The sequence below is a fragment of the Dipodomys ordii genome, unplaced genomic scaffold (genome assembly GCF_000151885.1).
Source record: "Dipodomys ordii isolate 6190 unplaced genomic scaffold, Dord_2.0 Scaffold7, whole genome shotgun sequence".
Lineage (NCBI taxonomy): Eukaryota > Metazoa > Chordata > Mammalia > Rodentia > Heteromyidae > Dipodomys > Dipodomys ordii.
Window position 1 is genome coordinate 17,033,249 of NW_012267223.1, and position 108,919 is coordinate 17,142,167.

Here is a 108,919-nt window from a genome sequence, read left to right on the forward strand (position 1 = left end):
TGTGTATCAGTACTGGGATTTCAACTGCGTGTGTGTGTATGTGTGTGTGTGTATCAGTACTGGGATTTCAACTGTGTGTGTGTGTGTGTGTGTGTATCAGTACTGGGATTTCAACTTAGAGCCTGGTGCTAACATTAGCTTTTTCACTCAAGGTGTTGATATTCTACCACTTGAGCCATAGCTCCATTTCTAGATTCTCTATTCTCAAAAATATCTAATGTTCCCTAAAGGAGGGTATTCTTTTTTTTTTTTTTTTCAGTTGCTTGTTGTTAGTACTGAACTCTGGGCCTGGGCGCTGTCCCTCAGCTCTTCAGCTCAAGGCAAGCGCTCTACCACTTGAGCCACTGCGCCACCTCCGGATTTTTTTGTTTTTGCTTATGTGGTGCTGAGGAATCGAACCCAGGGCCTCAGGCATGCAAGGCAAGCACTCTACCACTGAGCCACCTTCCCAGCCCCCAAGGAGGGTATTCTTAGGGGAGGGATCCAAAGGTGGAACTTCTCTGAATAACTGATGTACTGTTTATCAAAATGAATACCAGGAAGTGGAAACACGTTTTGGGGGTGGGCAAAGAAGAGACACATGAATGGAGACATAAATGCAGTCATTATATTCAATAAACATTATGTAAAAAAAAACAAACTATGTAACTTGAGGGTAGGGACAGGAGAGGCAATATGGGAAGAATAAAGCATTGTATTTATAACCTGACTTAAGGAACTGTAACCCCTTTGTACAACTACTTAATAATGAATAAATAAACAAATAACAAAACTAAAAAAATAGCATTCCTTATTTGATCTCTATAAAAGTCTTTCAGAGTGAATAGAAGGTAGTTAATTATCCAGTTCACAGGTAAAGAAAGCAAAATTATCACAGGGGAAGAAAGCAAAACTATGAGAAGTCTAGAGAAAGACTCTACTGAGTTCAAGGTGGGTCTTGAACTCTAGGCCTGGACTCTGTCTCAGAGCTCTTCACCTCAAGGCTAGCACTCTACCAATTGAGCCAGAGTGCCACTTCCAGTTTTCTGAGTGGCTTATTGGTGATAAGAGTTTCACTGACATTCCTGCCTGGGCTGGCTTTGAACCATGATCCTCAGACCTCAGCTTCCTGAGTAGCTAGGATTATGGGCGTGAGCCACCAGTGCCCAGCTACCTTTCTCTCTTGGATCAAGTAGTTCCTGGCTGCCCAGCCACTTCCCGCAAGATGGATCACTAAATCCCCTTTGGCTCAAGAGTAGGTTACCTGCATGATATGCAATGCAGACGAAATATAACATAGCATGTCATAGGGCAGGTGTGGTCATGCCTATAATCTCAGCTATTTGGGAGGCAGAGATTGGAAGGATTGAGGTTCAAGGCCAGCCCCAGCAAAAAGTTAGTGGGATTTTCTTCTCAATCAGTAAAGATGGAAGTGGTGGTCCTTGGAAGGCCATAGGTAGAAAGATCTTGGTCTGAGGACAGGTTTAAACAAAAATGTGAGATCCTTTCTGAAAAACTAAAACAAAAAGGATTGTGACTCAAATGGTAGAATGCCTGACAGGCAATCTTGAGGACCTGAATTCAAATTCCAATTTTGCTAAAAAACAAAAAATATTAAAAGCATGCCAGAAATGAATGGCCCTGAACTCCCCTTTTGGAAATTGAATTATAGATTAGGTGAGACTGAGCCAGGAGAACCTTCCCCAGAAGCCTTTCCCAGAAACCCCCAGTCCTGCCAGAGCAGCCATCAGGACCCAAGGAGATCACATGGAAGTTGGAGGATGTCTTAAAATTGGGATGATCAGGAGAACAGTCAGTTCCCTGTCCTTGAAGATATCTTAGCAGAGAAATTCTCCCTCCCCCCCCCTCCCCCGGCAATGGGAGTCATAATCTAGCTGAGTTCATTCTCACTGGGCCTGAGGTCCTCAAACAATCCACCTATAGCTCATGCACAGCAAAGAGAAGTTCTGGGGCCAAGGGGCCCGAGACTCAAAGGAACAGCCAGGCAATGGCAAGGTCAGCACCATGTCCCAGAGCTCCCCTTCCCCAGTCCCGTACTCTGTAACATGTGACCATGAGCATGCCACCTCCACATCAGCCAGGTGATCTTTTCTCCTTGGGATTGTAAACTAGGAGATTGGGCTAGCTGTTCTAAGCCTCCAGACTCTGGCACTCTTGGATCCCACAATCACATGGAAGGATAGAGCTAATGGGTCCCTGACTTTGGGATAGTAGTCCTGAGTTCCTAAGCTTTAGGTTCCATGAAGACCATTTATGTACAGTTCTAAGAACCCAGTTTCCCTGTAATTCTAGACGTAGAGCTAAAGAGCTCATTTGGCACTAAGAGCTAGTGGCTCATGCCTGTAATCCTAGCTACTCAGGAAGCTAAGATCTGAGGATAGCAGTTCAAAGCCAGCCAAAGCAAGCATACCTTTGAGACTCTTATCTTCAATTAATCACACACACAAACACACAAAAGCTGGAAGTGGAGGTGTGGCTCAAGTAGTAGAGGAAAAAGCTAAGGGACAGTGCCTAGGTCTAAGTTCAAGCCCCAGTAACAGTATCAAAACAAAATTACTTAGTACATGATAAGGCAAGCTTCTTGTATGCTCCCATTGTGTGCTTCGGCTGGTACTGATAATTTTGTATGGCCTCGAGTGATGTTGTAAATATCTAAATAGCTCTTGGCAGAAATAAAATTCCTTACACTAGCAAGTGAAAGGGCCCTGCATCTGAAACTTGAGTATAATCAGCTCTTGATTTTCCAGTCTGGTTACCTCTGTCACCATAACTGCACCACACCCAGAACAGCCAGGCCCAAGTTACAATGAAGGGACATACACTTATAGTCAAAGGTACAACTCCTAGACCCTGGTCATCAGTCCAGACTGGAAGACAGATTTGATTCTTGACTCTTGTGGGGGGTGGGGGGAGGAAGAGGAGCAAGAGGAAGAAGGCAACTGTTGAGAAATAGCATCCTCCTAGTGACCCAAAGAAAAGAAAAGATCCCAAACACTATTTTAGAGGTACTCTATTGCCTCAGGACTTAAAAAAAAATCTATATAGCACTTTTAGCCCAGCCCAAACCTTAAATGCCAGACCAGTATAACTTAAATCAAGAGCAGCCACACAGGCATATATGCCCACACAGGTCGGTGGCTAGCATCGATTCTCCCCACTTGCGGGTGCATATAACATACAAATATTCAAAATGCAAAGGAAGAATTTAGACTGGGATTCTGAGTCTGGATTTGAGACCAGCCTATGCTGGGCAGCCCCAGCCTGACTACAGATGGGTCCTTTTAATTTCAGCTCTATCTGTGAAATGGAGACCACATCTCATTTAGGCTAGGTACACTTAGTGTACCCAATCCGATGAGCATTTCAAGAGGCCTATTCTGTATGTATGTAGTAAAATGTGTGTGTGTGTGTGTGTGTGTGTGTGTGGCATCTGTGTGTGCTGCTGGAGAACGAAACCCAGGGCCTCTCACTGCTAGGCATGCATCTACCACTCTAGCACAAAAGGCCCACTTTTGTATTTTCATTAAAAAAAACGGGGGGGGGGAGCTGGGAAGTTGGCTCAGTGGTAGAGCGCTTGCCTTGCATGCCTGAGGCCCTGGGTTCAATTCCTCAGCACCACATAAGCAAAAAGAAAAAAGCCGGAAGTGGTGCTGTGGCTCAAGTGGTGGAGCGCTAGCCTTGAGCTGAAGAGCTGAGGGACAGCGCCAGGCCCAGAGTTCAGGCCCCACGACTGGACCCCCCCCCAAAAAAAAAATCGCAGCTCTAACTTCTTGGAGCTGGATACTTTTAGGCAAGTCTCTTCCTCTCTGGCTCCTTGTTTTCTATCTGTGTGTTATGGGAATCCTGACAGGCTGTATCTGTATGGGCCTGTTTCCAGGCCGGGTCTGCCTCTCTCTCCTAAGTCCAAGGTGTCTTGGAGACTGGTATCCAGCTGTCTCTTGCCCAAAGAAAAGGTGCCAGAAATGTCCTGAGGCCCGATGGGGGCAGCCTCCAAAGTCTCTGGGCTCTGGATACTCTGTAGGAGTGTCTAAGGACAAGGGTGCAAGGCATTTAGATAACCAAGCCACAGTCAGTGGACCTAGATGAATGCTTCTTTTACCCCTGGGGAGCCAACCCCACAGGGAAGGGGATGAGAGAGTAGGCAAAGTGGGGACCCTTCCTGATTCCCCAAGTACCACACTGGGTGCCCTCCTGGAGCCTCATGCCTGCTAGCCAGAGCCCCTCCGTGGGCAGAGAGGGGCTCAACGGGGCAGGTCTCCAGCGTGGGATGCTTCAGGAAGCTCTGCTGGAAGCCACAGTGTCCCCCTCGCCTCCACCTTGGCTCCCAGGCCGAGTCCAGGCGGGTCCTGGCACACCCTTCCTCCAGGAACACTTGTGGTCCAGGCCGGCGAAGGGGACCGCTGCAGCGGTCCCGGAGCCCCAGTGCCTTACCCAGAATTTGGAGCCGATCTCGCCGGAGCTGCACAGGGCGTCCATGCGGGAGGCGCAGCGGGCAGGAAAACTAACGCCCGGCCAAGCCAAGCACGCTACTGAGCTGGAGCTGGGAGCCGCCTCCGCCTCCGCCCAGGCCCGCCTCTGAGCTCCGCCCAGGCCCTCCCCGGCTTAGCCCTACCCCCAGGCGCTCGGATCTGGCTGTCCTGTCCCCAACGGGTTGCCACAACCCCTCGGTGAAACCGCAGCACTAGGAGGGACTTTGGGGTGCAGGGTCCTCGACACACTGTCAGTCCCCTCTAGTGTCCTCTTGGACTGCACCGGAGAGATGTTCTGTTAGATCCGGGGCTGATAGGCTTGGAGTCTGACCCAGAGGAGGAACCAGAACGCTCCCATGGGGACCCATGAGTCTGGGAGAGGAGGAGAGGATTGAGCAATTCTACATTGGTTTAGAAAAATAGTTCCTCATAGGGTCACAGGTATCTCTGAACTTCGGTGTTCTCATCAGTAAAATGAGAAGCGCTTGTGGGCTGGACCACGATCTAGGTCTCCCCCACATTGTCACAGACAACCGATTGTGCGTGCACGTGTGTGTATGTGTGTGTGCATGAAAGAAAGATGGGAAGAAAGAGAGAGAAACAGAGAGACACAGAGAGAGAACTAGAGAGAGAGGAGAAAACAGAATATGGAGCCTGGCACTGCTGGCTCATGCCTGTAATCCTAGCCACTCTGGAGGCTGAGATCTGAGGATTGCAGTGCAAATCCAGCCTCCCCCCACCCACCCAAAGTCTGTGAGACTCTTATCTCCAATTAACTACAGAAAATGAGAAGTGGTGCTGTGGCTTAAAGTGGTAGAGTGCTAGCAAAAGAGCTCAGGGACAGCAACCAGGCCCCAAATTCAAACCCCCATGACCAGCCAACGCCCCCCACCCCCAAACAACAACAGAACATGGGGGAAGTCCAGCATCAGCAGATGGTAGCCTTCTGTAGTCTTAATTACTATCTCCTTAGGCTCAGCGGCTCCTGGTCTTTTCCAAGTCTCACTAGTACCTCTCGGATTCCTGAGGATTTGGTGAGAAAAGTAGATAAGGCATATAGCCTGGCACACTCAGTAGACATCCACCGTGTCTTCATTTCTTCCTTTTCAGCTTGGCTATGGTGGCAGATAGACAGGAGGAAACTGCAGGAAGAGCCGTACATTAGCACTCTCTTCCTAAGGGTGAGATTCACATTCTCCATCTGTAAAATGGGCTGGGTCGTCAGTGGTCTGAATTGGCTTTGCTGGGATCTCCCCATCTCTCACTCCTCCATCCCTCACATGCTTTTTTTCTAATAGGGTTCCAGAACACAATTCAACATCCCTTTTTATAGTTGAGAAGGAATTCTCCATAGCAGCTCTTCATCTGGCCCCTCTCTCTGACCTCACTTGCAAGCTCTGCCCAGGTTCAGCTGGTACTCCTTCTCCTGACATTGTTCTAAGGCTAAGGAGTTTCCTTGTCCTGAGACAGGGGACAAGGAAAGGACAATGGAAAGGAGCCAGTAAGATAATACACAAGTGATCAGCCAACTTCCTCTGAGCAGGCAGGAAGTTACCAGAAGGATTCTGCTGCCTACGGTCTACAGAACAGAGCATGTGTGGAGTGAGTGGGAGCAGGTGAACAAGACTTCCCCTCACCTTCCAAGCAGGTGAACTGACGACCTCTACTCCACACGGGGCTCTCTGCCCATCTCTCCTCTTCCCCTCCATTCACCCACACCGTGTGTGTCCTCACCTGCATTTCTGGGCAAAAGACTTCAGAGTTTTCACATCTCATCCCAGTGTGCCTTGGGTTATATTGAACTGTGAAAAGTCTGCCTTCTTTTCCAGTCAGAAAGGTCCCCAGAGGCAGAGACCAGTTGAATTACCTCCAGTCCCACTCTGAGCCTTAATGCAGGCAGTCAGTACCTCTGTATACTAGGTGATTTCAAGACACTCTTTGATGTCTCTGGGACTCGGTTTCTTTTTTCTTTTTTTTAAATAACTTACATTCTTTTTATTTATTTATTTATTTTTGGGTCCAGTTGTGGGGCCTGAACTCTGGGCCTGGGCACTGTCCCTCAGCTCTTCAGCTCAAGGCTAGCGCTCTACCACTTGAGCCACAGCGCCACTTCTGGGCTTTTTTCTTTTTGCTTATGTGGTGCTGAGGAATCGAACCCAGGGCCTCAGGCATGCAAGGCAAGTGCTCTACCACTGAGCCACCTTCCCAGCCCCAGGGACTCAGTTTCTTGAGCAGCATGAACAAGATGTCATCTAAGCTTCTTTCAGTTCAGTTGGAGTTGCTGCAATTCCGCTCTCATAGCGTTGTGCTGGCCCTGGTCAGGATTTCTCAGCCCTTCTTGCTCTATGTCTTTACTTTGGTCTACCCATCAACACCATTCAGTCCACCATCCTTTCCCATTCCTTCTCTTTGGCTTGGAGGCCAAAGGCACCAAATAAAACTGAATCTGGGGCCTTTCTCTTGGGAGCCCTTCCAGTGCTAGGCTCCTCTAGAAAACCCCTTTTCTGAGATAGGGAGCCCAGATGCCAGAACCTTCTAGTTCCAGGATCAGCCAAGCAATCCACTAATTAGAACTCTGATTTGGAGACAAGTTTTAGTTTGGCTTCTGCATTGAGACGTGAGCCTTTACCTCTTGCCATTGGGCTATAATACAGGATAGCAGACTCAAAAGTTGGAAATGGGAACTCTTGGCCCTCTTCAGTTCCCTTTGTCTCTCCCCCCTTTTTCTCTTTCTCATTTTTGATTCCCAAGTATAATTTCCATTTTATTTTATTTTCCCAGAGGACAATTTTTCTTCAGTCGTTGAAGACTCAGCTCCTTCCATGGGCTTTGATGGAGGTCAGAGGGCACCAGCAGGGCTGAATCAGGATTTGGGGTGCCCAGTCCTTCTGGCTCTGTGAGATTCATTTCTGACCTCCTTGCTGTATATGGCATAGCTCGCGCAGTAATGCAGCTTCTCAAAGCTTGAGAAGCAGGCAAGCATCAAAGACACTTGCTCTGAAAATGACCCTGACAGCTGCAGCCTCCACTATGTTTTTATTTTGTGCTAGATAGAACTCAGGGAACCTCATACTCTCACTTGGCTGTTTTGTTTTTTTTTTTGTTTTTTGGGTTTTATTAAATTGATTATGAGGTTTGAACTGGGGGCCTGAGCACTCTCAACTATGTTTTGAATGACAAGTTTCTTTTCTTTTTCTTTTTGTTGGTCATGGGGCTTAAACTCTGGGCTTTGGCTTTGAACTGCGATCCTCAGATCTCAGACTCCCGAGTAGGTAGGATTATAGGCGTGAGCCACCGGCGCCCAGCTGAATGATGAATTTCTTAATGGCCTAGCCCTTGGGCACACACTGCACACAGTTTGTACAGCGAAAAGACTGTAGGTGGTCAGCGCCATTTTGGGGACAATTATTATTTTTTCTCTTTCTTTGTCATCTTGGAAGCAAGAACCAGAGAAAAGCCTTCATCTTTCCTGAGGCCTTGAAGGCTCATCTCTCCTGGTCACTCCTAGACCACGGCTCCTTTTATATAGACCTTGAAGAATAAAGACTATATCTCCTGGATATGATTGTCTCTGTTGTTCTCTTCATCAGAGCAAAAATTCCAGTACTTGAGGTATCTTTTATAGCTTGCCCAGATCACAGAACTTCTTCTGGAAAGGGTAGAGCAAGCCTCTATCTTTGGATATTGGCTGCTCCAGGCAGCTACTTGGATAGGATGCATTACCTGGAACCTTGGCCTTGACCCACTGTCCCCAGCCCACCGCCAGATTAGCAGACTCTTCTGTATCCTATTTCCCCTGGCAACTACCCTTCAGGATCTCTCTCAATCACAGAAATGGAGGGACAAAGGATGAACAAATGCAGCAGTGGTACTCATTAGACACTATGTGGAAAATGGACTGTACAACTTGTGGGTGGGATGGGAGAGAAAAACTGGGAGAGAGTGAGGGAAAGGGTGGCAGTGTCCAAAAAGAAATGTGCTCTTTACCTGACTTAGTAACTGTAATCCCTCTGTGGCCCCTTATAACAACAACAACAAGAATTTCGCTCAAGACCTGTCTCCTTGGAAGTCTTCATTGGACTTCCCTCACCCCAACCCTGGATTACCTATCTTTCCTCACACATTCATTCCCCTGTCTGTATTATCATGGCTGGTTATCTTTTTCTTTCTTTCTTTTTTTTGTTGGTCGTGGGGCTTGAACTCTGGGCCTGGGCGTTGTCCCTGAGCTCTTTAGCTCTTTAGCTCAAGGCCAGGGCTCTACCGCATGAGTCACAGGGCCACTTCCGGTTTCCTGGTGGTTACTTGGAGATGAATCTTATGGACTTTCTTGTCCCTGTTCAGGCCTCCTGAGTAGCTAGGATTACAGGTGTGAGCCATCGGTGCCTGGCTCTGGTTGTCTTTCCTAGAAGCACTGTTGGCACCTTTAGAATAGGGACAGAGCTTTGTTTTTCATGGTACCCTCAGCACCAAGGTCAGTGTCCAGCCAAATTAGTCCTCAAGATGTGTTTGTTGACTGATTAATTCAGCACCCTACTTCCTAAGAAGAGATCACAGGTAATGAGGTCACTGTGATATTAATGCAGTCTCAGCAGCAGAATCTGCCTGCTTTGCTTTTGAGTTTTAAAACCGAGGTGTTTCTGCTGAGCTTGTGGCATGCTGAGATCTGGCTCCGGCCTCCCTTTCTGCCTGATTGTGTGGCTCCAGACTGGATATCCACAATGTGTGTTGTATCTTGCCAGAGAACCAGCACCAGGGAGTCCCTGCTAAGGAAATGGCAGGGATGACAGGCATGACAGCAAGAGAGAACAGCAGAGCAAGGGGCCAAGAACACCAAAGCCCAGGGAATGCTGCCCGGGTGTGGGTCAGGCTGGGGCTGACAGGAGGGATGGCGTGGGAAAAACAAAGCCCCCTCCATCTCACTGCCTCCCTCATTTTGACCATCTTGGGCTCTCCTCCCAAGCAGAGGGATCTGTTTCCTCTAGATACAACCTGGAAGATTTTCCTGGTCTCCTCATGGTCTCAGCAAGGCTGCCCCCATCTGATTGGTGTGCATGCAAGAGTTTGAATACTACACACAGTTCTAGAGTCCTTCTTCTTCTTTCTCTTTTCTTCCTTTTTTTCCTTCTCTATTTCTTTTTTCCTTCTTTCCTTCTCTTTCTCTTCCTTCATTCTTCCCTTTCTTCCTTCTTTCTTTCTTAAAGGCAGGGTCTCATTGTCCCACAGGTCGGTCTTGAACTTGAGGTCCTCCTGTTTCAGCCTCCAGGCTTCAGGGTGCTAGGATTATAGGTATGTCCAGCTTGGTTCTGGCATGTTCAAAGAAAGAATTAATAATCTTTGTGGGCCACAGCCAGTAGCTTCCACATCTAAACTAGGGCTAAGTCCCACAGTTTCAGAGTTCTAAGCAGAATTTCCTCCTCGAATTTGACTGGAACACTTGCCTCCTTTGCCTAACTTGCCCTGTCCTGGAGGAGGATGCTAGCTCACAAGTAAAGTTGTGATGACAGTGAAGTCCCCTCTGAGTCCCACCACTATCTGGGATTAGTCCTAAGCTCACTGGGTTTAGGCAGGGATCACTGGCTCTAAGGGTACCTGCAAGCAGGTAGTGGGATTCCTGTCTGAACTTCCCCATGTGCAAGCCCCTTATTGGGTCTTCATTGAGCCCATTTCCTCCATGGGGTAGGGGTGGGGTTTGCACAGTGCGCCTGTCTGCAGGTGTTTATGAATGTGGGTGTCCCTTCCTGGCTTGGTCCTTCTGTGGGGGGGCACCAGGTGACACTAGGTGAGAGAGTGCTTAGTGCTACCACCTTGTGTCTGATGCCCTCACTTCACAACTGTCATTCCCTGGGCAAGCTGGGCCACACATCTGGCCTGGGGAAGAGGATAAAAGAGGCCAAAGGGCACCAGTCTTTAATGGGTGGGAACTAGGGATGAAGGTGGAGATGAAGCCTATTTGGAAAGTGGGCAGGGTATGGGTGAGGTAGGGTTAGAGGACAGGAAGTAGGGGGAGGAGAACAGATGTCATGGGCTCCAAGGGTCAGGGCTGTGTCAGGAAGGGGTGGTGCCTGGGAACCTGGAGTGACTGCAGAGCCGGCCTTGGCCAGCCCGTGACTGAGGGAAGCCTTCTCCTGTGAGTAAAGCGCCCCCCTCCCACTGGCCCTATGGTAGAAGACTGGTGACCCACCAAGTTTGCCCCTCTGGGGACACGTGTGTACAGTTCTGTAAATACGAGTGTGACTGCTCTGAGAAAGGCTCCCTACTGTCTTTTCATTTTGTAAGCCTGCGTTTCCCCAAGTTGCCCTAATCCCTGCACGGGGAGAAGAGACTAGGGGTGCAGGAGTTGCTCAGGCTGAGCCACCCCTAGGATTCAGACTCTGCTATGTTGTGGCTATGTGACCTTGGGCAAGTCCCTTAACCTGAATCCATTACTGCGTGGAAAAGCTAGCGATGGTATTTCCCTTGCTTGGGCGGGCATCTTGCGGAGTGAGTGAGAGACTGCATATGAGCTTCAGGTTTGTTTTTAGCACCAGCTCAGATCACTCCTCTTCCCAGTCCCTCCTCCAGACAGACCTTTTCCTGGAGCTTTGGGGGTGGAGGAAGCAGAAGCAGCCAAGCCTGAGGTGAGGGAGGGGGCGGGGCTGAAGCTGTTGACACAATTTCCTCAGAACCCCCAAGGAGAAGACCAAGGGCAGAACAGAAGTGTACTTACTCCAAAGCCTAGCCTATCCTGGAAATCCCTAGGTAGTTCCCAACTGGCCCTGGAGGCTCTACAAGACAGACTTGATGCCTCTATCAGCCCTTTCCCAAGTTGGATTCCTTCAGACCGTCCACCCTACTCCTGGGGACCCTGGAGCAGGCTCCAATAACCACCAAAATAGGCTCATGCGGTCAGCATGACCACCTTGCAAAGACTCACTTCCCAACTCTTCCAATGAGACTCAACACTTCCCATCCTTGACAAAGATTTTCCAGAGTTGGAGAAGAAGCCATAATTCCCCTCCCCACCTCTATTGCTACTCCCAAAGAAATGCCCAGATGCCTCTACTCCACGCACTGCCTCCTTCCAGAGAAATGCTCTGGTCCACTGATGGGCGTCTAAGAGGGAGCAAGCAGGAAAGGGTTTCCCTTCTCACCGGCAGATCTCTAGAAAAGAACCCCAACACATAGCCACTGTACCACACACCAGCTCTCTTAGTCCCTACTAGAAAGAGAAAGACCTGAAAAAGAGAATCCCTGAAAGAACTGGGCATTGCTAAGCATAGCCCTACATACCGCAGTATTGCAGGGCTGTTCAGCTGTTCACAGAGAAAAGGATGGACCAAAGGGGAGGGAAGGGGTAGAGGGCTAGCTCTCTGCTTTGCTTTGACCCAGAATCTTCCAGTCCCCTAAAGAGGAAAAAAAGAAGATCCCAGAACCCCCTCCTCAAATCTCCCACCTGCAGGGAATAGACAGGTACAGATTCTACAAAAAATATACAAGCTTAATCTGCAGATTCAAGTGGCAAAACTCTAGGAATTTTGTACAGCTCTGCTAAAAAAAAAAAAAAAAAAAGCAGCAGCTTGTACCATCACCCCCTCTCCCACTGGAGGAGGACAGAGGAAAGAGAGCTTGGCTTTATTGTACACTCTAGGAAGATCAAACCGGGTGTTTGCTTCCAGAAGTGGTATCATTCCTGTCCAAAAGAGCAATTAGAAAAGCTCTCCCCAGCTTCAGAAACACAAGCTGGACGATGGACGCCTGCGGGTCCAGCCGCCTAGCAGCCTGGCAACCTTGGCTCCCAGCTGCCCAAGCAGATGGGGTTGGGGGAGAGCCTGAGTGTGGGCTGTCACTAGGACTTCAAAGATCTAATCCCGGGCTGGTTGGGGGGGGGTCTCAGTGGTATTGCATCGCAAGAAAACCCCACCCAAACCAATCCAGTCCTGGGGCTTAAAGGGGCCATAATGCTCAAAGGAGTGGGAATGAGGCAGATGTTTGGGGGTGGCTGGCAGGTGACAGGCTAGCTGAGCCCCTTGTCACCACCTCTTGGTACCACAGTTTCAGATAAGAGACTGTTGCCAGTGGTTGCACCAGAAAGATGGCTCTGTGCCAGGTGACTCGCCCCTTCTCCTCCCCCTCCTGCCCAGTGGTGGCTGCCATCGCCCCTCCCTCCTCCTCTGTCTCCCACAGGGCAGGCAGCAGCAGACCATGTAAGCACCTTGCTGGTGTTGTTCATCACCCCTCAGGGGGCCAGCTTCCCCCACAGCTGCCTGGTAAACCACCCGCCCAGACCCTACTCCTGTGGAGCTGGACACCCTGGTCATTATATCCTCTAGAGGGAGCAGCTTTATTTACACAGCTTCAACTCATTGCCAGCAGGATGGTGGGAGAAGCCCAAGGCACCAGGCAGAAGTCAGATACCCGGCCCCCTCCCCCAGCCCTGCCTGCCCAGGTCTCCACCCAGCCAGAATTGGGGCAAATCCCTGCAGAGGCCAGGGGAAGGAAAACCCAGAAGCGCTTGCCCCTCCCCCATCAAGTCCCAGATCCAGATCAGCCACAGCTGAGGCCACCTCCCAGCCGCAGTCAGCCCCATTAACCAAAACAGCTTCATTATGCCAATTTCCAGCTTTCAATGCATGGCTGATAGCTGTCAGCAGAAATAAGAGCTAATCTGGAATTACATTCACTGAGCTGCATGGCTTAGAGGGCGCCATAAAGCTTTGATAGAAACAGGAGCCCTTCTTTCTCCCCAGTCTTGTTAGGCAGAGGGCTTCCTCCTCTCCCTTCCTCAAGAGGCCAGGGGAGAACTTCTCCAAGGCTGAGTGTTTGGGTTTTCTTTCAAACACACACACACACACACACACACACACACACACACATGCATATGCCTGAATGTACTCATATACCACACAACTCACACCCAAATACACATGCCTGCATGACCTTTATGCACACACACATACACACAAATGCATATGCCCACACACATTCACACACACACCAAACCTCCCCTCTCCACCACCCACTTCCATCTCCAGAACTCTGCTGGGCCATCTGCATAGGGCTATTTCTCCATCCCCTTTGTTTTTACTCTCCACCGTGATTATTTTGGAAAATTACTTTATTTTATATAGATATATAGATATATAGATATGTATGTATGTATATATAAAAAGGTTCCATTTCATTTGTAAAATCTCATTTTTTTCCTTTTTCTCTTTTTTTTTGTTTTTTTTTCCCCCTACAGAAAATGATGAGGAGATTAAAGGAGAAAATAAGTTACATTACAGTTTCCAAAATGATTCTCACTCTCCGCAGAAGATAGGCCCCTGTCGGGGCTGGAAATGCACGCAAGGTCCCAGCTTGTGCTTTACAAGAAGAGGGAATAACTAGACTGGTTGTTTTAGGTTAAAATAGCCAAGAGACAGACGCCTTCGCCTCAAAAATATTCTGAGACACATAAAAGTAGAAGGAAACAAGTCTCTTCAGTCACAAAATGTCGTACATCCGGCATATACTAGATTCAATTAATTTAATAAAATAGAATATACATAGAGATTCTGCACAAACGTATTGCTTTCTCCCAATAGCTCCTGGTGTGGGAACCTCGGCCATGCTGGGCCTCTCCCTTGCTTTCTGCCTGGAGCCGGAATTGCCAGGGCTGCGCTTCGGACTCTCTGGAAGTCCTGCTTGCAGGTGTCCAGAACCATGGAGGCGGGGAGGACAGCCTCGTAGGTGTCTCTATGGAACTTCTCAGGCATATGGCCCAGGAGGAGTTAAGATGTGCACCCAGTGGAGAAAGGTGAGTGAGAGAGTGGGTGGGACTCAAGGGTCCAGGTCTGCTGGGTCAGAGGACAAACCAGAGAGACTCAGTACATCTTTCTTTGGGGAGGGCGAGGCAGCCATGCTGTCAGGGAGGCCAGAGGCCAAGGGATCCTTGGAGTCGCTGGATGGAGCTCTCCTCCGGAGGCAGATGCCAGGGCTGGATGGGGTTCGAGGGCCCTGGTTCTCCGGAGGGTCTATAGAGATACTGGGTGGGCTGAGTTTTTTCTTGGGCCGGCTCCCAGGGCCTCCAAGAGACTGACCCCCAAGGCTTGAGGGGTCTGGACCCAGGCGGGACTGAGAGCCACTGTCCAGACAGCTGACCGCGATGGAGTGCCTCCTCTGATCATCCAGCCAGGATGCAGGCCGGCGCCGGCCACTCTGAGCCTCCACACTGTAGCACTTCTTCAGGTCCCGTGGGGATGGGGGCTCATCCTGGCTGCTGGTAGGCAGGAGGTCTCCTGAAATCCAGCTCAGCTCTGTGTCCAGCTCTAAGCTGCTTCTGGTCTCTGGAGGGTCTTTGCCCCAATTAGGATCCAGGCCTGGGCAGGGGGCTGGTGGGGGCATGTGCTTCAACTGGAGCTTGCTGTGGGAATGTGGCTGTACCTGGATGCTGGACCGGCCCCAGAAGGAGGAGGAACGAACCAGAGGTGGGGAGGGCCTGCCCACCTCCAACAACAGGTCTTCCCGGCTGCCCAGGCCCTGCACGTCCAAGGAATCGGTCCTTATTGCTGCCTGTGTGGAGTGGGCAAAGAACTCACCACGGATTGTCCCTTGTCCCTTCTTCTGACCATATAGGATCTCCCACCTCCTTGCAGCTACAGCAGGACCACCTTTAACAGGTGTACTGGTAACTGCACCCCCCCTGCCCCCGCCCCAGGACTTGAACTGAGTCTCTGACATTTTCACTCACGGCTGGTGCTCTACCACCCGAGCCATGCCTCCAGCCCTGAAGATAACTGTTTTTAATTAGGAGATGGTCATGTGCAGCTTGACTTCAATGGCCCACCATACCTTTTATTCACTCCCCCACAAACCTCTTTTCCTTCCTCCATACCCTGTCTCCCCCAAGGCTGCAGGGTTAGTGCTGTGCAGTCCCTGACCTCTGGGAAGAAATAAAATACCCAGGCCAGCTCTTGTCCCCAGTTGGTCCCTTTATGCCACTCAGCCTTTGCCCAGTCTGTCCCTTTGGCCTTGAACACACTTCCCAACTAGCAGGCACTCCTTTGGAGACTCAAGTTCTCTGTGATGGAGGGCCTGACAATCTCCACCCCAAGGAGAGCTGACTCCCTTCCTTTTCTTCGCTTCCTGCTTTACCCCTATACATAAGCATCCCACAGCTGTGACTTGTGGCTGCAGGAATCTGATGGCATGGCTGTCTCCGCTATTAGACTATGAGCTCAGAGGGCAGGGACTGGGCCCAGGCACCTGGTAGGCAGAGGCTGCTCAGTGAGTATGTATAGAATTGAAGGGACTATGCCTGCTCCCCAAGAATGCAGGCCCGAGCAGATTCTCAGGTATCACAGCCATGGCCAGTGTGAATCTGACAAGCCTCACTAGTTGTATTTGTGTCTCCCTGTGGGCCTAGAATAGGGGGTTCTGCAAAGTGGGTCCTGTGCTTGGCCAAAAGTAAAGACCCTTAAAGCCTGCCTGTGCCCCTCAGCTAAATCCAAAGTGTGAAGAACAGGGAGGTAGCTCTGGGCTAAGAAAAGGGAGCCTTGAGACTTGGGTTCCATTTCCACTGGACATCTATGGCCCTGGTGACCCTGATTCCCTCTGCTTCTTCCAGTACTATGTCCCTGGGACTAAAACCCAAGTCTGACCTGCCACTGGCATACAATATATGTTCTCTGGAAGAACGGAAATGGCCACCCTGGTCATCAGCAAGAGTCTAGGAGTCCTAACAGAGTTCAGTCCTAGGCCCAGTCCTCCACACCTGCTCACCTGGCGCCTGAGTGGCCTCTGAGCCAGAGGGGAGCGGCCGGGTGGGGGAATTTTAGGGATGGTGCCCCAGGTAGGGACACTGTGAGGCTGGAGCAAATGTGGTGCATCTTTGGGAAGCTGCAGGACATAGCTGGTATCTGCTGGCTGGGAGTGGACCGACAAGATGGAGCCTGTTGAGGGAGGGAAGGGACAGGAGTGAGGCAGAGAGAGGAGGCCTGAGCTCCTTGCTTCCGCCCTTCTTCTGCTTTCAGGGCCTCTACCCTCACCACCTTTAGGTAAAGTTATTCCCCTTCAGGCTAAAGCTCTCCCAGAAAAAAGAGAGTCCTGTTTTGTTGCCCCTAGTCAGGACTGATCTGAGGCAAGACTGGGTCCTCCCTGTGGGAGCCAAGCTGGCCTGGTCCAGTCCTGGTACCTGACGGGGCTTTGGGAAGCCCCCAGCCTCCGTGTCCCAGGGGCCCCTCCGCAGTGCTCTCATTCCGGCACATGTAGCTGTCATTGGGCAGAGAGTGCGTCCGGCTGACCCCAGACTTGCGCACAGTCAGCAAATCGGGTCCCAGTGTGAGGGGTACCTCCTTGACGTGGGGCTCCATCTGCAAAAGGTACAGGGAAAGAGGTGGAGTGGGAGCTGCTGGGTCTGGTTACTGAGGCCGAGCTGGACAAGAAATGATTCCCACCACCCTGCCAGGCCGTGCCCCTCCCCATTCTTTTCCAGGACAAGGTATGAGCATGGCACGGGGTGGGTACATGATGAGTCCCCCACACAGGGAGGAAGGAGCGGAGCAGCTTTACCTCCCCCAGAATGTGCCCAGGGTATTGCCTGCAAGCTTCTTGGAAGTGATGGTGGAGGGTGAGGAGGGAGCTGAGGAGGGAGAGCAGCCCCCGCCTTGCCAGTGGTCCCCAAGTACCTTCTTATTATGATTTCTTTTTCTTTTTTGCTTCAGTGCCAGTGCTAGGGCTTGAACTCAGGGCCTTGTACCCTCACTTAGCTTTTTGGCTCACGGTGGGTGTTCTATTGCTCAAGTAACAGCTCCAGTCCCCCAACTGTTTTCTAAAGGCCCCCACCTATTGGATCAAAGGGAGCCCTAGGATCCAGACTTGAGCTAAGTCCATGCTGGTTGAATGCAGATGAACACTAGGGGCAGGTCAGTCTTCTCCCCTCCTCCCCATTTTAACCACCTAGAGACTCAGCTCTTCTCTTAGACTGGGGGGAGGGGGGGGAGGAGGGTGTGGAATTGGGGACATCTGTTCCAAAGGAAGATAGTCATCAGCCTTGGATGCCAGTGGAGAGAGTCAAGGTTCCCTCTCAAGGGTTTCTCCATCCCTAAGACCCTGTGGACCCAGCCAGTCGTACCCTGATCCTAGCAGGTAGCTATGTGGAGGATGGTCCCTCTCAGCCTCAGGACCCAGCCTGTGGTCAAGGCTGGCCACTCTGACAACAGAAATAAAAGGCCAGGAGGGGGCTGCTCACAGTCAGAAGGGGATGGGAACTGGGGAAGGGTGGAAAAAAATCAAAGAAGCCCCTCCCCAAAAGTCTGGCAAGGACACAGGGACCACAGGGACAGTGACAGAGGAGACAGGAACAGCCTTCGGGTGGAGAAGGGCATGGTGGTGGCAGCAGAGATGTGGCTCTCACCCACTATGGATGGTGATCACCTCATGAGCAGGGAGGGGAAGGAGGGGCAGGGAGGGAGGGCTGGCGGGCACAGGGCTCCACATGTGGAGACTGGCTCTGTTGCCACGTGCTGCGGGCCATGTCACTCCTGAGTAACCCTTTCACAACCACTGCCCTCATGTCCCTCTGGGCAAAGCCTTCTAATTCCTTTGTCCCCCATGAGGGACTTGAAAGACTTCATGCCAGCCAAGGCTGGAGCACCATATGCTCTTTTTTGTTTTTTTGGTTGGTTGTGGGGCCTGAACTCTGGGCCTGGGCGCTGTCCCCCAGCTCTTCAGCTGTAGACCAGTGCTCTACCACCTGAGCCTCAGCCCCACTTCCGTCTTTTTCTGCTTATGTGGTGCTGAGGAATTGAACAGAGGGCCTCATGCATGCAAGGCAAGCGCTCTACCACTGAGCCACCTTCCCAGCCCCCACCATATGCTCTTGCATGGACACCTCAGGGCAGGGCCTAGTGGCAGAGCGGGAGGAGGACCTGGAGCCCTGCAGCCGGTCCAGCCCGGGCTGGGGGAGCAGCAAAGGGGTGTGTGCATGTACATTGCTCTCCAGGGCACTAAGTAAGAGTGTGTGAGTGTCATCAGGCAAAGAGTCATCCGTCAGAGCTAGAGAGCAGGACGGTTCAGACACAATCTCTGACGTCAGAGACAGAGCCTCCATCTCAGCTAGAGGGATCTAGACAGGAGAGAGATGAGCAGCCATGAGAAACCAGGACGGTGTACATCGGGCACGCACATGCGTGCATGCACGCGCGCACACATACACACACACACACACACACACACACAGCCCCCACTTCCCCTTTCCACAAAGCAGGGAGAAGGGAGGCACCCCTTCTCACTTGCTCCCTTGCTCCCCACCTCTTTCCCAAATAAACCAGCCACCCCCTCCCTCTCTCCGGCTTCAACCCCCTGCTCTGATCAGAGAGGCTGTGGCAGGCACCAAAGAGCTGGAGCAAACACAGACAAAGGGAAGAGACACAGAAACACGTTCTAAAGATACCCCAGGTACCTCGGCCACCCCCTCCCACGCTACCACCACCCAGGGAGAGAGCTGGAGTAGCCAGGGCTTCTACTCTCATAAAGATGACACTAAACAACAACAACAGAACAACATCAACAACAACAAAGAAAGGTCAACAAAGCCAGTCTCTTCTCTCTGCAGACAGAGCAGCGTGGGGGTGGGGATGGGGGACACTGGGGACAATGCCACAATCTGACGGCTGTTTTCTGCCTATTCTCTTTGCTTCCAAAAGCCTGGCAGGACTTGGCGGGCCTCCATTTTCTGGCTTCTCCCCTTGAGGGCCCTCCTCCTCTGTCTGCCTGCAGCCTGCCCGCCCTCTCCAACTTGGGCCCTGCGAGGTGCTCTCCCAGCCAGGCTGAAGTGGGTAACTCAGGCTGCCAGACCATCTGGGTATACCTCAGATCTGCAGGGGGAGGGGGGTGGGGGGCTTCAGTGTCTGGGATACCCTGGTCACCTTCCCTTTGCAACCTGTTCTATCCCACCATCTAGGGGACGTGCGCTTCCTTGAATGAGGGTGGGCAGCTTGAGGAAGAGACTCACCCTCCCACTGCTCGCTCTAGCTTCCTACCAGGTTGGAGTCACCCCAAGAAGAGGCACAGCCCCCCTACCATGCAAAATTCACTGTCCATTTCCTTGGCTATAAAGGCTTGCTAGGACCCTGCCTGCCCACCCCTCTATCCAACAGGGCCTGTGGGTGACGCCTGACTTCTTGCCTTGCTGCAGATCTGCAGCCTCTGACATGGGGAGGGAGATGGCAGGATCCCTGCCCAAGGGGAGGAGAGCAAGGCAAGAAATCAAGATGTAAAGGGCCATGGGAAGGGGCTGGCCCAGGGGAGGGGCTTGTAGAGAGCCATGTCTTATTTCAAGGGTCCAGATGTGCGTCTCACATCTAATGGGCACCATGGCTTACAAAGCCACCAAGGGACGGAGGGTGTGAGGTGGGATGCTGGGGGTGGGGAATCATGGCTTAAGATATGTCCCTCTGAGGGTCCCCTGGCCACCTGTACTATCCCAGAGGCTGATTTTGCCTGGACCTGGTACTTTGGTCCCACTGCCCCATCCCTCTATGCCCCTCTTCTCTCCCTCCGTTCTTCCCTCTTGGAAGGGGAATCTCAGCCTCTCTATCATCTAGGTCTGTGTAGGGGCTAGAGTACCCCCTGGCTGTTTTCTGCCAAGTCTGATGTTCAACTGGGGCCCTGTGACTCCTCTTCCTCCAGATACTAAGTGGGCAGGCAACACCCCCCGCCCCAGCCTCCCCAGAAGCACAGCACAGCATGGCACAGCTTGAAGGGCACAGCACAGAGCACAGTAACCTGCGGGTCGGAGCCGCCCAGACTGGGGGCGGAAGGGAAGGCAGAGGGCTGGCCCCCTGGGGATGCCAGCTCTTCCATCAACTTCAGCTCCCCCTCCAGGGAGCCCTGGATCAGCAGGGAGATGGTGTCAAACAGCTGTCTGTCCTGGGAGGACCAGCCCAAAAAGGGAGCCGGAGAGCCAGGGGGTGGGAGATGGGGGGCAGGGGTCACAGGGATAGTGATGAGAAGAGTTGTGGTAGGGGATTGATGTGGGGTACAGAGGGAGAAAAGTGGAGAGTGAGACCCAGAGGACATGCGCACACACATACACGCACACACACGGCAACAAAGAAGAGCAAAAGAGAGTTGGGGAAGAAGGGAGGCGAGATGGGAAGATGAGCAGAGCCCATGGGAGGAAGAGGGAGAGAGGAAGAGAAAAGGATGGCAAAAAGATGGCAGGGAATCCGGCAGGTGAAAGGGTGGGTAGGAAAGGATTAGCAACCAGGCAAGGGTAAGAAAGAAACAGGAAGGAAACAGAAAACTTAGCCATGAACCTAAAAGCCAGAAAAGGGCGGCCACACCAGGTCGGATGAGGACGGGGTAGACAAGCTGGCTATCTGCCAGCCTCTTTGCTGATGGTGACCCTGGGCAGTGAGTGAGTGTGTGGACAGCCATCTTTAGGGGAGGGGCCTCTCAGAATACAAGTGGGAGGGGCTTGAGGATGGAGGAGGAGCCAGGGCCTGCTCCACTCCTGGTCGACCACCCACTGAGCTGCTGGTCAGGCCCACCCTGCTCCTGCCCCAGACCCCTCTCTCCCCTTTGGCAGGGCTGCTGCTGCTCACCGTGGGGTGCTCCAGAGAGAAGTGTGAGGCTGCTCCGGCATGGGCCACTGCATGGGGGGCCCTGGATTTAGGGCTGTCGGGGCTGTCAGGGCCCTCAACCCCAGGCCAAAGGAAAGGGCTGCCCAGTGGTGAGTGGGGTTGTGGACTGAGTGTCTTCATCTCCAGCTCCAGCTCGGCCTCCAGCTCAGCTTCCTCCTTGGCCTCTTTGTTGCTTTCCTCCAGGTGTTTCATCAGTACGGCAATCACCACATTCACCAACACGAACTGGGCCGTGAGCACGAAGGACACGAAGTAGATGGGTGAGATGACCGTGTTGTAGCAGGTAGATTCTTGGTCACAGTCCCGCAGGGTGTCCTGAGGGGGAGGGGTTGGGGGAGGGGAGAGGCAGAACAGAGTCATGAAGCTGGACAGAGTGAGAGGACAGCGGATGGAGCTGTCGTGGAAAATCAGGCCATGGGTGTCACCGAGCGTGGGGGGAGGAGAATGGGACAGGAGGAGGAGGAAGGAGAGGAGGGAGATCTCAGTGTCTTGGGGGGCAGAAAAGAAGGAAAGGCTGCCTGGGGGAAGTGTGAGTCAGATGATGCCCTGCGGAGAGGGAGTTCCAGCGTGTTCTGGCTTGGGGGGCAGAAGGAGATAGGCTTTTATTTGTGGTGGATTCATTTTCCCGAGGCATCTTGGCTCTTTGCGGGGGCTGCCTCCCTGGCACCCAAGCCCTCTCACCTTCATAATGCCGTTCCAGTTGTCACCTGTGGAGACTCGGAAGAGGGTCAGGAAGGCCATGCCAAAGTTCCGGAAGGTGGCATGCCGGCCCAGGCCCTCACAAGGGTGTGTCTCGTCACACTCTAGGGGAGGAGGAAAAGGGAGAGAGGCTCAGGTTTGTCCCAGAGGCCCTTAGTCTCCCAGCCCTGGGTCTTTCCAACCTCCCTAACCCCAACTCACCCAGGTCTCCAAAGAGCTCCACACCCAGAGCTGCAAAGATGAAAAATAACAACATGAAGAGAAGTCCCAGGTTCCCCACCTGGAAAAGAGAAAAAGAAATGGAAAAGGTGCCACTGAGGCTCCCACACTGCTTCCCTGAGCTCCCTCCCCCCCCCTTTGGAGGACATCTCTTCTTTCCCAAGAGGACCCTTCCCATCCCCCACTTTCCAGCTACCTGGGGCAGAGCCTGCATCACTGTATCCAGCAGCGCCCGCATGCCCACAGCCATCTTCAACAGCTTCAGCACTGAGGAACAGGACAACGTCATGAGCTGGTCCCTCTGGGTCCCTGGCCTGAAGCCAGGCTGTGAAGGGGTTGGGGCTGGTGGGCTGGCTAGCCTGGCCAGCCAATCTATAACTTCCCTTGAACTTCCCCTTTGGCAGAAGTTGGGAGCCCACAGCAGACAGACCCTTGCTATATTCCTGTGAGCTGGTCACCGGGAGATGGCAGGTATACGGACAGACAACAGGACCAACCTCGGGCAATGCGAAGCACCCGCATGATACGGATGATGGTGGGGTTGATAGGCAGCGAGGCATTGACCTCGATCTCCTCCAACGTGATGCCCATGATGGACAGCAGCACAATGGCCAGGTCCAGCTGGTTCCACCTGGAAAGCCCAGGACACAGCTCCCTGAGTGGGGGAAGGGGACTGTGGGGGAAGGATGCCTTTGTGGCACAGAAAGATGGAGCCAGGAAAGAGGGAGGTCAGCCTGGTCCAGGCCCCCATCCTGCATAGAAGAGGCTTGGCTTATCTAAGTTCCACACAGCTGGGGACACAGACTTTCTGCTTGCTTGCTTGCTTGCTTCCTTCCTTCCTTGCTTGCTTGCTTGCTTTCTCTTTCTCTCTTTTCTTCCTTCCTTCCTTCCTTCCTTCCTCCATCCCTCCCTTCCTTCCTTTTTTCTTTTTTTGTGTGTGCTGGTATTGGGACTTGAATTCAGAGCCTTGTGCGTTCACTTGGCTCACAGCTGGCACTCTGCCACTTGAGCCATACCTCTAGTCCTCTGCTTTTCATTATGTAGCCCAGGCTAGTGTCAAACTCTCAGTCTTCCTGCTTAGTTCCCCCCTCCAAAGGATGATATTATAGACATGTACCACCATACTTGGCTCATCTGCTTTTTTATTTAGCACTTATATGGTGTTTAAGGTGTACCGAGCACTGTTTTAAGAGTTTTATGAACAGAATTTGAGAATCACGCAAGTTTAATACAGATACTATTATATCTCCCATTTTACAGATCAGGAAACTGAGGCACAGAGAGGTTAAGTAACTTAGGTAACGTGGGAGAATTAGGATTCAAATCCAGTCCAAGCAGGCTCTGTGCCTTTAAACCCCAGGCTGGGATACAGTGATTTCTAAATGCCAGTGACCTCCAAAGTCCTGTCTGGTCAAATGTCCTCCATTTTCTCCCATACATGAAGCTCCCTTCCTCCAGCAGTATCAGCCCTGGGGTAGGAGCTGGACTTAACTAGAGTTAAGAAACGTAACTAGAGTTAAGAAGCATCCTTCAGGGTATTTATTTCTCCGAAGACACACCCCTATTACCCCCCAGAACCAGCCTCTCTTCTGTTACCTGTCCTGGAAGAACCGACGGAAGCCAAAGGCCACTAGTTTGAAAACAGACTCCAAGACGAAGATGACAGTGAAGATGTAATTGCAGATCTTCAGCGCCTCATCCAGGATCTGGCAGGGATGGGGGCAAGCATCAGCATTATTGAAGGCCATGGCTGATGCCTGCCTTTCCCCCTCTACCATCCCTCACACACCTGGGAGACAGGGAGGCTAAGGAACCTTCCATCCTGTTCCCCCCACAATGGCTGACAGTGAGCTGCTACCCCAGGCTCTTCACTCACATGAATGACTCAAATCTTGTGCTGAAGGATCTCTTTCTCCTTGAGAAACAAGGAGAAGACTACAGACGAAATGTACTGGAAGGCACAGAATGCTAGGTCTGGAAGGGTTCACGTGCATTACCAATCCAACCTCCTCATTGTACGGATGAGAGGATGACTGGCAAGATCACAGGGGACTTTTGGAGCTGTACAATCACTCTACCTTCTTTTGTTGTTGTCCTTGTGAGACTGGGACTCAAACTCGGTATGATGCTTTGCTCATTGGCTGGTGCTCTACCAACTGAGCTACACCTCCAACCCCCACTCTACCTTCTTTACCTTCCATAGTCCAGAACCCAGCACAGTTAGACACTCAATAAAAATGTGCTGGGTGGAGAAAGCAAGTCCTCTACTTCCTAGCTCTCTCCCTGGTTAGGTAACCTCTCTGAGCCTCAGTATCCTCATCTCTAAAAACAAAGATGGTATCTACCTCCAAAGGTTACTGCCATGGGTACCAGAAGGGTCATGTAGTGTTCGCAATTCTTGCCTGACACAGAGATGTCCTGGGTTAGGCTATGTTGGGGTCACCCCAGTGCGAGGGAGGGGATGGACAGACATGGTTGGAGGTAGGAGGCAGGTAGCATCTCACTCACTCTTACCTGGGGCTGCTGGTAATGTTCCATAGCCATAGTGACCACATTCAACCCGATGACACCGGTGATGAAGAGGTCCAGGTAGTGGCTGGTGCACAGGTGATGGACGAGCAGCCGGAAGCGGGAGTAGTCTGAGTAGTAGGGCTTGCATTGGGCTTCTGGTGGAGCAGGGAGGAGAGCAGAGCAGGCATTGGGCCTCTGCTCTGGGCACCCTCCACCCGCTTGTCCCTCCCCATCACCAGCCTCTAACACTACAGGTGAAACATTCCATGTCATCAGCGTCCCAGCGCTCCCCTCACTGTCCTTTGGGGGGACAGCTCTCTTGCCGTGTCCCCCTCCAAGCATCTGTTCTACTGGCTACAGTCAGGGCAGGACATGCAGAGATCCCTACCTACATTAGCCACCAGGTGAGCCCACACCCCAAGGCAACCTCTAAAATCCACCAGCCCCTTATCACAGCCTTGACTCAGTGTTCCGCAGTGAGGTCAGATCAATAAGAGGAAATACACTGATTCAATCGGGCTCAGAGGCAGCTAGGACAGAGAGGCCAAGAAGGCTCTGGTATCTTCCAAGCTCGGCCCCTGGGGGTGGCAAGGAGACTATACGGAGCTGGGATTTGCGGATACAACCGGAGATTGGAAATTGGAAATTATTTCAGCTGGCTGCACCGACCCATCACAGGGCTGGCAGAGCCTGGGTCTCCCACACTCTCCTATGGAGAGGGTGGAGGGGGAGCTCCAAGGCTCTGCTCTATCCCAGACTCAAGCCAGGAGGGTCTTCCTTGCTGGACTCACCCAGTGTCTAATGAGGCTGTGCCCAGCCTGCCTCGGGTTTTGGCATGGCCCGAGACCACAAGCTGGGCTGGAAGCACTGTCTGAGATCTGTCACAGGCATAGAGCTCCTCTTGTAATTAGCCAACTACTTAGAAAAATCACAGTGCCAGAGGTCAGCCCGCTAAGCAGACAGAAGAAATCTGGGGGCAGGAGACTGTAGGGGCCCTCCTCCAGGTGTGGAGGAAGGGCCAGGCCAAGGTGAGGGCATTATCCACGGGGTGTCAATGGATTGGTCTTACATGCAGCTGCAAAGAGGGAAGAGACTCCCCACAGGGAGGCATGGGGCAGCCTCAGGTCCCAGACAGCCTTCCCTTCTCTGGAGGTCTTGGCGGAAGCCAGCCAGCAAAGGCTGCAGCCTCTGAGGCCTATGCCAGCAGCCAGCTGGCTCAGGGGCGGCAGGAAGCTTTGGGCCCAGGCCAGCTCAAAGTTAATTGCCCTTTCCCATGCAGAGGACCTCTTAATAGAGAGGTAAACTGAGGCAGGGAGTGGCCTGGTGTAGGCCCCCCACCAAAGGCCAAAGGAAGAAGAGTGCCTAGGAGCAGCATGGGCTGCCCTGCTCCAGGCCCACCTGGCTCCTCTCCCCCATCGGCCTTGAGGTGTGGATAATCAGGGCCAAGAGATGCAACAAGTTCAGGTGCACCTTAGGGGTACATGAAGTTATCGCTTGGTTTTCAGAGTTGGACCAGCCAAGTGCGGCTCTGTTTGTTCAGGTGGCCCTCTTAACCCCTAGGAACATGGGGTAGAGTGGCCTAGGGCAGGGGACAATATGAGACCACAGATCATCCACATCCGATGGTGAAGGGTGGCCAGGCCAGCCGGGCCTCTTCCTTCCTTTCTTCCTTCAGTACCACGAGAACCAGAGGGCGCTAGTCACCCTGCGTTGCCTTAGCAGCCGGAACTCTTTCTCTGCATTAATCTCCATAAATGCCGAGAGCACCCGATCCCATTATGCTAAAATATGAATGGAGAATTAACTAAAATGTTTGAATACAATTAGGTTAGAAAAAGCAGCTCCTTATTAGCCACATTATTAGTTGAGACAATGTAGAGGGGAGGCTGGAAGGGAACGGAAAGGAACGGTTCACCCTCCCCCCCACCTTGTCACCCCAGACAGGCTATGGAGGCAAGCTCCAGGCCAGATGGAGCAGCTGCCACCACCAACTCTGCTTTCCAGCCTTGCTTGAGACGTCTGAGTAGTGGATGGGCTTAAACTCAACCAGTGACATTTCTTTAAGAGGCCTGGAGGATGGAAGGACTGAGGCTGGGCATCTGCTTTATGGCCACAGATTCCGGGCTCTGGTGTGTGTGTGTGTGTGTGTGTGTGCTCTGGTGTGTGTGTGTGTGTGGGCTCTGGTGTGTGTGTGTGTGTGTGTCCCTCCCTACAAATCCCTCCCTTCTGACCAGTAGGCACTAAAACTACCTGGATTCCCCCCAACCCCTCCACCCCTAACACACACACACAGAGCCTACTCTCCCATTAAAGTCTCGGTCCAAGATCACCAGGCTGAGAACAAGCTGCTTGCTCTGCCATACAGAGAAGAGAAAGAGGCCCAGCAGATGAGTCGTCTCCCACACTGAGCCACCAGCTAGCCATCAGGACTCCAACTTCCAGCCTGGGTTGTGACACCTATCTCCCTCTTCCCACCAAAAAACCCAGAGTCAAGAACAGTAGAAAGAAGGGCACCAGGCCCCAAGTCAGGTTCTAGGGACAGAGGACAGGAGTGCAAGGTTATGTGACAGCAACAGGCATGGTGAGTTAGTAGGGGCCACTGGGAGCCCAAGGCAGGGCCAGGGCTGATGATTTGCAAATGGATCCTGGAAGGGAGTAGGCAAGAAAGCAGAAATCGTTCCAGGGATGTGGACGCCCCAAGGCAGAGACCACACCTTCAGCTGATGTGGGTCCCAGTCTGGGGGGAGGAGTGAGCGTGAGTAGAGGTGGAGGCTACAGAGGGCCTAAGGAGAGAGGAGCTGGTGCTGGGGGCCGAGTGTCCCTAGAATTGGCCTAATCATACAGCAGCTCTGGTCCCTCTGGTCAGACTCAAGTGTCAGGCCCATTGCCCTGAAAACCAGACTCTTCCCTGCCTCCTTCTCTGGGTCTGGCAACCTCTCTTGCTGGGAGCAGCACCAGGGTGGGAGGAAGGGGAGGGTCCCAGGAGGGTCCCTGGTACTCTGGTACTGGTTAACTACTAGCAGCCCCAGTTTCATCCCAGCCCTTGGTTTCATCCCATTCCTCTTGGTAAGCAGACCAGTACATTAGCATACCAGTGTCTGAGAACTAGTTAAAATTGCTGACACCAGACCACGCTAGAAGACCTAGGAGCCTGAATACTCTATCCAAGTGATTCTTAGACATACCAAAATTTGGAAAGCTCTGATGGAGACCCTGGAGAAATCTAGGAACCTGGGAAGAAGGACATAGGGGACTCTGAGACCTTCTTACAGTTGGTTTTTTCAGTCATGGGGCTTGAACTCTGTCCCTGACCTTTTTTTGTTCAAGGGTAATGCTCTACAATTTGAACTACAGCTTCACTTCCAGGTTTCTGGTGGTTAAGAGATAAGAGTCTCACAAACCTTCCTGTCAGGGATGGCTTTGAATTGTGATTCTCAGATCTCAGCCTCTTGAGTAGCTAGGATTACAAGCATGAACCACTAGCACCCAGCAGGGTCTCCGTCTTTACTAATAGCCAGGAAAAATAATGCATGTGTCAATAGGAACAGGCTAGAATTCAGAATGGGGGTAACAAAGTGAGAATAACCAGAGTGTTTGCCATGGAACAATGCTACATCTTGTGGACTAGGAGAGCCTGTGTGTGTTGGTTCATCTGAGCTTCAGAAGCCTCAACGGGACAGTTCTGTACTGGGGTAGCTTTTTTGGGGTACACATGAGTATGTAAAACACTGTAGTCTACAGTCTACGGGGACCCACAAAGGAAAAGCTGAAGGCCCACTTCCTGTCGCTTTTCTTTCATCCCCTGATGCTTCTAGGATTTGCAAAACAGCCTGGCAGAGATATGGGGACCTCGGTAATCCAGGGCCTAGCCCAGACAGAGACTCCTGTGCCCACAGACAGATGGTCACAATGCCACACACCATAGTTCAATGCCACAGAGTCAGGAGATAGAGATTTGCCAAGGGCTGAATCTCCTCTTGAGCTGGTCCCTGAGCCTCCACAGACCAGGCAGCCCAGCACACCCAGGGTGGCCTCTGCCTGTATCAGGCAGTGGGGAAGAGTGGAGAATGGTACAATCAGCAGTCCCCAGACTGAAGTCCCAGGCCCTGAGCAGCCTAAAAAGGCAGCCATACAGGGGTCCTTTCATTCTTTGTAATATTCCTAAAAGTTTAAAAGAAATTACACACTTGCCTATGTGAAGACCCCACAGACTGATAATAATAGCCAACTGGTCTTTCTTTACATCATTCAGTATGCGGCCTTCTGCGGCGCAGAAGCTCTGATTTGCAATTACATGGGCCGTGGATTAGTAAAAAATGGTGAAATAAAGCCATTATTAAAGTGCTCAAACTTCAGACAAGAGTCTTTCAAAACGTGGGATTTGTTGGAAGAGACCATAAGGGAGATCCTGGGGATAAACAGCTTGGGAACCACCAGGCAGAGACATCAGGGAATGTGACAAGACCTACAGACCTGTCACAGACTCTGATTCTCCGAACCTCCATCTGGGGGCCAATATGGCGGGACCAAGGGACTGAGGGAGATATGGAGGGTGTGAGGTGGGGCAGGAGGCACCCGGAAGCCTTCCCAGAGACACAGCTTTTAGAGATAAGGACACAACTCATTCTCAAAACCATTTTTTTGGGGGGGTTGAGGTGGGGAGGAAAGGAAGCTTGTGGCTAACTCAGGCCTCTGACTCCCAATTCTTGCTGTTTGTAGCGATGACGTGGCTATCCTGATTACTTGACTATTAATGAGCCCGTTCAATTATTCATCGTTACATTTTTAAAACAAACCCTTCCCCTCTCTGTTCCTGTCAGCCTGCTCCGTTGGATCAAAGTCTCCCTTTCAGACAAAAGGAGGCAGGGAGAGTTGCAGTTCTAATAATCCAGCCATGAGACTAGGGAGGAGGGCCATGGAGGCCAAGGAGCAAGGCCTGGGATCTCTACTGAGGCTAGGCATCATCCAAGAGGTGTCAGAGTGTCTCATCTCCATCCAGCCTATGGGAAAACATGGACCCAGTGCTTCAGGCCCTGCTCTCTTGGGAGCCCCAGGGGCCCTCAGCCCTTCACCCCGGAGGATAGAATCAATGAGCCATGGAGAGGGAGCAAAGAGCAGGTCCCCACAGGCATGAACCCACACCCCAGACTCAGTACCTGAAGCAGCGCTGGCTGAGCTGCCGGGAGCAATTACATCGTCCAACATTAGATCTAAAAGAACGAAACATGATATCGGTCATTGGCTGGACCAGGTGTGCTGGGCAGGGCCCCTCAGCAGCTCGCTCCCCCTCAGCTCCGACCCTCATTCTGACTACGAATGGGGTGTACTGAGCACATGGATGGCTGGAAGAAGACAAGTAAAGCAGCCAGTTCACTGGGGTCATGGAGGCTTTGAGAGGGACAGGCAGCCTGACTCCAGAACACATGTCCATCTCTACCTGTGCCATGGCCTCAGCTGTAGACCCCAGAAGGAGAGCCAGCTGGACAGGCAGGGGCCACAAGTACCTCCTGCCAAAAAATATTCCATCTGCAGATGGCCCTGCCGAAGTGACCCACTGCAAGGTGTGTGGGGTTGATGGAGCAGGGGTGGGAGCGTGGTGCTGGGATAATGCACCTGCTCAGCCTCAGACTCTACAGGGAAGAAGAGCCCAGACCCCAGCATGGAGTTGGGCAGGGGGCCTTGTGGGACTGGTGGATGGATAGGAGACATGAGGGAGTACACTATCCATGGCTACCCAGAGGCAAGTGTCCCTTCCACGTCCTCCTGGAGCACCCCCCTCTCACAGAGAGCACGGTCCTTTCCTCCTCATCGTTACTTTCGACTCCCATACTCATCCCCTCTTCCACGTGCCTGCCGTAGGCGGCAGGAGATGCAGTGGGAGGAGAGGGCTGCAGGGATACCACAGCCCCGCAACTCATTTGGTGGTACTCACATTTCCACACACCAAAGGGAAACCCAGAGTACTGCATACATCTTATCAGCAGAAGGCAGCCGGTGTGTGAGAGGGTGGAGAGAGGGAAACCCACAGACCAAAACAGGAAGAGACACACAAAGACTTGGAAACCCACACAGAAAGACACGTGGAAGGACGTGGGCTGACGGAAAGAGAGAGAGAGAGAGAGAGGCATGGAGATTATGGAGTACCAGACAGATGGGAACCCTGAAGAAGAAAGCCAGGTGTGCACGCACCTGCACACATACCACAGACAAAGCGGCTCACGCAGCCGCTGCTCTCGATCCTTCCCAGACTCCGTGTGTGTCTTTTTTCACCTAGTCTCAGTCTGCCCATGGCATAACAGCAGGAGGAGGAAAGGTACGGGGCCTCACCTTCCCCAGGTAAGAGAGGCTGGGAGCGCAGGGGAAGGGCTAGAGGGCCTGAGGCCAGACATCCATGCATTTAGAGTCCTGGTGACCTTGGATTTTCCCTGAGCCAGGGGGAGATTTTGTAGGGGGAGGAGGAGGGAAAGTGGCCAAAAAAAAATCCCCCCAACAATCAGGAGGCCAGGTCATTTGAATGGAATGATGGAGGGTAGGACTGAAGATTTCTCTCCAATGCTGCTTTTTGTAGGTTTTGCCAAGCTCTGGCTCAGCAGCTAGACACAGGGCAGGCCCAGGGGGTCAGGATGCATGCCCTGCAACTCTGAACAAGCAGGCCTGACACCAGGGCCAATCCTTTGGTCACTGGATACAGGCACAGGGCAATAGAGTGTCAGGTTCGGTTCTCATTCCTGAGGCTCCTCTGAGAGTCGAGCTTAGAGCCAAGCATCCACTCCAACCTGGCATCTTCTGGGGAGTATGAGGCTGGGACCCAGGGAACCCCCTGGGGGGGCAGCTTGCTCCCTCCTGGGGCTGACCTGGTCTGCTTCATGCGGGCTCTAGAGGCAGACATGCTGTTGGGGGGAAGGAGATGAGGGAGGGGGTGGGAGTAGTACTCCCCTACCCCAGCCCCAGCCCCTTGCCCTCTGCAATGGCAAGGCCAAGGTCAAGCACGACCCAGAGAGATGTGGAAAGACTACCGACCGGCCATCTGCTTCTCCTTACTCCTTCTCTTTTTCTCCAGTCTCCGCAGCCGCTTCTCCTCCCGCCGCCTTGCCTCCTCCTCCTCTTGGTGCTGCCGGCACTTGTGGAAATTCTCCACCACCACACCCACAAACATGTTCAGGACAAAGAAGGCCACGATGAGCAGGAACGAGATGAAGTACAGAAGCATCCAGGGGTTATGGTTCATGATGGGCTGGTAGGGAGCAGCAAGGACAAGTGAAGGAGACATTAGCCGTAGGGGGGAACTGTCTCAGGTGCTGTCCACATGGGCTGGGCTTCTGCAAATTCCAGAGGCCCTGACAGGTGAATGGATGGTGTGGGTTTGGCAGTAGGTAGTGGGGAGGAGAGGAGACTGTAGCAAAGGAAAAACTACTTTTTTTGGGGGGGGTCTTTCCTGGGGCTTGAACTTAGGGCCTCGGTGTTGTCCATGAGTTTTTTCACTCAAGGCTAGGGCTCTAGCACTTTGCGCCACAGTGCCACTTCTGGTTTTCTAGTGGTTAATTGGAGATAAGAGTCTCATGGATTTTCCTACCCAAGCTAGCTTTGAACCGCGATCCTCAGATCTCAGCGTCCTGACTAGCTCATCATGAGCCACCAATGCCTGGCTGCTTCTTTGTTCTAGCTGAACATTCTAGCATCTTCTCCTGCCCTGAGAGAATATAAGCCCAGTATTCCAGACCTTCGGATTTCCTTGTAAGTAGCCCCTAATCTGGATTTTTATGTCAAATTTACCAGTTTTTAAATGTTAACTACTATGCAAACAATTTTTATATGTGCTGCAGGTCCATAGGCCAAGATGTGATACCTCTTTGATAGTGTGTTGCTCTTTCTGTCTAGTGCCTATAGCATCATTATGCCAGGCACCAGCTCCGGCTGAATCATCTGAGCCCAGAGATAGGCCTTGCCCATCTCAGCCTTACCTGCTGGTCCACGCCCACAGCATCAAGCCCATCGTACATGATGTCCACCCAACCATCTTTGGAGGCCAGCACAAACAGCGACATTAGAGCCTGGGGAGAGGGGCAAGGGAGACACACCATTTAAAGTCTAGAACGTGCCACCAAAGCACCACTGGCAGCAGCCTTGGTTCCCAGCCCTTGGAGACTGCACTCTGGACCAAGGAGTGCATTCTATCCCATGGTGCCATGTTGTTCTGAAGCCTCCAATCTCAGTCAAGTTAGGGCAAGGGAGCCCAGAGCCCTGGGAATCCAGAAACCAAACCAGTGGGGTCTGGGAAGCAAACCAGCACAACTGATTGAGCTACTTCATTTTCTGCAGTTCTGTTTCTGCAAACAAGGAGCAGAAAGGAATCCTTTTGACAAAATGTACCCAAGCCTAATGTTGGTGCCTCATGACTGTAATCCTAACTATTCAGGAGACAGAGATCTGAGTTTTGAGGTTTTAAATCCACCCAGGCAGACGAATCAAAGACTCTTACCTGCAATTAACCAGCAAAAAGGGAAAACTGGAGGTGTGGCTCAAGTGGAAGAGCATCGGTTGTGAGCAGAAAAAACTGAGCAAGAGCACAAGTCCCTAAATTCAAGCCCTAGTACTAGCACACATACATGTATGCATGCATGCATGCATGCATTCTCTTTCTCTCTCTCATACACACACACACACACACACACACACACACACACAATGCACCCTGATCTTTATTATTTATTTATTTTGTTGGTTGTGGGGCTTGAACTCTGGGCTTGGGTGTTGTCCCTCAGCTCTTCATCTCAAGGCTAGCACCCTATCACTTGAGCCACAGCACCACTGCCAGTTTTCTGAGTGGTTTATTGGATATAAGAGTTTCATGGAGTTTCCTGCTTGGGCTGGCTTTAAACTGGGATCCTCAGATCTCAGCCTCCTATGTAGTTAGTATTATAGGTGTGAGCCATAGACATTCAGCTATTTTTTATTTTTTGCTGGTCCTGGGGCTTGAACTCAGGGCTTGGGTGCTGTCCTTGAGCTTCTTTTGCTAGAGCTACAGTGCCACTTCTGGCTTTTTTGAGTAGTTTATTAGAGATAAGAATCTCACAGACTTTTCTGCCTTGGCTGGCTTCACACCATGCTCCTTAGATCTCAGCCTCCTGATTAGCTATGTTTACAAGCAGGAGCCACCAGTGCCTGGCTGCATCCTAACCCTTTTGAGCAGATATTCATATTACCATGTTGAAGCTTTGCCAGGAGCCCCAAGAAGATACTATTATGACTCCATCCACCAGCCAATGAAACTGAAGTGCTGGCAGGTCAGTTGTCCACAGCCACTGAACTGACAACAACAGTGATAAGATCCATACACAGGGCTCCCTGGCCTGAGTGCTTTGTGCTCTGCCATGTAGCACTGTGGCCCTGAGCCAGTTGCTTACCCTATCTGAGCTTTTATTTCCTCATCTTTAAGAGGGCTGGAAACTTTCAGGGGCCTACATGCTGAGCTGTGCAGATGGACTAGCTTTGGAACATGATGGTAGTTAAGGTAGCTGAGGGCCAATCTCTGTGTCTTCTCCCACAGGAATCAGCATGGAGCACAGACTCCGGCTACTCCCCACTCCCTATCCCTGGAGGTTGGGGCTCACCTGGCCAAGATTGTCAAAGTTGTACTTGTGTCGAACCCACCGGTAGCTGGCCTCAGTACAGTCAGACTTGTTGGTAATATTCCTAGTGTCTTCACCCTGGCACACGAAGAACTTCCCTTTGAAGAGCTAGACACGCATGACAGAGACAGAGTGAGAGATGGCCAGGGAACACAGGACCCCTAGCCTAGCCCCACCCCAGCTCTGGAACTTTGAGTATGCCCTGTGGGGAAGGATTCATCTCCACAGCCTGGCCCATCAAGTCAGTGTCTCTGATGGGGGCCTTCCTAGAGAGGGAGGGAAGATGGGGAAGAAGGGGGTGGGGAGAGCTAAGTTAGTGGTGCTCTGATTAGTGGTACAGGTCCTTGTGAAGTGTTCCTTCTCAGGCTCACCCCAGATCTAATGAGTGGGCCTGACCCTTTACCAGCCGTGCCGGTGATCCTGACACATGCTCAAGTTAGAGGATTACTGGGCTAGGTGTTTCACTCTCTATGACAGGGAGAGAGTGTTCAGCCCCACCCCATAGAGGAGAAAAACTGAGTTTTAAATGTGGCATACTCAGTAGCTGACAGAAAAGGGCTGGAATGTGGGTCGGTCTGGAAAGCTCACTCTCATACCAGGGTACACCCAGGCATGATTACTGGGATGTGTGAAGGAAGGACCAGGCGCCTGGAGCGAGCTGCTTGGGACAAACCAAAACTCACTGAAAGAACCTCAGGATTGGGCTCAACAATGGTACACTCCCCTAAGCCAAGGAGGCCAGGAAGTGGGAAAGAGGGTGGGCACTGGGATGTGTGGGGTGCAGGCCTGGCAGAAAGGCTCTGTGGAGCTTTGGCAAATGCAGCCTGGTCCTTGGGGCTAGAGAGTTTCTAGGAAACCAAGGAACAGCCCCTCCCCAGGGCACAGTGGGCATCAGAGGAAGCCAGAGGTAGCCACCCAGAAGTTCCCACACTGCCTCAACAGCCAACTGACTACCCTGCAGCTGGAGCAGGGACACTAGAAGATGGAGTGTGTGTGTGTGTGTGTGGGGGGGTGTTTCCCAGTCCCCCAAGGCGTCTGCTGAATCGTGCAGGCAGCTCTGGCTCTTTTTCCTCTAAAGTCAAGTTTCCTCTCTGGGCCAGAAGCCAGGTTTCCCCAGCAGCCCCCACTTCCTGCCTCGTCTGGGGTCTGCACCCGTCTGCCTGCCAGCGCTCCACTAACCTGGCCCAGCTGTCTGGGCCTTGGATCCCCAGACCTGGCATACAGCCCGCCTTGCTCAAGCAGGGAAAGAAGGGAGATCCCCGAGTAGACTTGGGGCCAGTGTGTGCCTGTGAGAGGTAGAGCAAGGGGCGGGGGTGGGGTGGGGTGGGAGACTGGAGTCTGCAGCTACCATGGGCCTGAAGTTTCTCTGAGGCCAAGCCTCCTTTGGAAATCTTCCTCTCCTTTCCCAGTAAGAGACAAATGGATCTGGGGCCTAGTTCCTGGAGGGAAGGATTCAGGCAGCGGCCTGGCTTGGGGGACAAGAGGAGGTGTATACTTCCGGCTTTCATAGACAAACCCTTGGACCCAGCATACCTGAACCCCCAGGATGCCAAAAATGATGAAAAAGGCACAACAGATGACCACAATGTTGCCGATGGGCTTCAGGGAGGACATCAGTGTCTCCACCACCAGTTTCAGACCCTGGGCCCGGCTGATTACCCTGGAGAGCACAGGGAGGAAGGGTGAGAGGGGCTCTCTAGCTCCGACTCTCCCTCTTCTTTGTCCTGTTAGGACTCTGACTTCCTTCTGCCTCGGCTCATGGTCCCTTCATCTGCTCTACTTTCTGGGCTCGCTGTACAGAACAGAGTCCTCTTTTCATGGAATCCCCGCCCCCCCCATGAGGACCCCCATCTGTAATCTCTCCAAACAGGTGGCACAAACTCTCAGCTCCCACCTTCCCCAGCTCCACCTCCAGGATGTCAAATGTTCCCTGAGCGGAGGTGACTCAGGGAGGCTTTCCCTGGGGATGCCTGTGTGATATGGGGAGCAGGTGTGGGGAGGAAGAGGGGGGGTGGGGGAATATGGGTATCACAGCCAGAGAAGTCGCACTGTTAAGTCAGTATTGTTCCCCATGCAGGAAGACACCCTAAAGTCTCCTGAGTGGGGGGCAGGGAATGACTGCCAGGCTGGAGGGCACATCAGCTGTCAGGAGCACTGCTGCTCCAGGGGTGGACCCTGACAGATGTCGAAGGTGGGTCAGCCAGCAAGAGCATGTGTCAGCTCACAGGAAGGGCCAAGCATCACCCCCTAGGGCCCCCTAAGGGAGAGCTTTGGATCTCCTTGGCGGCCATGAAGGCCCTGCCTTAACAGGACTGATTATGTCACACAAAGTGGCCCTGATGAGCGTGCCACTCTGGAGAGACACCCAGTAAAGAAGTGAGCGCGGGAGGGGATGTTCTGGAGCGTTATGATCGGAATGTTGTCTGGAGCGGAATCCCAGACAGGAGGTCGGACACATGAAGGATTCGGTCCTAACAAGTATCCTCAAGGGATACATATTGTAAGGGAAGGGGTTGTGTGGAACTTCCAGGGAGGGGGCACCTGAGCGGGCGCAGGGTCCGCAGCAGCCGCAGCACCCTCAGCATGCCCAGGATCTTGGTACCACTGTCGGAGACCATGGACACCAGGATGTCGATGACTGAGATGAGCACCAGCAGCCCGTCCAGCACATTCCAGCTGCTGCGCAGGTACGCCTGCTCCCCGAAGCACCAGCCCAGAGCCACCACCTGGAGACCACCGCCATGTCACCGCTCATCTTTCCTGCTGCCCCCAATCCATCCCTCCTCCTTCAGCTCCAACCACTGTTCCCATGCTCATCGGAAACCAGAGAACCCAAACTAGCAGCCAACCCCCATCACCTTTACTGTCATTTCAGCCAGAAAGACTGCAGTGAAGATGTAGTTGGAGAGGGTCAGGAAGATGCGCTCCTGCAAGAGAGAAGAGGCAGGTGTTGCCCACCAGGAGGCCCCATCCACCAGCCAGATTAGGTCTGCATACAGAAGCCCAAAGCTGCTTTGAACGTTTAAAGCACGAAGCTGACCCCCACCCTCGCTAACAATGCAGATAACCTCAAAAAGTGCGCTCTTCCTCTCTCTCTCTCTCTCTCATCAGTGCCAGCTCCCAGTCTCACTTTACAGCTCCGTGAACAGTCTTGTCGCGACTCCTGAACAGAACCCCCCACCCCCAAACCCGTGGTTCAGATGGGACACATTCTGCGCCGCAGTGCTGCTATCCAAGTCTTAAATTCCAGGCCCGATTCCCTGATTCCTTTCTTGAAACTAGAGCAGGATTTAACTTGATCTCTGACTCCTGTCCGCCATCCTACCCTCCTTACAGCTTTGCTTTCCTGCTGTGTGCCCCAGAAATAGAGCAGCAGACAAGCAAGGGGCCTGGGTTCAGACTCCACAGACACTGCATTTCTGCCAGGCATTCTGGTGTATTCTGGTGTCTATGGGCTGAGGTGTGTAGAGAGGGTGTAGAGAGCTTGAGCCACAGCTAGAAACATAAGCCTGAGAGTGGGGAACAGAGAAAGGGAAGGAGGGAAAAGCAGGAACAATGGGAACTGGAGATGGATTTAAGGGGGAGGTAGTTACAGGGCCTACACAGGGACGAGTGGGGGGGGTGTCATCATCCCAATCAGAGCACTGCTCACCCATTGAGTGCTAGGCTGGCCTCTCCATTCCTCAGGCTCCTCCATCCCCCACCCTGGCCTGGCTGGAGCCCACCCTAATGGGAAACAGAAGCCCCAGCAGCATTGAAATCCAAACAATGATGTGGGAGGCAGCAAGGAGGGACAAGGAAGACGGCGGGGTTGGGGGGGGGTAGAGGGGGCACCTCTGGCCATACCACTTACTTGTATAAAATGCTGAGAGGAGAAACAGACTGTCTTATGCCCTTCTAGGCTCTGAACTGCTCAAAGTAGGGAGAGGCTGTGATGCCAGTCTGGGAAAGACAGCTCCCAAAATGGGATGTGCTCATCCCAAAGAGAAGAGGCGCCTAGTCAGGACAGCCAGTAGTCATGTCTCTGGCCTCTTTTGGCCTCCGGAAAACTGACAGGTTCCTAGCCAAGCATAAATGAATAACATCCCTCAACTACAGCCCAGAAAACTGACCTGTTTGGGACCTGACAGGACCATAAGGAGGAAAGAGTGGCTTCCTTGTTATCTACAGGGAAGGCTGGGTGACATGTCCCTCACAATATGTCAATCACAGTGAAAACAAGACCCTAGGCCAGGTACAGCCTATGCAGGACCAATCTCATGTACATCACCCTCTCACAGGGCTCACACCCATGTGCCTTGTAAGCCTTTGGCACAGAGAACAGAGCCTGTGTTGTGGCAGAGCACCTGGCTGTGTTGGTGTGCCCATAGAGGGAAACTGAGGCAGGATCCAGAAGGTTATATTGGGAGTCCAGGAGCAAGAGCCAGAGTCCAAGAGACCCAAGGGAGGATCCTGACTCCTGTCTGTGATGTGTGACCTTGGACAGGCTGTGATGTGTGACTCTCCGGCCTTCCGGCTTCTCTTGCTTGTTCTAAACACTGACCCAGGACAGGCCTGATACCTAGGAGGACTCAACAGCCATGTTTACAGTCCCAGTGACTCACAGCACTGTGGGGGTCAATTTTGGGGCGCTCCATGGCAATGGTGATACAGTTGAGGAAGATGATGACGAGGACCACATGGTCAAACATCTTGTGGGTGATAATCCGGTGACAAAGGAGGCGGAATCTATTCCAGGACAGAGGCAAAGATTGAGAGGCATCGCTGGCAGATCCCACCCCCTGAAGGACCCTACATCCCCACAGAAGGACAGCACTGCACTGCATAGGTTAGAGCCCCAACCTACCTCGACTGAGGAGGGAAGATGTAGGCAGACCAGGAGTCTCGCTCACGGCAGCAGGCAGGGAGCCTGGCTCGGATCCAGGCTCGGATCCGTTCCCCTTTGCTCTGTGGAAAGAACACTGGGGCCTGAGCAGAACAAAGCCGCTGAGACTACCCCCTCCCCCTCAACCCATCTTGACTCCTGGACAGCACCAGACCCTTGATCTGGTCTCTGCCTCTCCTACCTCTAGCCCAGCCCTCTGCTCTACCTCTCTTTCTTCCTGAAACCACTTCCCATCTCCCTCTAAGCCCTATAGGTTGTCTCTTCTTGAGCATCACCATCAATCCCTGCTTCATCTCCCCCTCTACCTCCCTCAACAGAAGCTTTCTGCTCTTCCCATCCCTGCCTCCATCCCAGTCCACCCCCACATCCTCCCTCCTGCCCTCCTCCTTCCTTCCCTCCCTGCTGGGCTTGAAAGCTGCATCAATTATCAAACATTGTACTCATCACAGCTGTCTGCTCAAAGACACACCTGGACCGAGGAGACTGATCCTTCTCCTCACATGTTAACCCTGCATGCTGGATCCCTGCATCCATCCCCAGAGTAAAGGGCAGGGCGGGGGGAGGGGGCAAGCGTGAGGAAGCTGGGGGAGGGGTGGAGGGGTAAGGACAGGCTAGAAGTCAAGGCTTGTGATGAGGTCCAGATGAGAAAAGGGGACAGGAGAAGGACATCAGTTTAGAGAGATGAGTGATGGGTCTTTCTGAGTCACAGGGGAGGGCCATGAAAGATTCATACACATCTGCCTGAAGCCATTCATATCCACCAAAGACAGCAGGGCCGCAGCCCCAGGCATGACAGAGACCCAGGGCTCTGCAGGATAGCAGAGGGGGAATGGGGGCCCGTTTGGAGGTCAGCTTCCAGGGGGGACATCGCCGTGACACACTGCCCACTGGGTACAGTTGCCCTGTCTTGAGGTCAGCAGTGAAGGGTCACTATGTCCACGAGGGACTCACCAGGTTTCCCTCATCGTCCGCATCATCCCCATCTAGCGGTGGGTCATCGGGCCGCAGGGCCTGGGCCAGGCGCCCCGAAGCTGACTTGCCATTGCAGTCCTGGTGCTCAGAGGCAGAGCTGCGGCCACTGGCTGTGCGGTGCAGCCCGGGCACCTGCAGTGTGTCGGGCAGGTCGAAGGAGCTCTTGGCTTCACGCTCCAGGGAGCCTCGATGGCGCCGGTCACTGCCTGCTGGGCTTGCCCGCTCTTCTTCTGAGCTCTCATCCTCATCCTGGCTCTCCTGGCCCTCACCGGACAACAGGGACCTTCTCTCCCCACTAGGACTCCTTCGCTTCAGGCTTGGGGCACGACCCAGGCTGTTGCGGCTGGAGCGCCTGCTGGTCCAGCTGCTTGCTGCACTCCAAGGGCTATGTGGGGAGCTGCGGGCACTGGGCTGAGGAGAGGAAAAAAGGAGGAGTGGTTTCATTCAGGGCTACAGAGCTCTATCCTCTCTGGTAAGCTTCATGGGCATGACACTGGGAGTGAACAAGAGACCTGGACTCTAAGCCAGGGTTCAGATCTGGGCTCACCCATTCAACTGTGTGACCTGAGGCAAGTTATTAAACTCCTCTGTGCCTGTTTCTTCATCTGTAAGGGAGATATGGAAATAGCCCTTGTTCTTCATTTACTTATTATTGTTGGTGATAGGTAAAGTAAAATAGCCATGAGAAGAAACTCAAACAAGTCAAACAAGAAGACAATGCCATTAAAAAGTGGGCACAGGAACTAGGTATCAGTAGCTCCTGCCTGGAATTTCAGCCTCTCAGGAGGCTAAGATCTGAGGATCACTGTTTGAAGCCAGCCCAGACAGGGAAGTCTATGAGACTCTTATCTCCAATTAGCCAGCAAAAAGCTAGAACTGGAGCTGTGACTCATAAAAGTAGAATGGTTAGCAGAGAGCAGAAGAGCTCAGGGATGGTGTCCAGGCCCTGAGTTTAAGCCCCAGAACCAACACAAAAACAAAACAAAGAAGTAGCAGAGGCCCTGAATAGACATTCCTTAGAAGAAGGCACACAGCCAACAGGGATATATGAAAAAAAAATCAACATCACTGATCACCAGTGAAATGTAAATTAAAAGCATAATGAGCCAGCACCTCCCACATGTTAGAATGGCTATCAAGATGGATATGGGGAGAGGGAAGCCTTGCACACTGTTGGTAGGAGTATAAGTTAGTACAGTCATCATGAAAAACAGTATGAAGATTCCCAAACAACTAAAAATAGGACTACGGCATAATCTAGCAAGTTCATTACTGGATATATGTCAGAAGTATTTGAACTCAGTACATCTGTCCTATGGTCACTGCAACCCTGTCCATAATGGTCAACATAAAGACTATCAATCAATAAATGGGTAAAAAAATGTATATAACTCATTTATTTAATGGAACACTATTCAGCCTTTAAAAAGGAGGAAATTCTCTTATTTGTAATAACATGGATAACTCTGGAGGACATTACACTAAGCGAAACAAGCCAGCACAGGAAGACAAATAGTGTATGATCTCACTTGTAGACTCTAAGACAGTCAACCTCATATCAATAGATAACAAAATATGATTTACAGATAGGAATGGGAAAATGTTGGTCAAAGATACAAAGTTTCCATTAGAAAGAAGGAATAATTAGGGAGGTGGGGAGGAAAGGGATGGTAAGGGAAAAACAAAGGAGGGGGTAACAATGCTTGATAGGAAATGTACCCATGACCTTACTCATGTAAGTATCTTTACAATAAAAACAATACTAAAAAAAAAAAAGAAAGAAAGAAAGGAGGAATAACCAGCACTTATGGCCCAGGCCTGTAATCCTGGCAACTCAGGAGGATTCTAGTTTGAAGCCAGTCCCAGCAGAAAAGTCAATGAGATTCTTATATCCAATTAACCAGCAGGAAGCTAGAAACAGTGGTATGGCTTAAATGGTAGAAGGCTAGCCCTGAGCAAAAAAAAAAAAAAAAAAAAGGAAGCAAGACACGAGACCCTCAGTTCAAGCCCCCAGTATGGTAGAATTTAAAAAAAGAGAGAGAATAAAATTTTGTGATTTATTGCATAGCTCAGTTAATGATGTCATAATGTATCTTGCAGAATTGCTAAGAGTAGATTTTCAATGTTTATAACTCAAAAATGTATGGGAGGCTGGGTGCCGGTGGCTCATGCCTATAATCCTAATTACTCAGGAGGCTGAGATCTGAGGATTGCAGTTCAAAGCCAGCCTGAGCAGGAAAGTCCATGAGACTCTTATATCCAATAAATCACCAGAAAACCAGAAGTAGCTCAAGTGGTAGAGTGCTAGCCTTGAGCTGAAGAGCTGAGGGACAGCGTCCAGGCCCAGAGTTCAAGCCCCGCTACCACTACTACCACCAACAAAAATGTATGTGAGGTAAGATAATTAGCTTGATTTAACCATTCTATAATGTATAAATATATCAAAGCATCACATTTTACTCTACAAATACATACAATTATTTGTCAATTCAAAGTAAAGGATTAGAGGAGTGCTGGTGGCTAATGCCTATAAACCTAGATACTCAGGAGGCTGAGATCTAAGAATTGTGGCTTGAAGCCAGCCTGGGCAGTAAAGTACATGAGACTCATAAACCTTCATTTAACCACTATAAAAGCTGGAAGTGGAATCATGGCTCAAGTAGTAAAATGCTAGCCTTGAGTACAAAACCTCAGGGACAGTGCCCAGGCCCTGAGTTCAAACCCTAGGTCCTGCACCAGTGGCTCATACCTGTAAATCCTAGCTACTCAAGAGGCTGAGATCTGAGGATCTCAGTTCAAAACCGGCTTCAGCAGAAAAATACATAAGATTTTCATCTCCAATTAAAAAAAGCTGGAAATGGAGCTATGGCTCAAGTGGCAGAGTATCAGCCTTGAGCAAAAAAGTTTAAGAGACAGCACCTAGACCCTGAGTTCAAGCCCCAGTACTAGCACAAATGTGAGCACATACATACACACACACACTCACACAATAGCATGTGTGTCTAGTAGTGTCTGCCACAGACTCAGAAACTAGAGGAGAGTTCCACTAATGTGGTAATGTGTGAGAAGAGAGGGGTCCAAACCCCATTTTTTCAGAAGAGGCTCTGAGAAGTCTTGTTCAAGGTCACCCAGTGAGGGGACAGAAGAAAGCATAAGGGTCCTCCTTTTTCACTACCAAGGCTAAAGCTCTTTCAGTTGTCTGCATTGCCAGGCCTGCCTAGGGCTGTGTCTTTGGGCTCATGGACCTCCATCCCTCTTCCTCCTGCTCTCTACTTCTCCCACCATGGATACCCATGAGCATCTCCTACCGGTGACTTCATCTCATGGACTGCCCCAGGCTCAGCAGACCCACTGTTGCTAGTACAGCGGGAACTGGAGCCCAGAGCCTCTCCAGGGCCGGTGCTGGAGCTCTTGGGCAGCGACATGGGTGTGGCAGCCGTGTGGATGATGAGAGGTGGTAGCAGGCTCTTCCGAAGCTCCGGGTGCTCTCCTAGGGACACCACTGCAGAACGACAGAGGGAGAGAGCCTGAGTCCATTCAGGGCTGTCCTGAGGCCAGGGGCTGCAACCCCAGGATAGATACTCACAGGCCAAGTGCTTCTTCCTGTTCCCATCGCCATCCACGCTGGGTGAGAAGAAATCAGGCTCTGATTCGGACTTAGTGGCATCTCCCTAGAGTGAGGGAGCAGTGGGCCATTCATTAGGGCCTTTGCAGGCAGGGGTCATTGGGCTGGACCGAGGTCTCCCCTCTCTTCACACGCACACACCACATAAAGGGCCACAGGAACCAGCAACCACGTCACGACGAGGCATGCACAGGAGCAGGCCAGACTACCCAGGCTGGGGACTCAAGGTTTACCAGGGCTGCGCCTCTGCCTCTCACCAGCCACACCTCAGATAAAGGCCACCAGAGTCAATAGCACAACCAGCCTCGCTGGAATGGCAATAAGACTGAGATGGGGCTACAATGAGTGGCCAGGCAGGCAGGTGACACAGGCTGGAGGAGCTGGAGACCTGAGTGAAATGTTCACTAAAGCCTCAATCCTAAAAGTCTACTTGAGGCCACCAGGCCTCTCCATGACTCCTCCTTTCCCAACCTAAGGACCCCCCCTAAAACATTAAAATAACCTGGCCAGCCAGAGTGGCCCAAAGATGTCACTTCAGTCTGTTTGCCCCTGCTCTCTACCTTTGCCAAACCCCAGACCCTTTCTGGCCCCATTTCTACTTCTCTATCTCTGAGGTAGTTCTTTTCTTCTTTCTTAGCAGGTCAGTAGGTTCCCCAGTAATTACATACTTCTCCTTTAGAAGTTATTAAAAAATACTTGATTGCTACTTTTGATAAGGACATAAATATTGGGTAATTGGCATCTCAGGGGATCATTTTCATTAACTTAGTTTACATCCCTAATGAGGCCTTTAATTATCAAGCGGGATCTCCAGGGGGCTGCTTGAGATGTGCAGCACCATGGGGTCCCATGGGAAACCTGGCTTCGCCCCAAATTCCAGTGCCAGTGTAAGGAAACTACAAGGCACATGCTCAACATGGGGGCCATAGGACGAGTATGTCCTGAGGTAGTGGGCTGGACCTAATCAGGTGATTTGGGAGCCTGAGACTCTGATGAATTTAAAAATTCCAGTAATGTCCTGGTAAGAGCCATACCCCCGTTTCCACATCCTCCAAGGATCTGTCCTGAGTTGAAGTAGTTTGGGATCTCCAATGGAGGCCCAGGGCAATGAGTGAAAGGGAGAGAAGTAGGGAGAGCATGTCTCATGGCCACAGGTCTTAACTCCACTGAGGCTGATGTCCTGGATGCCCTGGGACCTCAGTGTAGACACAGGCACACAGGATGCCCCCCCAACACACACACACACACACACACACACACACACACACACACACACACACACACACGTGCACACAGAGGATTCTAAGTCCCTTCCTTCACCAGTCTATCCATCGGCCTGGCAGAGATGGGAATGTGCCTGTGGGTTGATGAGGGTAGAGGCCAAGAGGCTCCTCCATTCTGTGTCCTCAAGGGGGAAGGGACTTAAAATCAAAGCAAACCTCACAACACCAATGACCACCACGGCTACCACAGGTTGCACAGCAGCTGAGCGTGAATGGGAGCACAGAGACACGGAGGCAGAATTGGGGAGGGGGAGGGCATGGGCGCAGGGGCATGCTGACTTGTGATCTCGTACCTACCCCCTGGGAGTCGACAGGCAGCTGAATACAGCTTAACTGTCCACTCGCATCTTCCCGTTTGCTGATTTCCTACAGGGAGAGGGGGAGGCAGGGGAGGACTGCTGGTCACAGGCGCTAGGGCCTTCAAATATCAGCAGTGTCCCAAGAGGATGAACACAGGAGGGTCCACACCCCATCGCAAAGGAAAGCAAGAGACACGGGGTAAGGTAGGGGAATGGGACCGGATGGCCTTGCAGATTTCAACCACAGGGCCCCCCCAGGCCACAATGAATCTGAAGGGTGTGGGCAGAAGCCACGGATAAGGAAACAAAGGCAGGGAAGGCTCAAGGCCCCCGGTCACCCTAGAAACAGCAGTGACCATGCATGGAGGGGTGGTGGGCAATGACACCACCGTGGCCATCTTCTAGGGAGAGGCACCTGAGGTCTGTGAAGTTATGAAAAGTGACACAGTTCATGCAGAGAAAGAGGCTGTGGATCAAGACCCTGTATCTAGCATCTCCAGCTCAGAACACTGCTCCCGGACTCTGAGGCATGGGTATGGGGTAAAGGCAGGGAGGGAAAGAAGGAGAAGGAGACAGAAGCCAGTAACTGGGCTTCAAACAGGAGGCACAATCAGACCTCCTGATTTCTCAGACTCACAACCACAGTCCCTCCAAGTCAGAAAGGATCTGGCTGCTCCGAGTGGTATGGGATGTGACAGGTCACACGGTGTGACAAGTAACACTGGGATGATGGCTCTGATGTTGTTTAATATCAATTAATGGCCGCACACAGGGCCTTGCTGCCTGCTCATTTAATTAAGTGTGTGGATGATAAATAGACTGGAATTCAGGGCGCTGCTCCCCCCTGAGAGTCAGGAAATCAACAGCCAAGCAAGTTCTGTCTCCAGGGCCACCCCCTGCCCACTCTTGGCACAATGACAAGGCCAGTGGGGGGGTTACCCTTGAGAGCTCCTGCTGAGGAAGTCTATCAAAATGGGACATCTGTGGCCCTACTCTGAGGTGGGTTGTTTTATTTGTAAAAGAAAAAGAAAAAAAATAGAAACCAAGCCAAAACAACATTCCAGACCAATATAATGGCAAAGCCAGACTCTCCTGTTAGACCCTTGGGACCTTCTAAAACCCCACAAAGGAGAGAGCGCCCTCCGTCTGTGTGGGTCACCACATGCAGGTCAATGGAGGGAAAGGTCCCTTCACCTAGGTATTTCAGAGCTACAGCTATTGATCACCCTCATGAAGGGGGTACCATACCTCATCCCAGCCCAAGGTCCTCCCTGACACCTCTCTGTACTTAGAGAACTTATACTCTGAAGACTGGGGGCCTTTGTCAACCCATCCATGCTGGAGCCATTCACACAGATCTCCAGCAGGGCCAGGGTGACTGGGCTGGGCTGAAGCTGGCCAGGCAGCTCTGTTCCCACACTCAGCCATCACTGCTGCCTAGCAACCAGGCCAGCTCAGCTGCACTCAATTTAACAAGGTGTTGGTGAATGCTGAGTGGTGGGGAGGGGGTTTGTCTGTACTGGGGAACCGCGCCCCTCCTCCCCTTCCCCCCCCCCCGCCAGGACTGCCATGGTGGCTGATGGCAGGGAGGGAAAGGAATGGGCTTGGGCATTTTCCATTTCCCAACAGAGCTCCCTGGGAATTTTTTTGTGAGGGAAACTTAGTGTTAGGAGCTGCTGTTTCAAAGAGGCTAAAGGGGACCCATCCTCACTCAACTCTTCCTCCTACAAGCCACAAGCAACAGTCAGGTGTGAGGCCATAAAGACACTGGCTCTGAGGGAGCCCTACAGGACCCCCATCAGCTCTTCAGGCCCCAGGGAAACCCTGGAAATTCCAGGAAAAGCACTGATGGCCTCCTTTCCTATTAGAGGCCCAACCATCCTCAAAGCCTCCCCCACAGCTACCCTCACTGCCACCCAGCAGGAAGGAAATTCGATAATAAATAACTACAGAATTAAAATCGAAGCGGGGAGAAAGGTTGGTGTAGGATAGAGGTACCCGCAAACTGCCCCCCCCTCCCAGTCTAGCCTAGCCCATAGGGAACAGCCCTCCCTTGTAAAGGTTGGGAAAGGGTTGGAAAATAGATTTTTGTTTTTCCACCGTGTACTAGGTATTTATAGACCAGGCCGCAGCGGGAGTTTCCATCCGGGTCACCCAGAGAGAAGTGGACCAAGAGCTACTTCCAGGCCCAACCTGGAGCATTTCTAGGTTGGGTCAACCTGGCCTGCTTGAGATACCAGGATGCTAGATAGGATCTGAGGGCTCAGGTGGGAAGAGGCAGAGCTGAGGGAGAAGGCAGTGGGGTAGAGGGTAAAGCCCTTTGGACAGAGGCTGTGTGCCCCGGCACAGCCAGGATAGGATCAATGTGAATCAATATTAATTGATGACGGAGGTGATGTGAGTCTGGGCTGGAAATAGGACGCTCATCTCTGCCATGCCTGCAGCTAATTGGGCTCATTTCTCACCCTGGGCAGCTCAGCCCTGTCCTGGCCTTGGTGGCATCTTTATCAGTTCAGCCTGTGCTCAGATGACTTGCATGCAAGCCTCCCACACTCCTTAGCCCAGACGGATCTTCCCTAGAAGTCCCATGGTGCACTTGTGCTTGGGGGGGGGGAGCGGGGTCCAGCTGTACCATTTGTACCTGGCCCTGGGCTTGGGAAGGTTCTAGCTGACTGACAGAGAAGCCTACTGGCCACTAACCTAAAACCCAGAGATTCCACCCACCCAGCCATCCCATCTCCTGTGTGATGAGACAGGGGGTACATGAGATCCAGAGCCACCCATCCTGGGGTGTTGCCAGAGGGACCTCCCGGCCCACCCCCCACACCTGGCAACGCAGGGAGGAAGTGGCTCAAGACAGGCAGCCACTACTCCTGGAAATGGGGCTGGCTCAGGCAGGTTAAGGTGGGTAGAGCAGGGGGGGTTACCTCTGCCTGGAAGCCCTCCACCAGAATGGCGACCAGCAGATTAAAGAGCACATAGTTGCCAAAGGTCATGAGGGCAATGAAGTAAAGCGCAGCCCAGGATGATGTGGAGGCCATGCCATTGTAGAGAACTTTGTTCCAGTCCTCTTGGGTCAGGATCTGTAGGCAGAGGACAGGGGTCAAGACCTTGATCTGAGATGGCCTCCACTCTCACCCCTGCCCTGTGACCCTGGCACCTGAAACACAGTGACGATGGCCCAGAGCAGGGAGTCAAAATTCTTCCGGTCTGGCAGTGTGTCCCCGTCCCGCTCAGATGCAAACTTGCAGCCAAAGAGATGCATGCCCAGGATGCTGAAGACACAGGGAGCCGCAGACAGCCTCAGGGCCCAGTGTTCCCACCCTCATCCCTCCCCCACCCCCAAGGCCCTGCTCCCCTGCTTGGCCCACCTCTCCCCCTCCCTCCACCTTTCACTTGAGCTCGTGCTCACCTGAAGATGAAGATAAAGAGCATGAGCAGCATGCAGAAGGTGGCCACGTTGTCCATGGTCTTCATAAGCACCACGAGCTGCCGCTGCAGCGCCGGCAGGAAGCGCACCAGCTTCAGCACCCTCATCAGGCGGAAGGTCCGCAGCACCGACAGGCCACCCCCCTGCTGGCCCACGATCTCCCACACGCTGCAGGAGGGTGCAGGTAGCCTGAGCCCTACACCTTTGCATCCAACCCTCCCTTTCCATGGACTCAGCACACCTGGGGCTGAGCTGGCCAGCCAGGCATGAGAAAGGAGGCTTGTATGGGCCCTGGGACTCCAGGCTGGAGGCTCCAAGGTGGGGAGGATTCAGGTGACAGCCCCAGTCCTCACTGCTCTCTCTCCTCCTAGCCAGAGAGTACCTCCTGGCAGCAGGTTACCCTTTCCCTAAATCAAGCCAATGCAACTACATCAAGTTATGGAATATTTGCTTTGTTCTCTTCTAATGAAATCTAAAGCCAATTCTCCAAACCAATAAAGCAGTTCTCCTGGCCCCAGGCCGGTAATGGAGGGAATAGGGGGGAACTGGAATACTCTCTCAAGGTCTTGGAACCCTAAAGCAAGTTGCTAATAGCTAACTTTGTTTCCAAGCACTTTGAAAGCAGGGAAGCTGGCTAGACTTGACTCCTCCACTTCCTCCCCAAAGCTACCTACTCCAGGCTTGGGTAGGGTTATGGACAAGAGGTAGAGCTGGGGACAGGTGACTGGAGAAGGAACCACCCAAAGAAGCTAGGTGCCCCATGTCCACAAGAACAGGTAGGGCCCAGAGAGAGGATGGAGCTGAGCATGGGACCACAGACAGGCCCTTACCTGGGGAAAGTGGTATAGTCTACGAGCCAGTGTGATCTGGCTGGCTCCAGACTCTTCCACCTCAGAGGAATAGGCTGGGCTGCACAATGCCTCTCCCTATACCACCCCTGCTGGCATTTTGACAGCAAGAGGCAGTGGGAGGCAGTCATACCTGATGACAACAATGACACCATCAAAGATGTTGTAGGGGTTCTTGATGTAGCCAAAGGGGCCATATACGAGCAGCTTCAGCAGCATCTCCAGGGCAAAGAGGCTGGTGAAGACAATGTTGCTAATCTCCAGGGCATTGGTGAGCTCTTCAGGCTAGAAGACAACAAGGCATGAAAGAGTAGATTCATCCTTGAACCCCATATCTCAGTCCTTCTGGGGCCCCCGGGAGATAAGAAGCAGGAACAGCAACTCTGGGAGGGTTTGTGAGGAAGAAGACCCTCTCCCGGACCCCCTCAGGATCCAGGAGAAATGCATTTAAGGACAGCAACCTTGGGAAAGGCCCACATGAAACCCATAGCCCCCAGTTAGTCCCTCCCTGATCTTGAGGCCACAGACTTGTTGGGTTCTGTGTAGGGGTTTTGTTCTACCTTCCCTGGGAGCTTGGAGACCACTCTGTCCTGTGCTACCACACCAGTGCAGTGGCCCAGGTCAGGAAGACAACGAAGCCAACTCACATCAGAGAGTCACGGCCAAAGCTTCACATGCACAGCCAGTCACAGAGCCACACAGTCTGTGGCCATTAACTACTCCATGAACTTGGCAGCCTTCCATTGGACAATCACAGGCTTTGCTTGCTTCCTTCCAGACCCCCCCCCCTTGAATGCACATTTTTCCAGTCCCAGTCAATGAGAAAGAGGAAGACCCCTCCGGGATGAAGAAGCACCTGCAGCGTCAGCCTGAGAACACGTAAGACACCTGGAATAATCCTTAGCCTATCCTGTCACTCACTCTGTGATCTTTAGCAAAATTCTCAACCTCTCTGGCCAAACATAAACCATCAGAGTTAATTCTTTTTATGTTCCTATGCACGGTCTGGGATTGGGACCAAGAATGCATCCTAGAGAGGCTCTTAGAAGAATAAGTGACAAACCCTGTCTCATTTGTTGTTCCAGCTCACTAGTCACAGCCCTTCCAGTATGGAGTGTTGCCTGGACGCCTAGCAATGTACCAGGCATTGAAGAAGCTGGAAAAAAATGCCAACCTCACGCCTGCCTCCCAAGAGTACAGTGTCTATCTGGAAACAAGTTGTACACACACTAAACAGCTGAATAATCACAAGGGGCTCCAAATCCTGCCTCAATGCCAAAATAAATAATCTGAGCAGTAAAGCCGGTAGTTCAGAGAAGAAAAGGTGAGAGGTGAACACAGTGAGAAAGGCTCAGTCTTGAACCAGCACTTGAACTCCAAAGGGTGAGTCTCCCCAGGGGGTCAGGGAGGGAAGAGAAGGGTTACATGGGAAACCAGAGCTAAAGTTTGTGTGTGGGGGGGGTTGAAGGAAGAAGGGAAAGGGAGGGGGCATGGCTAGATTGAGGGCTGGAATACAGGTAGAGATGTAATTGGTTCAATGAAGCCCACTGCCCACTTAACAGGGGAAAGGTAAGCCCAAAGTCTATAGAAGCTGCTCACAATGTCAGGGCTGGAGACATGGCTCAAGTGGTAGATCACCTGTCTAGTAAACATGAGACCCTGAGTTTCAAACTACCATAAAAAGAAAGACGTAGCCAAATGAGGCCTTGATTCCATCAGACACCACCTCCTGCTCACCCAGCTGCCTCGTCTGGCTGCACAAGCATACAGCCAGCTCCTGGGCATGACCAAATGTATCCTAATGGGCCTGTCTGTGCAGCCAGCCTGGAAGGAAGGGAGGAGATCTGGCAGAAAGGGTTTTTTCACTAGCAGGGGGTTGCTAGGACCTTAGGGTCCATAGCTACTAGGGAGACATATTCTATGAATGGGGTTCTTCTCAAAGGCAGAAAGGGTTCGCAGGCAGGGCAGACAGCCAGCTGAGCAGAGGGTGAGCAGCTACCAGGGGTGGGAGGGCAGAGCTATTATGACCTACAGCACACTGCTCTGGAAGATCGCAAGCAAGTTTTGAGCTCTGTGAGTGGGAGCAGGAGGGGACATTCCCAACTGACCTAGTTAACAGGGTTGCACTGAGGCAGGACGCTTGGTCCCTCCAGTGTGAGCATGGTGCAGAAGGTTGGAGGTATCTCCTGATCCCAGTTGGATCAGGATCTGCATCTCAAATCTAGTCTGCCAGGAGGGAGGGAGGAACAATGCACCTGCCTCTAGGTCTGGTCAATCTGTTACCTGCCCCATCTTCCACCCTTGGACTGGATAAAGATGACAAGTAATAACCACCTAGTGTGAGATTCCCAGGTCTCAGATTCACCATTGCTTTATTCTATGAGCTACCGCATAACCATCCTCCTCTGCTGGGTGCTTCAGATGAGCAGAGGAGGCTAAAAGATGATAGGTCAGGAAGAGTTAGGGATAAGGCCCTACCCTACGTCACCCTGCTAACACTGGAGAGTCAAGATCCAGACCCATGAAGGGCTTGTGAAACCATACACAGGAATGCACCAAATGTTCTGCATCTTCTAATGAATATTGTTTTATTTCAAACCAACAGAGATGCATGAATAAAGAACAAGTTGACATGAACACACAGCTGAGGTATACTTATAATGTGTAGATTTCACACATCATATAAATTATACAAATTGAGCATCCTTAATCTGACAGCCCAAAGTACAAAATGCTCCAAATCTCTTTCAACACCAACATAATGTCATAAGTTCCACCTGACCACATGTGACAGATCACAATCAAAATACAGATGCAAGCCAGGCACCAGTGGCTCATGCCTGTAATCCCAGCTACACAGGAAGTAGAGATCTGAACATTGTGGTTCAAAGCCAGTCCATGCAGAAAAGTCCTGGTAGGACTCTTACCTCGAATTAACCACTCAAAAAAAAATTAAGAGCCACAAAAACTGGAAGTTTTGCCCTGAGGCAAAAGAACTCAGGGACAATGCCCAGGCCCTGAGTTCAAGCCCCACAACCAACGAAACAAACAACGATAACAAAAAAAAACAAAAACAGATGCACTACAAATATTGTATAAGATTACCTTCAGGCAATATGTACAAGGAATATATGAAACATGATTGAATTTCATATTAAAGCACAGGTTCCATTTCCAAGATATCCCATTATGTATATGCAAACTGAAACCTCAAATACTTACATTTTGAATGAATATAACATATTCGATCTGTACTTCAAAAAAGCTACCAAAACCTTTTTCTTCTTTCTTTTTGTGGTGCTAGCATCTGAACCCAGGGTCGTAAGCATATTCAGGAAGAGCTCTAGTACCATTTAGCCATGTCCCCAGACTTATTACTTGTATTTTTGTTTTTGAAAAGCGTCTCACTAACTTCTTTCATGCTGGCTTTGAATTTTCAATCTTCCTACCTTTGCCATCAAGTAGCTGGGATTACAGCCATACAATACCAAACTTGGCTAAAAACAAAATTTGTAAGTAGCTGAAAGATTTGATAGATTTGGTATATATTTATTCCATTAGCAAATCTTAAAAGGATGTTTACTGCACAGAGGACTGGTCTCATTCTGCCCCAATGTCATCACCTGTGTTCTCCATAGTTAGCACTGCCAGCTCATAACACATGTACCCCTCACACCTTCACACCAAGAAGTTCACTGAGAAGGATTGTGCAGGGGACCCCTTGAGGCCTACATCATTGGTCCTCATTGAGTGGGGTGCGGAAGCAGAGACGAAAATCTCTCCATCCCTACAAGCAGCTCTGCAGAAATACCCATGTCTGCTCAGGTGCAGATGCATGCGTGTCTGCTGCAGGTGTAGCTGGGCTAGGCATTTTTCCTTTAGCCTGTCCGGTCTTCTGTAAATAGGCATCATGCCTCTCTCCAGGGTCCAGTAATCCACGGAAATCTATGGAAAAAAGCCCTCCTGTCCTAGACAGTCAGGTCTGTCCCTGTTACTAACTCAGAGGTTGGAATGTTTTATAGATGTAAGACAGGACATAGGGACGCAATCTTAGCAACATGCTAGCCCCAGGAACCACAGCCGTAATTCTGGCCACAGCTGTCTCCAAGGGGCCGAAGCGGAGCTTGATTCTGCTGAGCCCAGCATTTCATTTCCTCTGAGCTCAGGACCAAATGAAGGAAGAATGGGACCCTCCCAGAGGGCTAGGGAAGCTGAGGCTGAATGAGATGTGAGAGCTAGATGGAGGTCACATGCTCCCTCAGAAAGGCCTATGGCCTGGGCTTTTGTACTTCCCGTTTACCCCTGACCTTGGGGCTCTTTCCACAATGTCACGCTCCCTCCTCAGGCAGAGAAAACCAACACAATGCACACAAGTGCGCTTAAGCAGATTCCAGCCTTGCCTCACTGACTCTCAGCTTCAGTAATCCTTTCTCAGGTCTCAGTCAAGTTCTTCCTGCGGTTCACAAATGTCAGGGCCCAGTGGAGCCTTGTGGGAGGAGATGCCAGGGAGCCTAAACGTAAGGCCCTGGACCTCTGCTCTTTGGTAATACTCATTGTAAACTCCTCCCCTCCTGAGGCTAGCAGCAAGGGTGGACCCAGGTGAGCTGCCCCCTGCTTCACAGGCCCCATACTTCCCCAAACCTGTGCCATCTGCCACCTGTGAGATAAAAACGGTGGGATTGTACCTGAAGACAACGGGCCTGCCCACTCTGTCCCACCTCTGTAACCAGGGCTAGCTCCAGTTAAACAAATTTAACACCATCCCGTGAAGAAGCTACTCTGTAGAGCAGAGGAATTAAAGCCTGTGAAAACCTGCAGCCCAGTGCCAACCCTGGATGGTCCCGTGGACCCAGACATGTGAGAAGCTGTAAGCTCAGGAAAAACCAAGAGTACCACAGAGCTCAGAGACAACTGAGATGAGCAGCCAGCTCACCTGTGGTGAGCACCTCCAGCAAAGGGACACAGGAAGGAACACCCCTGGCATCCTCAGGGTCAAGAATCTAGAGGGTAGATAGGGCCCCATAGAGCTCAGGCAGAATGGCCTCTATCCTGGACTCAGGCTGGACTTGCCTCTGCCCACAATGCTGCCATTGAGGTTTGTACCGGAAGGGAAGAGATTTGCAAAATGGTGTATTAAGAAGATTAATCTGGCTGCAGTAGTGGCAGCATGTGGATGGCTGGGAGGGGAGAGATGACCAATTAAGGGATACTGCAGTGGTCCAGACAGGAGGCCTGGGAGCCAGCTCTGAAAGAGTGATGTGTGTTGCCCAGGGAAGGCATGAAGAGGTGAACAAGATGAGCCAGAGCTGAGGGGAGGCTGAGATAAGTCCCACCAGCCCTATCTACAGGCCTCTGCTCTGAGCCACTCCCCCTGCAAACCTCTGCTTCCCAATTTGGACTCCTTGGCTCACTTCACCTCTGTTAGTTTGTTTTGTTTGAGACAGAGTCTTTCCCTATAGCTCAGGCTGCCCTTGAACTCACAATCCCCCTGCCTCTATCTCTCCAGTGCTGGAATTACAACTATGTACCACCATGCCTGGCTTATCTCCACTTTTGAAGGCTCTGCCTGATGTTCCCACTCACCCACCCTGGCGTCATGGACCAGCCAGCCCACAGGGATGGATAAGAGTCGCTGAATCAGAAGAAGGGAAGCCTTCAAGGAGGTGTGGGAAGTCAGGGGACAGTAGGGCAGTCCTAAGGCATCCCACAGGCCTCACAGATCACGGCCTAGCCCTTCCCTCTCAGCTGGAGCTGGGCCTCTCTAAACATACCTCCCTCCCCAGCACTATATCCCCAGTGCCTCCTCACCAGGCACGCAAGGCAAGAACTGACTTTTTAGCCACTTGCTGTCATCTCCTCAGCTCCCAGAAGGCTTCCTCATAAACATACAAGCCAGATAGAACAGCACTGCCATCGTTAACTTGGTGTCTGGACAGCCAATCCAGGGCCCTCTGCTACTTAAAAAGTCCTTGAGCCTCCTCCTCTGCCACTCACCCACCTGGACAATTTCTGGCCCGGAGCTCCTAGAGGGGACAGGGGCATGTAAAGGTTGCCCTAGTGGTGTAAATGTCAGAGAAGCCAGCTCCTCCTGGGCTGGGCTCCTTGCCCAGGTGAGTCCTTACACCTGCATCTTTCCAATGCAGCTCTAGAACTGCTGAGCAACACTGGAGTGACAATCAAGGTTGTGCTGATGGGGCAAGTCAGGTTGAGTCCAGGGCTGCATTATCCTTCATGCACCATACCATCCTCCTCCTCCTCCTCTTTGTGGGTCTCTGCCTCTGTCTCCTAGAACTGCTCTTCAGGGGCACAGGACACACAAACTCAGTCTTAGCAAGACAAAGAAGTAGGAATGGAGAAGCAGTGTCCCTCAGTGCCAGCCCAAACCCACCCTGGCCTTCTGGGTCACAGTTCTGCTGCCCCCCTCCCCGCTACCATCTCCTCCTCATCTCCCTTCCTTTCTCCCCTACCTGTGCCCAGGTCTGATTTTCCACATATTGCTAATCCCTGTGTCCATCAGTTCTCCACCCTCCTCTGCCCCTTTCCCCGCTGCCCTGAAGTAGAAAACCCTCTACACAAGTCCAGCTTCATTGATCCCTGAGCCCTACTCACCCATGTCAGTTCTCTCTAGGGACCTTCTTCCAACCATCCCATTAGTGAGTAGGGCTTGGTGACACTCAGCTGGGACCAGCCCTGCCTCTTTTGTGCTTGGTGTCCCTGACCTTTTGTGGTCACCTCCTGCCTGTCTTCATCCATCTCTCTCCTCTCAGGCCAACATTCTTAGCGCTCAGTCTAGACCCATTTCCTCCCCCCCCCAATTTGGTGCCCTTCCTCTACCATCACCCTCACTCCCAACTCTCCAGCTGTCACTAGGGTGTAGAGGACACTAAGCAATCTCCCTACAAATCCCTGGCTCTTCAGTCAGAGAGCCAGAGCCTGCCTGATATCCCCCCCAGCATGGCCAGCTGCCACCTCAAACTCAACACGTCCAAAAACAAAGTCCCCCTGCCTCCTCTTGCAAACCTGCTCCTGCTCCTACAGCCTGGCTCCACCCTCCCTTGGTAAATCTGTCTGAGAACGCTGGTGTTATCTGGGATGCATGCCTGTCCTTCATCCTTCCAGACAGTCAGGTGCCCAGGCCACAGGGCCTGCCAACAGAACCACTGTCCTGCCTATGCCTTTCTTCTCCCAGCTGGCCTGCTGTGGGGCCCCCTTTGCCTCTGCTTGGAAGAATGGAAACAGCTCCAGGCATTGTCCCTACCCGGCCTGCACCTACAGGGAGCTCTGGATTTCTTCAACACTGCTGAGCTAGGCTCATGTCAACCTCTGCCCCAACTCCTCACTCCCATGCCACCGATGCATTTCCCAGCCTGGCTCTAAAAGGCCCCTCCACTCTATACCTAGCTGCTCTGCAATTCCTGACCTCTCTACAGCCATGCTCCCCACAAGCACTTTCAAATCCCTCACCTGGGGTGCGCCCCTCCCCCTGTGGCATTGGGCACGAATGGCTTTTCCTCTAGCATCTACATGGCATAGGTGCTCTGGCTCTGCCCACAACCCCCTGGCATTCTAGTATTCTCTTCCCATGCAGAATCAGGGAGTCTAGAACCAGGAGATGCCCGAAGGCCATGAACACTCCTCAATGAAACATCACCAAAATAGTGCTATTCTTGGTCCCACACCCAAGATGCCCTGAAAGTGGGGGCCAGATCGGGTGTCACAGGATTATCCCCCAATACCTTGCTTGCCTTCCAGCTCCAACTCTTCTACCTGGATGTCAAAAGACAGGCTTGAATGGTGTCCCACAAAACCTTGCCTTCAAAGGCTATTATCTGGGGTGTCTATGCTGCATTGTATGTGTTTTGTGGAAAGAGAATTTCCCAACTTCAAGTAAAATGTAAAAGGAATCTGTGACTCCCTTCAAATGTTGAAACATACCACATCTGGACACACACACACACACGCACACACACCTCGCCCTATCCTTAGCTTCCCTCAGTGAGAATAGCCAACTGTACTCACTTATAAATAGAAACCCTCTCTGGACAAGTATCTGGAGTGACAGGACAGGTCCAGAGACTGAGTAGCAAGCAGAATTGTTTCCCACTCTGTCTTCTCTGGACCTATAAGGCCATCTACCCCAGCCCTCTTCTCTCTGCTCCCCCAGCCCTACCTGCTGTCACCTTGCTTCTAGAACATGAGCTTAGTACCTGTACCTCCCTGTCATTTAGACCCTAGAAGGGGATGCTTAGGAAACACCAATGTCCCCAAGAACCATCCCCTGGAGGGCTCAAGGTAGCCCAGGACAGAGACCAGGACCACTCCCTTTCAGAGAGGTCTAGGATGGCCCCCAGCCCACCTCTCAAATCTGTCCCTATACCAAACAGAAACCTGACAGCCATCCTTGCTACCTCCTGCCCCCTACTCCCACACACAAGGTCTGGGCCCTGCAGTTCAGCTCTCTCCTCAGTCCCTCCTGCCTAGACCACCACAGTAGCCTTCTTCTTGGCTTCCTGCCTCCTTTCTCTCCTCCCACCTTTCCTTTCTTACTCCACGTGGCTTCCAAAAGACTTCTGATAAAACACAACCTGATCACATCATTGATCTGCTCAACTTTGTGGGAAACCTATCACCTTCAGGATAAAATCAAAACTCCTTCCTATGCCTCTCAGGACCTGCCCTTGGGTTTTGTTGGGTTTTTGGTTTTGTTTGGTTTGGTTTCCATGTCCTGTCTTGTCATTGATCCATTCCAGCCCCTCCCTCCCACCCCCCACAGTGCCCCACTCATCCCGAAGGCCTAGTTTCAGTGTCTGGTGCCTCTGGCCCCACCCCTTCCTGTACCCTTGGCTGGCTCCATTCTACTGGTCCTTCAAACTCAGCCCAGAGTGCATCTCTCTCAACTCCACGTTTAGTGACATATTGGTAGCTTGAAATTGGCTATGGCAAGCGCGTTTTCACCACAGAAATTGGCAAATACTACAAATCAGGGTGTGTTTGGGGTTTATTTTGAGTGTTGGATCTTAAATATGTATCAGCACACCAGTGCTTAGGTCAACTCTGATGCATAGGATACCAGTGTGGGATGGATGGATGGATAGATGGTTGGATGGATGATGGCTAGATTACTCAAGGTCTGGGCTCCGTGTACTTTGCTTTGGCAGCTGTTGCATACATTGATACTCATCCTACATAAGCTCATACACTTCCTGAATTCAGTCATTCCCTGCCCCCTCCTCATGTCCTTTGGGATCCTTGTCCCTCTCACCAGCTCCTCTGGGCATATCAATCCTGCCAGGTCTCCGGAGAGCATGAGATCACCATTGGGATACCATTTGGTCATAGGTGGGTAGAGAGGGCCAGGGGCAGTGGGTGGCATATCATCCAGGCAGGAAAAAATTAATGACAGGCAGTGAGAGAAAACAGGACCTGGGGAAGGATAAAAGGGCTGGGGCTCAGCCTGCAGGGACACCCAGTAGCCCCCTCTGCAGTGACCCCCAATCTGATCAATACCAGAATCGATGGACTCAAATACCTCATTACGAGAACAGCAGGGAAAACAGGAGCCCCTGGCAGCGGCCTTAATTAGCCTGTCCCCCTCCTCCCTTACTGGCTGGCTTAGCTCTCTCTCCTCAAGCCTCCACCTCTCCTGCAGTTGGCTCTATCTCAGCTCAGGTCTCCCCCCTCCCTGTCCTCATTTGCATCTGGGTCTCTCAGTCTCCCCCTGTGTCTCAGGGCCTCCATCTGTCTCTGTCTCCTCCCTGCTCAGTTTCTGTCTCTCCCTCCACATCTCAGGCTCTCTTGTCTCTGGGTGTCTCTCTTCTTTGCCACTTCCCCCCCCCCCGGGTCTCCATCTCACGTTCTGGATCTGTTTCTTTCCTGTCTTTCCAGGTGCCCCCCACCCGCCCCCATCTATATCCCTGTCTCTCAGCCCTCTCCCTCTCAGCTCTCTCCCTGCTCCCTTCCTTGGCACCCCCTCCAACCCGCTCAGGGACCCAGATGGCGGGATGTTCACGCCGCAGTGCCTGCAAGCACGGGGCCATGGTAGCTTCTGGGGCTTCTTGCCACCCCCCCTGCCCTGAGCCTGCTGGGCAGCAGTCAGTCAGCTGCAGCTCAGAACTCCTACTCACCCCCATGGGGCCCTCAGCAAGGAGGTGCTGGGACAAACTCCTCCTAGAGCAGACAGTGCCATCCCTGAGTGAATCCTCGCTGGGACTGAGGGAGCCAGGGCTATGGTCCCCCTTTGCCTCAGGAACTTGAGTGATAAAATCCTAGACGCACCTGGGCCAATGGCTTTTATTTCCTCTCCAAAGGGGTGTCCCTCTTGACATCTCACTGAAAGCCCTCTCGCTGTGGCTTCATCTGCCCTGGGTCTATGTGACTCAGCTTCTTCCCAGTGCGACCAAAGCCTTCACCAGCAGCATCTGGCTAGGCAGAGACTGCTGGGTAGAGCCCCCAAAAGAGAGAAGAAGGGCACTTAGAAGGCACCCTCTTTGCGGAGGCTCATCTGACCACAGCCAGTGTTGAGTGAAGCAAAGGAGGTCATAGCTCAGGCTTGGGGAGCCAGGGTCTTAGAAGTTAAGGGCTGCTACCAGCTGGGTCCTGGGAGGAGAAATTCTGCCCTCATCCTCCCTCTGGTGCCTGGCAGAGTGGAGCACCTCTCCTGGGGAGCTGGCAGAGTCGGCAAGTGCATACATGCCCACACCCCACGCAGCCCAGACACAACACACCCACCTGGGTGCCGTGCGCGCCCACCTGCTGGCACTGCAGCCGGTACCCCCCCCTTGTCTCCATACCTCGCTGCCATAGGGAGGGAACATGGCATTAGCTATCTGGTGCCAGCTATGGAAGTAAGAGGAAGAGGGGCCGGGCGATGCACTGGTGATGAGGGAGAGATACATCTATCTAGACATGGGTGGGGGGGAGTCCCTCAGGAAAAGCACCATTGCCTACCACCTTTCTAGGTCAGAGGTCAGCGGGGGGGGGGTAAAGATCTTCTGAACGCCCTGAAAACAACAGTCTGCTCCAGCCCTAACTTGGATCAAAACCTCACCTCCTACCCTCTCTGCTTCAACCCAGACACTCCTTCTTTCCTGTATGTCTACACCTTTGTGCAAGTCCCACACATCACCAAGCCCCACCTGGACAAGAAGATGAGCCTCCCCTGTAATCCTCTTCTAGTGAGCACACGTGGCTTGGTCCAGGCCTCCATGCCTCATCCCTTAACAAAGGATTCCAAACCGGGAAAGGTGGGGTTCCGGTGGCCAATCCTCTTCCCACTGCCCCAATTTAAGATAACCAGAAGATCATAACAGGCAAGAAGGGCACAGGAGGGCACGCCTGCTGGTCTCTCTCCTTGTGTAGCTCAGCGTGGGGTAGGGAGGGCCAATGGGGTCCCCCAGGCCACACTTTCTGTCTGCACAGATCAGAGAAGGAGAAGCGCCTCCTCCCCTCAGCCCAGATCCTGTAGCTTACAGCCATCGGCCCCACAGAGCAAGCCTGCTCCCTCTTCCACATGACAGCCCTTCAAATATTTGAAGACAGCTCATCCATCCCTGCTGAGCCTCCTCTTCTCCTGACTAAACACCCCGCTTCTTAGAATGACTCCTCAAATACGCTAGTTTCAAGTCATCTCACCATGCCGGGCGCTCTCATCCTTCCAGAGCCGTCCCGGTTCACAGCCACGCTCCAACCTGAAGCCAGGCAGAAGAACTGCCTGTGTCCTAAACCTCAGCATCTCCCCATCGCAGCCTCTGACTTCCTCCACCCTCCACTCCCACCAGCATAGCCATTCTACATTGGCAATCACTTCTACTTTTAGAGCCAGGCAAATGCTAGAGACCCACTACATCTCCCCTATCCATAATGCTTTCTCCAAAGATCCAAATCCTTTCCAGTGACCTCTCTCCATGGCTGGAGTTCATCACCTGTCCACATGAAGCCTGCTTCCTCTGAGAAGCCTTCCCAGATAGAACATGCTTGCCTCCCCCCACCCCCTGCCCCGAGGCAAACCTCCATACTCAAACTACACAGCGCTGATTGTGGTCACTCTATAGAGTCTATGCATCTCCCAGACCTTCATCCCACACATGCACACCAGCAGCCTAGAGAAGAAAAGCCCAGAAGGTGGCAGGGAGGGAGAGGTTCCACCCATGAGAGCCAGCTTGGACCCATGTGCTTACCTGCTCGTGGTACTCGATGCCCATGCTGAGGGTATTGACCAGGATAGCGATCATGATTCCCCGGCCAAAGTATTTGCTATCCACAATCTTTCGGAAAGTGTCACAGATCAGCCTCCAGAAGACCAACACAGGGCTGGGCTCTGTGTCTGGACACAGGCTCCGCCGTCGTCGACTGTGAGGGTCACGGAGGTCACTGTGCTGTGTATCCTGTGTAAACTCGTAAACAGCTTCGCTGTCTGAGTCAGGCAGCTCGTGCTCAGGGGGCTCCAGTTCTCCTGTGCCCACTCGGGTACAATAGGGGCAGCTGTCTGGGCCACAGGCTCCACTATCTGCCTTGGAACAGGGACTGGAGACCTTGCAGGAGCTGTGGCAGGCACCTGTAACAGGAGAATGGGGGATCAGAGGCTCTCTTGACTGGGGCTCCCTTGCCCTTCGTAGTGCTGTGTGTGTTGGGGGAGATGCACAGCATAGTGGGGTAGTTACAAGGTTGGGCTTGCTAGTCAGTGAGCCAGGAATGCTCCTGAATGACGAAGTACCCCAAATGTCAAGAGCCACTGACAGTCATGGCTGAGTGTCTTAAGAGTTCAGGCAGACAGGTGGCCTCCAGGTTCTCTGAGGTCCTGCACAGCCCCTATGTCCTTCTCGAGTCCCTCTAGCCTTGGGCTAGAGGTCTGCCCACCTCTCTTCCCTAGAGAGGGAAGGCCTGGGTCAATATTGCTCTGAGTTGCATTTTGCAATGGATCCTTAAGCCCTCCCATTCCCCCACATGTGCATTTGTCCACTGCTCTCCATGCCAGACATGCATATACACACATGTACACTATATACACACACTCATGTACACACACTATTTGCACACCAGAGGATATACACACACCAAACACATGTTTACCCAAATGTATCAATACTACCCAATGTTGATGTCAGACCCACCCACACGTGTACATGCACACACAGACCAGAGAACACCACAGCCATGAGCATGGGCATCGGACACATGCACTCACACACATACACACACTAGACCCCTTCCTTCATGCACGGAGACACATAAATGCACACCAGACTTACTTGTGCACATACACACACAGTGACCTGTCTGGAGACATCAATATCCGTTTAAATCCTGCTTTGATCACAGACTCTATGAGAGCTGAAAGGAACCTCAGAAGCCACTCAGGTAAAGCATGGATAGGGAGGCACCTGGCTCAGGGCCTGGTAGGCAAGGTGACATTTCCTTCTCCTGACTACATCTGAACATAGTACTGATGGTCCCAACCCCACCTCTTACACGGAAGGATGTAGAGGAATGTGATATGATGGCCATGTCCCATGGCTGGATAATGGAAGAATTACTAAGATCCACTTTGCATTGTGTGATAACACCTTCTGGTGTTATCATCTTCCAGAGACTACCTCACAAATATCCCAGTGTTCTCTACATGACGTATCCTTCCTGAAACACAGGCTCTGGGCTGTGTCTGGGAGGAAAGCCAGCCCTGTCTACGGACCCTCCTACAAGCAATAAGTGTCTCATTCTTCAGTAACATTGGACCAGCAGCTCCAAGCACTTGTCACTCTAGTCTCAGGTCTCTCTGCAAGGGAGGGAATAAGAATCAATTTATGCTGGGTGCCAGTGGCTCACACCTGTAATCCTAGCTACTCAGGAGGCTGAGATCTGAGGATCGTGGTTCAAAGCCAGTCTGGGCAGGAAGGTCCATGGGACTCTTATCTCCAATTGACCACCAGAAAACCAGAAGTGGAGCTGTGGCCCAAAGTGTTAGAGCACTAGCCTTGAACAAAAAAAGGCTCAGGAACAGTACCCAGGCCCTGAGTTCAAGCCCCAGGACCAACAAAAAAGAAATCAATGTATAATAATCTCCTTGGTATGGGGCATCATGTTGCCACAATTACATGCCATTTCCCCTATACAACCAGGAATAGAAAGCAGGCTTCAGAGTCGGATGGCCCTGAGGCCATCCCTCACCGAAAAGGACAACCTTACAAATCAGGTAAGACCTTCAAACCTCCTTTTTCCCCATGTGTACAACAGAGATGCTAGGCAAGCTTATCATCTGAGCTCTCAGAGGGTCCAAAGGGATCTTTCTTACCTATGTTAGGCACACCAGTGAAAACCAGTGGTTAGATATTAGCACAAACAGCAGAGAGCAGAGTGCATAGCAGATACACATTACATGACAGTTATTATTACAATGTAGGACTCACAATTCCCGTTTTAACAGATGAGAAAATTAGAGCTCAAAGAAGTAGTAGGATTGGTTGAAGGTGCCACAGTTACAAAAGGCAGAATGGGGATCTGAACCCTGGTCCCTCTGACTCCAGTCCTCTAGTCCTCTCTGGGATACCACCCAGCCCACCCCTCCCCCACGCCCACCCCTGCAACTGAGGGACACCAACCCATATCCCTGCTTGGTGTTCTTACCTGTACTCTGTGTCTCCAGCAGCTTATGCATGGAGCTGTAGGGCCCAGGTGGGATGTTGAGGCTGGTGAGTATGGGGGGCCCAGAGCTGGGGGCCACTTCAACTAGCGCCTTCTCCTTCAACATCTCTGGTGGAGAGCTGGTGTGCACAGTAGGGTACACTTTCCCACTACCCACAGTCCTGCCAGACGCCTCAGATGGGGACCGGGGAGGGGGCGCCTGGCAACGGACTGGCTCCAAGTGGCAGTCAGCATGATAGAAGCTGTGCACAGACTCGGCACCCCCTGGAGGGCCCCCAGAGAGGGTGGGTGTCGAGGGTGGTGGCAGCATGAGCCGGCGGGACCCACTGGCATCCCTATCTTTGATCTCCGGGCTGGCCCGTGGGGCCCTGAGCGTTCCATTGCCCAGGTGGTAATGGTGATGGTGATGGTGGTGGTGGTGGACCAGGTGGTGGACGGACAGGCGGCGGTGTGAGCGAGAGCAGGTGCCACTGGGCTGGGGCTCCTGGCCCCCGAGGGCTGCTGGGCTACTCAGTAACCCAGCCCGCACGCCTGCAGCCCGAGAGACCTGGGCCAGCCTGCGAGCTGCCTTGCGAAGGATGTACACCAGGTACTTCAGCAACTCCTCATAGCAGCTGCCAGGCTCAGAGAAGCTAGCCAGAGTGCTGGCGTTGGACAGGAATCGCACACGCTGCTCCCGCATTAGCTGGCTCTCCCGTTGCTTGGTCTCTGAGAACTGTGTGGCAATCACCACCAGGCACAGGTTGATCATGAAGAAAGAGCCCACCTGTAGGGGTGGGGACAGGGAGAGGAGATGTCCTGAAGAAAAGCAAATCTCCATGTCAGCTGCGACAGACAGAGAACTTACTGCATGCTAGGCTCTGGGCTAATGTTTTTTCCCATCACTATCTCATTTTATTCACATGACAGTCTTGAGAGAGAACGCTCTTGTAATTGTTGTCCCAACAGTAAGGAAGCTGAGGCTCGGAGAGGGCAAGGAATTTTCCCAAGATCACTAAGCTAATGCAATGCAAGACTAAAACTGGAACCAGGCCCTATAAAACTCTTTAAGGTATGGCCATTGATCATCATGGTATTCTACAAGGTTGCCTTTCAACTCCCTGCACTCATGGAGACCCTAAACACACCTCCCCTGCTCCTATCAGGAGTAGAGAATACTGTGGAAGTGAATGCTCAATTAAGGATATATAGCCTTAATATCGGATTGTGCTTTTGAGACTTGTTTATAAGCCTCCAGTCTGTAGTTCCAACATTGGCTTCATGATAAGACCCTTAACCACTGGACCTCAATATCCTCATCTGAAAGCACAGACCCTACAGGCCAGTCAAATGGCCCATTTTGACTTTCCCATAATCCCCTAGAACCTATCTCCATGCCTCAGTTTCTCCAGGACCTGGGGCTAAAAAAAGAAAATTACTTGGATAACAATCCCCAATGATGGAAATGAATATTTATGGTGACAAAGCAGAATTTTTCTTTTCTAGACGTGTCCTAGTAATTATGATAATTAGCTTCACTAATGTGGTGCCAGAGAGTTGTTTGGGAGGAATTTTCAGGGGGTGTGTGGGAAGGTGGAAATGAGGCCCCTTCCTTCTCTGTCTGTTCCCCCTCCCCAACCAAGCCTGAAGGAGCAATGATTTTGAGAACACATTACCTGCGGCACCCGTCTTGCCCTCTAAGGTGATGGTAAGGGACCGGGACACATCTCACCCAGGCTTTACCTGGGTACCCGTGTGGCCTGGCCAGTCTTACACCAGGGAAAGTTACGGAGCCAGGAGAGAGTGGTTTGGGGACCTGCCGGTCCCCAGAGCCTACCCTCTGTCTCACCCTGCCAACTCTCTGGCATTTGTCCCAGGTCCTGAGTAGATCTTAATCCCTTTCTTAATCTCCTTTTCTCAGATCTGTCCCTCTGCGCCTCTGTCATTGGCCTTGTGGTGACAGGGGAAAAGTGCTAGATTTAGACTTGCTAGCTTTGGTTGCCTTCGCAGCTCCAGCCCTGTTCAATGTGACCTTGGCCCAGTGATCAGCCCTCTCATTTAGGAGCTAGGGGCCACCATTCTGCAGTGGCCACCTCACAGGTGCCTGTCAGGATCCTAGGAGCAGCAGATGTTACAGCACACATCCACAGCGTCTTTCCTACTCAGCAAGACTAATCCACAGCTTAGGCAAAGCACATAGTGAGATCAGATAAATGAGAAAAATGTCAGTTAAATGAAGGTGATCACAAGATCATGATGAGGATTAAATATCCAGCATGTAAGAAGTCCTGAGAGCGAGGGGCTGGCACACAGTAAGTGCTCAGTAAACATCAGCTATAAGTGGTAGCCATGAAATTATTGTCTAGGGATGATGGTGATTTAACTTATTTGCTCTTTTGCCTATTTTCTGCCTTTGTAAAGTCTTGGAATTTCCAGCTGGAAGGAATAAGGGATCATGCAATGTTTCTCAACACTGGAAATCAGGGGTTGTTTGCAAACATTTCAGGATGTGTAGCATCTTTCCCATCCTCACAACAGAATGTGAATGGTGTACCCTTAGACATTGTGAAAAATAGAACCATGCTTGCAACTTCCAAATGACCCTGGAGCCTCAGGGATGGCGGTGAGTGGGAACAGAGCCTGCTGAGTTGGGAACCATCTACATTACTCATGAAGAATCAGGGACCCCGAGCAGAGTGAGAGGCAGGTCTTCGGGGGAACATTTTGCCCAAGGTCCTATTAGCAGTAAGCGGTAGTCAAGGTTTTTGATATTTCATTGTTTTTATATCAGTTGCTGGGCTTGAACTCATAGCCCTGGGTACTGTCCCTGAGTATTGTTTTTTTCATTCAAAGCTAGTACTCTACCACGTTGAGCCACAGCACCAATTCCAGTTTTCTGGGGGTTAATTGGAGATATGGGTCTCATGGACTTTCCTGCCCAGGCTGGCTTTGAGCCACAATCCTCAGATCTCAGCCTCCTGAGTGGCTAGGATTATAGGTGTGAGACATCAGTGTCTAACTAGAGTCATGTGTTGACCTTGGGATTCCTCTTGGCCCTCACCTAAGGTCCTTCTCACGATGTGACAAATGCTTTCTCTAAGGGATTTGTCCTGAGAGCTAAGAATCTCAAATGAAGCAAGCCTTCCCCTATCCTCAGTCACTAGCCATATCCCAGTACCCTCCATCCCCATGGAGGGTGAGGAGGAGGAGTCACTCACGATGATGAGGAGGATGAAGTAGATGAAGTTGTAGAAGGAGTGAGCATCCATCACAAAGTACATGATGTCGACCCAGCCCTCCAGCGTGATGACCTGGGGAGGTGGAGAAGAACAGGCTGACACTGAGCTCATCAAAGCCTCTTCCAGTTTCCTCCAGGGCCCTGACCACTCCCACCCTACCCCAAACACGAGCATGACCACTCTCAGGGGGGGGGGCGCTAGGCCCAAGCTGCCCCACCTGGAAGATAGCGATCCAGGCATAGCCGATGTTGTCGAAATTGATGGCGCCCTTGAAAGGGTTGTGCTCGCCTGCAGAGCAGTTGGTGTAGTACTGGTTCCAGTTGACACAGGTGGTATTGCTGGAGCTGTTGTAAGCGTTGTAGTCTAAACCACAGGGCGGGCCGCCGCCACCCTCCCCTCGCAGCGTGGGCACACTCCTGCAGGACCGCATGCCGTTCTCCCGTGGCTGGGAGCAGATGAAGGGGCTCTCGTCCTCGTTCTCTGTCTGGTAATAGCGCTCCAGGTCCACGCTCAGGGGTCTGAAGGATGAGATGGTATGGGTACACTGAGGACTATAGGGAGGCAGGTCAGACCTGAGGGTGGGAAAGAAGCCTGGGCCGGGCAAGGTGTGTGGATATGAATGGGGGTCACTGAGAACAGGAGGACCAAGTTAGAGTCACATTCTAGAGCAATGGTTTCAAACTTTGCTGTCCTTTAGAGTTGTTTATTTCCCTGTAACCAAGCTATACCCAAAAACTTAATGTAATCAGAACTACTGGAGGGAGTGACCTTCTAAGCATCAGCAACTTTAAAATCTCTCCAGGTAATTCCAATAGGTAGCCAAGTTCAAGGACCAGATACGTCTCAGATACAAGCACAGGTATGTCCGTGGCAACAGGAAGCTAAGGATTAGGGGAGATCTCAGCCCCGCAGGCCACCCCCAGGTCACCCGCTCTCCACTCACAGGCTGAAATTCTCAGGGAGGAAGCATCGGTTCCGAAGCAGCCCTGCCCACAGCTGGACACCAACGATGCCAAAGATGAAGAAGACGAAGAAGCAGAGTAGCAGGACATTGCCCAGCATGGGTAGTGTGTCTAGCAGCAAGGTGACCAAGATACGCATGCCTGTTGGGGCAGAAGACACACTGGGGACACGGGGCTGGCCAGGCTAAACTGGCTTCCATGCATCTGGCTGTATCCCCAGAGGGGTCCCACTGGGAACCTCCAGGCTCAAGCTGGAGGGGAGACAAATGGGGATCTCTAACACACATGCTTAGACAGCTCCAGGAGCCCCAGCACCTTTGACCCACACATAGTAATCTGTTCATGGTAACACCGATGAGTCAGAACTGAGGTTCCAACACATTCTCATGCTCCTCACTCTCTCAGCATCACCGTGGGGTGATGATATCACCCCCAGTTTACAGATGAGAATTCTGAGGCCCACAGGAGTGATGTGGCTTGCTCAGTATCAGAGATACTAAATGTAGGCGCTGGGACTTAAATTTAGGCTTTGTACTTCCAAATCTTGTGCGTGCACACACACCTCCCACTTCCTTCTCTCACCAGACACAGTCACCTGAACTTTCTAAGCCATCACCACTGGGGTCATTGGGGAAACTGAGGCAGAGGACTCCAGTAGGGATATCAGCAAGGCAGAATTTCATATTGCGAGTCAGTTGCTCATCAGAGGCCAAAAATGCCCTCTACTTCATCAACTTTCTGAGCCCCTCAGCCCTGAAGTCAGGACGTATGAGACACGCCACACTTTCCTCTCAGGAGTCCATCCTAGCGCTAATAACCCTCTGCAGGGGCACAACTACTTCAACCCCTCTCCTGAAAATCCCTGTTAGGGATCCAGCCCCTGTCCCCACTCCAGGTCTAGGACCCAGCAGCCCAAATGGTGTGAACCAGCCACCAATCTTTTGTCAATGCCTTAGAAGGTAGATAGATCTCCAGTGGCTAGTTTTGAACCCCAAAGTGCTCCTTAGGGTCTCTGCCTTCTCCAGGACAGAGCTTTTAAGCAGCAGCAACAGCAGCTAATTAACTTTCTTGGTGGGGACCGCAGCCATGCTGCCTCCACCCCTCCTTTCACTCAGCCCTTCTCCCCCACTGCTCCTCCCATCCCCCTTCAGCTGCTCTGGGCTCCAACTGAGATCAATTCCTCAGGGTTTGCATTAAGGGAATTACACCATTGGTTAGACAGAGGTCTATCAATCTGCCAGCCCGTCACCTGGGAGGGAGAGGAGGCCAGGCATGCCCCTGTTCTGGAGCTCTGGTTAATACCAACTCACTTCAGCCCCCTTCCCATAGCAAACACACTGCTGCATCTCTCTCTCTCTCTCTCTCTCTCACACACACACACACACACACACACACACAAAGGGGGCTGCTACTGCATCAGGCACAGAGCCCCACACATGCTCCTCCAAGCCCCACTCCCCAGACTGCATCTGGGACCATCTTCAGAGTGTGTAGGTAGGTTGGGAGTTGCAAAGGGGGGCTGAGCAGGGGGGCAGGGCAGGACTTCAGGAGAACTAGAGCTGCCAAACCTTCCCTGGCTCCAGAAACCAATGCGGTTTAATTTAGATAATGGTCCCGGCAGTCACTGCAACGCAAGTTGGAAGTGGGGGAGGGGGAAGGGGCCGCAGCCACAGCGGGAGAGTGAGGCGTGGCGTGGCCTTCTCTGGAGAAAAGTCCTATTTAGTGTGGCCAGTGTGGTCTCACACAGGAGAACCAGTCTATGGAAGAGACTGTTGTGCCCAGAAAAGACCATTAACACTTTAGGTCCCCTCCCCTCCCCCATCCCATACACCCTATTCTCCTGGGTGTAAAATCTCTGAGATGTTTCTGAGATTCTGACCCAAAGCCAGATTGAAATGAGGAGGGTCTTCATGGTGACTACCCCGGTGCCACAGCCAAGGTGAGGGACTCCCTTTGGGTCCCTTCTGGGCTATTCTCTGCAGTGGCCCTGAGTGGTCAGATAATGACATGGTAGGTGGGGCAGGGGGAGCTGACGTTGCTACATTTCTTCTTAGGATTCTGTGTCTAAGGGCTGAGGGCCAAGGGGTCACTCACTGGGCACGCGGTTAATGGCCCGGAGTGGTCGCAGCACACGGACTGTCCTGACAGCTGAGAAGCTGACATTCTGCAGGTCCAGTGAATACTCCAGCATCCTGTGAGGAGGGGTTGAATTTGAAGTCAGCATGATGTTTAAAGAGAGAGAGAGAGAGAGAGAGCACCAATGAAGAATTCTGTGAAGAAGCAGGACAATCTGGTGCTCCTCCCTCTCTCCCGACTAAGGAACCCTGAGATCAGCTTTCCTCAAAGGAGCAAGGATAGCTCCCTCTCCCTCCCCCACTCCTCAAAGAGAAGAACCAGGAAGACCACAGGACTCAGGAGATAGGCCAGAACACGGCAGGCAGGCAGCCTCACTCGCTTGGCTCACGTGGACAGCCAGGGAAGAAATACAGAAATACAGCTATGACTGGGTTGGGGTGGCGCCAGGGCCCTGGAGAAAGTAGTGATCCAATCCCCTGCTTCCCACCATCCCCCCCCCTCCGGTCCAGGCCCTCACCCTGCAATGACAATGAAAAAGTCAAGCCGGTTCCAAGTGTCTCCCAGGTAACATTTCTTCCCGAAGATACCCAAGGCCACCATCTTCACCACCATTTCCACAGCGAAGAAGGCAAAGATGAAGTCATCAAAGGCCTAATGGAGGGACAAGAGTCTGCAGAAACTCAGAAGGGCAAGAGGACACACACACTCCTAACCACTTCTACCAGTTGAGTCAGGGCTTTTTGCAGAACAGATGTTGGGGGTTAAGATCAGGAACTATAGCTGGATGCTAGTGACTCACACTTGTAATCCTAGCTACTCAAGAGGCTGAGATCTGAGGATCAGGGTTCAAAGCCAGCCTGGGCAGAAAAGTTCATGAGCCTCTGATCTCCAATTTACCACCAGAAAACAGGATGTGGAATTGGGGCTCAAAATGGTTAAATGCTACCCTTCAGCAAATAGAGCTCAGGGACAGTGCCCAGGTCTTGAGTTCAAACCCCATGACTGACAAAATGAATCATTTTTTTTTAAAGATCAGGAACTAGTTAGAAGGCAGGGATTGAGAAGTTCTCCACTTGTGGCCAGTCTTGGGGAAAAAATTAGCGAGACCTCAATCTCAACAAAGCCAGGCAGGGTGGCACAGACATGGGCATGAAGTCCCATCTATGCAGGAGGCACAGGTTAGGAAGGAACGTTACAAGGCCAACCTGAGACTCTTATCTGAAAAATAACCTAGAGCAAGAAAAAAAAAAAAGCTGGAGGTATGACTTGAATAGAAAAGCTCTTGCAAAAGAGCTGGGTGCTGATGGCTTATCTCTAGAATCCTAGCTACTCAAGAGGCTGAGATCTGAGGGCTGCAATTTGAAACCTGAGATTTTATCTCCAGTTAACTACCAGAAAGCCAGGAGTGGGGTGGTGGCTCAAATGGTAGAGTGTCAGCCTTGAGCAAAAAGGTCAAAGTCATTATCCAGGCTCTGAGTTCAAGCCCTAAGACTGGCACAAACACACACACACACACACACACACACACAAGAATCAGGAGTTCCACTTCCCCATAATACATATATTGCCACTCACCTGCAGAATTCGGCACCTCTGGGAGTCACAGGCGATGTCCTCACATGGCCGGAACATGCCCAGGGTCACACAGTTGAGAAGAATGACCAACATGCTGATGCGCTCAAACCAAGTATCAAGACGTCAAGGAAACAGCTGGCCAGGACTAGAAATGAAAGTGTCCTCCAATACCCTGCCCCGATGACACCTGCTACGTGTCAACCTCCCAGGTTTGAGGGGAGGACCCTGGCTCACCTTGACCATCTCACTTCTAGGGACCTAACCTTGTCATCTGTAGCCAAGGTAGAAAAAAAGCCATAAATAATGTGGCTATTTACACAAGCCATTTGGGGAATGGAATTGATCATGCTGGTGGAAATGCCAGACACCATGAGTCTGCTGCCGAATCGCCTCCTCTTCTCTCCAGCTCGCAGGGTAGATGTGAGAAGCAAGTGAGACAATGTATGTGAATGTGTTACACAAACCTACAGTCGGATTATGCCTGCCTTACAGTTTACCACGCACTTTCACACACTTCTGACGCTCATGACAGCTCCACGAAACATCCAGGGTAGATTCTTTTGATTGGAAACTGAGGACCAGACAGCCAAAGTCATGTGCTGAAGCCATCCAATACAGAACAAGACTGAGGTCCCCACACTCTTGATCTACACAGCCATTCTCTCCATGCCATAGCTGCTTAGACAGGCAGGAAGGGGGCTGTCATCACTCTCCTGATACCAGGCCCACAGAAGGGCCCACAGCTGCATGCCCCTTGCTACAACACTGGAGCCTGAGGCTTTCTCTCCAACTCCAAGCCCTCTCACCTCTCAGCCTCTAGACACATTCCAATATGGAGACCTCTACCCCCAATTCTCATCAGGCACCATACCAGGCCCAGCCTACACAGTGGAAGACGCCTGATGCACAGCCATGTGGCTACCACATCGTCTTATGCCTTCCAGCCCAGACTCAAGCAACTAGGGCAAAAGGAGTTCTTTCTAACTTCTGAGACTTTCTGCATGGTGAGTTCAAGAGAATGTGTAAGCTGGTCCTGGACCTTAGAAGGTTCCAGGCCCTGGACTCAAGGAGTAGTTTTCTCATGGCAAATAGGAGGGCAGAAAGAGCAAAATGCCTAGGAGAAGAGCGGAGGATCAGGGCAGCCCACTACCTCCACCACCAAGTAGATGTAAAAGAGCATGGGGACTCTTCAGGAATGAGGTGGCTTTTGCCAGGCAAGAAGGAACCAGCAGAGACATTCTAGGGCTCTAAAGGATCTGATTCCCAATTGGTCCTAGACATACCCCATCTTTGTCCTGAATCCCAGACCATTCCTCCTCTCCAGAGGCTGGCGACTGACTCCCTCATCCACCTCAAAGCTTTCCTGCCCCCCCACACGTCACCTGGGCTTTTTACTCTCAGATACACAACCCTGTCACCATCTGTCTCTGCCACCCAGGAGACCCAAGACAGTCATTTCCCTAACCTCCATTCCCTTACAAAAATGAGTAACACACACACACACACACACACACACACACACACACACTTTAGGGTTGGGGGTAAGTGGATGAGAGGGAAAATAAAGAGTGCTGTTTCCATGGAGCTGTTCCCGAGTGGAGCCAGAGCCCAGTGCATCTCTCTCCAGAATGGGGGGTCAGCCAGGGGTCACTCCAGAAAGAGGGGGACAGGGAGGGAGCCATCCATTGGAAAGGAAGTGACACAATTACCCTCAAGAATTTGTTTGATAGCCCTTTCCTCACCTCTGTAGGAGGAGAAGTCTTGGAGATGCACCAATTCTTCTATGTGGGGGGCTCCCAGGACATCTGTCTGTTCACCTCTAAAGACAATGATTCTACCATGTTAAATCATCCATGCACTTGTCTCCCTTGTGGACTTCTGCCTACATCTTTATATCTGCCTTCCCCAAACCCTTACTACCTCTGAGCTTAGTGTAGCACATGGCACAGATAGAAGACCAATGCATGGGGAGAATGAATAAATGAATGAATCGATGAATCAAAGACTTTGCCTATCTAGAAACCAGATATGTCCCCCATTCATGCAGCCCTGTCCTGTGTCCCTTAAGACTGATGAATTGATGATAACTATGGGGAGAAGGGCAGAGTTGACCCCACAGAATTGCCACCCCCTCCTTCTGTCCCTGCCTTACACAGGCTCAGATTGGAGCCTCTTTCAGCCAAAATCAGCTTCTAAAGAATTCCACATCCAGCTTAATCACAGAAGCCCCTTTTCAACAACCCTTGGCAATATGGTCTGTTCCCACGTACATCCTGCCTGCTCTCTGCTCCCTCCTTCACTGTAGGTGAGCATAGATGGACAGGGAAGAGCTCCAGGCACAAACTTGGTACAATCTGAATAGAATAACTAATGGGGGGGTCTTTTACCCTTCTCAGGGTGGAGCTCGTTTCCTTGGGAACATGGCAGTATGTCACTGTGTGATGTTCTTCAGTTGCCATAACAACAGGAGGATGTGTCACCAGGTGGTGTGGATTTGTTGCCATGGTAATTAAAGAGACCCCCCCCACACACACACACATGCTCTCTCCGTACCCTGGCTGCTATCTTGTCCTCATGCAAGAAAGGGGAACCAGGGAGACCCACAGGTTATCAGGAGGGGGGAACCATGTGACAGATCCCCATGGTAACTGAGAGAACGGGGGACACTGGTTGCCATAGTGACTATGAGAGACCTGTGCAGTCACATGTCTACTGTTGCTATGGTGACTGTCCTGGTCTGGAGTGGATCCCAAAGGGTGGGGGCAGGAGAGGAGAGGATCTTTCTTCTCCCCACAACCCATCATCAAAACCAGAGAGAAAGAGAATGGCAGGAGAGGAACCCCACTTCCATCCCTCCTCCTCCTCTCCCTCCTGGAAGAGAAAAGTAGAGCATGTTATCTTTACAAATGAATCTCCTCCATGGGATTCTATCTAGATAGAGCCCTGTCTAGCCAGGAAGCTATGAGTGTAGGAGGCAGGCTGGGTACCTCCAAGGCCACGGGGCTCCGGGCATGAACTGAGAAGGCAAGCAGGCCCTCAGCTGCCTCATTCCCTCCAGCAGTCAGGGAAATCTGAGACTAAGGAACATTGGGGAGGAAATGGGCGGGGACCCAGGAATCCTGTCCTTCTAGTAAGAATTGGGGGGGAGCGGTCCTTTCATCACTCATCCCACAGAGAGACTGGTATCTACCAAAGCCGCCACCCCTAGGGTGGAGGTGGATACAAGGGCTCAGCCTAGTGGCTTGCGCAGGGAGGTGGAAAGGGGGATTCCCCTAGCCAAGCCCCCCCTCCTGAGAGCCTGCTTTCCTGTGTACCCCCAGCTCTAGTGTGTGGGTGTGTGGGGAGAGGTTTCCAGCTGAACCGAAAACTAAAGCAGAAAGGCAGCCGGCCCCACCCAGAGACAGACATGAGACAGAGACAGACAGACAGACAGAGACAGAGACACAAGAGAGACGGCCGCTGGAATCTTTGGGAGGGAAAATAGGCCAGAAATCTGATTCAAATTCTGTGACTTTGCATGTGTGTGTGCACACGCGTGTGTGTGCGTGAGTGTGTATGCATGTCTGCGTATGTGAGCAGTGTGTGTGTTGCCATTCTGGCTGAGGGAGGCAGGGTGGGGTGAGAGCTAGGGTAGAAGCAGGCGGGGAGGGGGGGAAAGGGCTGGTGGAGGGGTAATCCCAGGAATGACTCCAATTGGCACTAGGGGTGATGGGGAGTCCCCCAGTAATGCGGTGAAGCAGAGTAGGCGGGAGGGAAAGTGTGTGTGTGTGTGTGTCCCAGAAAGAAGGAGGCCTGGAATGGAGGGAGTGCCAAGATGTACTCTGCCACCCTATCCTGCTCGTCTCTGGGGTCCAGTCCTCCTCCCCAGAATTCTCTCTGGGAAGCCTCAGGTTTGGAAATGGGAGTAAAGAATTGGTGAGGAGACACACATAAGCCCCCCTCCCACCCTACTTCCTCTAAGAATCCAATGGTGACTTCTAGGTAGGTGAGAAGAGTGGGCAGACTTGGAGCACACACTGGGACAATGGCTAGGAAGACTCCAGAAATTCCTGGGGCCCCCTCCCTTCTAGAGGCACACACTCAGACACACACAGTGACGCACAGTCACACACTCACATTCACTTCTGGAAGCCATTAGGGTTCCTGCCTTTTAGGCCTCCCCCTTCTCCTCCCCCGACTCCTGGCAGGCTCCCCTTTCCCCCACTGGCCCCCCTTCCACTCCCCCTTCTCTCTCAGCATCCCAAATGCCAGCCTGTGATTTCCAAATGAGAAAAAGCTGTGCTGGGCTCTGAGCTTGGAGAAACTCCTACACAAACTTCCAGATGTGACACAACAGCGGGAGAGGGAATGCTCAGGATCTCCTTCCCGGGAGGGGAAACACACGCCCTCACACTTGAAGAAACACACACTGGAAAGGCCAACACTCCCCTCTAACCTGAGGGGGGGACCCACCCAGCTCTGAGCTGTCTGAGCCAGTACCCCTGCTTTCCCCTAATACTAAAACACACACTTCTATGCCTCTCTTCCTTTTGCTGCCTCTTTACCCTCTCCAACACACACTCTCCTCTCTCTCTCTCTCTCCTTCTCTCTCTCTCTCATCTCTCTTTTCTTTCTACCAGCATCTAGATCTCCTCTCTAGGAAACCTGTTTTTTTTAAGGAGGCTATGAGGAAAGGGTCAAAAAGAAGTGCCAAGAAAAGGCAAACTAGATTCAGTTTGAGGGAGTAGGGAGTGTCCTTATGTCCCTTAGGCTCCAAGATGCAGAGGAACCTCTAGGAGTCAAGGGAAGCTTCACCAACATCAAGAAGAGAGAAAGAGAAAGGCCAAGAGGCAGTTCAGAGCCCTCAGGCCGTAAAAACAGTTCCCCTTGTCACTGGGGTAGGATGGGAGCAATGAGGTACACAGCTTACCTCAGACCACCCAGGCCCAGATGCTAGTCCAGAGCCAGTACTATGGGTGCCCCATACCCTAGACTACCGACTACCACTCCCCAGAGTAAACCAGCTTCCACCTTGCTTCTCTCATTCCAACCCTGGCCACTTGCCCCATTCCTAGAGACATCTGGCTCCAGGCTCCCCACTACACCTGGAGATAGGGCAGGTGACAAGATGAAAGCCAAAAAGGAGGCTGAGGGAAAGGAGATAGGAACTGGTTGGTGGGTTTTCCCATTCAGTGGCAATGGGAGGGGCCTGGCTGTTTAAGGGACAGAGAGAAGGGTTATCCAGAGCTCATCCCATAGAGACTGGGATGGGGGGGTGGGAGATTCACAGTTCAAGACTTGCCAATTCCACAAGCCCAGAGACCTCAGACTCTCACCTCTCTACAGTTCAGAAAGGAAGAAGGGGCTGGGAGTGGGGAAGAGAGGATGATGCAGGGAGAGGGTATGATGAGGGGAGCTTCCTAAAGACCCACAGTGTAAACAGAGCACAGGGGGTGAAGGGGGCCCAAGCTTATATCCTGCTTTGCGCACTAGAGGCAGCAGAGCTGCAGAGAGGGCGGCACCAAGTCCCCCCCCTTCCCCAAAGCAGAGTCCTGTTTGGGCTTTCAGGGGGCTGCAAGGGAGACTCCCCCACTCCCCCTAACACACACACACACACACACACACACACACACACACACTCACACTTGCAGTGAATCTGAGAGAATCTCTGAGCTTTCAGGAAGGAACTGGGAGAAGCTGTCATGACCTGGATGGCAAGACAACCAGCCCCCACCTTTCCGGGTAGCTGGTTCCAGCGCTTCGTCAAGCAGGCTTTTTGTTCCCAAGAGGACTGGGGTCTCCCTGACCACTCCAGACTAGGTAAAGGCAAAAGAACCAGACTAATTCTATCTACCTGGAATGTGGGGCATGTGTCCCCCAAACCTGTGCCCAGAGTAGGCACAGGGGTGTCAGATCTGAGTCTTCCTCAGAACACATGCTGGCTGTCTCACGATTCCCCCACCCCAATACTTTTCCAGGGCTGCGGTCTCCCATACCTGCTCTGCCATCAGCCAAAGCACTCTCATTTGTGAAAGGAGGGGGGGGGTAACTTGGACCTGCTTCATCCCATCCCCCCACTTGCCAAAGCGCTGGCCACAGTCTTTTCCCTCCACAAGGGGAAAAGAAAAAAGAAAGAAATCCAACACAAAAGTCCCCAGCCCAATCTTAAACACTAGGCATCAGATAAAGAATCGGGGGTGGTGGGAGACACTGGTGATTGGGTTCCACTGAAAGGGGCTCCAGTCCAGCTCTGGGGGCAGACGGCTCCCCTCCACCACATCTTGTTCTCATTCTGCACCCCTGACATCAGCCGCCGCCGAGAAATCTCCTTGTTGTGCCTCCAACCCGCGGGCTGGGGGGGGGGGGACAGCTTGAGGGAATAAGACCTGGCCCCTGCCCCCCCTCCCCATCTCCCTCTGGGTCAGTTAAAAAAAAAAACAACAACCTCAGCTTTGAGGACCAGGTTAGGGGGATGGACCCTAGAATCCGCCGCAAACTTTGGGGCGGGGGCAGGAGGAAAACCCAGGAGATTGCGGTCTCCCCTCCTCCGTCCCCGCAGCTTCCTCCCCACCCCTGCCCCCAAAACTCGGAAACCAAACCCAGCTCGCTAACCAGCGTCGGGGCGGCCAGGCGGGCTGCCGGACAGAGTAGAATGCCCAAGCTCCCGAAGCTTCCCACATCTGGAGGATGACGACCCTCCTCTAGCCACATCTGGAAAGCATCCAACTGCCAGCCAGTGGGTCACGTCTCTTTAAAAAAAAATCCGATCTGTGTTTCCCCACCTCCCCACCCCCCCATCCCACCCCCAGGATTAAGGTGTGTGTGCGGGGACAGAGCTTCCCGGGGTACCCAGCAGACCTGCTCACCTCTCCTTCCACTCTGAAGCCCCCTCCCCTGCTAAGCATACACCCCCCCACACACACACCCCGTCTCAACTGTCCGTCCTCTAAGCTCACTTCGACTCACCTGGCTTTTTGGTCCCCTCTGGAAACGTGGCCCGCTCCCCCCTCCACGCGTCCCCCCCTGCAGACCCCGAAAAGCCCGGCCGGCCGGTCGTGCCCTCGAAGGATATGGGTTACAGACCGTGCGGAGACACCAGCTCCGCGGGCGGCTGTCCTGGCTCAAGTAGAAGAAAACCACCGGGGCCAGCGCCGGGTACGGCAGCCCCTCCGCCTCGGAGTCCGCGCTGCCCGGGTCCTTTTCCGCCGACCCCGGCTCCGGCCGGCCCCCGGCCCCAGACAGGTCGTTAAGCTGCATGAAGCTCCGGGGCTGTCCCGACTCCTCGGTGCCCGCTCCATCCTCCTCCTCGTCCATTCTCTGGCCAGCCGGGGCCCCGGGGTTCCGGAGAGGGGCGAGCGGCCCCCCTCAGAGGAGGTGTCCTCACGCAACCGGGGGACCCCGGCGGGGGCACATCTGGGGGGCTCTAGGGCTCAGGCTGAGCCCCCGGGAGGGCCAGTTCAGCCCAGCTCCCCCTGCCCGCAGGGGCATGCTGCCCGCGGGGCGCCGGATCGTAGGGAAGCCCCGCCTGGCGCGAGTCCCGCTGCTTCCCCTGGGCCCCCGGGGTCCCCCGGGCCAGCCGGCTGGCTCCCCCTCACTTTGTTCCGGCTTCTTCGCTTCGCGCCCTGCCTCCGGCTGCTGCCGGAATCCGCGCTACCTTCGGCGAAGCGTCCCCCAGAAAGGGGAGAGACAAGGGGGAGGCACCCGGTGGAGGACAGGGGTCCGGGGAGGGGCGCCCCCTCTTCCCGCGGCGCAGCTGGAGCAGGATCTAAGGGGTCAGCATCGTCCCGGCTCCGCGCCAGCGGCGGCGGGGGGGAGGGGAGGAGGGATCTTTGGGGGCAGGTTTGGAGGGGGTGGGGGGCGGCTCCTTCCTCCGCCCCGCGGCGGGCTCACGGTCCGGGAGGGGCGGGGAGACCTTGGGGGGCCGTCCCAGGCGGGGGTGGGGGCGGAGATGCCGCCGCTGCCGCCGCCGCCGCCGCCGCGGTGGCTGCCGTTGCCGTAGCTGTCGCCGGCGCCACTGCCTCCTCCTCAGGCTGAGACGCGGAGCGAGCGAGCGAAAGCGGCGGCTGGGAGCCCGGCGCACACCACAGCTGGATCCCTCACTCCAACTTCAAGCCTCGGCCCCGCCTCTCCCCAGCCAACCCGGCAGCCAATCGCCGCGCGCCGCCGGCCCTGAGCCGCACGCCCATTGGCCGGCCGCCGTGGCAGTGCGGGCGGGGACGCGGAGGGAGAGAACCACAGCTGGAATCCGGTTCCCACCCCAAATCTCAGGACCGCCTCTCTCCCCTCCTCTTGCCCCTGGGTCCGCTCCTGAAGGCTGGATCCAATCAGACATCAACCCAGGCCGAACCCACTTTTCTATTGGCCACTGGGGTCTTTGGGACTCCCCTGGAGGGAGCCTCGGGGAATCAAAGCGTATTTGGCGCCAGGTCCTAGGGTAATGCAGCAAGCTCCGGGCATCCTTTGTCCAGGACCCTCCGAACTGGACTCCAGCCAGAGGGCGGAGCTCGGCTCTGGACGGGGGTTGGAGAAGAAGGAAGGCGGGAGGCACCGGAACGAGGGGTGCCACCAGGGTTCCAAAGCGAAATCCGGCTGGGTATTTGGTCAATCGCAAACCTTATACATGAATCTGGGAACCTGTCCCGGGGAAACCGGAGAAGCAGAGCTGGAGGGTCCCGAGGGTGGGGCCTCGGGCAGGAGGGGGCGGATCGTGGGGAGGGGGGGAGACAGAGGTGGGTGTGGTCTCTACGTGGCCTTCACTCCCGGACCCCTCTCCCAGAGCTGGCTGGGGGTGCTCTGAGGCCCCCTTCCGATACTTTGACCCTGACCTCCTAACCGTAACCCACAGACCCAGACCTCACTCTGAAGCGCAGAGCTTCACCCTCGGTTCCTAAGGATCCTTTGAAGGGTGCGGCTTTCATTCAGGGGCTTGGAGCTTGAACTCACAGGCAGGTAACAGCTGAGCCTCAAAACGAGAACCCCACCCCCACCCCAGCGAAAAGACCTTTGGGCCTCGAATGTGTAGGAGAGGATGAACACATCAGGCTTTACCAGTGTCTCCTGCAAAGCCCGCCCCAACCCCTAACTCCGTGCCTCAGTTTCTCCATCTGGCAGCAGTCCCAGTACGATGTGAGGGAAGTCTAACTTGACAGACAGGAGCTTCGATGGACTGCTCTCCTCACCTCCGCTCTGCTCAGAGTGGGTGCTCGCGGTTCTAGGCTTTCCGCGCGCGCGCGCGCGCGCGCACACACACACACACACACACACACACACACACACACACGCAGATCCCGGACTTCGCCCCGCCTCTCCTCCGCGGCAGTACTAAGTCTCAGCTTTAGCTCCCTGCCTCCCGGGGCGGGGTGGGGGGTAGGAAGGGGGGGTATTCAAGAACGCAGAGCCCCAGTAGTACTGGACGCGTGGAGGAGGGGGAGGGATTCGACTTCCCCAACCTCTGCGTGGGCATCCACGGCGAATCCGCCTGGGGCCGTCCTTCTCCCCGGAGATGGGGGGGGGGCGGCGGCAGCGGCTCATGCCTCTGCGGAGATGCTGAGGGGTGGACCGGATGGCCTCCAGCATCCACTGATTCTCGAGCGGGCGTTCTGTGTGCTCGCAAAGCTGTGCCACCCACGCAGCCCCCGCAGGCTTCCGGCCAGAGCGTGGGTGTGCGTATGGGGTCGTCTTAGCTCCCTCTAGGGCCTGTTGCGGGGTTGGGGGAGGGTGCGCGAGGGGGGGGGAGGAGGGCAGAGCGGCTGCAGCGCCCAAGCCTCCCTGTTTGCCCTTTTGCCAAATCCGGGCACTGAGTTGTGCAAATGAGGCCGTACTTATTTGCATTTCATGCTAATGAGCACATCCCTTAAGTGCCTGTTTCTCCTGGCGGGAGTCTGTGCTCTCATTCTGACTGTGCCTGTGTGGCGCCTGTCTTGAACTCAGGGCCCTTCCGGGAGAGAGGGGCTATTTATGGTTGCCTTGGTCTGACACCTCCTTCCCTCCCTGCATCTCCGCAGTCTGGTGGTTTGGCTTGCCCTTCTGGTCAGGATCAACAAGCCCCAGGGCTGGCACGGAGAGGTGAGGATTCTCCTCTCCTAGACTTTGCAGAGTGGGAAATGAGGCCAGAGACTTGCTAGTCTAATAGCCAGCTTCTCTGGTGCCCCACATCTTCCTGTATTACTCAGGCCATTCCCCCGGTTCATGGGCTTCCCTGTTACAGAATATATCCAGAAAAGGGGCATGCAACACCTAGATAAATGAAGATATACCTCCCTAGGTTTGTGGCCTAGGCTAAAACTTGCCCCTTGAAACTTGTCACTGTAGTCTGGCACCAGAGGACTTTGATATCTGAGCAGAGATGCCCACCATTTCCTGAGTGAGGTAGGGAAGAAAGCAAGCAAAGGAAGGCCAGAAGCCATCTTTAACTCCAGCCCTCTATAGCTTAGCTCTGACATCACCTCCTCAGACTGGCTTTCTTTCCAGTATGACTTTTAGTGCCTATTAAGGGGGCGAGGGGGGGCGGTGATGCTGAGGGTATGGTATGAACCAGACAAAAGTATGAATAGTACCTAGTAATACAGTATTCATACTCATAGTACTAGCCTGGGCTGGGATGCTAGGCTTATGTCTGTAGTAATGAGATCATTGCCTCAGCCTCTAGGCTGTGTTCCCCAGACCAGGGCCTACCATAGTGTTTGGCATCTAGGAGAGGAACGAGAAGTTCCTTTCTTTGGGCCTCAGTTTTCCAACTAACTTAAGCTGATATGTTTTCTAAGCTCTCTTCTGAGTTTGAAGGAGAACCTCCACAAGTGCGCCATGCTCAGCTAGCCTCTTCAACCCTCCTGCAGCCCTCTGGCTCCCTGGAGAGCTGAAAGAACAGCCATCTGTGATGTGCTTTGTTCATTATCTCCTTTGGTTTCTCAGCAGCCCCGATTGCTGGTGGTTCATGCCTGTAATCCTAGCTACTCAGGAGGCTGAAATCTGAGGATTGAGGTTCAAAGACAGCCTGGGGCTGTCTTCCAATTAACCAGCAAAAGCCAGAAGTAGAGCTATGGCTCAAGTGATAGTGCAGTAGCTTTGAGTGAAAAAGCTAAGGACAGTGCTTAGGCCCTGAGTTAGTATAGCCCCAGTATAAGCATGCACACACACACACACACACACACACACACACACACAGCTGAGTGGGTGGTTCCTCATTTCTCAGAAGTTGAAGTTCAGAGAGATTAAATGACGTAAGTGACTACCCAAACCAAAAGGTCACGTTGTCCCAGGACCCTGACCCACAAATGCCTTAGGACAGTCCTACTGGTAAGAGAAAACACACCAGGCCAAGGAGAAGGGGTGACATGGAACTTTCTTTTTTTTTGGTCGGTCGTGGGTCTTGAACTCTGGGCCTGGGCCCTGTCCCTCACTTCTTCAGCTCAAGGCGAGTGCTCTACCACTTGAGCCACGGCACCACTTCATCTCCTGGTGGTATATTGAAGATAAGAGTTTCACCAATATTCCTGCCTGGGCTGCCTTTGAACTGTGATCCTCAGATCTCAGCCTCCTTGAGTAACTAGGATTACAGGTGTGAGCCACCAGCACCCGGCTAACACAGAATTTTCAAATCCCACATTTAGCAATGGTCATGTTTAATCTTACTCTCTTTGGGAAATCTTCCCTTTCTGGGTGAACAAACACTTTTAAGCCCTAACTTCCTCCTCTGAACCCATTTTCAGGATGCCACTACAGAAAAAAGACAGGAGGGAGAAGACCCCAAATGCACCTTTCTTTATAGCCATGTCTCAATGTCCTGGGAAATGGGAAAAATCCAATGGCTTTTATCATACCCTTGAAGATCCTAGGGTGACCTCTCTATGGTCAAGTCTCAGAGGCCAGACGCTTAACCTCTCTGGACCTCCAATACCTATCCATAGAAGGCTGAAGGTACCTACCTCACTATCTAATCCAAAAGGGTCAGTAAGGCAACAGTGGCTGTGCAAACTGCCCAGACTATTCCAAAGCTAGGGCATGGGCTGCCAAAAAGGCCACCTGTGCCCCCCTTCCCTGCTGCCCCCAGGCCACGTGTCCAGCCTCTGACTTCCTGGCAAGGTTGAGTGGGCTCCAGCAAGGAGGGCCAACTGACCTTGTTGGCTGGTGTGCTAATCCCCTCCAGATGGGCTGGTGGCTTGCGATGAGGGCCTGCTGCCCATTGCCGACTATGATCCTGGTAACCATGTGTGGCTGCGTGTGACCCTGTGCAGGGAGTGACCACATCCAGCCTCTTCTTGCTTTGCTCCTCCCCACTGTTGACATTCCTAGCAGTGGTTCCATTCAGGACTCCTTGTCCCTAGTGACTTTTTTGGGGGTCTGTCTGTGTTGCTAGGCTAGGAGGATGCTCAGGCTTGGCAGACCCCAGAGCAGCAGGCCTTCCCACCAGCCAGCGCCATCCTGCTATACCTGCCAATCCCAAAGCAGGCCTCCTAGTCTCCTCCCCTACTTGGGGGAAGGAGGGGGGCGGGGAGAGGTTCCTGGAGCCTGTAAAGATGTATGTGCCAAGGACAGGACTTAAGAACATCTCCCAGCATCAAAGGGGCAGAAGGTCACACGAAGGTGCCAGCTTCCTCGCAGGGAGGACTGAGAGATTTGGGGAAATATTTCCAACACAACAGATGCCTCAAGCGAAAGAGAATTCTTTCCCAGAGCAGCATGAAGCGGGCAATGAGTGACAAATACGACCTCGTGCTTGCCTCCCTCCTGATGGGGTGAAGGGGGGGGAGGAGCTGGATGGTAACCACAGCCCCCACAGCGAACAGGACACATGCAAATGTCACCATTCTGTGAAATATAAAAGCTCATATAAAGTATCCTCTATCACTTCCTGAGCTCCAAACAACAATAACAAAAAACAACAACGGGAAGGAGAGGGCAGGCCCTTTCTTAACCTCTCCTGGTAACAAAGATGAGGCTTTCTCCTTCTTGGGCTAGCACACGCTGAGTCCCCCACTCTGGTCTGCTGTGGTTTCATCAGTCTAGTGGCCTCTAGAAAAGGCAGGGACAATGGGAGCACACAGAGGAGGAACTCTCAGAAGAGGCGGCAGCCTCGGGCTGCCCTGCTGGAACACAGGCCCCTTCCCTCACAAACAAGGCTGAGGTCCTGAGGTCACCGCGGGACGCTGTTAGGTTTATTCCAGGGAAAGTGGGTGCCCATAGGGAAGCAGCAGGGATGGCCAAGGTCACCAGGTGGCATAGAGCCCAAAGAAGGCCGAAGGTTCTACACAGGCCCGTAAGGCCTGAATCTGATAGACTGGGAAGCTCAACCTTCTGGCCCAGCTCAAGGGGCTCGGAGCAGTCACTGGTGTAGCATTTTCCGTAATTCATTGGGCTCTGTGATGGGCATCGAGCATGCTTGATTCTCACAAACATAGGCAGTGGCCCGATCTTCTAGCCGTCGCAAGGTGCTCAGGAAGGGCAGCTGACGGGACAGGAAGCTGGAGGGGTCACCATCAGCTAGAATCAGCACCTGGACAGTGGCAGAGCAGACAGAGTCACCTGGGGAAGGGTGCTGGGTATAGCAAAAGCCTACTGGGAGGTGTCCTTTTCCTCCTCAGGCTTGCAGAGGGGAAGATATTGGGGAGCAGAAAAGGGGAAAGGAACCCCTCTGTACAGTATTTTCACAATAAATTTTTTTTAAAAAAGGGGGAAAGGGCAGCACAGTGGAAGGCAGAGGGTGGCTGGGCTCATGGGGACAGGTACCTTGTTCGGGATGTAGATGGAGTGGACACACTGCAGCAGAGCCTTGGTGTCCTTTGCCTGGGGGTCTCCACAGATCACAATCTGGCCAGAATAGGAAGGTCATTTCAGGGTCAAATGAGAGAGGGGCTGGGCCCCCAGACCTTCCGCCTTCCCCATCCTCCTCCTACCACACCACCCTACAGAACTCTACGGGACATTCTTCTCAGCTGCCATCCAGGAGGCTACATTAGACAACGTTTGGCAAGGAAAAACACACACACACACATAAGAGAGAATGAATACACAAAGTATCAACATCATACACAGTGGTAGATGTACACAGGGGACACACGTGGAAGACTTGATACACTAGAAAATATAGAACACACAGACACACACAGCAGTCATGTGCACACACAAATGCCCATGGAGAAGCAGATGACACATATACCAACCTCACATAGATGCGCGTGCGCATACGCGTGCGAGCGCGCACACACACACACACACACACAGGCACACACACACAGGCAGACATAAGCAACTACATACTGGCAAATACACCAGTACAAACCCAGTAAGACAGACACACATTTCCAGAGTTGAGCAATGTATGCATGTGCATGCATGCACATGCACACACACACACACACACACACACACAGAGACAGAAATAATGAGATTGATTTGCAGAATCTTACAGAGAAATACTTCACCAGCCACCAAGGACCCATATTTAGTCCCTGGCCTCCTGCCTCCATTCTCTAACAGGCAGTCACAGGCACGTGCCTGGGCTGAGGCTTGTCTCCACAGACAACCACCTCCCACAGACACCTCCTCTACAAAGATCCACCTCCTGTGCCCTTGGGCACACACAGTCCTGAGCTCTGGGGACAACCCCAGAATCCCACTTCATGTTCCTATCCCTGGACACAGTCCCAAGTTCCCTCCTACTCTGGGTCACAGCTTCACCCCACCTGCTTGAGAGTCTGTTGGTGGGCTGAGAGAGCTCGGACCATCTCCGGCAATGCCACAGGGACACGGCGCATGCGCTCAGAGAAGGCTGTCAGCAGGCACACACACTTGTCCATCCAGTCCTTGTGGCCTGTGAAGCCGTGCAGCCGAAGCAGGTTGTGGGCTGACACCGAGTTAGCACTGGGCTCTGCGCCATCCTGGTCTGCAGGAAACAAGAAGGCAGAGGTGAATGGGGAGGGGGTGTCGTCAGATTTCAGGATGCTAGCCCAGGACTGAATCCAAGAGCTCCAGAGGATGGACAGGACAGAGAGATTGCTCTTTCCTGCTCTGAGAGTTCAGCCCCTAACAGTGATTGATTCTCTGACATGTGAGCTCTCAAGTCCTCTGCTGAGCTCTGGGTCCCCAGGCCTCTGATACCTCTGTCCAGCCACCCAGCCACATGAGTCAGTGTAGCCTCAACCTTGCTAACTCTCACCCCTACTTCTGATCCATCTACAAGTCCTGCTAGAGGCTGCAGCTAAATGTCTCAATCCTTGCCTGTTTCCTCATTTCCTAATCCATCCTTGGCCACACCAAACTGAACGCCATGAATGTCGTCCTAGCTGATGTCCATGTACCCTGTTTCCATGCTGTCTCCATCATTGATAAGTGACTTCCTTACACTGAGCCAGTGCAGATCATGATCTGCTTAAAACCTTCCTGATAGACTGGGAAGGTAGCTTAGTGGTAGAGTGCTTGCCTACCATACATGAAGCCCTGGATTCAATTCCTTAGTACCACATACACAGAAAAAGCCAGAAGTAGCACTGTGGCTCAAGTGGTAGAGTGCTAGCCTTGAGCAAATGCAGCTCAGGAACAGTGCCCAGGCCCTAAGTTCCAGCACCAGGACTGGATAAAAAACAAATAACCAGGTGCCAGTGGCTCATGCCTATCTATAATCCTAGCTACTCAGGAGGCTGAGATCTGAGGATCGAGGTTCAAAGACAGCCCAGGCAGGAAGTCCGTAAGACTCATCTCCAATAAGCTACCAGAAAACAGGAAGTGGCACTGTGGCTCAAGTGGTAATGTGCTAGCCTTGAACTGAAGAGCTCAGGGACAATGTCCAGGCCCAGAGTTCAAGCCCCATGACTGACAAAAAACAAAACAAAACAAAACAAAAAAAAAACAAAAAAGCTTCCTAAATCACCTCCACCTTACCCTGCTGGCTTTGGCACCCTCCTTTTACCCTGACCCTTGTCCCCACCCCAGTCTGGAAGTACTCATCAGCCCTTTCTCAACCTGTCACAGACCATCCCCTGTGTCTGAACTCTCCCCCAAGTTGTTCCATAACTACACAGCTTGTCTCCCAGCCCTGGGTAAAGCGACACCCATCTCAGATTTAGTCTGATCATTTTCAGGCTGAGCTAGAGAACCTCTGTGGTTTTCTCTCTAGATCATTCTATTTATTCAGCGGATTGTTACTGCAAACCTACCATGTTCCAGGTACTGGGGGATGCAGCCGTGACAGAAAGTCTTGGAGTAAGACGGGGTAGGCCCCTGGCAGAGGGGTCCTGGCAGATGGTTCCATGGTTACTAGTGACATGTGATGTTATTGGGTATTTGTCTCCCCTTCTCACATTAAGCTTACTGCCAGGAGGAACCAAGTCAGCCTTGTTCAGTGTTTGAGCCTGTGGATACCAGTGACTGTACTAAACATGTCCACAGAACAGCTAGAATAACCTTGCCACCATCTCGGTGGTAGTAAAGGATTGGCTTCCTTTTGAATGTTAAGAAACTGAGGCTTGGGACTAGGGACCTAGTTCAGGGTACAATGCTTGCTTAGCTGTACGTTCTTTGATTGCATTCCCCAGCACTCTAACTTTAAAAAAAAAAAAAAGGAAAGAGAAAGGAATAGATGGGAAGGACTAGCTAGGTCCAGGACCCCAAGGCCAACCCAACCCCACACTCACCATCCTTCAAACGTAGGGGCAGGCCATCTCCCAATTCGGCCTCGCTGCAGAAATAACCGCCACCCCGGGTGTCCCAGAAGAGTCTGTCCTGCGTGTCCTGCAGACGCAGAGCCCATTCGAGCCAGGCGCTCTCCTGTGAGGCCTCGTATAGGTCCAGCAGGCCTCGCACCACGAAGGCATAGTCCTCCAGGAAGCCCCAGCAGGGGGGGGTGCTGGGGACACAGGAGAGAAAGAGAGGGTGGGGACATGCCTAGGGATGTCCATGTTAATCCTCCATGTTAATCTTAGTTAATCCTCAAAATGCACCTCTCTAGCCTGAAATCCTATCTACTTGGGGAGAGGGTGTTAGCTGTTCATGGTTCCAGGAAAGCCTAAAAAACAAAAAACAAAAAAAAAGTCACGAGACTCCATTTTCAACCAATGGCTGGGTGCAGTGGCACATACCTGCCATCCCAGTGTGTCTCGGCGAAGCATAAATAGGACTGAGAACTAAGCTGGTGTGGATATAAAGTAAGACTCTATCTCAAAATAAACTCACACAAACTGGGGTGGTAGAGTGACTCCAATGATAGACTGTCAGGAAAGTGTGAGATTGTGAGTTCAACCTCGACTACCAAAGAAATAAATACAATTTCCTACTCCTGTGGCTACCCTTTAGCCCATTTCCCAGCTGAGTGAGTGTGGCCCAGGGGTGCTAAGAGTTCCAACAAGCATGTGGCAGAGCGAGGACTGACAGTTCCGCCTGGAGCAGCACAGGTAGGCTGGGAAATGCCCGGCCAGCCCCTCACCTGTGCTCCAAAGTCCCCCCACTGCCCGCGTAGCACATCCGCTTCAGGCGACCACTGGCCACATCGAACATGTGACGCTTGAGGAACTTGGCACAGTTGGTGGCATAGTTGATCAGCTTGTCTACACCCAGTACAGCTCCAGTCACAGCAAAGCCAGATACCATTAAGCCTAGAGAGCGAGAAGGAGGGAGGCAGGCCCAGGGTGGTGAAAAGCCTTCCAGGACCCTCCACCCCATACCAAGGGCTCCAGAGCTAGGCAGGGCTACACTCCTGGCCTGGGTGCATGACCATTGAATAGGCTCCTCTGAGGTTTGGATTATTTGGGGGAGTTGTTGTGTTTGTGGTGTATATGTATGCCTTTTGGGTGTGTATGTGTGGAGGGAGAGAGCTAGTACAAGAGCTTGAAACTCAAGGCCTTGCTTGCTGGCTTTTTTGATCAAGGCTGGTGCTCTTCCACGAACCACAAACCCTTCTACTTCCTGCTTTTTGCTGGTTAATTGGAGATTTTTTTTTTAAGTCTCTTGGCTGTTTCTGTCCAGGCTGGCTTTACACCTTGATCCTCATCATCTCAGCCTCCTGAGTAGCTGTAGGATTATAGATGTGAGCCACTTGGCATGGCTCAGTTTGTTCATTTGTAAATTACAATGAAGGAAGCTAATGATGGGAGAAGACTTGGGAGGTAGAAGGAGCTTAGGAAGAGGGGAGCTCTATAAACAGGATAGGACTTCCAACAGGGCTGGCCCACCATTCCAGGCAGCCAGCATCTTGCTATCCAGGTGTGGCCTTGGCCTATGTTTCCGGGCCTGCAGGAGCTTCTCCAGCCCTGAGTTGAGCAGACTTCGAACAGCGTCCACATCCAAGCCAAAGCGGGCAGCCGTCAGCTCCAGCGAGTAACGGACAGTCAGCACATTCTGGCCCTGCAGCTCCCCCTTGGGGTCCTGAGGGAAACAACAGTGTTTGTCTGAGGGAACCCAAGCACTGTAGCAGGTCTAGGACACCACCTCCTGTGTCCCCAGAAATTCTCACCTGAGTGGGGCTGATATTGCCAGCCTCTGTGAGTCCGTAGTGCTTCATGAGAAGCTGGCCCGAGGTCAATGGCTCGGTGGCTCCGGACACACTGTCTGGGAGGAGCTGCTGGATCTCTTTGACTGTCCACACATAGAAGGCACCTTCTTTGGGTCGCATGTTCCGCTCTGGGGGTGAATCTGCGTCCTCAGCACTGTAGAAGCCTCCAGACTACGGGGAGGGGGGAGTTGGCTAGTCTCTGCAGAGAGCAGTGGAGGTTCCAGCCCCAACGCAGCCAGGCCCACCTGCCCTTCTGGACACATACCCGGTGGATCAGACTCCGAGCTACATAATGTAGGATACCTTTGGCCACATCAGAGTAGAATTCATCACCAGAGATCTGGGAAAAATGGGGGGAGGAGGGAGGCTGTAAGTAGAGGTACGTGGGGTTGACCCAGTATATAAGGAAGACATTTTCCCAGGAAGGTGGACTAGGGAAGCCTGGGCAAGGCATTATGGGAGGGAAATTAAGGATTGACATTAAGAGGGAGCTACAGTGTCTAGTGAAGGTCTCATGCTTGGCAGGGTTCGGGCTGGACACAAGGGTCACCTGGAAGGCCTGTGAATAGGCCACTGCCAGCTGTCCCTGGTCATAGAGCATCTTCTCAAAGTGTGGAACGTGCCACTGGCGGTCCGTGGAGTAGCGGTGAAAGCCCTGTGCCAGGCAGGAAGCAATTCTAGTGACTGGTCCCAGCTTTTGTCCCTAGCCCATAAGCCTCCACTGCTTCTCTGAGAAATACCCAGTCCGCCCTCACCTGCCCTACATGGTCCCGAATGCCTCCATTAGCCATCATTTTCAAAGAGTGCAAGGCCATCTGCTGGGCCCGAGCGCCATCCTGGCTAAGCCGGTGGCCGAGCCAGTAGGAAAACAGGAAAGTCAGGATCACTGTGGGACACCAAGAACATGAAGGTGAGAGGAAGTCAGGTATGGGGAGGTGGTGGTCAGAGGCTTTCTGGCCACACACTAGAGGTCAGACTATGATTGACTGGTCCACTGGAGATCAGAAAGTTACTAACCACATCAGTAATATAAGCAGGTCAGGCTTACTAGGTCACTGACCAGGTTAGAAGGTCATCGTGTAGGTCAGAGTCAGAGGATCACTGCTAAGAGCACAGGTCATGACTTTACTAGATTCTTATTGACAAGCTAGGGGTTGTCAGCAAGACAGGATGGTTAACTAAACCAGAGGTCAGAAGACCATCGGACGTAGTGGAACACACCTGTAATCTCAGCACTAGGGAGGCTGAGGAAAGAAAAATGAACTAGTAAATTCAAGTTCAAGGTCAGTTTAAGCTACATAGTGAGACCTTGTCTCAAAACAACAAAACAAACAAAAAAAAAAAAGCAAAGAAAGATGGGTGCTGGTAGCTCACTCCTGTAATCCTAGCTATTCAGGAGGCTGAGATCTGATGACTGAGGTTTGGAGCCAGCCTGGGCAGACAAATCTGAGAGATTCTCATCTCTAATAAGCAGCAAAAAGCCAGAAGTGGAGTTGTGGCTCAAATGGTAGAGGCTCCAGACTTGAATGGAAAAGCTAAGTAATAGCAGTAATGCCCAGTACTGGCATTAAAAAAATGGCCAAGATAGGGTTCAGAAGACTGGATCTGGGGGTAAGGCATGAGGGTGGGCACTGACCTGGTGTTGGAAACTTGGGGGCCTCAGCAAAGCCACCATATTCCTCATCATAGCCCTCATCCAGCTGCTGGAAGCAACGGCTGTTCATGGTGGAGGCAGAGGGTGGCAGTTGGCGGTCACCCATGCTGATCTCTGACCGGGCCAGCAGCGCTGTGGTGACGCGTTGGCTGTTTTCCAGCAAAGTATTCTTGTTCTGTTTCCACTGAGGGAGGAGAGGGGCATACTTGGGGATCAGCATGGAGTGGGGGTGGGGTGCCCTCAGCCTAGTTCCAGTGCTTCCCTTGGGAGAGGCACCCACCTGATCCCGGATTCGCAGCAACACCGTGCGGAAGCCCACTCGGGTCAAGCCATCTTCAGGGGGGAAATAGGTGCCCCCCACAAAGGGCTGGAGGTTGGGAGTCAGCCACACGTTCATGGGCCAGCCCCCACCACTACTGGTGGCCTGGTGGAGAGAGGGGATGGGGATCAGGGGAGCTGCTCCAACAGGTGGGCTGCAGAGCTCCCGCAGGGAGGCCGGCTCACCTGCACAAATGTCATGTACACCTTGTCCACGTCAGGCCTCTCCTCCCGGTCCACCTTCACACTGACAAAGTCCTCACTGAGCAGGCGGCCAATCTCCTCATTCTGGAAGGACTCTTCCTCCATCATGTGGCACCAGTGGCAGGTGGAATATCCCACTGGAATGGAGATGGGGGGGGGTGAGCCGAGGAAACAGCCAAAGTGGCCTCGTAGCCAGACTGAACAAAGCTTAAACTTCTAACTCCTAATGTCAGGGGAGCCCCAGAAAGCCAAGAGAGAGTCCCCCTATCCATTGCCTCTCCCCGACTTCTCCACCCACTTCCCTTCCCTGAGTTTCCCCCTCCCCTTCCAGGGAAAGCGGGTGCCTTACCTGAGAGGAAGATTGGCTTGTTTTCTTTCCTGGCCTTGTCAAAGGCCTCCTGTCCCCAGGGATACCTGGATCCAGAACAAGGGGACATCACTCAGCAGCCCAGAAGATCCTGAGACCCCCACCGCCTAGAGGCCACCAGAGAGGGACTCACCAATCCACAGGATTATAGGCATGTTGGAGGAGGTACGGTGACTTCTCATTGATCAGGCGGTTAGGGGTCTTCTGGGGTGAAGGTGTGGGGGCGCTAGGCCGGCTTCCTTTCCCTCCGGCAGGCATGGGCACTGAACTATTGACCGTAGCACTTCGGTCCTTGTCCCGGGAGGAGCTTCCCCTGGTTCGGTGAAGTGGTCATACAGGTAAGGGCCTCTTCCCCCTGCCCACTCAAGAGCCTGCCCTCCTCCCTACCCCACCCCCACCTTCAGGAATTCCCTCCCCCAGAAATCCTTGCTCCCAGACCAGCCCACCTTTCTGAACCACGGGGGAGACCGTGGCCTTTGTGCTCCCCCTTATGTTTTGGGGGGGGTGAAGCGAGGTGGCTCATTGGGGGCTCCCTGCCAGGTTAGTCTCCCCCAACCTCTACGGCCTGGCGGTGGGAAGATTGACTGTGAGGTCAAGGCGGGTCACAATGGGCAGAATGGGCCTTCCAGCTTCATTCTGGCCCCCTGGCCAGGCCCCTCCCCCACAGTGGTATCACCGTGGGCGTCTCTGGCATGCCTGAAGTGTGACCACTGCCAGTGGGGAAGAATTGGATCTAGGGTCAGCCCATACTCACAGGGCACTCTGTTGGGTCACACATACAGGACAATCCAGGGGACTGGTCAGGCACATCTCAGGGACTTCAGCCTGGGAGCTAACCAAAATAAAATAATAACATGCCCCAACAGCCCTACAGAACTGTAACTAGACACTGGGCACTATTGGAAAAGGGCTTTGGGCCCAGCACAGTCTTCAAGAAAGGCTTCCTGGAGATGGTGTCAGAGCAGTCGTGGGAGTTAGCTCTAAAAGGGGACAAGAAGGAAGGGCAGAATTGGGAACCAGGTGGAAGAGTCAGGCAGGGTGAAGGCAGGACCAGGCAAACAAGGGTGTCCAAGCAGACTCTGCAGACCAGTGCCAGGTTTACCTGGGGCTTATGGCAATGCCCAGGCCAGCTCTGGCCAGCAGGAGGCTTCATGCTCACCAGGCCCGCATGCCCAGCATGGCTGATCTGATCAGGCAGTGCAGCGGGCAGGCTGGGTGAGAGGCTTGGAAGGGCTAATCCTCATTGAGACTCCAGCCTACTGGCTGGTCTCCCAGCGCCGTCCGGCGGCCAAGTGTGGAAATTCAAGCTGATGGCTCAGGAGGGCTAGGTGGATGCCTAAAATTGGGCTGGGCTTAAGGAGACCCTGTAATTGAATGAATGACCTTCACCATGGGGTTGTGGGATTTCAGAGCTTTGGTTCATTTCATCACACCCTTTTTACAATTGAGAAACTAAGGATCAAGCCACACTTCAGGTTTTGCCTCCCCAGCTCAATCCCACCATTGCCAGTATCAGTGCTGCTGGGTGCTCTATCCAGTGTGCTCCACCGGCTACTGAGCCTGGGGTTGAGAACACAGAGACAAGGCTCCTCCCCTCAGATGATTTTGTTCACAAACTGTTGCGAAAGATAGAGACTAACTGGGCACCAGTGGCTCACACCTGTAATCATACTTACTCAAAGAGATGAGATATGAGGATGGTGGTTCAAAGCCAGCCTCGACAGGAAAGTCCATGTAACTCATCTCCAATTAACCACCAAAAAAAGGCAGAAGTGTCTTAAAGTGGTAGGGCACTAGCCTTGAATGAAAAAGCTAAAGGACAAGGCATAGGCTCTGAGTTCAAGCCCCAGTACCGGCACCAAATAATAAAATGAAACAGAGTCTGGGAAGGTGGCCTAGTGGCAGAGTACTTGCCTAGCATGTATGGAGCTCTGGGTTAGATTTCTCAGTACCACATAAACAGAAAATGGCGCAGTGGCTCTAGTAGAAAAGTGCTAGCCTTAAGGGGGAAAAAAAAAGCTCAAGGACAGTGCCCAGGCCCTCAGTTCAAGCCCCCAGATTGGCAAAAAAAAAAAAAAAGGAAGTAGACACAGCCAGGCATCTGTAATCCTAGCTACTCAGGAGGCTGAGATCTGAGGATCACAGTTTGAAGGCAGCCCAGGAGAAAAGTCCCTGTGAGACTCTTATCTCCAATTAATTATTCAAAAGCTGGAAGGGGCACTGTGGCTCAACTCTAGCCTTGAACACAGAGGCTCAGGGATAGCTCCCAAGCCCTGAGTTCAAGCCCTACAATCAACAACAACAAAAAGAAGCAGACAAGAGGAGGGTTGGATGTATGGCTCAAGTGGTAATATTTGCCTTGTAGAAGTAAGGCTCTGAGTTCAACTTCCAATAACCACCTGTCAACCAATAAATACATTAAATTGATAAGTAAGTAGCAGGAACTGTATGTGCAAGGGTCCTATGACACATCAGCAAGTCGGAAATGAACTGCAGAAGACCAAAATGGCTAGATGACAGAGAACAAAGGGAGACAGGTAATAAATGAGGCTAGAAGGTCAAGAAGACCTGGGGGGCCAGATCCTGGGAGGACATGCAAATGATAAGAAGGCAATTGTTAGAATTGCTTGGCTGCCAGTCTAGACACTCAGAATATTTTACCACCGTAACTCTTCCTCCTCTAGCTTGGACAACTTCATCAGCTTATGCCACCTGGCCTGTTGGAGAGATACATCCTTAATGCCTGCTAGCAACTTGTCATGTATCCAAACCACAAAATGTCCCCTGCCTGGTCAGCACTCTCAGTACTTTTCCACTGGTCAATCATAAAGCCCCCAGTCCATAAGCATTGGGAACTAGCTTCTGCTGGAGACGGTCTCTTTCTTTTCCTTCATGTGTGGATGTGGAGCTGCCTCCTGTCTATCTCTCTCTGTCTTTTTCAGTCTAACAGTGACATTTTTGTTTGTTTATGTATTCCTTTATATTTTCATTATCTTTTAATAGTTGGGCAAAGGTATTACCAATTTCAACAAATCAGTTTATACATGCAAAGCATCTTGATCAATATTACCCCTTCTTGTTTATTTTGAGACAGGGTCTTACTGTGGAGTCCAGGCTAGCCTAGAGCTCATGATTTTCCTGTCTCAGCTTCCTAAGTGCCGGGACTACAAGCAGGTATCACTATGCCCAGCTTAGACAAGGGGATGTTTGATGAGAATAGAAAGAAGCTATTGGTTGACTTTAGTGAAGAAAAAGACCCAGAGGGGTCTGTACTTTGGAAAGAGCCTGCCAACTTCCAAGGGGAATGGACTAGACAGAGGAAAGAAAGGATAAAGGGGTCGTGAGGCCACACTAGTATGTGGACCAGGGAAGCCATAGAAAAAAAGCTAGAATGGAGGACAGTGAAGAAAGAAACTCCTGGGAGGAGAGGGAGGTGTCAAGGATGATGGCAGATGGGCTTATTCTTTGAAAAGGCCAGGAGGGAGGGTCATGAGGCTTTTTAAACATATGTTTTTTTTAAATATACAATTTTATTGTTATTAAGGTGATATACAGAAGGATTATAATTTCATAAATCAGGTAATGAGTACATTACTTTCTTTGGACAATATTACCCCTTCTTTTGCTTTCCCTGTTTCCCTCTCCAATATACAATACTGTATATTGAATAGCATGGTTGTGTTTGTTCATCCTTCCTCCCTCCTTTTCTGCACTGTCCCTAAAAAAAAAAAAAAAAGCAAAAACAAACACCATCACCACTGACCAAAAACTCATGTTTCCATTTCCTGGAATTTATTTCAATCAGTAGTATTTTGTTGTTGTTGGTGGTCGTGGGGCTTGAACTCTGAGCCTGGGCGCTGTCTCTCAGCTCTTCAGCTCAAAGAGAGTGCTCTACTATTTGAGCCACAGTGCCACTTCCAGTTTTCTGGTAGTTTATTGGAGATCAGAGTTTCATGGACTTTCTTGGCCAGGCTGGCTTTGAACTGTGATCCTCAGATCTCAGCCTCCTGAGTAGCTAGGATTACAGGTGTGAGCCACCAGTGCTGGGCTAATCAATAATATTTTAAGTGTTAAGAGAAGTTATACCTTTGAGTTTCTCCCTTAGAGTATCCTCCTTTAGTCTGACTGTTCATATGTAAATACCTAGAGTCCTGTATAGGTCATCATAATTATATTTTAGACCTAGCTTTCATATATAAAAGAAAACATGTACCGTTTGTCTCTGTGAGCTTCACTTACCTCACTTAGCATGATTTGGTCTAGGGCCACCCATTTCCCTGCAAATAACATAATCTTACTTTTTCTAATGCATGAATAAAATTCCATTGTGTATAAGTACCATATTTTATCAAGCCACTCATCTGTTGTAGGGCATTTGGACTGTTTCCATAATTTAGCTATTGTGAATAGTGCAGCAATGAACATGGATGTTCAAGTGTCTTTACCACATCCTGGCTTGTAGATGCCCTGCTCTGGCAGATGCCCAAGAGTGGTATGACTTCCCTATGGGGAACTTCTATGTTTAGTTTTTTTTGAGGACTTTCCAAATTGCCTCCAGGGTGGTGTAATAAAAAGGAACTCTAGTTCTTCCTCCCCTTACACCCTCCCCTCTTCCTGCAACATCCTCACTAGCATTTGTTGTTGTTTGTATTCTTAATGTTAGCCAATCTAACTGGAATCTCAAAGTTGTTTTGATTTGCATTTCCTTTATGGCCAGCGTTGTTGAGAATTTCCTCCTGTGTCTATTTGGCATTCATGCTTTTGAGAAGTCTCTCTTAAGCTCCTTTGACCATTTATTGATTGGTTTACTCGTTAACTTTTTAGTTCCTTGTATATTTTGGGAGGGCATTACTTTTGAGATGTGGTGATGGTAAGGCTTGGGGGCATGAAGAGGAGACTGTCAGGGAGACAAATGAGGGTCTCAGGTGTGAGGAGTCGATCAAGGAGACAACGCAGGGAAGCTAAAATGGAGACCAGTACTCATATCCAGGCTTGTGGACATGTAAAAACTAAGCTAGGTACTAGACAGAGCACAAGACCAGAGAAGTTCCTGGGTCTGCGAAAAGTGAGGAGTACCAATGGCTCACACCTGTAATCCTAGCTACTCAGGAGGCCGACGCCTGGAGAACCATGGTTGAAAGCCAGGCTAAGCAGGAAAGTCCTCAAAACTTCATCCTCAATAAACCAAGAAAAGAGCCAGGCTCAATGGTAGAGTATAAATTGTGAACTCAAAAGCTGAGAAAACAGAAGTGTTAGAGTATATTAGACTTTACCAGAAAAACCACACAGACATCCAGGTACAAAGAACAAAGAGAAGGTTTATTGCCAATAAAGGGATCAGCAAGACCCCTTCTCACAGGAGAGAAGTCCTGGCTATTGTCTGAGTTGACCTAACCTATAAGGTTTAGGATGGGCTAGGAGGCAGAGACTCTGGATGTGTGGACCAGGGGCTTTATCGTGGCTCTCTAGGATTTATGGCTGCTGCCCCAGTAGTAGATAAGGAAGGGGTCTTGTGGCTGTCCAGATGTGAAGGTAACTCTAAGGGGATCTTGCTGCCTTACAAGGTGGTAGCTGCCTCAGGGGAGTACCATCTCAAGGTGAAAGGGGGCTGGGAGCCCATAGTTCACGCCTATAATCCATAGCTACTCAGGAGGCTGAGATCTGAGGATCACAGTTCAAAGCCAGCCCAGGTAGGAAAGTCCGTGAGACTCTTATCTTCAATAAACCACCAGAAAACCAGAAGTGGTGCTGTGGCTCAAGTGGTAGAACGATCACCTTGAGCTGAAGAGCTGAGGGACAGTGCCCAGGCCCAGAGTTCAAGTCCCGTGACTGACCCCCCCAAAAAAAAGGTAAAAAGGGGTTGGAGGCTTATTGTTCACTGCCTTAACTAAATGGGCCTAGTGTTATCTAGGAAAGGAACATGCTAAGCCATGGGAAGGGAACTTATTGGGCTAATAAGAAGGCCCTGAATTCAAGACCCAGTACTAGCAAAAAACAACAACAACAACAACAAAAGTGCAAGGCATACATATATGCCAAATAGGATGGCCAGGACAGACCGTTGGCTTCAGCAACTCCAAGCCCTGTATGGGCTTGGCCCAGTGATGCCCCTAGCAATGTCTGGCTGAGTAGATACTGCTTAGAGAGGATTAGGGGTAGGGAAGAGTGGATGGGCGCTTGATGTGAGGGCACTTGGTGGGAAGATTGGGTCCTTCTTCGCCTGGGGGTACTCCCAGCTCCAGATGGGGAAGCCAGCCTTGAGCATGGAGTATTTGGGGTGATGACAGACTCTGCAGGTGGCCATGCACCAGGGCAGCTGGGAGGTCAAGCAGCTGAGAAGTCAAGCTCAGGGATCAGGAAGTCAGGTGGAACTGGAATGAGGTAGGAGCTGGGTGGGGAAGAACACTGAGCCAGGAGGAAAGCATCCCAAGAATGAGGAGTGGCAGCCGAGGCCGGGCAGAGCGCCAGCCTCTAGGTCTCCCAGGAGGAGGGTGGTGGTCCAAGCAGCCTGGAAGCCAGGCTGGCAATATCTCAGAGACTGAAACAGAGGAGAAACAGCCCCCTAGGGAGCCCCTGGGGAGCGTGAGGTAAGCACAAAGAAAGATCTCGAACAAGCAAGATGGAGCCTGACAGAAGACTGCCAGGCAAATGGACACTAGCCAAGGAGCACCTGTATGGCACCCCATAAGGAAGGCATTCCTGATCCCATTTAACAAGGAAACAGAAGCACACAACATAGCCAGGTGGAGTCATTTACTCAAGGTCAAAAAGCATAACCACCTATTAGGAAGCGATTGTCATTAAGTTCAAACCTTGGAGCAACAGTTTGCCACATTGGCCTGACTCCTAGGTAGGAAATCTAGCCCATCTGGTCTGTAATAGCAGCTCCTCCCCCACCCTGCCCAATACATGACAGCATGCCCACCCTTCCACACTGGTAACTTTAGTGCTTCTGGCCTATGGAAGGCCTTTGCCCTCCATGTCCCCAAAGGGGGACGGGCAGCAGTAGGCCCCCTACAAGGCCAGACCCTGAGCACTGAGGCCAATGGATTGGGGGCATTGACTGGAAGTGAGCTGGGCCACGTGGCCTGCAGAGAAGGGAAGTGAGTCTGTAGAAGGAAGAAGCATGGGGGCTCCTGTACCTAGCCAGGCTGCCTCCTATTTCTTCCTGTGCCACATGCCCCTGCCTTGCCTGCCCACTCCCCCACCCCCGCTGTGCTCTGAACTCCTGGAGGCTGTGAGCTCAGCAGTTTGGATCCCTCCCAGGCCAGCCCAGCACTTTGTAGCAGTCAGTCAATATTTGCTGGATTAAATCTGGGCCCTCGCCTGAGAGCTTTGGGCTATGGAGCCAGACTGTCTAATCTGAATCCCAGCCCCAAGCCACCCACGCTCTGAGCATGCCACTTGACTTCAACTACAAAGCTGGAGCTACAGAAAGAGAGGAGAGAGAGAAAGAGAGAGGCAGACAGAAAGACAGAGAAACAGAGAGACAGAGACAGAAGATAGAGAAAGACAGAGACAGAGAGAAATATCTGTGCCATTGTACCTGGGATGGCTATGTGCTTGGTTTGACATTATGTGTCCCTGTTTTGAGATCTTACCCCCCAGCAGTGGACAAAAAGCCGTTTGGCCATACAAAATGTGTAGCCAGTCCTGAGTGGGGGTTAAGAATATTGTCTGCCTTAGAGGCCTGTTGTTGCAATGATTGAGTTAAATTATCTGCCTAAAGTGCCCAGCATGTTAAAAAGTGCACAACAGCGTGGCCACCAGTGGCTCATACCTGTAATGCTAGCTAGACAGGAGGCTGAGATCTGAGGCCTACAGAAAAGTTCAGGAAGAAAAGTCCATGAGACTCTTATCTCCAATTAACTACCTAAAAGCCAGAAGTGGAGCTATGGTTCAAGTGGCAGAATGCAAGCCTCGAGCACAAAAAGAAGAGAGAGAGAGAGAGAGGAAAAAAAGGCTAAATGACAATGCCCACGCCCTGAGTTCAAGCCCCCGTACTGACATACAAAAAAAAAAGTACAATAAATAGGAGCCAACTGGTTCTGTTGGAGGCTGGGGGCTGTTGGATCATTCCAGGGCCTATGTGTGTGTGATAAATGAGTGGAATGAGTGACAGCTTGGAAGCATCTGGAAGGCGCTTTCTAGAACAGGAGGTAAGGGTTGGGGGTTGAGAAGCTGTGATGGAAATAGAGGTATTTCTGCACTCCCAGACTGTTCAATAGTACATTTCTCCGCAGCTGGCGATCCAGGCCCAGCTGCCACAGCTCGCAAACAGTCCACTTGGTAAGATCTGAGGACATGAGTCCCAGTCTTCATTGTGTGGTCTCGGACCCCCGGAGGTCTTCAGTCTCTAAGCTTCGGGAGCTGTCCGAGCTCGGTGGAGGCCTGGATCGGTGCTCAACCTGCACGACCGACGGGACGGGCTGGCGCCGCGGGCCAGCAGACCTGCGGGTGTGGGCCTGGCGCACCGACCGCCCACAGGACGGCTCAGAGGCTCAGAGAAAGGGGTTGGTGCCGGCCTGCGGGGTGGGGAGCAGCGGCCCCGCCGAGCCGGACGTGGGCAACAGCGGCTGCGGCAGGCTGGGGGGCGGTGGGGCGAAGGCCCCGGCCTGCGGGAAGACGCTGACCGAGGCGGGGAGGCCCATGCCGGCCGGCACGCTGCTGAGCGGCAGGGGCAGAGAGGCGCTGTAGGTCATGGAGCCGGGGACCGCAGCCAGGCCCAGCGCGGGTGAACCGGCTCGCATCTGGTTCAGGGTCGGCCTGCCCAGTTCTCCGGCGCCGAACGGGTTGGTGGGGGATGGAGCGCTGAGACCTGCGGACCCGAGAGAGGACAGGGAGGAGAGGTCCTTAGAATCAGCCCAGATTGTAGGACGGGGCAGGGTCTGATGGGAGGGCAGTGACGACAGCAAGGGTCCCCCAGTGCAGAGGGATGGGGAGAGGGGAACCCTACCTGTCAGGAAGGGGTTCCGGGTCCTCACAGCCTGGGGCGTCTTGATCAGCGAGTCAAGGTTGACCAAGGACGAGGCCGAGGGACCCAGGAAGGATTCTGGGGTCCGGCAAGGGCGCGTCTCCTTGCTGGGCTGGGTTAGTGTCTCCCCCAGCGTGCCCAGGTCAAAAGTGTCTGGCTCCTTGGTGCCGTTTTGCTTGGGGCTGGGGTCTCCAAACAGATCCAGCTCTAGAAGAGATAGGCGTGCTCATCGGTGGTGGGCACGGACAGGCCATCCACGTGGACAGAGGCCCATTCTAGGAACCTTCCCTCCTAGGGCCTCCTACTCACCCACAGGGCTTCTGGGCTTCCCCAGGGGCAGAGCCTGGGCACACTCCAGCTCCTGCTTGGTGTCTGTAGAATCCGGAGGTTTGGCAAGAGGGTGGAAGGTTGGAGTACCACCTAGAGCTGGCCAAAGAGGAAGAAGATGAGATGAACTGGCAGAAATGGCCGGCTGAGGTTGACTCCTGACCCAGGAAGAGGCCCTCTAAAGCTAGCAGCACCTGCTGCTCTTGGCAGGGAGGAAAGGAGGAGAACTCAGATGCCCCTAGTCTCCTACACACCCCCTCTGCTTTCCACTTACCAGGTGTGTTGGATGTCTCCACGGAGGGCCCCCAAGGGTCAGCCCCAGCGCTGGGGAGTTTGTGGTGGGGGGAGTTCACTGCCCAGGGATCTGTGGGAGGGGGTCCGGCAGACAGCACTGGGGTCCTGCCCCAGGGCTCAGAGGAAGAGAGTGTAGGAAGCAGGTCCCAAGGCTGGCTTCGGGAAAGGGCATTTCCTGAGGGGACTGGAGACCAGGGGTCTGCAGAGGGTCCCCAGGAGGAGCCACTGGGCTCTGTGTTCGGCCTGAGACCTGGAAGGGGAACAATAAAACCATGACCCCAGACTCATCAGATCCCTGTCCAGAACCTTCCCAGGGACCCAGCCCAGGTTAGGAGGTATAGGGGTACACTTCATAGGTAGGATGCAAACTCAGGACCACACAGCAAGCTGGAGCCCAAACTCAGCAGTTATCTTAGGAGCCTGGACACACACACACACACACACACACACACACACACACACACACCTGGGCCCAGGCAGCATCAGGGCTGGACCGAGCAAGGCACCACACACACACACACACACATACACACACACACACACCCAGGCCCAGGCAGCATCAGGGCTGGGCCAAGCAAGGCACCAGAGACCATATCCTAGACCTTAGTACCACAGCCATGTCCCAGAGGCAGCTGAGGCTTTGGAGGCAAGCACTTGTCCAGTGATCCTCACTTATTTAGGGGAGATGGTCTGCAGGCAAGTGATGGAAGGAAGGGGCTCTTGGGGGCCAGCCTGGGAGCCCCTTGCAGCCAGCCCTGCATGCCCACCTGGGATGTCCCATGGGTCCGCAGAGCAGTGTGTGGAGGGCAGGGCCGGGGCAGGTACGAAGATGTCAGCCAAGTCCAGGATGGAGGACTGTGGAGGGGAGAGGCAGTAGTGGCTCAGAAGTGGGCTGGGCCCAGAGGGAGGGCAGGTCCTGACCTGCAGCCTAACTCCAGCTCATTCCTTCCTTTATTCATTTCACAAACATCTCATAATGATCCCTCACCTACAGACAGTGCTTTCAGTGTATAAAACGCTTCCTCATCCATTTAGTCCCTGCGTTTTGTAACAACCCCGTGAGGCAGGTAGGGCAGATGATTTACTTAGTTTACAGGCGAGACAGTTGAGGCCCAGAATGGGGAAAGACTTGGCCTGAAGTCACACAAGTGGGGAGAGGTAGAACTAGAATAGAGCCCAGGCCAGGAGAAAGGGGGAATATGGACCAAGATGGAGTTTGTACAACAAGCCTACCTCCCTAGGTCAATCTTCAAGAGAAACTGGCCACAGTGAACATGGGCAGGAAGGGTACAAAGGTACCCAGGGCAGCATGATCAGCTTTCGAAGACAGTCTCATTCCCAGTGGCCATCTTCTCCCTCTCCCAGGGAGCCCAAGATGTTTTCAGCACCTTGTGTCTGTGCCAGCCGCTAGTCTATTTTTAGAGAGTTTGGGGGAGGGGGGCAAGTACTGGGGTTTGAACTTAGGACCTTGAGCTTGCTAAGCAAGTGCTCTTGAACTCAGCCTTACATTCTCTCAGCCGGCTCTCAACCACTTGAGCCTCCAGGCCTGCTTTTTGGTAATTATTCTGAAAGATATAGAATCTAGTAAACTTTTTTTTTTCCTTCCTGTACAGGCTGGTCTCACACTGCAATCCTCCTGATCTCAGCCACTTGAGTAGCTAGAATTACAAATGTGAGCCACTGATACTCAGCCAGCCCATAGTGCTGATCTACACTCTCACCATCCTAGGATGCCAGAGCTGGAATTGTCAGGGAAGCACACTGTGCAAAAGAGGAACACAGAAGCCAGAGACATGCCCAAATCATAAAGTAAGTGGCAGCAAGGCCAAGGGCTCAATCAGGACTCTGATAGCCCAGCTTTCAGCCTGACTCCATCTTATTCCAGGGGACCAGGGGCTGCTACCAGCCCCCACCCCCATTTCCTTTCAATAAACCCTTAAGTAGTGCTTGCTCTACACCAAGCACTGTTGTACACGCTTCACAAATGCCAACACAATTACCTCCTAGACCTGTCTAGCCCACGCATCCCGGCATGTTTCCTACCTGGCTGTCTTTTAGCTTCTCTTCTTCCTTCCTCTCTTCTCTCCCAGGTTCTTTGTCCCGATGGTGGCAGAAGGCGGCCTCTGCACCGTTGGCCACTGGGGAGTCATTTCCTCTCCAGGATTTCACCTCCTGCAGAAGACCCAGAGGACAAAGAGGCCTTGAGAGAGAGGGACCTGATCCCCAAGGCTGGGGTCCAGAAGAGAGCAGTGTGGGAGGCACCGAGGTTAGAGCAGTAGAGAAGTTGGTTAGTGCACCCCAGCGCCTTCACCAGCATGGACACCAGCAGCGGCATCTGCAGCCCAGACAGCTTGACCCACTCACTACCTTCTCGTGTTCCTGCTGGCTCAGACGCAGAGCCAGCTGCAGCTGTAGGTCCTCGTCCCTATGGGAGGCTGGGGGGACTGGCTGCGAGGGAGGAAAAGAGGGGGTGAATTTGGCCCAGAGCTTCCACCCCTGCATCCTGCAGCTGAGAGGCAGGGCAGCCCTGCGCAGGGAACAGGGGTGGAAAGACTTCTAGAAATACCCCACTGGGGGTGAGTCCCTGCATGGAATCTATGGTGCAGTTTAAGGAGCAGGAAGCTGGGTCTTTTCTTCCAGGTGCTGAGAGCTCCCCTAGGCCTGCCAGGTGAGCCTTAGCTTCTTCCTGCCCAGTCTGACCAGATTCCCAGAAGTAATATAGAAGGAAAGGGTATCAGAGGTTATATCCCTGTCCCCCTCCACCCCCCCACCACCAAAGTACAGCTGATGGCAGAGCACTAATCCTCAATTCCCCTAGGAATGTAACCATCACACCCCTCTCCCCACCAGGAAGAGGTAGCAGGACCCATCCTAAAGACACACTGTGTACCCCAACCAACACCCAATGCCAGAGACCCCTGGAGGTGAGAGGCAGTCCCTGCCTGGGTCAAGCCCACAGGACACAGATCCTCTGTTATCTGGGCAGCCCAACTCAAGGCTGTGGAGCAACCTGGCCTCACTCTTTCCTCTGCGGCCTACCAGGTACAGTCGCAGGCCTTACCTTCTCTGCCTCTTCTCGGCTCATGGCCAGCGCCAGCTGCAGCTGCAGCTCTTCTTCTCCTGATGTCTGAGGTCGTGCGTGTTCCAGGTCCGAGGCGTAGCGGGGGGATGAGGAAGCAGCTGCAACAAGCATGGTACCCTCTGACCACACCAAGTACCCACTGGCCCTCCCGTCAGCCTGCCAGGAAACTCGGGGTTCACAGAGGGAAACTGGGGGCCATCAAGGACACCAGCAAGCCAGGCAGTGTGCTAGAGACCTCATATAGATTTCCTGTTCCACCCAGTGGTACAGAGACAATGGCTCCCTTGGTAGGTGGCAGAGAGTTCAGGGGAATGCCTGGCCAGGATTTAATCCAGGCCTCCTGACTCTAGCTCTTGGATTCTTCTAGCTGAATCCCATCCCGTTTGGGGTCAGGGGGGACACTACGGGATGATCTTTAAACCAAACAAGGTCGTTGGGTGCCAGTGGCTCAAGCCTGTAATCCTAGCTACTCAGGAGGCTGAGATCTGATTGTAGTTCGAAGCCCGCCCAGGTAGAAAAGTCCATGAGACTCTTATCGCCACTCAACTACCAAAAACCTGGAAGTGGCACTGTGGCTCAAAGTGGTAGAGCTCTAGCCTTAAACAAAAAGCTCAGGGATAACCGCCTTAGGCCCTGAGTTCAAGCCCCAAGACTGGCACTAAAAAAATAAAAATTAAAAAGAAATTAAACAAGTTTTCTGCCTCAGAGCCCTGGGCAAGCTCTCACGGGCTTTAAGGAAGGAGGGCCATCCTGGGGTTCTTAGGCTAAGGAGGCAACCACTATGGGTGGAAGGCTACCACTAGGGGCCAGAGGCCACCATCATGGGCAGAAGCCTAATCAGGAACTTCCCAGTGATGGTGCCCTGGAGTGGGGACATTAACACTAAGTGCCCTGTGCCTGGACAAAGGATTGAAGACTTGGGCCTGGTCTCAGCAAGTACAATTAACCCCATTTTACAGAGGAGGGAACTGAGGTCCAGGGAGTTGGTTGCCCAGGTCATACAGCTTAAAAGAAGCAGAAAGAATGGTCTGCGTGTACAGAGCCTTCGCTTCCTACCACACCACCCTATCGATAGCACACTGGCAATAAGGATGACCAAGACTCTAAGAGTATGGTCTCAGCTGATTTGCCGAGCACCGACTATATACCAGGCTCCATTACTTTCCTTGTCTCACTGAATCCTCAGAATATTATCAGGTTGGTATCTGATCATGACTTGGGGGGGTGGATCTCACAGTGACCTCCCTTCCCCGGTCACACCCAGGTTCACTCACAGGTATAGGAAGACGGGGAACCCCGAGAACGGCCGTCATCTCCATAGCGGCGGCTGAAGCCCATCTGCCCACTGCCAATGCCCATGCCCTCCAGGGCCATGCGCTCCTTGGTCTTGAGGGCATGCGTGCGCTCCTGGCGCAGGCGCTCCTCGTCCTTGAGCAGGGCCATCACCTGCTTGACCTTCTCGCGCACGTTGACGCCCTGGTCCTTGCCGTCCCGGTCAATGTGTTGGAAGTCCTTGAGCGTCTGGATGGTGTAGAGGTTCTCCCGGCACTGGTGGGCCACACGCTCAGAGCCCGTCTTGAGCAGATAATCCAGCAGCGTCAGCGCCTTGTACACGTGCCGCCAGTTCTTGCCACTGTCATTGAGGCGTCGCCACAGCATGCCCATGACCTCAGCAAAGGCCACGGTGTTGAAGGTCAGGTCAGCGATCTCCGACATGAGGGAGCTCGGGGGTCCCCAGGGGTCATTGCTGGTGGCCTCCCGCACTTTGATCTCGGCCTCGGAGTAGTTGTGCACAATATTCTTCACCTGGCGTCTAAGGGCGGAGGTGGTCATGGCTGGGGACTTGGAGGTAGGTGGCCCCCGCCCCCGGTGGCGGAGGTGGAGGGCCGAGCGCCACCGACGTCTTGAGGTCACGATCTTGAAGGATGGGCCGCCGTGCTCTCAGCAGGGCGGCTCTGTCCTTGGCTTCCACATGGGGCTGAGGAAGAGAAGGTCTGGGACTCAGGGACAGTGGCCCACCTTGCTAGGCACTCAGCCACCACCTCACTAAAGCCTGGCCTAAAGGGTCTCTGCTGCCAGAAGCAGCCTTCCATGGACACTTTTTATTTTGTCGGTTGTGGGGCCTGAACTCTGGGCCCCTCACCTCTTCAGCTCAAGGCTAGCGCTCTACCACTTGAGTCACATCTCCACTTCCACTTTTTGATTTTTTTGGTAGTTTCTTGGACATAAGAGTCTCATGGATTTTCCTGCCCCAACTGGCTTCTAGCCATGATCCTCAGATGTCAGCCTCCTGAATAGCTAGAATTGGAGGGGTGAGCCCTGGTTCCTAGCTCTTATTTTTCTTCTGTTACTCAGGCAGGGCTAGGTCCCATGCTCTGGGCTCGCCCCAAGATACTGTAGTCATCCCCCTCCACTCACAGATGGGGGGGGTAATAAGAATCATGGATGGATTCAATGATGGGCTCAAGATCACAAAGCTGTTGAGTGGGGATCAGGATAGCCCCAGGCCACCCACATGAACTCTTGGCTCATCAAGGACCCTCATGTGACTGCCAGGAGCGTCCACCTTGCTCCTGCCTGACCTTTCTGACTTCTCCATTTACTCTTCTTTCCTCAGATGGCTAGTTTTTGTAGTAAGATTCATTCAGTACCTCTTTCCTGGGGGCCTTTTCTGAGCCAGGCACTAAGCCAGTCTCAGCCCACATGCTTGACCCACGCACATCCAGTGACCATGTACAGATAATCACAGCCCAGAGTGAGTATGTCAAGAGATACAGAAGATGCAAGGGAAGAAACCAGGGGAAGATCTCCTGGAGGAGGTGATGGCTGAGGGGAGATGAAAGACTCTAAAGAAAGGTGAGGAAGTGGAAAAACCATCAAGGCCAGAAGGCTAAAGGAAGGAACCTGTAGGGAAGCCTGCCTGGCAGAGACCCAGACTCTACCACCCAACCACCCACAGGCAAACACAGGAGCAGTAAGGCCAGCAATCTGACCATGTCACGTGGAATGTAGGTGGCCCGGCTGGGACTGACACCTAGATCTCCACCAGACTAACCCAATACTTCTTGTTAGTGTCACCTAGTTTGGGTTTCAGGCAAAATGAGAAGTTCACAAAGGGAAGGACAGATCTCCAAGGCTCAAGCACATGGCAGACCTCTGACAGTCCAAGAGGAAAATTAGGGCCTGCTCATCTCCTTCCCCTGGCCTCGGGACCAGGCCCTAAAGAAGAGCCCTTCCAAGACACTACCAGAAAGCAAAGCCGGTGTGTGTGTGTGTGTGTGTGTGTGTGTGTGTGTGT

General features: G+C 52.5%; 4 protein-coding genes across 36 annotated transcripts in view; all 4 read right to left on the bottom strand.

Annotated features, from left to right (window-relative positions):
- Window positions 1-4,505, bottom strand: part of Abcc3 (ATP-binding cassette, sub-family C (CFTR/MRP), member 3) — a 43,802-nt gene extending 39,297 nt beyond the window's left edge. For all 3 annotated transcript variants that reach the window (XM_013037936.1, XM_013037937.1, XM_013037935.1), the window contains exon 1: window positions 4,432-4,505. In XM_013037936.1, the coding sequence (XP_012893390.1) occupies window positions 4,432-4,476 (45 nt within the window). In that variant the 5' untranslated portion in view covers window positions 4,477-4,505. The remainder of the gene's footprint in view (window positions 1-4,431) is intronic.
- Window positions 4,506-13,545: 9,040 nt separating this feature from the next.
- On the bottom strand, window positions 13,546-79,816 carry Cacna1g (calcium channel, voltage-dependent, T type, alpha 1G subunit). Of its 31 annotated transcripts, XM_013036879.1 has the most exons (38): window positions 78,993-79,615; window positions 71,942-72,053; window positions 70,884-71,017; window positions 70,385-70,482; window positions 68,272-68,431; window positions 67,546-67,846; window positions 67,308-67,400; window positions 64,093-64,876; window positions 61,650-62,026; window positions 49,607-49,758; window positions 48,608-48,793; window positions 48,356-48,470; window positions 48,123-48,278; window positions 45,194-45,262; window positions 43,575-43,659; window positions 43,297-43,490; window positions 39,968-40,399; window positions 38,978-39,078; window positions 38,736-38,859; window positions 36,990-37,058; window positions 36,673-36,857; window positions 35,665-35,791; window positions 34,114-34,239; window positions 32,464-32,553; window positions 31,544-31,736; window positions 29,659-29,712; window positions 24,506-24,657; window positions 23,588-23,697; window positions 22,489-22,622; window positions 22,188-22,258; window positions 21,974-22,052; window positions 21,755-21,876; window positions 21,035-21,388; window positions 20,214-20,357; window positions 18,418-18,552; window positions 16,621-16,798; window positions 16,209-16,378; window positions 13,546-14,999 (listed from the first exon to the last, which is right to left on the bottom strand). In XM_013036879.1, the coding sequence occupies exons 1-38, from the start codon at window positions 79,232-79,234 to the stop codon at window positions 14,268-14,270; spliced, it is 7,140 nt and encodes a 2,379-aa protein (XP_012892333.1). In that variant the 5' UTR covers window positions 79,235-79,615; the 3' UTR covers window positions 13,546-14,267. The 31 variants fall into 31 exon arrangements, 30 of the variants coding, with proteins under 30 accessions (XP_012892333.1, XP_012892502.1, XP_012892351.1 ...); XM_013037048.1 differs by lacking the exons at window positions 18,418-18,552; window positions 20,214-20,357 and having other exon boundaries at window positions 13,546-14,699; window positions 14,934-14,999; XM_013036897.1 differs by lacking the exon at window positions 18,418-18,552.
- Window positions 79,817-85,052: 5,236 nt separating this feature from the next.
- On the bottom strand, window positions 85,053-94,106 carry Spata20 (spermatogenesis associated 20). The gene is made up of 16 exons (XM_013038046.1): window positions 94,047-94,106; window positions 93,078-93,257; window positions 92,927-92,991; window positions 92,560-92,714; window positions 92,336-92,479; window positions 92,038-92,239; window positions 91,157-91,287; window positions 90,952-91,056; window positions 90,667-90,741; window positions 90,363-90,572; window positions 90,082-90,274; window positions 89,337-89,505; window positions 88,549-88,760; window positions 86,602-86,801; window positions 85,646-85,726; window positions 85,053-85,412 (listed from the first exon to the last, which is right to left on the bottom strand). Exons 2-16 carry the CDS (start codon window positions 93,200-93,202, stop codon window positions 85,242-85,244), a joined length of 2,238 nt encoding a protein of 745 aa, XP_012893500.1. The 5' UTR covers window positions 93,203-93,257; window positions 94,047-94,106; the 3' UTR covers window positions 85,053-85,241.
- Window positions 94,107-100,931: 6,825 nt separating this feature from the next.
- Window positions 100,932-107,595, bottom strand: Epn3 (epsin 3). Its single transcript, XM_013038047.1, has 9 exons — window positions 106,896-107,595; window positions 105,601-105,719; window positions 104,907-104,987; window positions 104,583-104,711; window positions 103,307-103,394; window positions 102,520-102,789; window positions 102,228-102,344; window positions 101,901-102,125; window positions 100,932-101,762 (listed from the first exon to the last, which is right to left on the bottom strand). Exons 1-9 carry the CDS (start codon window positions 107,452-107,454, stop codon window positions 101,446-101,448), a joined length of 1,905 nt encoding a protein of 634 aa, XP_012893501.1. The 5' UTR covers window positions 107,455-107,595; the 3' UTR covers window positions 100,932-101,445.
- Between the last annotated feature and the right edge of the window lie 1,324 nt (window positions 107,596-108,919).

What these genes read in the sequence shown, in the direction of transcription:
- Cacna1g (XM_013036879.1), bottom strand. Translation starts at nt 79,234, where the DNA reads ATGGACGAGGAGGAGGATGGAGCGGGCACCGAGGAGTCGGGACAGCCC. An exon ending in CTCTTTATCTTCATCTTCAG is followed by an intron (nt 48,471 to 48,607) that starts GTGAGCACGAGC and finishes CTGTGTCTTCAG; the next exon opens with CATCCTGGGCATGCATCTCT. An exon ending in CGGACGATGAGGGAAACCTG is followed by an intron (nt 39,079 to 39,967) that starts GTGAGTCCCTCG and finishes TTCTTTCCACAG; the next exon opens with AGCAAAGGGGAACGGATCCG.
- Spata20 (XM_013038046.1), bottom strand. Translation starts at nt 93,202, where the DNA reads ATGCCTGCCGGAGGGAAAGGAAGCCGGCCTAGCGCCCCCACACCTTCA. An exon ending in GCCTATAATCCTGTGGATTG is followed by an intron (nt 92,992 to 93,077) that starts GTGAGTCCCTCT and finishes TTCTGGATCCAG; the next exon opens with GTATCCCTGGGGACAGGAGG. An exon ending in GGGGGGACTTTGGAGCACAG is followed by an intron (nt 88,761 to 89,336) that starts GTGAGGGGCTGG and finishes CTGTGTCCCCAG; the next exon opens with CACCCCCCCCTGCTGGGGCT.
- Epn3 (XM_013038047.1), bottom strand. Translation starts at nt 107,454, where the DNA reads ATGACCACCTCCGCCCTTAGACGCCAGGTGAAGAATATTGTGCACAAC. An exon ending in GGAGACATCCAACACACCTG is followed by an intron (nt 102,345 to 102,519) that starts GTAAGTGGAAAG and finishes CTCTTTGGCCAG; the next exon opens with CTCTAGGTGGTACTCCAACC. An exon ending in GAAGCCCAGAAGCCCTGTGG is followed by an intron (nt 102,126 to 102,227) that starts GTGAGTAGGAGG and finishes TATCTCTTCTAG; the next exon opens with AGCTGGATCTGTTTGGAGAC.